Source organism: Homarus americanus, unplaced genomic scaffold, assembly GCF_018991925.1.
Source record: "Homarus americanus isolate GMGI-L3 unplaced genomic scaffold, GMGI_Hamer_2.0 scaffold54443, whole genome shotgun sequence".
Taxonomy (NCBI): Eukaryota; Metazoa; Arthropoda; class Malacostraca; order Decapoda; family Nephropidae; genus Homarus; species Homarus americanus.
The window spans coordinates 5,395,198-5,529,873 of NW_024750852.1; the positions used below are offsets into that span (position 1 = coordinate 5,395,198).

The window sequence follows — 134,676 nt, forward strand, 5'->3', positions numbered from 1 at the left end:
CCCCCTCCAAACCTCACACACGACCCAGGTCCTCACTAGCGGCTGTGTCCCGTAACTCTAGCGACGACCTTCCCTCCACAAATAATAATAATAACGTGTGGTGTTCCTCGGCGCTCGTAAATATCAGCCCGCTTCCCACCAGGTGAAAAATATGACTATTTACCTCATAAACCTGTTTCCTCCCCCCGCCACCACCTGTACCAAGAGGTGAGGAAATGAGTCACTGAGCATTGTAGTCTGTTGCGATCTCTGACTTATAAGAGAGAGTGAGGGAGTTTCTGCTGTGTGTGTGTGTGTGTGTGTGTGTGTGTGTGTGTGTGTGTGTGTGCATGGATGATGATGATGATTAAGATGATAATAACAATGATGGTAAAATTTAATGACAAAAACTTCTATATAAAACAACATCAACTCCACTAAGAAGTATCAAGAGATGAAAAAAAAAAGACGTAAAAACAAGAACACCATCACATGAACACTAATTCTGACTTATTATTAACTTATGAAACAATATAATAACACAAGACTGAGGGAAACTGCGACGACTTATAGGGTAATACTGCACACACACACACACACACACACACACACACACACGCACACACACACACACACACACACACACACAAGGGATAACTGGTTACAATAATCCTCTACAAATGACAATAAAGATGAAAAAGATAAGACGCATGATAACGAGGATAAGAACAGAAATAATAACAACAATAAGAGACAATAAACACCACAACACAAGGACGAGTCGACCATTGAGAAATAAGAAGAATGTTTATACTCGACACACTTTAAGGTTCACCTCGAGGTCAGTATATCTTATCCTTAGGGTCACGGAGTCGCCCTTATCTCCACCATGAAATATTATAACACCGACACACCTTTAAGATTAAACCATCGTAATATGTATTGTGATTAATAACATATACGACGAGGATTATATAACAGCACCTTTTATATGTCTGTAAAATATAATTACACACACACGTACACACACGCGCGCGCACACACACACACACACACACACGCACACACACACACACACACACACTAATTCATGTATATAAATCGTTTAATATCTGTCATTCATTACAAAAAAACCTACATCATCAGCAGGAGATAAACAGAGACAGTGGGTGGGGGTGGGGGTGGGGTGGGTGGGGGTGGGGTGGGGGTGGGGTGGGGTGGGTGGGGTGGGGTGGGGTGGGGGGTGGGGTGGGGTGGGGTGGGAGGGGGCTTTGGGGAAACGTAAATAAAGGCCTTTTCTTTCGGGTAGCGATTGTATTACGAAATACAAAAATATGGGGTGGAAAACAATCTCTGAATCGCAACCAACTCTAATGGAAGTCAACCAAACCTCACCTTATAACTTAACGTAAAATAAATGAAACTTACCTCTTACCTTACTCGAACCCTAAATTAACTTCACCTAACCTAACCCTAAATCAACTTCATCGAACTTAATTATAACCCAACCTAGCCTCACCCTAACCCAACCTAAACTCGCCTAACCTAACCCAACCCAACCTAAACTAGCCTAACCTAACCCAACCCAACCTAAACTAGCCTAACCTAACCCAACGCTACCTAAACTAGCCTAACCTAACCTAACCCAACCTAAACTAGCCTAACCTAACCTAACCCAAACTAGCCTAACCTAACCTAACCCAACCTAAACTAGCCTAACCTAACCTAACCTAAAACAACAATAATAATAACCACTTCATCTACACTATACGGTAGATAACATCGGGCATGAAATATACGAGAAGATCCTAAAGTTAGTTCCTCCTCCTCCTCCTCCTACTCTTCCTCCTGATCCTCCTCTTCCATCTTCTCCTCTTCCATCTTCCCGCTCATCCACCTTCTCCTTTTCTTCCTCTCGCTCCTCCTCTCTTCCACCATCTCATCTCTTCCACCTCCTCCTCTCTCTCTTCCACCTCCTCTTCTCCCGCCCCCCCTCTCTTCCACCTCCTCCTCCCCTCTCTTCCACCACCTCCTCACCTGTTCGCCCACCTCCTGCCTACACTGGCGAACTTTTATGATTGAAGTTGTTTAGCCCATCGTCCTTCACCGAGTGGCGCGGTAATTAACGAGTCGTGAAGTGTAGATTACTTATTAGCATAACGGGGGGAGGGGTCGAGGTCACGGGGGGGGAGTCGAGGTCACGGTGCTGGAGAGAGAGAGAGAGAAAAAGAGAGAGAGAGAGAGAGAGAGAGAGGTAAGAAGGGAGACATGAAGATAAAAAGAAAGAAAGAGAGAAAGAAATGGAGAAGAAAGAAGAAAATAATTATAGAGAAAACAAGAAAGAAAGAAAGAGAGAGAGAGAGAGAGAGAGAGAGAGAGAGAGAGAGAGAGAGTCAGTCAGTCAGTCCTTCACTCTCTCGAACCTTTTCACTTTTAAGATAACAATGACTACTTTGCATCACAGGCAGGCAGGTACAGGTCAGCCCAGCCTAGACGAGCCAATGTTTTTCTTATACGCCTAACACAACGAACCACCAAATACATACATTTCACCACTGTATAATTTTACACGAAACTGCTGCCCTCCTTTTATGGTATAGTGCATGTGGCTGGCTCACTCACTCCACTTATTGCCCAACACCGTACATAAGGACCACTTTGCTCTCTCTCTCTCTCTCTCTCTCTCTCTCTCTCTCTCTCTCTCTCTCTCTCTCTCTCTCTCTCTCTCTCTCTCTCTCTATATATATATATATATGTGAGTACAGTATGTAATGTTACATCAGGTCATTCACACACTTTTAAAACATCAAGGCAGAGTTTAAAATATGGTGTTATTTCTAGTGTTTAAAGCAATGTTGTATTTCAAGGTAACAATTAAAATATAGAATGTGTTTTTTTTTATGTCATGGCACATTCTCAAGAGGGTCACATGTTTACAAGAAATTAATTGTGTTTTGCTAATTTTAAATAATAATTATAACACGGAACGTCGATTGGTTTTGGTCGTGTAATTCCGAAGTGACGTCGTTTTTAATTTAGTTATTATTATTATTATTATCATTATATCTCCATTCAGTTCTTTTATCTATCAAGGCTGTCTGGTGTGTGTGTGTATGTGTGTGTGTGTGTGTGTGTGTGTGTGTGTCTAGCACATAATATACCCAGACACACACACGTGGCCTCAGTGAGTCTGGTAACAACACGGCAGTACACTACTGTATGTGGAGCAAGGTCTGGCGGCACCCTCCTCCACCTGCTCATCTTGAACCATCTCGCGCTACTCTACCATTTCATACTACGACCTCACGCTTACCCTACGACCTCATGTTTCTCTACCAGTTCATTCTATCACCTCACTGTACGACCACGCTACCCTACCAGAACAGAGTCAGTTTCTTAATCAATTTTCATACGTTATACTTTCATTTAACAGGAATTGTACAGAAAAAAGATCTACTGAGGTAACGAGTTTAATGACATCAAAACTGACCCAAGACCCGACCGTAATTACACGTGTTCTCCATAATAACAGTTTACCATGACAAGACAACGGCATCGTAAAACTTTGTGAGAATGTTAACTGTAGATCGAGACGTTCACCCTAACAAATGTCCAAAGATTTTATTTTTTTTTCACATGACGGTAAATGCCTACTAGTAGTTAGGGGAGACAGAGGCAATTAGCAATAAATTTTAAGCTGACTCGTCTCCCTTTCATTTGAGTGAGGTCAACTACTACGGTAAGGAGCCAATGATGAAAGTACAGTATATAGGTAGAGGTCACACACACACACACACACACACACACACACACACACACACACACACACACACACACACACACACACACACACACACACACACACACACACACACACACACACACACAAAACAAACGCAAGTACCCCTCAAAAAAAACAGAAAACGACAAAAACAAAAAACTACAAAAAAACGGAAGTAAAAAAATCCAGGGGAAACTCGACAAACAAACCTTGATTGAGTCTTATACCAAGTTAATAATTATAATGTTGAACTCACCACCTGCCCTACTTTCCCGTTTACATTAATGTGACTATTGACGCAACAACGCTCTTATTTACCTTCCAGTATTACCACATGAAATCTGGATGAAAGGCAGAATTCTACCCAAGGAAACAGTAACATTGTGTGTATTAATGACCTACTCCTGATACCTGAGCTGATGGGTGACGCCCGCTCTGTAATTACTGGTCCGAGAGGAAGGTGTTGGCAAGGTAAGGAAGGTGTTGGCAGGGTAAGGAAGGTGTTGGCAAGGTAAGGAAGGTGTTGGTAGGGTAAGGAAGGTGTTTAAGGAAGGTGTTGGCAGGGTAAGGAAGGTGTTGGCGAGAGGAAGGTGTTGGCAAGGTAAGGAAGGTGTTGGCAGGGTAAGGAAGGTGTTGGCAAGGTAAGGAAGGTGTTGGCAGGGTAAGGAAGGTGTTGGCAGGATAAGGAAGGTGTTGGCAGGGTAAGGAAGGTGTTGGCAGGGTAAGGAAGGTGTTGGCAGGGTAAGGAAGGAAGGTGTTGGCAGGGTAAGGAAGTGTGTGGTGGTAGGGTAAGGAAGGTGTTGGCAGGTAAGGAAGGTGTTGGCAAGGTAAGGAAGGTGTTGGCAGGGTAAGGAAGGTGTTGGCAAGGTAAGGAAGGTGTTGGCAGGGTAAGGAAGGTGTTGGCAGGATAAGGAAGGTGTTGGCAGGGTAAGGAAGGTGTTGGCAGGGTAAGGAAGGTGTTGGCAGGGTAAGGAAGGTGTTGGCAGGGTAAGGAAGGTGTTGGCAGGGTGGAAGGTGGGTAGCAGGTGTTGGCAAGGTAAGGAAGGTGTTGGTAGGGTAAGGAAGGTGTTGGTAAGGTAGGAGGGAAGGTGTTGGCAGGGTAGGAAGGTGTTGGCAAGGTAAGGAAGGTGTTGGTAGGGTAAGGAAGGTGTTGGTAGGGTAGGGAAGGTGTTGGCAGGGTAAGGAAGGTGTTGGCAGGGTAAGGAAGGTGTTGGCAAGGTAAGGAAGGTGTTGGTAGGGTAAGGAAGGTGTTGGTAGGGTAGGGAAGGTGTTGGCAGGGTCTCGTAATTTCATGCTTGGTTTCTTGCATTGTTTTTTACCCTCGTGTTATATAATGTATGGATGTAAATTTTTCATTGTTTTATCATTGTTTTCATTTTTTACTTTTCATATTAATTGTCTTTATTATTATTATTATTATTATTATTATTATTATTATTATTATTATTACTATTATTGTTGTTGTTGCCGTTTTACACATTATAAAGTTTATTACAATAACTTCTGAAATTATATTCATACAATTTCAATACAAGTTAATACAGTACCTTTAAACTATATAATAATTAACAATACATTTATCTTAGATCAAGTCCTAAAACAATAAGCCCAGTAAAATAATGACGAGATTTATTTGCACTGATAAAGAAAGTTCCCCTGAGTTAACCCCGTGAACTTCATGGTTAGGTGAACAGGTGAGTAAAATATTGAATACCAGTCAGGTGTAATTAATAGGAGTGTTAGTGAGGTTTGAGGGGGTACACACACACACACACACACACACACACACACACACACACACACACACACACACACACACACACACACACACACACACAAGAGAGACAAATATACAAGACATATTTGCGAGTAAATTACAAAAATAGTAGAATCTGCCTCTACACACGGCCACCCACCACGCCCACCCAACCTACCACACACTGTCTTCCCATGTTCCCACCCATTACCTTCCACCCACATCCCCGTCCTACCCTCCACCCATGCCCCACCCTCAAGTGTTCAGTAGCCTGTCCTCCAGCCATCATTCTCAAACACTCAAACACATAAACAACAAATAAGGAAAATAACTCCCTGCTTATGAGGCTAAAAACACGTTTCCATGGCAGGTAGTGATATTTGAAGAGGAATTAACACAGACATAAAGGGACCCCAGTGCTGTGAGGGAGACGGAAATTACGCGTTTATCTACAAAAAACCTCTACACACACACACACACACTAAAGATACCTCACAGAAAACCATTATCATTTTCCCTAAACTGTGAGAATATATTATCTTCTTAACCTAACCCAAGATCTTTTCCTACAAGACACATTATATACTATTTCCTTTGTGTATATTACCGGTCAAAGACTCCAACCCTGGGATGAGGGGCACGCTGGAACACGTAACTGGATGCCCTGGAGTCCCCAATGGTTCTCCAGTTGCAATTACCCCCCCCCCCCCGCTCTTTCTTGGGTCTACAGTATATGTACGACCAACACTCAGAGATATACCTGTTCCACCTGTCTATATGTACGGCCAACAGTCAAGAGATATACCTGTTCCACCTGTCTATATGTACGACCAACACTCAAGAGATATACCTGTTCCACCTGTCTATATGTACGACCAATACTCAAGAGATATACCTGTTCCACCTGTCTATATGTACGACCAACACTCAAGAGATATACCTGTTCCACCTGTCTATATGTACGACCAACACTCAAGAGATATACCTGTTCCACCTCGGGGATCTTGTTCCTCCACGGATGACTGCACTTATGAGACTAGTGCTGGCGGCGGTTCAAGGTGAGATCCCTAACCCGATAACCAGACCAGATGATGTAGGTGCATCATCCTCCCGGTTTACATGGCTCTCCTTCAGCTTGCTCTTGTAAGTATGATTTGCATTCCTGAGCACGGTTGTCAACAGGACACAAACAAACAAACACACAAACACACACACACACACACACACACACACACACACACACACACACACACACACACACACACACAGAGGGAGAGAGGAGAAGATGAGAGATAACTTCATGTCAACGTGTACGCCAAGGTAGTGATGATTAATGACCAACAGGTGATGAGTTGTGGGACAAGTTCATGCCATCACCCAGCTATTCTGAGCCGCCCATTGCCTAAATTATACCCGACATACATACATACATACATACATACATACATACATACATACATACATACATACATACATGCATACATTACATATGCCAAAATAAATCATGTTGACAAAGCGGTGACGGACAGACACTCGTGTATTTAATGGGATATATTTCACGCGATAATGAACAAGAAATATACAATCATTGAGGGAGTATACTTCACCTTCCTCCCCACCTCCACCTACCTCCTCCTCTATCATACTACTCTCCCATCCTCATACATCCATCCTCCCTCACCCACCCACCCACACCCTCATCATCCATCACCCGCCCACCCATCCCCATACACCCAAGTTAACCCAAGAGAGATGATGTCACAATATAGATTCCTCGGTCGATATTTAAGGGATAGAGTTACAGCTGTCGAACGTAAACTCGACGAAGAAATCGACTGAGGAGAAAATTATCGACAGCGTACCAGGGAGGGAGGGAGGGAGATAAGGAATGAAAGTGGGAGAAAGGGAGGGAGTGAAGAAGGAAAGGAAGTAGGAAGGAGGGATATCTGACCGGCGAAGTGTGGTAAGGGGTGGAGGCAGCAGGTAGTAATCGAACACCAAGGTAAAGAATGTTCATAAATGTTAAGAGCATACAATTGAACATTCATTTGTGGTTAAGGTGAGCTCTTAAGATCCGGGATGCCAGGTGATGTTGATGTTGTTGTTGTTTGTTTATGTTTGTTTTTTTTTGTTTTTTTACGTACACTGGCAAAGAACAATGAGATGCACTCCAGCCACCAGAGATACCGGGGGTTGAAGATGAAAATGACAGTGTGGGAGGAGGGGGAGGAGAGAACGAGAGGGAAGAAGGCGAGATGGAGGAGAATAAGGAGAACAAAAGGAGGAGGAAAAAGAAAGAGAAGAGGACGAAAGGAAAGGAAGAAGAGGGAGAGAATGTGGGAGGTGTGGAGGGCTGTGTGGTGGTGGTGGTGGTGTATAATGAATAGTGAACATTTAGTTACACGCCAACAGCAGCGGCGTTGAGGGAGTGATGAGGTCCGCTGTGTAGGCAGGAAGAACCTCACAGATTACATATGAGGATTACTTCTTAAGCAGATTAAAAAAAATAGGCCTATGTCATAAATTCACGTTTAGGCCTAGTGCTTATATTCCCACATTTAAAATGTTAATTAAATTGTATCAGTATACTATTTCATATGAATAATTAATTCTGATATAACAAAAAACACACATTATAAGTCCATTATACAAAAGAACTGGATAAATAATTTAACTACATAATTTAAATCAATATTGAATGATAATCTGTTTACCTCTGACGCACAACTGCATTACCAGGCACTATCACACACACACACACACACACACACACACACACACACACACACACACACACACACACACACACACACACACACACACACACACACACACACACACACACACACACACACACACACACACACACACACACACACACACACACACACACACACACACACACACACACACACACACACACACACACACACACACACACACACACACACACACACACACACACACACACACACACACACACACACACACACACACACACACACACACACACACACACACACACACACACACACACACACACACACACACACACACACACACACACACACACACACACACACACACACACACACACACACACACACACACACACACACACACACACACACACACACACACACACACACACACACACACACACACACACACACACACACACACACACACACACACACACACACACACACACACACACACACACACACACACACACACACACACACACACACACACACACACACACACACACACACACACACACACACACACACACACACACACACACACACACACACACACACACACACACACACACACACACACACACACACACACACACACACACACACACCAAGCAGGGAACCACCTCAAGTATGTTCACGATGTTAACCACCGCCAGGACACGACAAGAGCGCTATTACAGAGGTCGTCAATGGCTCCGTAACGGAAACCTAAGGACAACTGTAAGCTGAAAACCTATTTAATTCCACAAGATATTCCTCGAGTAAGATGTAACTTGAAGGAGGAATGTGGGAAGCTGCAGACCGCCACATTCCGAGATATTAGTGAGTTAAGTTCTCACTCCAGTCTCGGTTTTGCAATTTCCACGCTATTTACACCCGTCTACTTTACGTCATAACATTTAACACGAGCCAGTTAAACAGATTATCACGCACGATGAATTACAGTCTGTGCCGTGTGATAATCCTCAATGTTTACTGTGATTATAGACGTTGAGGCACAACGATGCATCAGTGCGTTACAACAGCCTGAGGTTATCATTACACACCTTCCTCTAACACCATTAATGAGTTATAATAATACATCCCATGGAATAAACTGTTTCTTCATTCTAGAGTTCTCCGTCCTCCCTGACACCAATATCAGCCACAAAACAATTCAAGTCGCCATTTACGTCGAGGTTTATTGACAAAACGATCAACTGAGATGTTCAAGTCAACGTTAACGGTGTTGGTAATCGACTTGTGGTCTCGTGTATTCCCACACACAGTAATTTCAGTCATAGAACAAAGAAAATCTGGTAAAAAAATAAAAAATAAACATCCGGAAATAAACGATTACTGAAGCTGATCTAAGAAGACTACTATACGGTTCAAACATGGAAGTGATAGTTGTTAAATCGAGAAATGTTATTCAATGAACTACAATCGTCAACAAAAACTACACTGTTACTTTATCGACACGTGGACCTCCTGATGCTACCAAGACAAAAAGATGATAGTCAAGTTCAACTCATTCGTCTTCAATACAAGTTATTAGGAAAGAAATGATAAAAGTTGGCCTCGCGGTGGTCTCCCAAATCACTCTTAATACTAAGATCATCGCCACAAGATATTAGTACTTCGTCAACATGTGGCTGCTCTCGGGGCGCTGGAGCTGGCTAAATAAAGAGCCGCAAATATCTGGTACAGGTCCTGATGATCAGGTGTTCGGTGTGGCGTTGGTGGGCGGGGAGGAGGAGAGGCGGTGAAGAAGCCACACCCAAGGTTAAATATAATGAAGATCTTCTTCAGTACACGGTGTCCTGGACCATCTTCAAGGACACATCATATCTACCCTGGCAACACAACCTCTGCTGTCTATCAGGCTGATGTATGAGCGAACTGAGACCACCTGAGATAACCAAAACCTCAACAGTCTACTTAGATGTCATTAAATTCTGTGATTTAATATAATTTACGACCAGCGAAGGAACCGGGCGTAATGTTTTGCCGGCTGGTTGGGGCGCGGGGCCGGGCCGTGCCAGGCGGGCCAACCTCCCACGGAAGAAAAAACTGGATGATCTTTCGAGAAGGACGACGAAGCCTCACCGTAACTAGTACCATCCTCGCCATTTCCCACACCCCCTTTACTTAATACAAACGAACTCCCGCCATCACCGTCCACCCTCCTTTCCACATTACCTCTCAAACGATTTTATGCATTAACAAATAACTCCGACCGAAAACTAAAAATACAAATAAAATAAACAAAGTTTCCGAACATTTTTTTTTTTTGCATAAAGCGAAGAAGCTCCTCTTGTCAAACCACTGTGGTGGCGGGTGACCAAAAAATCCTAGAGGGTGACACTTAGCCTTGAACAGATGATAGTAGCAGCTGGGCTATTATGGTCATAGTGGTGGTGGAGACAGTGTGGTGGTGAGGGTGGTGACAGTGTGGTGGTGAGGGTGGTGGTAGTAGGTTCGGCAGCCTCCCTCCCCTTAAGAACTAAGGGAGACGACCATGTGTGTGAAGGTTTTACTTCCCCGTCAAGGACACCGGCAGACAACTACCTCCCCAAGGACGCCAGCTAAACATCAACATTGATTTATTAGATAAACTTTTCATACCAGTTAAAAATCAACTTGTTTACGTTCGATAGGTTTTATGCCTCATATTTCTTTATATGGGAAACCTCTTTTTAACTAATACGAGAATCAATATTTTTGTTCCCACATTAACTATAGCGACATAAAATGATTTCCATAATAAACAGATTAAGAGAGAAAAAACATCAAAATAACTGATACGAGAACAAACATTTGTCTCTTAAGTTGAAGGAAAATGTACACATATATTTAATAACTCAAAATATTTAATAAATTATAATATTTATAAATTTTAAATAATTATCTAAAACAAAAAAGTTTTTTCTGTCTACAAACTATTTACCAGGCTAATAAAGTTTGTTTACTTTGAAAACCATTAGCAGAGAAGTACAAAGTCTCTTTTATCAAATAACTTCACACACAGTATTATCAGACAAATATAACACCCCCCTTGATTACAATGTCCCAAAATACTATTACCATACGAATACCAACAACGTATACCCCCGTGTATAAAAATCCTTAAAACTTTAAAGATTTTTCACGCAATAACCAATTCTCTCTGGATTTAAATGGAGACCGTAAATGTAATTATATTTACATAAGGGAGTCGGGTGTGGCTCTGAGTGTACGATGGCGTGTTCACTCCTCACTATCGTGTCCAATGGCAACATACGACCCGCCAGGCTTAAATGTAATCTTCCATAACCAATAATGGGAGAAACTAAGGCATAATATTCCATAAATAAGATAATGGCAACTATAAATTAGTATGACGTCACCACTGACTAATGAACGTGTCACAATTACCATGAGGTCACCATTGACCTACGAATGTGAGATAATTAACATGTCAACATTCATTTATTACGTGTCTAATTATTCACCCTCCAAAATAAAACATCCATCAAGGTAAAAACACTTGTATAATGCCTCAGTGGAGATAGTGTACTAACACCTACTGACTCCCTCTCTGTGTCTGGCGTTAGACAAAAGTGGCATCCCCGTAGTGAAGGGGTTAAAATGGATTTCTATCGAGCAATGAAGAAAAAAATGTCAATTACTGTTAAGCCAAAATACGAACTTCACTGACAAGTAAACAGTGAACAATTATTCATTCTAAAATGTGGGATATCATCAAGGTAACAAAAAAATGTAAAATCGATATAACTATTAATATATTTCTCGGGGTCACGTGTACACCACCGTTCCAAGGCTGTAAACATGCGTGAGTGTCAACCACTCCCCAACAAGGAGCGCCTGCAAGCTACGTTACCACAAACAAACAAACAAAAAAACATTCCTACGACCAACACACCTGCACAGTCCACAACCGGCTCCAAATGTCAGAGGTTGTTGCTAAGGAATGATTTTCATCTTAACAACGGTTCTGGAAGCTGCAATTGCCTCACTATAACTCCAGCCAAGATAAGACAAGCGGCGGCGAGGAGGAGGAGGAAGCCCCCGGTGGTTAGGTGCCCCTGTCATTATCACACGCTGCCTTCATTCACTTCAGGACTGTGTATTCCGTGTGTTATTCTTTCGTTAGTGTCTGGCTTACTTACTGGATATATCATCTTTTCATTTACTGTTTTGCTTCTTTATTCCATTCTTATTTTCTTCTTTAATCTTCTTGTTCTTTTATTTTCATCATCTTGTTTTCTTCTTGTTCATATTTTCTTTTCACCTTCATTTTTTCTTATTTTTCCTGATTTTTTCTTTAACACAATTTCGTCTCCTCTACCTGTGTCACCCAGCTGTCCCTCCTCGACAACACCTGGGAGTGGCAGGTCTTAGGTGCCCAATATAAGTTAGGTGACGATAATGTGATTCATTTTCTCTGCTCACATCACAGTTTCTGACACAGGAAAACCTTCGCCTGGCGCCCACCACAGCTACAGAAAGTGAACACCACTGTTGTTGATCCACACCAAATACTTTATTTTCTTCTTCCTTTTTTCAAGGAACTGTAAAATTTAATGACAGAACTCTATCATACCTGAAAAATGGCTTTATTGCACAAGGCACCCGTCTATTTGAGGGTCACAAGGCACCCGTTTACCTGGGGTTCACAAGGCACCCGTCTACCTGAGAGTCACAAGGCACCCGTCTACCTGAGGTTCACAAGGCACCCATCTACCTGGGGTTCACAAGGCACCCCGTCTACCTGGGGTTCACAAGGCACCCGTCTACTTGAGGGTCACAAGGCACCCGTCTATCTCGGGTTCATCTTCCTATTTACTGTCAAAAGGTCACGTGTGTCACCGCGTATCTCATACCCTACCTTACCCATGTGTCAAGTAGCGCCGTCTGGGTGTGTTTTTTGGCATGCCCCCATGACATGCCTGCCACAGATAAATGAAAATAGTCCCAGGCTACACCAAATTTGGGAACAAGTATTCAAAATCTCCCTCCAAGGACATGACTTTTACTATATTGGAACGAAGGAAGTTTTTTTTTCTGAAAAGGGACAATAAACATTTTGTACCCGAATGTCTAGCGGCTGCAGCAATTTGCTATATTTTACACACTGTTAGGACATGTTTGATGAACCAGTTTTATGAGGGTTGCGAGACAAACTTGGCAAACTTAAAAAGAAAAAAAAAGTAGGGGGGGTGGGGGGACTGGACACACGCCAAACTTGAGTAGCTCTCGGGTACACTTCACCATGAGACGGTGGTAATCCGAGGCCCTCTATTCCTGTCTCCAGAATGTCCAATCTTTATCAGTCTACTGCTGGTCATGGCCTGCCTGCCCCATTACAGGAGGGAGCGTCTATTGACATGCCACGGTAAACCAATCCGGACTGGCGTGTTTACCTTGTGACAGGAACACTTGAGGTAGTCGGTCAACCATGTACTTCTTAATGAAAGTCAACGGTGCTTAACCTCACTCGGCGAGGACTAACGTGGTACTCAGCGAGCCAGAGTAACACTGAACTGGAGGTTAAGTGTTCAGGGCGTCGTCGGTAACTCTAGCTAGCAAATGGCAAGGAGAGGTAAGTGGAGGCAAGTAGCAGCATGGAGAGGCAAGTAGCAGCATGGAGGGGCAAGTAGCAGCATGGAGAGGCAAGTAGCAGCATGGAGAGGCAAGTAGCAGCATGGAGGGGCAAGTAGAAACAAAGAGAAGTAAGTAGCAGTAAGGAGAGGCTAGCAGCGCTCATCCCGTAGCCCAGGAATACATCTAAGGAGTCTCAAGTATTAAGTAAACACATCTTGGACACACAGCTTGAACCTTACCCGACTCTAGCTGACCCGACCGGACCCGACCTCTAGCTAACACGACCCGACCCTTGCTGACCCGACCCGACCCCAAGACCCGGTTTAAAGTCAACGTTACTCACCATCATGAAACTCTAACCCACCAAAATATATACACGGAATATAAACGACCTTATCAATAGATCAGCCACAACAACAAAAAAAACAATGATAAAATTACTACATCACAATAACTCGCTGAACACAACATCACTTTACAGAACGATGAAAAATGAAGTACAAGAAGCGAAACACTTTGTCATTTATCTACAATTGGTAAATGATAAGGCATTGACCATCTGGCAGCGTCCTTCACAGGGTATATTGCCAGCACAAACCACAACACCTGAGATTAATGTAGAGCCACGTGTATCGGAGTGGGTGTGGAGGAAGGGGGGGGGGGACGTAAGGGTGGAGAGGAGGGGGGGTTGAGGGGAGGCCTAAAGGTGGAGGAGAGGGAGGGAAGAAAGTGAGGATAGGGAAGAGAGTGAGGAGATAAGTATGAAAGAGAGTAAGAGAGGAGAGGAAGAAATGCGAGTACGAAGAGAGGAAGAGAGGGAGGGAGGAATAAGAGTAAGAGAAGAGTGAGGGAGGGAAGACAGTGAATGAGGGAGGAGGGGAGAGAGTGAGGGTGAGGGGCGGGTGAGGGTGGACGGCCAGTTGAACACATACACCCAACAAGGGACCCCCCACACACCTGGCTAATCAACCCACCAGGTGATCGAGATGTGAGCTGGACGGGAGAGAGACAGATCCACGGTAAAGCTTTATTATGGCGTCACTGTCCTAACACCTGTAACCTTCTGCCTGCATCACGAGGTCAAACTGTCGCCAAGTGTCCTTAAAAAACCACGAACACGCACCTAAAACCACGAACACGTACCTAAGACCACGAACACGAACCTAAGTCCACGAACACGTACCTAAGACCACGAACACGAACCTAAGTCCACGAACACGCACCTAAGACCACGAACACGGCTTAAAACGTACATAAAAACCTGTTACCATTTCTATTTTTACTTCAAAGGAGGAGGAGGGGGAGGAGCAGGAGAAGGAGGAACTAACAGAAGAGGAGGAACTAGCAGAGGAAGAGGAGGAACTAGTAGAGGAGGAACTAGCAGAGGAAGAGGAGGAACTAGTAGAGGAAGAGGAGGAACTAGCAGAGGAAGAGGAGGAACTAGTAGAGGAGGAACTAGCAGAGGAAGAGGAGGAACTAGTAGAGGAAGAGGAGGAACTAGCAGAGGAAGAGGAGGACGTAAGACTAGTAGAAGGTACAAAAGAGGGAGGTAGTAGAGGGCTAGAAGGGAAAAGACTTACAGAGGAAAAGGAGAAGAAAAAGAAGAGGAGAAGAAGAAAAGGAAGGAGAAAATAGAGAAAGAGGAGAATAAAGTGGAAGAGGAGAAGAAAGAGAAGGAGTAGGAGAAGAAGAAAGAGGAGGAGGAGGGGAGAAGAGAGAGGGAGGAGGAGGGAGAAAGAAGAAAGGAGAAAGAAAGAGGAGAGAGAAGAAGGGGAGGAGGAGAAGAGAAAGGGAGGAGGAGAAGGAGAAAAGAAGAAAGAGGAGGAGGGAGAAAGAAAGGAGGAGGAGAAGAAGGAAGAGGAGGAGAAGAAAGAAAAAAGGAGGAAAGAAGAAAAGAGGAGGGTGAGGGAGAAAGAAGAGGAAAAGGTGGGGGAAGAGGGGGAGGAAAAGGCAGAATAGGAGGACAAATGAGAGTTAAGAGGAGAAGGGACAGTCGACGCTCCCAGAGAGAGTTATCTGATGACAGGGACGATGGCCCAGAAAACACATTCCTCTGTACAGTATTATTCCTGTGTGTGTGTGTGTGTGTGTGTGTGTGTGTGTGTGTGTGTGTGTGTGTTCCTCCATTGTTCTACGACAAAGAAAACGACCACGGATAAAAACACAAGAAATGAAAAGGAAGATGTTGAGAGAGAGAGAGAGAGAGAGAGAGGGGGGGGGAGAGGAGAGAAAATAGAGATCCTTCTCTCTCTCTCTCTCTCAATTAAACAAGCAATAACGAAAGAAATTATAAATATCCAAACTCATTAAATACATCAAATACATCAAATAAAATAATTGTAAACCTATCTCTCCTTCCTCCACCCCTGGTTCTTTATTTAATTTACTAAATATATTTTGCTTCATCACCTGTGACACAATCATGTTTAATGCTTCTAATCTTCATGGAAAACTCAACTATGATTCGCTTTATTAATTCACTATCATCAGTACAGGTAAAGCAAAATGTAAACAACACCCTAACACTGCGTCATACTGTAAACAAACAAAGGCGCTGTAAATAGAAACGTGACTTAGATAAATAGTGATCCCTTTACCTTCACTCCCTCTACCACAAAGGTAACATCAGGCTAGACTCATTAAGGATCTTATTCCTCTCTAAAAATGTATTTAGTCACTAATTTAAAACCATGATTAGGCGGCTTTATAACACAAGGAGGGAACGGGGACTCAGTATGTAGACAAGCAAAGGGTAATTGATCTGATTTACTTTAACACACACACACACACACGGGCGTGTCAAGGCAACAATGACGACATGACACGTACGAGATAAATGTCAAGCATCAAACACAGGCTGGTGAAAGGCGGTGTAACAGTCACCGATGTGTCCTTTGTATAGGTTATGTCAGCAGAACATCTATATAGGTTAGGTTAGGTTAGATCGAGTTTTGGCAACATACTGATTACGACATCGTGTTGTGGACAAAAACTTAACACCCTCAAAACGATACTATAATTATTTCTTGTTGTGGAATGTTGAGACCTTCCATAACACACTGTGGATGTTTTAGAGGAACCCACAACGCGAATTTCGCTTCTGGTAATTATAGTGTCCAGAACGCGTTGTGGTCGGGTTTTTTCGCTCAGTTAACGAATTCTTTCTTTGAGCACAACACACACACACACACACACATAAATACAGTGATGAAGGCAAGTGAGCCCAGAATACGTGTGAGGACCATAACCCCGGAGTAAAACACGACACCCCACACCAGTAACCTTTACGGGACATGAGAATCCTCGCATAAAACGGGAAGGTGAGTGTGATGGTATCGGATAACGCTGAGAATCTGTACTGTATATGTGAAGCTGACCCGGAAACAGAGACTAGGGGGTGGCAAAGTCCTCTCACCTCACGTGCCCACCCCTCACACCTGCCCTCCTACACACGTGACTACAGGTAAGTCTTGGGTAGTAACCAGTACCAGAACTTTGGAGGCGTGAGGTCATCCCCAAGACAGCGCGTCCTCCTAACACTGAGTCTTATCTCCTGTAGGCGTGGCCATTCAAGGGGAAAATTAAATACCTTCCTGTAATCACTCGCCATCAATCTTTTGGGTTCATTAAGAAAAAAGGCTTTAATTACTTGTAATCTTCGAAAGACTCCCAAAATCATTTCAGGTAACGACTAAATTATCTGTAATTACGTTTGATTATCCGTAATAGAACGATCAGAGGTGAAAATCATCCACACTTGTTTTTTCGTATCGTTCACTAAGTTCTTAATAGATGTAAGTTTTCTAAGTGTTCCACCTAAAGATCGACTACAGTGGTAACTTATATACCCATTAACATTGCTTAATCTTTTAATTCACTAAATACAATCTAATATATATTTACAGCCGAGAGATCAGACCACATCACAGGCGAAAATGGCTGCACTACGAGTATTGAAAATAGCCAAGAATCTTGTACAAAAAATTAAAAGTTTACCCTTTAACACAATAATAAAATCCAGTTAGAAGCAAAATCTCACGTAAAATCCCTCAGTGAAGAACAGGAAATATATCTCGTATAAAATCAACTTTATACAAAATCTCACGAGGAAAATAAAATCCCCCTAATAACTAAACAAAACACTCCCCTCACACACACACAAAATCCCAGATTATTTCGTTTTTTGCCAGTGAATTTCCCGCCATCTATACACACATTCATTAAAGCCTCTGCAGTAGCCCAGTCAGGCAAGTCGGGTCGGAGAAACCTTACTTGGGGAAGAAAAAAAGTCATATCTTTAAACGCATGAGAACGGCACCAATCGCCTTTTTACATCGTGTGCAACCAGGTGTGTTTCCAAGAGGCATAAAACTATCGATAATTTATCCCACTGAGAAGTTTAATCCTTTGAGCTATTTTATACACGAGTGATTTACAAATTATCGTGTAATAAGATGGTCCAGCGCCACGGAGGATTAGTCGGTCATTAACACAGGGAGGCTACTGACACGTATCCAGTACACAGGAAAGATCGCTTCCTCACATATGCTGCCAGTGACTCCGTAAATACTGTAACTAGCCATAATATGAATGTCCAGCGTGTACCATCATGTTTAGAGTGTGAAAGCAGGGAATCACTATACCTATTGTATTCTCTCCTCGCTTACTCACACCCCAGGAGTGATACCCACAGTAACAACATCCAACGGTAAGCATTAATCACAAGTCTTTCCCACATACACGAGGTCACAGGTTCATCTTCTATCGTATTCTGTACTTGACTTATTTATGTGTAAGATCTAACTCCCGCCACCAAACAGGGGGAAAATAATAATCTTTCCTCTAGATAAAAAAAAATCACACCTACCCGTATCCCTGTACTGGTGACCCCCCCGCGAAACAAGTGGGTACATGATGCCAACAGCCAGATGCCGTCAATTAAGAAAAAACCCCAGATATCAACCAGAGCAAAACTTAATACGAATGACATTACCTCCGAGTCGCGTTTTTACACCCGGTATACATCCCGGGTGTCTCCTGGGTACACGTAACAGTGGGACTTTATACCTCCAGGTAACGTGGACTTCCCCTACCTACCGCCACATGTTACCTCGAGAAGATGTGTATAACGTCTCACGTGTTGGTCTGCAGTAACTTTTAGTGTAAGGCGAGCTTGGTTTACCTATTATTGAGAGACGGTAGAAAGATAAGACAAAAAGAGAGAAAGAATTACAAAATAATATTGTAGAGAGGGATGGAGAAAGAGAGCGGATGTCCCCGTTCTCAGTTCATGTATGAGCTCAGGGTGCAGGTGTCTCAAACAATAGGAACAGTATTAGCCATATTCAGACCTAAGGATTCATGAGAAGAATTTAAGGCCTCAAGAGACTAGACCCGACCTAAACTGTGACCTTTCTTAAGCTGGCCTCATATATAAATCTCTCCCAAGTCCTTCAACCTTAACCTCTAAATCTGGAACACCATTTTGACTCCTCTGAAAATACTGAATTTTGTGCTTCGGTAAAAATCACAGCTACAACAGCCATAAAATAATCTTTGTGATCAATTAATTACTGATGAGGTAAAGATGTTCAGAAATTATGTAAACTTTGACTATTTTTATTTAAATTTGGACTTGCACATCCAAAAGGGGGGCCACCAGACCTCAGGTACCCACAGAGATTATAAGTTTAAAACGACAGCAGTTGCCCAGCTTATACTGTAGACGGGCATGGGGTGACTTATTAAATGCTTACTGCACCACCAAAGTCATTAATAAGTCGAGTGTTCATATCTGGGACCAGTAGATACCCGCCCCTCTAGAGGTCACGGTCTCGGGTTAAAGCCACAAGTTCGGAAAATTGTCACAGCTAACTTTTGGGGATTAAAATTTGTGAACGCTTGGTATAATCTGCCAGTGCTGTGACGGCACCGAGTGTGAACTTATCTAAGACCAACGCTGGTGCAGGTACCGATGCATTACTTGCCAGCAGTGCATAACAGAAACGTTACCAACAGCCCAACAGCAAACAGGCCGATCAGTGGCGAGGAGGATAAATCACTGTCCATTTCCTCTGTCTGCAGAGTGTAGACTCGGTTTTCTTCTATTGTACTTGAAGAATTATTGGATTTTCATTTTTCTTTTCATACAAACGAGGCAAATCTTCAATATTTTGTCACTAACTAAGGAGATTAAAATCTACAACAAGCGACATTTCATTCTTTCCTCAACATGGAGGTATCATCCCACTGTCTTTCGGCGGAAAACTATACTTTCTATCATGTTCTTAGATGCAGTCGTCTTCCTCCTCCTCTTCCTGTCTTTCAGAATTCGTATTGTGAAATTCTCATACTACACTTTGTTTTTACCGGCCTAAGGTGTTATCTGCCCGGAGTAACGAATTTCGCGGAGATCCAAGATATAAACCAAGGAACCCTACACGTATCGAGTCACTCACGCAACCCAACGTAAACATCAAAGAAAACGGCTCAGACCCTCAATACTGCGGGGGATACTAAAACTATCTGGAAGTGAATCCCATCTGCGAAACTATCTCACCTAGTATGGTCGAGGTTAGCTGGAGTCTCGTGGCTGGACCCGGATTTACAAAGAATCCTACGATAATATATATTTTTTGCAATAACTGGAGATGCCAGAACGAATCTAACTGGCTCACCTTATCACAGAACACAAATATGACGCCAAAATGGAGTTAACATTGCGCCAATACTGAAGCAAGATGCATTTTCTTACCCTCACTGTGGGCGGAAAATAATTAGCATATGCATCTTAAGAGACTCCGAACACTGAGGTTAGTAATGTATGACTGCCTTTAGAGGTGGCGGGGTTATCGGCGGTCATCAGCAGTCACAAGGCCTCGACTCAACAAGAGACTCTTATTACAGACTCTGGGTCATCTTAATGGAATCAAAGTGGTACCCACGCGTCGGGCAGCTAGGTTTATCCATCCTCTTCAATCCATCCATTCCCTTAAAATTTTTCTTTACGTTTCAACACCAAACACGGTCGTAAATATATTAATTCTATTTATTTCATTACTTTTAAATACATTAGTTATTACTTTTAAATATTCTCCACGTACAAAGTCATTTGTTGCTGTTCATTGTTATTCAGGTGTACAAGTCCCTGGGTTATAAAGTATCGTTCACTAGTTATAAATTCTCGTTCACTAGATCCTAATTTCTACAACAACCATCATTGTATAAATAAATAAAAGAAAATAAATATTAATCAAAACAACAGAGGATAAAACCTTTACTTTAATCCTCTTAACGTGATGATTTAAACAAAGGTCACGTATGTAAATCGGATTGTTCCCAGAGTACGAGTGTTTATCTACGGCAGTAAGTATGATAGAGTCGTCACGGTGTAGCATCTCGCTGCCGTCGTGTAGGTGACAGAACACACGCCTGGGTAGGAAAGCCTTGTGCTTCCTTCTAGTCACTGGATAATGACAAACGCTATTAATTAATTTATCTATGTATTACGTTTCATAGCTTTATATTTTGTTTATTTAATTCATTTGTTATATTTCATTTTTATTTCATTTTTGTTTATTCCCGTTTCTTTGGTAATTTATAAGAGACCATAATAGCTCTGGGGAATTACCTCGAGTTCTATCCCGGGATTGATCAAGGTTGGAAGAGAACATATATGAAAAGTGTTTACGTTGATTATGAACTATATTTCAAACCCCAGTATACTTCTAGCGTATAATATTGGGGAAAAGTCGACATTACTCATTTTTGTAAACACGCAAATATTATTGATGTTTTAAGTTATTCTAAACCACATTGTTCTGCTTTTAAATATAAACCAGCTACATTGTAAGGTCCTCTTAATGACTTGTGTGCAATTCGCCTCACTACTGCACTATACAAAGAACTTATTATTTTTTTTATATTGCTGTATACTTAAAACAATATTTTAAAAATTTAGATAAAAAAAGGGTAAAATTGAACAAAATGCTTCCTATAATGTGTCCCAGGGCTGCAAGTAGACTAGGACCACACAGGGACGAGTTTTTGACTTGCCTATACAAACAAAAGAATTCTGGGCAACTTACCTGCAGCCCTGAACAATTCTCATGAGTCACTAACATCTATAACTCTTGGGAATAAGTGGCGATAAAGTCAAACAAACAAGGTTAAGTGAACTTAAACAGGAGTTTACTGTTTGGAGAACTACAACTTAACAATCATGATGGCAAAATACAAGCCACTGCACCACACTGAGTTATTGCTGCCACACCGAAAATGTTGGTATATGTGGAGACGCACTACACCTTGATTCGGTCCCTCGCCACCCTTGCCTCACCTACCTGCCCTCACACAACCGAATGCATGTCAACTATACCTCCCCATAACATAACATAATCTCAATAAATCTACCGACTTTTCGCTAATCTAAAAAACTTAACCTGAAACAGGATCCCGTATGCCTGAGGGCCCGCTGGGGGCCTGTGTACAAAAGGTGAAACTTTTGTCGAAACTGCACTAGGCGGCCTCCACTTCCTCAATCGTTAAGTTGGCCATCCATTCAGGAGGCGGTATCGAACAAGCTACTGTACAGTATTTATCTAAGAAAGCAGCGCTGTATCCACTCGACCGCCGACATTCCTTAACCTAACCTCTCCCTAATATGACCTAACAAAACCTGCGATTTGTAACGTGATGCACTGTCGGAGGTGCATCACGGGCTATAGGCCTAAGAGACGCGCTACCAGTCACTAACCTAACGATATTGGCGATATTATTACAATAAAGCAGGGGTTATATATATCCCCTCGGTGTGGGCTGCGGTGGTCTTTCCTAACGCACCATTACGACCGTCTGACATTCGTTGCCATATTTGGTTGACATTTTTATTGTAAACAAAGTGAGTCGACGTTTCTGTCCCCACAAATCAAAACAATGACCTCGACGCTCGGTAAACCCACAAAGCAAACATGTTATTTATGTTTTATATTAATAAATTCTTAAGGCTTCACCCAGTTTCCTAACAATTATGAAAAAAAAAAATAATAATAATAATAATATATAACTAAACTCTACTATAAGAGTACTCCCCTCCCGCACACATACGCCTACAGTAGGAAAGTCACACACACACACATTGACCTAACCAAACTCTGATGGAAAATTCACCATACACACACACCCACCTTAAAGTGACTCATTCTCAACTTCATGACTCACGCTAACAGAGGTCATGTGATGGGAGAATCGGTGTCATCTGTTCTTTTCTGCTGGAAGGTGTAAGTGACACAGGGGCTGCTGTCATTAGCTCCTGTGGTTTTCCTCTTCGTTTACCGTACCTTGTAACACCACACTTGAATATAGAAAACTTACTAAACCATACTAAATAGGTCTACACTGTACACCTGTGATCAGTATAACAAGTAGGTCTACACTGTACACCTGTGATCATTATAACAAGTAGGTCTACACTGTACACCTGTGATCATTATAACAAGTAGGTCTACCCTGTACACCTGTGATCAGTATAACAAGTAGGTCTACACTGTACACCTGTGATCTTTATAACAAGTAGATCTACACCGTACACCTGTGATCATTATAACAAGTAGGTCTACACTGTACACCTGTGATCATTATAACAAGTAGATCTACACTGTACACCTATGATCATTGTAACAAGTAGATCTACACTGTACACCTGTGATCATTATAACAAGTAGACCTACACTGTACACCTATGATCATTGTAACAAGTAGATCTACACTGTACACCTGTGATCATTGTAACAAGTAGATTCTACACTGTACACCTGTGATCATTGTAACAAGTAGATCTACACTGTACACCTGTGATCATTATAACAAGTAGATCTACACTGTACACCTGTGATCATTATAACAAGTAGATCTACACTGTACACCTGTGATCAGTATAACAAGTAGATCTACACTGTACACCTGTGATCAGTATAACAAGTAGATCTACACTGTACACCTGTGATCATTGTAAAAAGTAGAGCTACACTGTACACCTGTCAACACCATTATACAAATACACTAACGCACTATGAGTAACACTGGTACTGACAAGATAACAGCAAGATAATAGGAGCAAGGACAGGATACACACACACAACCACACGATAACGCAACTTCCGCTAACAGTTTTCAACCTCACCCAACACGAGCCACAGTCCTCATATTGACACAGGCTAATAATAACATCAAGACGGAAACTCAGGAAAGACAAAATCATTTAAAGAAAGGTAGTTGTAGGAGACATTAGGTAGGAAGTTATACGTTCCAGCGTCTCCAAGAACAAATAAAAAAAATGGTCTGATTGTGACGTAACACCAGGATTTACAAGGTATGACGTCACCAGGAACTCGCTACGTTCACACGGGTAGCGACGTGGGTCAACTCCTGTAAGTTCTCAGTACAGCAAAATGCACCTTCCCTCGTTGTAATCATAATAATAATAATAATACAAAAATATTAAAATATAAATTTCAGAGCATTATACATGTATAAATATCAACGTAATCATCTTATATTATATTTGTCTGAAAATCATGTTCATCAACACTTCCAAACTTACCAGAAAATTTTAATATAATGCATCTGGAATAAGAGGACGAAGATGAAACCAAGTTATTAAGTCAAACTGATCATACAAAAAGTACTGTAGCCACCTGTATTTTTGACCTCGGGATAAGGTTAAAGTTTGTCCCCTTAGTACTTTAACCCATGACCAAAAGACCTCCTCTCGAGTACAACCTTGTTATCGTGAAGCGTTATGCCTTACCTACGGCGTAAAAAATGTGTATTTGGCCAAGATGATTTAATTCCTTGACTAAAGTGGTTTTCACTAGAGAAAGTATAAAACTGATTCATAATAAACACGTAAACTGTAAGTATTGTAAACATGAAGGAGTTAAGTGGCCGTACTTACAGCGACCCACCTGTATACTAGCTGACTCATACCTTAACCAGCGAGAGTGACTTACCCAATGGTGGTACTTCATGTGCAGCTTGTCACCAAATCTCTTGGCAGGATTCAAAGCTCGATTCAGCAGTCGACGGTTCCTGGAGGGTGAGGTGGGGGCGGACGCTGACTGTTTGTGCTGGGAGACGTTAAGACTGTTTTGACTGTTACTAGTGGGCACCACTTCCAAGGACGACGCTCGCACTGGCCCGTCCACGACAATCGTGACCTGGGCGCCAGTTGGCATCTCGCCCACGGACGCCGGACGGAGCCATGACGTCTCGGAAGCCGGCCTGGTGCTCCCAAGACTGGTATATGGGAAACTATTCGGGTGACTCTGTTCATCGGATAGCTCATTAGACTCGACCGAGATCAAGGAGTCCTGAGGATTACCGTCTGTTATACTCCACACCTCCCGAGCATGCCCTGGAATGGACGATGGATCACTGTTTGACCCCAGAGAGCCACCACTTGTGGGTCGCACTCTATTGTTCTTGCTGGCCTTGACGGTGCGACGGGCAGTGCTGGATTCTTGAGTAGGCGTAGCACGGTCAGATGCAGACACAAAGCTTACGTCCAGGTCCTGCACCGCCCCGGGAGGGTTGATGTCGACCAGTAGTGTTTGGGCACTGAGGTATGTCAGGGGGATGCGTTCCCCCTGACTGCTCGCTTGACTCGGGGAGGGAAACATTTAACAGTTGGTCACTCTTCACAGTACTTATGTCACACTTTTCACACTGAACAACAGCTGAGATAGATGATACACCACCACAAAGTTTACCTCTACTATCGATTCTTGATAAGTTTACTAGTGGTCTACAGCAGTCTCTCCTTAATGTCTCATAAATTGTTTCAGACCAAAAATTAACTAAACTCTCTCAATATTCTCTGTAACTAAAAAAAAAAAAAGAGGAAAGCTTGTGTTAATATTAAACATTCACAATGATGTTGGTCGTCAGAGTTTACAGCCTCAGACAACTACTCGTACACAGTACACACCTTCTACACCACAGTTTCTACCGGACTCTTATTTAGTAACCTCAAGAAAAAAAAATCGACAATTATAACTCTAATCGGATAAAAATAAATAATAATAATTACTGGTTGTTATGTGCTCATCTGGACGATAGCTTTCAATGGGAAGATTATGGTCAGTCTTGTGGTGCCAAGTATGGACCCACGGCCACCTCGAGTTCATCAAAAAAACCCGACAAATTTGAGGAAAATCATACGAAACAGTTCTCGCTTACACACCTTACTATGTTTCCACAGCCAAAGCGCAAATATGATTATTCAAACACAGTATATTATAAACAAAAATAATTTTCCTGGTACGAATAGGCTATGACGCCATTCTTAAAATAAAGCTTGTATGGGAATGGTTAAATTTGAAAATAAACAAGGAACACCTAAATGTTTCCTCACGTGTATCCATCGTCTCAGAAAACGGCCAAAGTCAACCATTTTTCCAGGGGAGACTAAACCTTTCTGATGAAGCACTAACTCTAAGGTACTGAAGAAAGAAGCTCTTTTCAAGGGGATTATATATTACACTGAATACTGGTACACACACCAGCCCTCCTCACACTAGTACACACACCAGCCCTCCTCACACTAGTACACACACCAGCCCTCCTCACACTAGTACACACACCAGCCCTCCTCACACTAGTACACACACCTAACCCTCCTCACACTAGTACACACACTACCAGCCACACACCACTCACACAGTCACACACCAGCCCACTAGTACACACACACTCCTCACACTAGCACACAGCCCTCCTCACACGCCACCCTCCTCACACTAGTACACACACCAGCCCTCCTCACACTAGTACACACACACAGCCCTCCTCACACTAGTACACACACCAGCCCTCCTCACACTAGTACACACACCAGCCCTCCTCACACTAGCACACACACACTAACCCTCCTCACACTAGTACACACACCAGCCCTCCTCACACTAGTACACACACCAGCCCTCCTCACACTAGTACACACACCAGCCCTCCTCACACTAGTACACACACACTAACCCTCCTCACACTAGTACACACACATTAGGCAGCTCTCGTTCGCCTCGTCTGTCACGCCTTACAATAAACTGGTGGCTGCGTATTGTCAAAGGTTTGTACGTCAGATATTGCACGTTACTAAAGATACAACAACTCATCAAAGCGACATGAGATAGTGTACAACAAATATGGATAATATTGAAACGAAATTAACCTTTGCCACTAATTTAACTAAACACTTTGTTAAGGTCTGTTATGATACAATAGCGTTCTTGGTGAATCCGGATCGTGTACTGTGAGAGATTATGATAACGGCGAACGTAAACATTGTCGTTCTTGTTTCTTCTATGAGGGAATGCAACAACCAAGTTTTTGAAATTCCAAAAAGTCGTATTTTAAACAGTAAAGGCAACGTTCATGTATATAATTGTTTGATATAACGTCCACAACAAGCAATTATTCCACCCCACAGCGTTAATTAAAAAGTGCTCCGTCACTCAACACCACCAAGCTCTTGACTCTCACACGTCTGACAAGGTCTTCCGTACAGGAGGCGTGATACACCGTAACTGAGTTAAGTTAAACATAATGTTTACACTTTATACTAAGAAGGACCAGCAGAAACGGGAAACCCACTTTGGAGCACAGGAAAGGGACGGACACAGGTAAAGGAAGCTCGAGGCGTCCATCACACTCAACTTTCCGGTCACATGTCTCAAGTTATCCTGACATGGTGTAACTACGTACTATATTCGACTGTCGCTCCAGCAAGTTTGTTAGTCCTACACCAACCGTTGATAATAAAATACAAACATCGAGGAATTCTGCTAAGTTTTTTGACGGTAATAACATATTTAACTGAACCTTCGTATCGATTTCAGGCTAAAACTGAACACTTTAGTGAGTTCTAAAGTTAGCAGTTGGTTCACTATATCTTGGCATGGTTGTGGGATACGTTTCAATATATTAACATGTGCGTTTTACAGTATGGCCACACGATCCAGATTACTAACATTACCTGTGTCAGTTGTGTCTTGTCCTATGTCAATAAACATACATTAAACTCCGAATCCTAACGTCCATGGTGAAAATGAAGAAAAGATCTCACTTTAAAGCACTAAGAATGTGGAAGGTGAGGTCAACGGCCCATTTCTTAACCTTGCTTATCGCAGAAACCGGATAACACTGACTTCGGTAAAACAGAAAAATGACGCCAGAAAAAACCATCAAAGTTACACCCGAGACTCAACCTACTGTCACTTTATTTCACTTAAGGAACAATTAACACAGTCAGCCCTCACAGTGAGCCCACATACTACCCTACATTTAACCTTCACGCTATCCTTCAGTTAGCTCTCACTGCCTCATAGTCAACCCTCACACTGCCCTACAGTCAGCCCTCACACTGGGTGGTGGGGGCCTCGTGTGGGCTGCTGCTCGTGACCTGCATCATTGTTACCCTCACAACACGTCACCTACTGTACACTCACCCCCCCGCGCTGCGCCTTACACACTGTACCTGTCTATCGCCTCACCCCTCACAAACACCTAATGTTATTATTGGTACTCTTGATAAGTTACTAATGTTATTATTCCGCTACCATGAATGTTACTGCTTCTACTGTAGTTATAATCTCTCTGTTCAACAAGCAGACGTCACTCATTCTCTCAACACACACACACACACACACACACACACACACACACACACACACACACACACACACACACACACACACACACACACACACACACTACGCAAGAGAATGCACAACATAAAATATTAATAACATCCCATGGCATCTTAAAATATGTTAGTTACAACTGTATGTATTCTAAAGTACAGTATATCCTTGATAGTCGATTAATTAAAGTCTTCACGTTCACTCTACTATTCTACATATTTTTGTCTGTCTGCTTATCCATCGGTTTGTTTAATCATCAGTGTAATGGCGCGTTTACACTGAGTCCTGACAAAACAAACAAGGAATAACCAGTCGCATTACTTCACTCTCCGGGCGAGCCGTTCATCTTCTGCAACAGTCTATTCCATGTCCTTCTTTTTCCAGATGAAATTGTCGGACAAATGATTCCTTCACACTGGCAGAAAAACTATAAATAAAATAATCGACAGACACAGCACACACAAAGACAGACAGACGGAAGGACGGAGAAAGGAAGAGTCAACGTACACACTTCCTTCTGGGACAGTCGAAACAACCTGCATCAACAAGTCACCAAAGTTCTGTCTGTTCCGTCTGTTATAATATTATATCCGCTTCCGTCTCCCGCACTGAATTTCTCGCTAATTTCTGTCATTCACCTCCAAGTTCTCCATTTCTTTGTATATAATTCCGAAACTAATTGTTATTTTACTATGACGATCATTTTGTCTTTGTTTGTTTCTTTGTCTCTTTGGGTGAGTCATAGTGTTTGTTTGTCTTTGTTTACATCACTGTTTGTCACCATCCTTGAGGCTCTACGTCTCTCTGGGTATTTTTACCAACCGAAGGCCAAAATAAAATAAAATGCTTCCTTTAGATTCCTCAATATCAAGATTTTGTTGTAAGTCTGCCCGAGTGTTTGTCTCACTAAGGCTCTGTAACTTATTAATTTATTTTATTATTTGCCTGTTTCTAAAATTACGTCTTTATTTGTAATTTTCTTTGCCAATTTGCTCTTGCTTCTATTTGCAGTTTGTAAAATTTGTCACTATCATTTTTAACGAAGATATTTACAATTCCTCACCTGTTGTTAACTTACTAATGAAAGGTTTATACTAGTTACCTCCCATCGTCCTTACACCCCAGACCATAAAGTAAGTGAGGATCCAAGCAGTTAGCGCCTCACTGACACACATTTTCAACCTTCAAACATACACACACACAAAAAAATCACGAGACACGACCAATAGCTACGATTTAGGGGGTCAGGAGATCGAGTCTTTACCCTAACACCAGCGCCACCGCGAGCCAACAACAACGTCAGACAGTTCGCCAGCCTATTATTTACCCCAAAAATCTAATTCACAATACAAACGACAAATGACAGTAAAGTGGCACTAGAATTATTAAAAGGAAGACGACGATTATGTTTTGACTTAGCATAATATTTAACTGTCTTGAAGCTAAGATACACAGCCCCCATGCAACCACACCGCCCCCATGCAACACACCGCCCCATGCAACACACCGCCCCCATACACTGCCCCCCATGCAACTTACACACCGCCCCCATGCAACACACCGCCCCCTACAACACACCGCCCCCATACACACCGCCCCCCATGCAACACACCGTCCCCCCATGCAATACACCGCCCGTTATGCAACCTTCTCTTACAATGAATTAAATTTCCAAGGGGCATGGTTCAGGAAGCACACGTAGCAACACAGCTCAGGAGACAGCATACATGAACAGGGAAATCAATAACAACCACAAACAACGCCACGACATGAGAGCCTGGGTTTAAACTTCACCTAAATGTTTACAACTATTAAGTGGGGCACACACACGCGCGCACACACACACACACACACTGCCTTAACCATCATAAACTACACCATTTATTTACACTACTTTAATGTTTCTGCACCATAGATCGTCACTTACAATTTTTTTATCTTATCTGTAACAGTAAAAGGACGCGTATCCCTTAAAGCAAGATACTGATGGTGGTAGTGGTGGTAGTGTTGGAGGTGGTGGTGGTGGTAGTGTTGGAGGTGGTGGTGGTGGTGGTGGTGTTGGTGGTGGAGGTGGTGGTTTTACCAGCGCTGGTGTTGTTGAAGCTAACTCGTTATCTCCTCTGGGTGCGAGATATACTGAAGGTCACTATGCCTCCTGCTGGGGTTATTTCTGAGACAATCTTTCTTCATCTGCCTAATAACACTCGTAATCCCTTGTTACGATACCTAATTCCTTGATAACATTTAATAATTATATTACGACACTTAATCCCTTTATAGAACACAACCAAACCTCCTCACACCGACTAACAAACAAATGAAGATCAGGAGGAAAGGCAAGGAATAAGACACAAACAACAGATGATGAAAGTAAAGACATGATAAATTTGTCGATGTTCATTATAATCTGAAGTTGAGTTTCAATAAAAAAAAACAGGAAATCAGACCATGGGGTAACTTAATTAATTCGTTACAGCAGTTATTAAAACACCTTAAAACTGACTCATTAAACCTCCATACTGAGATATTAAACCTCTATAATCCATCAGAGAAACAACTCGCTACAGCAGTCACTAAAACACCTTAAAACTGACTCATTAAACCCTTTCACTAAGATATTAAGCCACTGCAATTCCTTAACTGTAAGAAATTTAGAGATTATTAATATATGCCCAGAGAAATAAATCATAGTTTCTCATTCAGTACTTCGTAACTATTCTCTACCTTACAGAGAGAAACATAAAGGTTTGTGATCTGTTTTTAATTTATATTTCCTTTGATAAGAACTCGTATACCTGGTTACATGTACAGTCAACCAAAGATACACTGACCCCATCCTGGGTCTCGTGCTCGCAATTTTACCTGGCAATACTTGGTAAAGGAAGGCTGTGTGTAAAGGTGATTGTGATTGGTGGATACATTTTCGGCTGTATCACTGTCAGGATAAATATTAAGCAAACCAAAGGTGGCATTTTTATAATAATAAACTATTCATCATTATTTTAGATCATGAGAAGTTTCCAAATTTTCATATATTTGCTTAAATAATGAAGAAAATTTGAGGTGAGAATCGTGTGGCAGCTGTGATTGTAGTTGAGTTGCCATACTACAGTGACAGCCCCCCACAGACTACTCAAAATCCTGGAGGAGGCTGACCTTCCACCCTGTAAGAGTTTAATGTGACAGGGAAGGAGTGTATATTCTGGGAGGAACTTTGACTGGATAGAAATGCGATGGTATGGAGATGAACGATCGAACGTAAAGTGTTTGAAAGGCATCAATGAGCGTCTCTATCCAGGTATACTTGTAATAAGATGGATTGAACGAGATTACGGTATTGAACACAAAGTACTGGTATATTTAAGAAAGAGCGAGAATGCTATATAACTGAGGCTATACTTGTCCTCAAAATTCTTGATGGTGTGTCGAAATGGCTGGGATCTACGTATAAGACTTGCGACGTAAACAGGAAAACAATGTCTCAAGCTTAGAATTCAAGTCGTTGGCCAGGACTCGAGGAGTATGATTATGAATGTCTTTAAATTTGTCTTTTCTTGGAGCGTAGTTTCATCGGCGACAGCTTAAGACAGACAGAATGATGAGGCTGTAAAACGTATAGAAACGCGAAGGACTCGAGACAGCTGCTGCGGCTACACCATCAGTGGACAGTGATATAAAGAATGGATACGCCTGCATCATTTCCACACTGCACAGACTAGTCAATATCTGTTTGTCAATAACGTCAAGAATGGAACTACAACTACCTCACGTTCACAGTGTTAACACCTGCCAACACGTGTATCAATAACACCACTTTAATAGCTACTCCCATACACGACGGCATGGTCACACCCGTAAAACTTAGCCATATATGTGAAAATTTCTACCACAATCCCCTCTCTGGCACTACTATCTACGAGGGAGTGCCAGGGAGGGCCAGAGTCAGTTGCGGATTGATAGTTAATACACTCGCCGCACGACACACACCATACTTAATGACCCACGCTCGCCCCTGCTCACAGCATGGACCTACAAACTGCTACACGTGCACATCAATTCTTGTGCGCCTCTTTCAGTGCGTCAATGCCCAAGACAGTGTAAGAGTAGATACAATTAATCATCACTCCGGTCAAGCTCATTATGAAAATATAGTTCAAATTGTCATACATCATCTTTAATTCCTTTCTTTCACTATATTCTTCTCCCCCTTCTCTTTCTTCCTGCTTATGCTGTTTATTCTTTTTTTCCAAATCTGATGACCTTCGTGGGTAACTGGATACCACCAAAACGCTCACTTTCCATGTTTTATTTACAGAGCGAACAAACACTTCCCAAGACTCGGTTATGCTTACTGTTAGAAGCCGCCACTAACACTACCATCATTATCTAGGTGTGTGGAAGACGAGGAAAATGTCGATGCCTAAAAAAAAATACACACAAGTTTTCCTGTTTGTATTCTAGTTATTTTTTTTCCAGTGAGTGAAAGATCCTGGAGGGGGATGTGTCACACCTGTACGGAGGTTCCATACACCCAAGCATTAACCCTTTCCCCCCATAAGTAAACCTGCCAGGAGAACCAACGTGAGATCCACCACTTATATCAGGGTCGAGAGGAGTCATCTATCTAGTGTTGTTGTTAATAATAATGGATCAACCTGAGGATTGTCCCCCCCCCCCCCTACCCATCCCACAGCATACTTCCCCTGGGGATTAACCACCTTAACACTACCTCGGGAAAACCATCGCCTGAGGGAGGAGGGGGGTGGGAAAGGCTAGCGTTAGGGTGGTTATTCTTCAGGTGAAATAAGCTGGGGAGGTGAATCTTGAGGTGATCCACAAGAATAATATTAATGAATAAAATATGGAAGGTATGACTGTAAGCCGTGTCACTTTCAACCAGACAATCATTACTTTACCTTTCATTTAAAGTTAAAAAAAATAAATAAATAAATAAATACTTCCAAGAAAAAACAAAACATAAGGGATTTACAGAGGTCTTTCCGGTACCCCACCTGTTTGCTCCCTGGCCTTCCACCCCTCCTTGGGTCCGTGTCCGAGAACTATGAAGGATTATACATCACCAGCACATTACAGGCACCCAACCTCTAGAAGGTTACCAGACTCATCTACAGTACGACATCAACACAATACAGTGGAACAGCCGAAGGAAAACAAAGATACTCGGCTGAGCCTATCCTATAGGAATAACAGCAATTAGGAGACCACGTAATGAGCTAACCCTTCTACATTAATATATATATATGAATAACAAGGTGATCGTGTAATTCTTGCAGACCATTCATTACTATAAAATAAATACCATCGTCATTAACCACCCTAAAACTGTTTGGGGAGATGAGGTTAGGTTAGGTTAATCTTTAGGTGAAATATAGTGGGATGGAGATTCTTCAGGTTTACTCCCATATCCATGTAAATATTCAAATGTGCAGTAGAAGCCTAAGTATATCCGGTGGCCGCCATAAGCTGTTCCCTCTCCCCGCCACACAACCCTGAAGAAAGTTCATTGTGTCTAGGAAGAGGGCGGAGAACAAGAAGGTTTATCGACTCTACAGGAGGAATAATACTCAACACAACATCTTGTGGGAGGGAAAACCCTGATGACTCGCTGATGCTGTCAAAACAAGACCCAACTGAGGAGTGACTTTTGAATTATCTAGGTACACGACTGGGTTAGATAAGGATAGGTTACGTCATGTCAGGTCAAGTTAGTTAAATTTGCTCAGGTCAAATTACAGAAGGACAAGATAGGTTGAATCCGCTAACGTAAGGCTAGGTCAGGTGACGTAGTGATAGGTTAAGATAGACCAATTAGGGAAATGCTAGATTAGATCAGGTCAGGTTTAGTCGCCTATGATGTGAGGCGAAGTCAAGTTGGTTCAGGTCAGGTTAAGCTCGGTTATATAAGGGATTTTTAACTTTACATCTTAAAGAACTGAAGCAACTTACCTTGTGTCAGGGGATGCAGAGAGTGGCCGGTCACGCCGCGAAGTCTGTGGGAGAGACGACACACCTTAAACAACGTGAAGTAGGAAATTAAATATTATGATTAAAGTTATATGTTTTGAATATAATAAAATAATAATATGAATAAATCAAATGCACATAAATCAGCTAAAAGAGAGAGAGAGAGATCATTATAAATTATCAGTCATTAAATTCTTACGTCCCCTTAATCTCCCCCAATTAAACCAACATCTGCGTCACACCGTCCACGAAGCGCATACCACACAATACCTACAACCACAGCCACCCCCCTCCCTCCCACAACCCACATTAACGCCACGCACCGCAGCTCGGATTTCCCCCAAACAACAATAACAAAAAGTACGTAACAAAGTACACTTATAACCCCGGGTCGAGAACTATGTACAGAGTGACGAACTGACGAAACCCCGAGTGTTGCAACTTGGCTTTGAATTGTAGGTAAAGAATACGAACTTTACCTGTTATAAAAACGTTTCATTGAGTAATTAGGCTCTGACATAAACCAAGACTTCCAGAGAAGACACATAACTAACGCTGGGTTGGTTATCAAGGTGGCTCTGGTGCACAAGGACGGACACACGATACACACTGCATGACACCTCTGTTAGCTCTCACTGACTTCCTCCTATAACATGTAACTTCCGCCTTTGCTCGTAGTACATTTAAGGTTGGTGTTACATTAAAGGATTACATTTGATAAAAGTAATAAATCTAAGGGAGGTAGTACATTTAAGGGAGATAGTACATTTAAAGTAGGAGTACATACCATAAAGTTTACTACCCACGTTACCTTAACCTTCCTACCTGGTGGTCGTACAGTACATTGCTACAGGGAGAGGTTGGACCTATCCCCATGACAACGCGCCACGGACTCCTTTGTTTACTGTTAGAATCGATGACCCGGCGGCGTGACCTGACCTACTTGTGCTACAAAATCGCAAATGTTTAGAATAACCAGGGCGCCTAAATCAATTTCTATCGTGTGTTGTATTTAAAAGGATTTGAAATCCCATTTAAGAACGAGGAGGATGGTTGGATCAGAGGAAGAGTAATCCTACGAATTTATTTTACCTTACGATTAATCCCTCCAGTTTAGTTCTACCTTAAGATTAATCCACCCTAACCTAACCTAACCTAACCTAAACCTAACATAACAGGTGAAATAAGCAGATGCTCCCCTCCTCCAATTTGAGTATCCACCATTTATCCTAAAACACTTCAACACGCACATTGGGCTAAACTAACTTCTACTGCGTGTTATATACTGTACATATATTCATAACAAAACCCCATTAATTTCAAATCATAAATATCTAAAGCTACCAAACCAGAGACACGTCACATTATATAACTACACTTTATTCTGTTATCCTTGCTTGTACACCTGGCTGAACTGTCTATAAACATGATGAATCTAAGTGAAACAGGATGACGACTTTATCTATCTATCTAAATATAATAGTCAGTATGGACCAGGTGGTAACACTAGAGGCCGGACCCGAGCTGTGATTAAAGTACATCCATAAGTGAGAAATATTCGGGTGTTATGAGGGAAAATACAGCGAATTATCCAAAGTATAATGTTCAACCAGAAATAAATATCCCAATGCAAACTCCTCCCTATCAAATACCTTTAAGTTTACGTTACAATACGGGAGAAAAACCAATGTTAAAACACTTCAGTAACACAACCGAAAGATAATTACAAAATAAACATAAAAGGTAGGAAGGAGGAAGCTATAAAGGCAACAAGGTTAATCAAAGAACACGGCACCGCGGCCACACACACTTCATCGATCCTCCAGTGCCTGTTTGCTTCAAGTTCACCGGGAATAACACGCCAAGCTAGTGACTGTTGCTTGTCTACCGGTCTACTGTTACCGGGTGTTATACAACTACTACCGGGTACTACTAATACTATGTGAATGCCAAAAAGATATGTGAAGTCGCTAAGATTTCAGTTGCCTTAAATATCTATAAGCTATCATCTATAATCTATACCAATATAAATAAATATATATCCTTAAGTAATCCCGAGAGTGGTAAGAGAAAACGAGGTCATTCAATAAAGGATAAACTACAGCTCCGGCAATAGGGGCCGCAGCTCATAAACCACTAACTATTGCCAATAACCCAGCGCCAGCAAGTTACACAAGGAAAATAATTCCACTTAATACAAAAATTCGCAAGGTTATCCCCCCTATAAAATATGTGTTAGTTCCATATAATTCACCGAGACATTATGTGAAGAAGTCATTTTTAAAGGATTTACTTTGTAACTTAACTTAATTCCAATGGAGTTTCTGAGTTTGAAGATCCATCGACGCTTAAATCTTACGCGTAAACTAACTTGTGAGGGTGATAGATAAGACCTCTCACTCGACTAAGCTACGGGGATGTTCATGATGAAACTTTAAGACCTGATGGATTTTGAAGTGTTGAGATACAGACCAACATTCTTATTGTCGCCATTATTAACACTGGTTCAGTATATAAACAGACGGTAAACGTATATAAAAAAAATAATGTAATTCGATTCAACTTAATTTAACCAATTTCCATGGAGGTACTAATTCGGAGTTGGTGTGACTAATATGCATTCAAATTATAAATAAATTAAAATCGACTTCGAATTGACTTAAAGAAACAAATGACATGGCTTCCATACCCCTCATATATATATTGTTGTGGTTTTGTAATATCATTCTGTAGCCACGTCCGAGTTATGTGACTAGTCCATTTTTTTAGCAATCCATGTGGTGTCTCCTCTGCTCAATGTCAAAATTCTAGTCGTCTACATTTTCATCTCAATTTTAACTCATTTTATGATGCCTATATGTTAAAAAGTACTCGCAAACAAACTTTTTTCATGACTACTACTACTACTACTACTACTACTACTACTACTACTAGGCCTACTATGATGTAATTATGGTAAAAATAGTAAACACATACAGTACTTTTAATTTAGTTAGTCCTTGATTAACGAAATTCTCTTTGTTAATATAATTCAAAGAAAACGAATTTTTTATGATAAACATACGTATACTTTTACAGCCGTAAAAATAAAAATAAATTGTATCGTATCTGTAAAAATAAAATAAATTAGTCAGTCCCCTAACTAAAAATTACTACAAAAATATTAATTACAGCAAAAAGGTAATAGAAAAAAAAAACTAATACAACCATTATTATTACTGTTTATACGTGGTGGTGAATATATTGTTGGGGTTATAGTCAGCGCTGGGTGTTTCCTGGGTCACTCATTACTGGAAATAAATTAAGAGATCCCAGAAGCTTAAAGCCGATATTAGGAGAACCACCAAGAGAAGTGTGGCTTAATATTTTTCGTAATACGGATAACAAATTCATTCTCATATTAGCATCATTTGCCACACTATTTCCATTAGAAAGAAGTGATGCACATCTGCCTCAAGATGTAAATTCTTTAAAACGATATACATGACCTCAATTTACACACACACACACACACTGCAAACCAGTATCGGAAGATTGAATGTCACGAAGTGCAAAAGGACGCACCTGGATCGTACCAACTGTAAGGGTCGTATGACATGCCCCAACGGGACGAAGAAACAGCATTAATGGAAACCGCATGTGAAAAGGTCCTGGGTGTGTATGTTGATTGAAAATGTCCAAAGGAGAGCTACCAGAATGGTGCCTGCGCTACGGCACCTAAGTAATCCAGAGAGATTAGAGCGCCTGCAACTGCCTAGCTTATACTACAGACGGGCAAGGGGTGACTTAATTGATGTTTAACATAAGAACATAAGAATGGAGGAAATTGCAGCGGGCCTATTGGCCCATACTAGACAGCCCCGTTTACACCCAACTCCTATCGCTAATATATCCGCCCAGCATACCTGGAACTACTGGATGCCCGCCCCACAGGGGGTCGTCACAGCTCAAGTTTGAAGAAGACACTAGTCCAGAAAATTATGAGGGCAAACATTTGGAACCTCTGCCGACTCCTCCAGGACACAGCAATACCTTGAGGACATTTGGAACATCTGCTGACTCCTCCAGGACACAGCAGTACGTTGAGGACCTTTGGCACCTCTGCTAACTCCTCCAGGACACAGCAGTACGTTGAGGACCTTTGGAACATCTGCTGACTCCTCCAGGACACAGCAGTACGTTGAGGACCTTTGGCACCTCTGCTGACTCCTCCAGGACACAGTAATACTTTGAGGACCATTGGAACATCTGCCGACTTTTCCAGGACACAGCAGTACCTTGAGGACCTTTGGCACCTCTGCTGACTCCTCCAGGACACAGTAATACTTTGAGGACCAGTGGAACATCTGCCGACTTTTCCAGGACACAGCAGTACCTTGAGGACCTTTGGAACCTCTGCTGACTCCTCCAGGACACAGTAATACTTTGAGGACCATTGGAACATCTGCCGACTTTTCCAGGACTTTGAGGACCTTTGGAACCTCTGCTGAGCTCCTCCAGGACACAGCAGTACGTTGAACCTTTGGACCTTGGAACCCTGCTGACTCCTCCAGGACACAGCAGTACGTTGAGGACCATTGGAACCTCTGCTGACTCCTCCAGGACACAGCAGTACGTTGAGGACCTTTGGCACCTCTGCTGACTCCTCCAGGACACAGTAATACTTTGAGGACCAGTGGAACCTCTGCTGACTCCTCCAGGACACAGCAGTACGTTGAGGACCTTTGGAACCTCTGCTGACTCCTCCAGGACACAGCAGTACGTTGAGGACCATTGGAACCTCTGCTGACTCCTCCAGGACACAGCAGTACGTTGAGGACCTTTGGCACCTCTGCTGACTCCTCCAGGACACAGTAATACTTTGAGGACCATTGGAACATCTGCCGACTTTTCCAGGACACAGCAGTACGTTGAGGACCATTGGAACCTCTGCTGACTCCTCCAGGACACAGCAGTACGTTGAGGACCTTTGGCACCTTTGCTGACTCCTCCAGGACACAGTAATACTTTGAGGACCAGTGGAACCTCTGCCGACTCCTCCAGGACACAGCAACACTCAAAGTATCCTCACGACATACAACCTCCAGGTCGACTCTCGTGACTCCCTCCTTAATTACGTCACGCGAGGAACTATAAGCGCATTAAGAGGAGTAATATGTCCTAATCAACGATGAATTAATCGCGAGAAAATAAAAAAGCGATCACTGTCCATCACAAACCGAATCAGATATATTTTTGTGGTTATTCATTTATAATTATTTATTTATTTTTCGTTGTTTGATTAGTATTATTATTGTTAGTGTTGTAACTGTTATTCACTAATCAGATCTATGCATTAAATACGCATAATCTCTCTCTCTCTCTCTCTCTCTCTCTCTCCACATACTTCTGCCCACTACCACGTATGTAGGCCAGGTCCAGGTAACTCAGGCTAGCACGAGGCCTCACGTACTGTACACCCATAGCAATACAGTGGATCATCAGGCCAAGGGTCGTTAATGACACTACTCGGATCACCTGAAGACTCTCCCCCAGTTATACCGCCACATAACAAAATACTGTACTCCAACTCTACGAGGTATAACACCGCAGCGCAATAACAGGACAAGGCGGCACCGTACATAGCTACACACTTGGCAAACATCCATATCCTCGTCCACCTCTAAGACATGGGACGCTATTAGCACTACGTGTCCACCTCTACCTGTTGAGACACGTAGTACCAGGTAAAGGCGTATCCTCCTCTATCTGCTGTGGTCTGAGACACGGTGATGAGCCCTGTATTTCCCAAGGTATGTATCATCTTTCCACAAACTTACCGCCGTGTGCGAGAAAATACTCACGAATCATAATTATCTTTAAGTGTAAAAGGAAAACGGATATTTATGTGAAGCAGGAACTATTTTATACCCTGACAAGACATGTGAGAGAAGTGGCGGAGCTGAGAGGCAACGCGGGAAGGACACAAACTACCAACATTAATCCACGTCAAGGCTCTCTCACTCATCCACCAGTTAAAAAGAATAATTATGTCCTTTTATAGTTTGTATGAGTGTGGCAATTATGTAGTCCATTCATTTATACTGACATTAGAGCGGTGTGTAAATAACGTTATCTAGAGCACGGAAAACAACCCCCTGTCGGACCCTTAAGGACAATGACTCCACCAAGGCCGCAGGATCACCCAAGAAAAAAAAATCAACACAAAAAGAGTCACTTTACATGAGTTGTGTCTCTTTATCTTTCCGCTCTGTCGTGCACACACCAGGCAGCTGCGTGGGGGTAAAGTGATATACTAGACAGCTATCGCTCCACATTGATCCATAACTATACCTCTCACCCGCACACTGCAGTCTTGGCTTGGCACACCTGCCTCTATATCCCCCTCTCTCCCCCATGCCATGTGAGTTGACTTAATTAGACTTTTCTGGTTAGGTTAGGTCAGGTTAGGTCAGGTTAGGTCAGGTTAGGTCAGATTAGATTAGGATGAAATTTTTGGTTGCGTTTAGTCAACTCAACACTTGCCTTTCCTGACTTGACTGTCAATGTTTATCGCGAGTAAGGGATGTTTTTGTTTTTTAAGTGCATCTAAACTTGCTCAAATCTGGAAGAAAAACTACAAAGAATTTACCGTCTCCTTACCGTTTCATGTGTCACTGGTTACTGCAAGTCACGTTCGAAAAAAGCATAACTAGTCAGGCTATATAAGATCTGATAGATTACCAGAGGAGGAGTGAAGGAGACCAATCCATATCAGAAGCTCCACATCAGACCACAAGGAGTTATTCAACCCTTTGTTCCCAGTACGATGACGAAAACACATGCATACGTACGCGCCGGATAAAATGCGATGACGATTTTCTTTAATTCCTTGAGTACAATGACTTAACCCCATGAGGACTATTACGTAACACCTCGAGTACGAGTACTTAACTCCGAGTGTAATATTATCTTACTCGTGGGAATAGGTCATCGTCTTCAAAAGGTTAAGAAATCGTACTCAAGGGAACGTGTAATTGTACTCACGGGGTTAATTCATTGTACTCAAGTGGTTAATTCACTGTGATCCCGGGGTTGGCACGTTCATGATCAAGTAAATATACAGTATTCATCTATTCACACACTGACTTCTATATACCAATTTACATATATATATATATATATATATACCTTATAATTACCAAGCTGCATTATCTCCACATAGTTAATTCGTTATCCAGTTCATATATTTAACTTTCATATGTGTTCTCTACGTATTCCAGGAACCAGAGTGTTGAAGCAGCTCCTATCTTCACTCTAATATATGAAACCATTAAAATTTCCGCACGATAGCCTCAGGAACTCCTATATCTCATCCCGTGTTAAAATTACCGGCGTGGACTAATATAGATGAAGCCTTAGCGTCCCAGAACACTCGACTAGGACATTTAATGACGTGATTAGCAGAGGTGTGACACTCTTACCCTCGACGCCCGTGTTCTCCTCAGTAAGTGTTGTGACGGGGACTTGGTGACCATATGAACACAATGCAACACAGGTTCTCTCTCTCACACACCAATACAAGTTTTGAAAAAGATTGTACTCGCAAGGCTTGGCAACTCACGCCGGGTAGTACTGTACCTGTTCAAACTTGTGACCTTGAACCTTGACCTGTCCCCCGTAAAGCAGGACAGCATTCGGTTCCCCCCAACACTAATGTTCCACAACCAAAGACTCAGAGCAGACACGACACCTACTTCAGCAGGCACAGTGTACTGATGTTATTTTGGGAAACGAAACGATTATCACCACAAAAAACTATTTCTCACACATAAACGTAACAAGTAGAATTTAATAAGCCTCTTCGCAACTCATCTGGAAAAGACAAGTGTTCATGTTGAACATGCGGGAGGTTATGTTGATGTTAAATGTTCATATCAATGCTGATGACACGCGGCGCAGATGTAATGACATTATTGTTATATCGTCATGTCACCCAACATCATAACAGAGCGACAAGGAAATACGGTTTTAGACAAGATAAACAATGAGGTTTTTAGTCGTTGTTTTGTTTGTGTCTCTTGTTCACGACACATGAGGCTGTGATACACCATTGCTTTTTTTCAGATCATAAAGTTAAAACCCTTCTGAGAACTGATGGTGTGGCAACAGTAAAGGGCTGATGTCGCAGTCTTGGGTGACAGGGTGACAGGTCAACAACACAGCAAGGCACAGGGAGTAGGGGAGACATTCCTCACGTCACTGCAGGGAGAGGAACCTTGCGCCATGTGTCATATATTAATGTCATGTCTTCCAAATTTGTTGTGTCTTTTTGTTACTGGTTCATACAAGATTGTTAGAATGAGACGTCCACGTGGTTGAGTGTGCAGGAGCTTTTACTGTCTTTTTGTTATCAATGTCAACAGTTTGTTGTCCAAAAGTATTTTGTATTAAAGAACCCCACGAATATTTTCATAGTAAATAAGAAATCTGCTTCACATTTTCCTCTAACATAAACAATATATTAACAACAAAATACTGGTAAGGTTAAGGGCCTCAGGCGCCGAGGAGAACATTCGCCCTTATGAACGAGAATCAATATTAACCTATTCCTGGCCACACGAGGAGGGTGAAGTAGGTCACTAACACTCAACACTACTGAGATAGTGGCCCTCGTGGCCCTCCATTAATCACTCTTGTTGTCAACTTACCGACTGAATTGTTCAACTCCATATTACTGTACAGTAAATACAAACCTTAACCTCTCTTGGTTTGTTAACTCCTTCAACAGTAAAACCTTCCTCCATAATGGCTGCCAAACGGTAAAACGCTTAATTTACTGTAACTTGTGAAAATAAACAAAACACCTCCAGACAAGTTACAAGACGATCTATATCCAATAATCTCACATACTTCATAACTATATGAGGCGACATATCAATCCCCGATACCTGTGAACTATGAGTCACCGAGTCGAGATGCCTAAGCCCCCATCGTTCCCACTCCTCCCCCTGCGAGGGTACACAACAGCAGATCAGCGATTACGTAAACACAAATCAGCTGTTTACATGTGTGGCAGCGTCCTCCTTGCCACCCGCCTGTTTTTCTGAGTCTCACCCCCACCTTCTCACCCCTCATAACCTTTACGTCTTGGTGGCTCCTGTGTGTTTGTCTGTGACCCTTCAGAGTATCTACATGTCTGTAGATATCACAAAAATTAACATTCCGCTAAATTGATTTTTTTTTTTACTTTTCAGAATAACAACTTACTTTGTTGTGCTCTATTTGTTCATAAGTCAGTTAATCACAATTGAGAATAATTATTTTCAGTTCCGGAATAACCATAGGTACAACTTAAGTCACCGAGAGCTACTAAGACCACTCTCCGTGCCCTCCTCCCAGTCCCAGACGGTGAGGTGTGGAACAACTTACCCCACCCACCCGAGCAGGGACTACGCTCCCTTCTTTTAAATCATCCAAACCATGCTGTATTACTTTCACTCACTTATCAGATTAATGTATATCAACTCCACTGTAAAATATGTATATTTTATATACAGTATTTATAATACAAATAAAAAAAATATAATACAAAATATAAATAATACATGAAAATAAAGAAGGGATAATAGTGGTAACATTCACATCAGTATTTACCAACACCGCGTTGCGTGTACTCTACTAATCCAGATGATACTAAATGTTATGTAAAAATTCCAAGAGATAAATGTAAAGTAGGCCTTCGTGTTTATCAGGTGCCATTAATTATTATGACTATTTATTATTATTATTATTATTATTATTATTATTATTATTATTATTACTATTATTATTATTACATTTTCGCCCCCCAGGCCCCGATGTGGGTCAGTGACCTGTGTCCGGGTGGGCTAATCCCCGTAAAATAAAAAAGAGAGCTCAGGCACTCAATTGGCTCAACTCTGTTAATATTGTTATTATTGTCCACTCTGCATCTGTACTTGTCTGACTAAATAAACTGTTTCAGTATTACATCAATATCAGACACAATGCCTCGAAATGACCTTAAAAATGACGCACCATTGTGAGAGTGTAAACCATTAATTAGTTTACTAAATGCAGCTTTAACACACGCACACTAAAACAAAACTATTATTAAATCTTAAACATCTTTAACAAAATACAAACTCACAAAATATATGTAAATAGCAGACAGTTAATAATAATAATAATAATAATAATAATAATAATAATAATAATAATAATAATAATAATAATAATAATAATAATAAAAATAATAAAATAATAAAAACAACAACAATGACAACAATTAACAGTATAGTAAGGAGCTACAGTAACTCATATGACCATGGCAATAATGGCAACATTCCCACCAGCTTAACAAAAGAGTTGTACTCATGCGAACCTCGCCTTAAAACCTGTTGTCCCTCCTACCACTCACCCTCTCCCCCTCTCCTAAACCCCTCTCCTTCCCCCATCCTCTCCCCCCCCCTCGCCCTCTCCTTCCCCCCCCCCCACCTTCCCTCCCCTCTCCCCCTCTCCTTTCCCCCTCCTTCCTCGCCTTCTACCCTCCTTCCCTCACCCTTCCCGCTCTTTCCCTACTTCTCTCACCCGCTGCCTCCCACCCAGCCCCTCCCCACCTTAACCCCTCTCACCCCCCAACCTCTCAGCATGTAAACACGCCTCCTCATCTTCCGGCAACACACTGACGGTGGAGGCTGACGAGTGTCTCTGCTGCTGCCAACGATCACTGCCAAGGTATAGGAGTAAACCTGGCGCCACCCACCTGTACACACACACACACACACACACACACACACACACACACACACACACACACACACACACGTACGAGAATGAGTGTAACTGAATCCTCATGCTGGTCTAGGTTACCTAGATCTAGCCTGCATACATAATAGTGGGTAAAAATAAATCTCGTGTGTGTGTGTGTGTGTGAGAGACAGAAACAGACAGACAACAGACAGACCTAACATAAAAGGCTGGACAATTGGTGAAAATGGGTAGGATTAACTGAACAAAAGGCCACATAATCAACACATAACGATGGGTAGAAGTGGTGGCTCCAGGGCGTAAGATAACCATACATGACACGCACACACATACACGAGGGTAACCAAGACTCCTGTTCACTGGCTGGGTTAAATCGTACTTAGGGGAAAAAATTATATAAATATCCCTCAAGTGGGAAATGGTATATACTGCCAGTCAGGTCAGGAAAGGCAGGAAATGGATTAATTTAACGCAAGTAAGAAGAATAGGGAAAATAACGGGATAGATAGATAAATAGATAGATAGATAGATAGATAGATAGATAGCCATCAGACACAAGACCAGCCATCAGACACAAGACCAGCCATCAGACACAAGACCAGCCATCAGACACAAGACCAGCCATCAGACACAAGACCACATCAGACACAAGCCATCAGACACAAGACCAGCCATCAGACACAAGACCAGCCATCAGACACAAGACCAGCCCAGCCATCAGACACAAGACCAGCCATCAGACACAAGACCAGCCATCAGACACAAGACCAGCCATCAGACACAAGACCAGCCATGACACAAGACCAGCCATCAGACACAAGACCAGCCATCAGACACAAGACCAGCCATCAGACACAAGACCAGCCAGACACCAGCCATCAGACACAAGACCAGCCATCAGACACAAGACCAGCCATCAGACACAAGACCAGCCATCAGACACAAGACCAGCCATCAGACACAAGACCAGCCATCAGACACAAGACCAGCCATCAGACACAAGACCAGCCATCAGACACAAGACCAGCCATCAGACACAAGACCAGCCATCAGACACAAGACCAGCCATCAGACACAAGGGCAACATGGCTGAACAGAGACTAAAATCCCCAGGCGGGCAGAACATCCATCACAACTTTTAAAATGGCAATGATTGATGAAGGGTGAGGCTTGGGTGGATGATGTATGGATGGCGAGAGTGGTGAAGGGTGGTGGATGATGATGAGGGGTGGTGGAAGATGGTGAGGGGTGGTGGAGAAATGGTGAGGATAGTGAAGAATGGTGACTTTATTAAGGGTGGTAGAAAATGATGAGGATGGTGAAAGAATGTGTATAGTGAGTATGGTGAGAATAATGTGCCCTTATCTACTACACTGTACACACCCCTCACTGTACCCTCATCACATTCCTGTATTATAAACCACTACAATTAAAACAGTACCATTAGAGTTATTAATTTAAGAACGAAACGCAAAAGAAACGAAGAATAACGATACAAAAATACAGTACAGAAGAAAATAAAACAAAACAGCAATAATAAGACTAGAGAATAAGGAGAAACGGAGAGAGAAATAAAGATGATTATTACAAAAATACAAAAATGATAAACACGAGAAGACAAGATGATCTGGGGGAGAGAAACTCATAAACGTCATTAGTTGAAAGTTGCTTAAGTTTGTTGATGCTTCGTTCAGAGCTGTTGGGGCAGATGAGTCTGGAACACATTTTATTACAGACAGATTCAGTCATAATCACAGACAGACAGACACACGCGTACTGTTTGTTAGGTTCTCAATAACACGGAGTACACCGACCTGGCAACAACAAACACAGGTGGTCCAGCAACAACAAACACAGGTGGTCCCGGTACATCAAGAACACACACTTGTAATCAACAAACCTTTCATCCAACACACACACACACACACACACACACCTTTTTGCTTTCGCTGCTAATGACCCGCCTGAGGGACGCGTCTCACCTGTGGCTGTAAGGTATCAATAACATGTATGTCCACCTGCTATCCGTTTAAGCTCTACAGCACAAATCCTCAACTAAATGTCTACCTACAAAATCCGTTTACAGCTTTTATCAAAATTCGCATCCGAAAGTCTATCTGTAAAATTCACCTACATTTCTAATCAATATTCTAAACTAAAACTATAAGCAAAATTCTTTCATCTAAAACTATCAAAACAAAGTATATATGTAAATAGCGTTTTAAACTTGAACACACAAAAAAATAAAAAATAAAATTCAAATATCATTAACAACTATTTTCGTCTAAAACTCGGTGAAAAAAATAAACCCCGATCGTCATATATACTTCATTAGTGAGTTTTTTTTTTTGTATGCAAACGGTATAATCTTCGGCAGGAAACCTCACATTAGGCACAGAGAGCTGTATTTGGCACACACCTAGTCGTATACACACACACAGAACATGTATACATAAAAGCAGTTACCATGGTGGAGAATATTCAAAGCAGGTATTCGCAACACTTCCAAACGTCACATTAAGTTCCCGGATAACACATCTAGCTATTACATGACATGCTGAGTTTGGAGACTACATACTTTCGCACACTACACACTTCTCTTTCGCACAATAACACCTCGCTATCACGCACTACACACCCTCTCGTTGTCGCACACATCTTTCACAATACACCAACTCTCCTTCACACTTTACACACTTCTCTCTCCTACAGCCACAAGGCGGCGCACTAGAGGACCCGCCTGTTGCTCCCTCGGCAAAGTTCAATGCCCTCCGATCTATCGTCTACTAAGAGTGGGTGACCAGACCAGAGACACTACCTACACTAAACTAGCCTCGCCTCGGTAAAAATTGGTCTTTGCCAACACAGATTCGTCTTGCGTTGGCTGTCCCAGAAATGTTGGAGGGAGGTGTTGTACAGCGGGAGATGGTGTGTGTGTGTGTGTGTGTGTGCGCCGATGAATATAAATAAGTTCATGTGCGTTAATTCACGAGGTATGTATGTATAGTGCGCTAATTTACGAGGAACTGTATGTATGTTTGAGTGCATTAATTTACCAGGAAATACTGAAAATGTGATTGACTGACTGTTTGGCTTCCACGTCTTAGAACCCACGACCTTCAGTGACTCAAGGTGCATCTACGCGAACATTGCCGCCTCCTCCTCCTCACCAACACCATGGAATGCTCCCTTCCCTCGTATCACCGGAAACACGAGCGGTTGGCGGTTAACATTATCCAAGAGCTTTTTCTGTAGATAATTCTAATTTTAGTAGTTAAGTGTGTCAGTAGTATCAGCACCCTGTAGAGTACCGACTGACTAGTGATGGTGGTGGTCACTGGCCCTAGACTAATACATTACCTTTCTGTTACTACTGCTGTGAATGTTTCTTGTTGAGTGCGTGTGAAATTTAGTAATAAAAAAGACCATTTGATTGGGCCCCAGTTCTAATGGTCCCTACCCTTCTAGGCTCTAAATCTAATGTTTGGATTATGGAGACATTACTAGTCAACAGTTTGGGTTCAAAGCTACAAGATCTCACATTCGACCCATTAACTAGTAAGTAAATAAAAACAGAAGGCAAACACAAAAAATACTGACATTATAAAGACATTGTTGTCAAAGGAGAAAAAGGAGGCAGCGGGTGTTTGAGGAGTAGGGTGGCAGGCAGGTACTCAATGTCACACAGAAATCACAACCTGGAGTCTACAGGTAAATGGTCCGTACATTGAGCTTTTCCCTGACTGGTGATGTCAGAAGACATCAAACTGACTCATTTTGACGACACAAAGCTAAACTTTAAAATGACTTGTACATTACACTGATTAGTCCATCGTACTGGTAGTGTTGTCTTACGAACCAATTAAGGATAACAGTTTATTTTAAGAATATGTAACAGGTTTATATGTAAGATACACCTGTCAAGTATTTCCCATGTGGTGACAATGAGAGTTGGTGCTTTAGCAGATAATAAAAACACGTGTATCTGAACGCCACTTAGTATTAGGGAGTGGCCTGCTCAAAGTAAGGCGTGGCACGGTGAGTGAGATGCTGTGTCGAGGTGCAGTAACCGCTGGCCAGGCAGGCGTCACCCTGCCGCACCCCGCCGCCCAGGCAATGTCTCCACACAGCTTAGTCACTTAACCCCCCCTCCCTCTATTGTCTCCGTGCAACCTGAACCAAGCTCAAGTTAATGCTTCATTTGTCTCCACTGTTCACAAAATATCAACTGATGGGATCTATACAGATATATAAGCTAAAATAGAGATCATTTATGTATTGTAAGGTGTCGACAAAACCTTTACCAACACACACACACACACACACACAGACACACACACACACACACACACACACACACACACAGTCACACACACACACACACACACACACACACACACACACACACAGTCACACACACACACACACACACACACACACACAGTCACACACACACACACACACACACACACACACACACACACACACACACACAGTCACACACACACACACACACACACACACACACACACACACACACAGTCACACACACACACACACACACACACACACACACACAGTCACACACACACACACACACAGTCACACACACACACCCACAGTCACACACACACACACACACACACACACACACACACACACACACACACACACAGTCACCACACACACACACACACACACACACACACACACACACACACACACACACACACACACACACACACACACACACACACACACACACACACACACACACACACACAGTCACACACACCCACACACACACACACACACACACACACACACACACACACACACAGTCACACACACACACACACACACACACACACACACACACACACACACACACACACACACACACACACACACACACACACACACACACACACACACACACACACACCACCTTTCCTCTATTCTCTATGGGCTTAACCGGGTCTAAGTTCTCATCAATTGTGTCTTATAATCACCAACTCGTGACTACATTTTTTTTAATATAAAGTCAGTGGTGTCTCCTGTGCGTGCTAATGGTGTCACCCACAGGAACCAGTCAGGGTGGCGTCTCTATGAGGGAGGGTAGGAGGGGGGGTAGGAGAGATGAGGGGGGAGAGGGGATGAGGGAGGGGATGGGAAGGGAGGGAGATGGGGGATAAATGAGGGTAATGCTTGATAAACGGGTCACTCACTCCCCAATCTTATGTAACTCGATGCTCCTTCTTTCAGTATATTTGGCCACGTGTTGTCAGCCAATTATCCGCCTTCCCTGACCTAACTGAGGGATAATTTCTGCGTGTGGGACGTTTGCTCCTGGGCGGTTTATCGCAGCCACATAACCATTTATTTTATCACGTTTGCTTTAATCTTATCTCCATATATTAATAACTTTTGCAGGTAAATTGTTATAGTATAAAACTAATATTTTCCTTAATGGCTCTTCTTTTTCAATCAAGTTTAACGACATTATCACGTTGGTCGGCTGTCAGCGGGTCGACGTAAGAGGGAAATTTACCATTCATTTATTTTAGATTTTTTTTAAATAGTAATGCACTGTTCAACTTCCATACAATTTAATTTCGTTTAAAGTTGCTGAAACAAAATTCTGGCCTGAAATTCTTCAGAAGCAACTTAGAAAGATTTACTAAACTTTTTAATTATCTGTGGATAGAGAAGTGGTGTAGGAGCAAGAGCCTCTTGTACAGGTGACCCAGCACAGCTAAAGGAATACAGTACATGTTTTGTAGAAAAGGGAGATGTTTAGTTACAACAGCACTTGGCCACGTTAATAAATCTAGACACAGTCAAAACAGAGCCAGCCAGGTGACAGTATACAGTGTGGTGGGGTAAACTGGGACTTGTTACTAAGTGACCACTGCCAACCACGCACCCGGGTATATTGGTAAACATCTCCAGTGTACGAATACTACGATCACTTTCATTCAATTCAACAATACTCCAATGGGTAGACGGGAATAATATGACGTCAAACATCTAAAAAAAAAAAGACCACTGGCTTATTTATGAAAAGTGAATTACAGGGAAGTTTTAAAATATGGATGGAGCTTTCAGCATGAGCCCTTGTAAACTGTCTCAGCTGACACACTAGAAACAGACTGGGTTTTCAGGCAGAAAGATTCTCGAGTCCAGAGATCAAAGCCAGCACGGCCGCTGACATGTGGGTTGATGTTTACCTTTAGTGCTGTGTCACTTGGTCACTACTGTTATGGATATTTCCCAGAGTTAATCCTTCCCATCACGCAACTGATAATGTGACAATATGGGTTTTTTATTGTGATCTGAAGTCCTGATTAACAAAAAGGACTAAAATGATGATGAGCACACAATCACTACTACAGTCCATGAACTCTTTTTGAGTCTCTGTGTCTGGTGATGAACTGTTCCCTCTTCACTACTGTCTCTTGCCACAGTTACTTCTTACCCCCTCAGTTATCCCACATTCTCTTATTTACTCTGGTTCTTATCTTCGTTTCCGGGAATCATCTATCTTACTGGCCCTTAGACGCCCTCAGCATTACCCCTTGATCCAGACTCACTCCTCACTCCCGTCATTTCACTACTCACACTGAACACACTTTGTCATATCAACCAATTAAATTTAAATCACTCTATTTTACAGATGAAACCTATAATGACGTTCTTTTTTTAACACGAATTTTACGCTAAGTCATACTACAAATTATTACCCTGATGTTTTTAACTAATTCTCAAGGTTAAGTATCACAGTAACACGAGACGTTAACCGAGCTGGAATTTTGGAAAGGAGCTGAGAAAGCTGATAAGACACCGGCATCGAGGCGAACAATAGATAGATTTCGTGAAAGGTAAAATAAAACAATTATCAATCTTCATTTCGTCGTACAGCCGAACTAAGAACGCACAGTACCTTATCTAATTGCTCTCTCTCTCTCTCTCTCTCTCTCTCTCTCTCTCTCTCTCTCTCGAATAAAAATCTCATTCAAATAATCCCCCTCTACAAGGCATCACACAAGCATCATCATCTACGCGTAACAAAAACTTTACAAGAAAAACAAAAACAAAAAATAAGCACAACTATAACACGTGTCTTTCCCCTGTGTTTTTACCGGACCAAACAAATGCCACTGGGATTAGGTCAGCATCCTCCAAGATTGGGGTACCTGAGCCCTGTGATTAGAGCCTCCAATCCCTCTCCTCTCTCACGGTACCTTTGGTCGATGCCTCACACAATCACTTGCAGACACAGTTGAAAGAGTTAAAACGGTAGCTACAATAACAAAATAAAATGGCTGTCAAGTTTTAAGAGCACAGAGGATAACTGTTTGGGGTGTTTGTTTTGGCTGTGACCGATGGTTTAATTTTAGTAACTTAGCGAAGAGGGAAAACAAAGTCACATTTAAATCTGTACGCGAGATGGAGGTACAGAGTGAGTTTACAATATTACAATGTGTGTGTGGGAGGGGGGGTGTGTGTGTGTGTGTGTGTGTGTGTGTGTGTGTGTGTGTGTGTGTGTGTGGTGCAGGAAGGACTGCAAGCACCACTAAGGTTTCTCCACACACAATACGATCATCTATTATACAGTACACACCAACAACTACCTTACATACACACACACACACCCACACCACACACACACACACACACACACACACACACACACACACACACACACACACACACACACACACACACACACACACACACACACACACACACACACACACACACACACACACACACACACACACACACACACACACACACACACACACACACACACACACACACACACACACACACTGCACCACATTACTGTACTACTCATCTGACCCAAATATCAAGACCTGTGCTGAGGCCTGAAGGAGTGGAGGAACAGTCGTATATGGTGGCGACCTCCTGAGCTCCTCTTCGGCTCCATACATCAAAAGACCTCTTGTCACCACCATCACACTCCACGCCCGTGAGGCTCCCAATAACTTCTACATAACATACTTCAAAAAAAAGAGACGTGCGGGCCTTAATATGCCACTTGGAGCCTAAAGCCGCTGTGTTATCACCGCCGTATCGTACTAGAAAGTTCATATTTATAACCCAATACTGTACGTCTTTCTAACACCTAACCTAACCTAACCCTATATGTCTAACATCTAACCTAACCTAACCACAACACTGAAGATGGTTATAATAGTTGAATAATAAGGTACGTGAAAATTGTAAGACATCAAGAGTGGTCGAGATGGGTAGCAGCAGAACCCAGTGTGAGGGTAACTATCATCCTCTCCTCCTCCTCCTCCTCCTCCCCTCCTCCTCCCTCCCCCCTTCCTCCCCACCTCCTCCTCCCACCGTCCACTACAGCGACGTTCCAATACAACATCGTAAACATTAACATACATCAAAAACTTCTAAAACAAAACAAGAAACAAATTTACAATTTCAGGAGTAAAATTAAATTAAACAAATAATAAACAAATACACGGCAGGTAATTAAAAAAATCTTATACTGTATTAAAAACTTCATACAATTCCTCAAACGTCGTGATGACGTCAAGACAAGAAGTTGACCACAACAACAACCACCATCGCCTACAGTATAATTGTCCACTTCGTTATGTTTCACAAGAACAAACCATCTCCCTTCATTCCAACTACCACCCCTCAGTCCAACCACCCCTCAGTCCAACCACCCTCAGTCCAACCACCCCTCAGTCCAACCACCCCTCAGTCCAACCATCCCCAGTCCAATGACCCCCAGTCTAACAACCCCTCGATCCAACTACCCCCAGTCCAACTCCAACTACCCCCAGTCCTAACTACCCCCCTACTTCCAAGTCCAACTACCACCCCCCCAGTCCAAGTCCCACCCTCTCCCTCTCTGTAACAAGCAGCGTGTGATTCAGACACCTACCTTTGACGATGATGGGCGAGGACGACCTTCAGTCAGACGGAGACTCGACGACACTGTCACCTTCTGTCTCACCAGCTGCGTCGCCACCCACGACGCCACGACGACGACTTACCTGAAACACACAAAAGAGAAGAAAGACTTGTTAAAACTATTCGTGTGTTGGAGGCCTTTGTAGGACACCCTCCAGCCCTCTCAAACTTTTATATTACAATTCCTGTCTCTTAACTTTCGGCCAACTTGAGTTAGTTTCTGTAAAAAGAGACTTTATATAATTTTAATCGTTTATAAAGGCTGCAGTTATTATTATTATTGTTATTATCATTATTAATAGCACAAAATAGTGTCCTTTCTTACCACAGTATTATTATTATCGTAAAAAACATACAAAGTTCCTGGTATTATTATAAAACAATGATCATATGTCTTCACCAACACTCATCAGGGAAACCTATTTCTAAATAAATACAAAGATTGAATGTGATTTCACGAGTCATCAACACCCAACATGAAGGAACACTCAGGGGGAATCCTTCACACTTATAAACATCTTAATTTCCTGGTGTAAAGTCATCAAGTCTCAAATCCACTAAGAAACATTTACCTAGAAACAAGTAGAAAATTCCACCGATGTCAACAAGGTACCACCACTCTATCGTACCTCTACCTGTGATCCAGCAGTGATGTCAACAAGGTACCACCACTCTATCGTACCTCTACCTGTGATCCAGCAGTGATGTCAACAAGGTACCACCACTCTATCGCACCTCTACCTGTGATCCAGCAGTGATGTCAACAAGGTACCACCACTCTATCGCACCTCTACCTGTGATCCAGCAGTGATGTCAACAAGGTACCACCACTCTATCGCACCTCTACCTGTGATCTGGCAGTGACGTTGATTGAGGAACATAAATGGTGCGCCTCTAACTAGATAAGGTATACAGCGCAGTAAATATAAACAAGGGAAGCTGTATTAATGCTGTATAATGAGATGTATCTGAGAACGTTCCCTCACGTCGGTCAGTCAGGCAGGAACGGCGGGAAATGGGTTGATAATACAGCCATAAATTACAAATCTAGTTATTTATACTGTACAGCCATCAGGCATCCGTGACTCAATGGGGGCACTGACGAGGAAGAGGGGGAGGAGGAGTAAAAGAAAGGGGAAGAGGAGAGGGAAGGAGGACTGATGATGAGGAGAAAACCAAGATAAAGCTGTTGCCATGAATATTGAGAGGAGGAGGAGGAGGAAGGAAAGGAAGAAAACTGTGCCAATCAGAGGTAAAAAGAAGATCAAGAGAAACACATAAAGTGAGATGGAAGAAACAAGATAACTGAAGAGACAACGATAAGTGACCGGGACAACTCCATAAAAACAAACCGTATCACTAACCCTGACACTGATGTTTACAATGTATTAATGTAATGTAACAGTCAAGGTCTCCACGTGCGTCGTCTGAGCTACTTTGTGAGGACAGTCTATTAACATGCAGCCTCCCTCGTCCCCACCTTATGCATCTTGATCACCTTACTGAAGAGGAGGGAGGATGTCGCTAACAACACCTACAGCAGATCAACAGTAAGCGACATAACACCTTAGTTAACTACACTGCCATGACATTGTGTTTATGGCGGTGGCATGAAGGGGCTGAACAGTGTTTGCTAGGTATGGGAAATATCTGGCTTCTTCAGGATGACAGTGGCGTCTCTCTCTCTCGTGTGTGTGTGTGTGTGGGGGTGTGTGTATGGGTGTGTAGGTGTGTGTGTGGGTGTGTGTGTGGGTGTGTGTGTGGGTGTGTGGGTGTGTGGGTGGGTGTGTGGGTGGGTGTGTGGGTGTGTGGGTGTGTGTGTGGGTGTGTGTGTGTGTGTGTGGTATAAACAGAATGAGGCTAACAAGACCCAGCTCGCACTGACCATCACAGCTGGTTGTAAGTTAATACACACACACACACTGACAGACATACTCCTAATATATATTCTGGACGTAATTCCCACGCCTGTTTCTCGGCATCTTCATCTGTTTATATAAAAGTAATAAAAAATAGAGCGAGTGGGTGAGTGGCGCATAGGATAAACAAAAATCACAGCTTAATATCGCACTGAACATCCAGATTTACCCAGTGCCTGTTCAGTCATCACAATGGACGCTCTTGAGACACCCGCCTGCGAGAAGCCCGAGATTGATGGTGACAGTCAGGGCCCTTAGCGTTCAAAGATTCATACAGTGACATTTCTTCCTCGTAAATGTGAACAAGAAAACACACTTCATTACGGTAGTCTCTCAATCTACTTCCCACGTTATTTTTGTTACGCCGAACGCTTGGTGTAACGTAAGTATCTGGGTTCAATTGGCAGCGTGGACAAGTGAGGTTTGAGGGGGGGGGGGAGTACTCTTCTGGCAACAACTGTGACGACAAAGTGGACCATCAGCGCCAACACCACCACCTGCTTTTACTACAGTCAAGGAGTGACGTAAACATGTCCGCTTCGCCTCACTCCACCTTGACTCTTTAACTCTTGATTTGGTGACTTGTTCAGAAACACCGTCCTCGTTCACTTCACACAGTAGTAACACTTAGTGACTGCATCTTATAACAATAATAATAAACAATAATACCAATAACAACAATAATATAATAATAACAACATCATCAATAATAACAATAATTTAGCATAATATTATCAATAACATAACAATAACAACAATAACGACTACAACAATAACTTTAATAATAATCTAACAATAACAACATCAATAACAACATCAATAACAAAACAGGAATATATTTAACCCATCGCTATACTCTCAACCTATATCTCCCGTCGGTAAACAGGACACACTTAATCACCATTACAGCCCATACATAAATCACTCACGACTCCAAAAAAAAAAAATCCTTACCTCAAGTATGTCTAACCTCACACATTCTAACCTACCCTACCCTACCCTACCCTACCCTACCCTACCCTACCCTAACCTACCCTACCCTGGCCTAACCTAGCCTAGCCTAACCTAACCTAACCTACCCTACCCTACCCTAACCTAACCTAACCAAACCTACCCAATCAACTCTACACCTTATACTGAAAAACACCTCCAGTCTGACGGATATTATCAAATCTTAGGTATGCTATGCTAATTAAAGTTCCTCGTCCTCCCACACACCTTGATAATTAATCTACCCAACAACCTCTGAGACAACATCTGCCTTCAAATGTGCTTGCCAAACTAACCCCTCTCTCTCTCTCTCTCTCTCTCTCTCTCTAAATATACAGTCCTCATTCCCTGCACCATATTTCATTTATATTTTAAGGCATGTCCCGATAATCAGTGGCCGTAGAAACTTTCCTGCATATCATTGTTAATATTCAGTCAACTCTGCTTATCTGTCCCCCATCGCGCGGCCTACATGTCACTCGCTTCAGTCTTTCCACACGTTAAAATGCTGACTGACTGAATTTCGGCTGCGTTATTCAGTTCTATTTTCGTCTTTCCTGACCGACTGACTGACTGACTGACTGACTGATTTTCGGCTGCTTTATTCGGTTCTATTTTCGCCTTTCCTGACAGACTGACTTAATGACGGATAATATCACCCCAGTAATCATGTTTACCAGTGGGCTTAGGATTTCTCCCCAGCCAGCCGGAGGAGAAATTAATGCCAGTCGGATATTTTCTTTCCTGAATTTTCATTTATTCCGTAACTCGCTGTAAGAATGGGGGGGGGGATATCTTTCTTTAGGTTTCATATATTATAATCTAGTGCAGAAACATAGACTCAGTGAACGATATATTAAGAACTACTGAAGCCACTGAACACAACAAAACAACAACTCGGTAAGTGAATCCTATTTTGACTCGATATAATAAATAAACCCAAACTATCCACCGAAGCTAATTACCTATTATTACTCCCACATGTTCCATCGCTCTTAATAATAATAATAATAATAATAATAATAATAATAATAATAATAATAATAATAATAATAATAACGGTTTACTGAAAGAGCATGGCAGCCGGAAGGCTGAAAATATACAGTTACATAATTGGGGAATGGGTCTCTTGATTTACAAATAATATACAAGTAACAAAAGTGATACAAATATGATATATAATAACTTGGTGGGGAGAAACTCAAACTGCAGGGCATTTCAACATAGAGACCCACCCCTGACCTTTGACCTTCCCAAAACAAAGCTTTAAAGGAATCTAACCTCTCCTTCCATATCCGTTCCTGTCTTGTTCTAACCTGACCTAACCTGACCTGACCTAACCTGACCAATAGCTATAACACATGAACCCCAACACTGTTCACCTACACGAAATAAACCAACAACTCGCTATTTCTCATGACACTCCCCTGACCTTCCCAGAATGCTATTAAGAACACAACCTCTCGTACTATTGTCATTCCTATCTTTCTTTCTCTCTCAAAAACTCACCATTTACAGGAGTCATGCATTAGTGAGAGGAGGAGGAGGAGAAGAGGAGGGACATTTTCGTGATGGAAGACTCTCAAGGTATGTCCAATAACTTCAACAAAAATCTAACACGTTTTCAGCTCCTGGTTTCTATTCATATTTTGCTTAAGTAGTTTCTTTGTGTATTTCGCATTTTGTCGTCTATTTTGTTTTTTCGTTTTAAAGTGAAGATTTGTATCGTGACAAGGTGGTTCCTCAACATCATAACAATTTACTCTTATCAATAATATATTAGTTACTCAAATGTAACCCTTAGTCACATAAAACTCTTAGAAATCCATAGCATTGACAGAAAAATAACACTCACTCAAACACAGCACTCAGCACTCACTCAAACACAGCACTCAACACTCACTCAAACACAGCACTCAACACTCACTCAAACACAGCACTCAGCACTCACTCAAACACAGCACTCAACACTCACTCAAACACAGCACTCAACACTCACTCAAACACAGCACTCAGCACTCACTCAAACACAGCACTCAACACTCACTTAAAACATATTTCTTCTCTCTATTCCTCAGCCGTAGCATCACACCTGAGCTTAAGGTATGTCAGAGTAATAAACCTTCACCATATCATTCGTTGGCAACACTCGCACAACCATTCATTTTTCGGATCACCAGCTTATTTCACCTCATGATTAAAGTCCCTAATGCTACCTGGAGATTGGGTTAGGTTAGGTTAGGTTAGATGAAGTTAGGTTAGGTTAGGTAAAGTTAGGTTAAGTTAGGTTTGGTTAAGTTAGGTTAGGTTAGGTTAGGTTAGGTTAGATAAAGTTAGGTTACGTTAGGTAAAGTTAGGTTTGGTTAGATAAAGTTAGGTTAAGTTAGGTTTGGTTAAAGTTAGGTTACGTTAGGTAAAGTTAGGTTGTTAATTATTAGGTGAAATAAACTGGGGGAAGGGGGACTACTAATTCTCAGGTGCTTCTTACATAAATCAGGTTCACTTGGAGCTATACGGTACAAAGAGCCGCCAAAAATAGTCCGGAAATTGAAATGAGACGCAGAGTGTATGAAGCAGACAGACAGAGATATAGAGTTTCTTCTTTTTTAAGTACAGTGTGTACATATCACTGTCATCGTGTGTTGACTTTACCTCACAAGAAGTGTATATATGACATGGGGTGATGAAAAGGAGAGTCAGAAAGATAAATGAACATAAATATGAATGTACAAAAGAGAGTTATTTCCTCCTACAAGATCATTAGAGAGAGAGAGAGAGAGAGAGAGAGAGAGAGAGAGAGAGAGAGAGAGGTGGAGGAGAAACATGCACAGCAAAATAACTATATATGTTGATAGAACACACTACAATACAACGTGCCTGTCTGCTCAGCTCTCCTTGCTGGGGAATGTGCTCAGCAGGAGAAGGAGTCAGCAGAAAACACACACACACACACACACACACACACACACACACACACACACACACACGTCAGTAATGAGATGAGTCCCCAAAAACAAATAATAATAATAATAACGTTTTTCCCTTCTCTCCCTCTTCCTTATCAAAACTCTCTTCCCTCCCTTTCCCTCCTACCTCTCTCTCTGATAACGCTATAGTGTCTCAGGGTACACACGTGTCATCTGTTTTAAAGCGTCATTTAAAGTCGTTCAATCTTCTTGGTCTCAAAAATCGATATCCACTAATGTGTCTCTTGTGTGGTGGTTCCTCGTTCACACACCTCGGCATAATGGTGTTGTCTGGCTGAGAGAGAGAAGGAGGGGGTGGGGGCAGGGAGGGAGGGAATATGGTGAGGAAGGAGACAGACAGACAGACAGACAGACAGACAGAGGATAATAACTCAGTACGCCACATCTCTAAGCCATTCAAGGGACAAGAACACGAATTTAAGCTGACACGAAACACCTTATCGATGTGTATTGTGGACGCATGGAGCGGCGCCTTATACCCGAGCAGGTGGTTAAGCCTCCCCAGATGTGTTGTAAGACTCTCTGGACACGACAGGACCGATAAACTACTCGCGGACGATTCCAGAGCTTCGAATATATGAGTATGTTGTATAGCGCCACCTGACCGTCTCGTTTCAGTATTGATTATGGTGTCACGGAGGCTGATAAGGCTCCGAGCTCACTGGTCTGAAGCCTTCCTCCCAGAACCCACATAAGACGAGCGGAGCAGAGGTGGTGGTTTTGGTCTTGGCTGGTTGGTGGTCTACTGGTTGTAGGAGGGATCGAGGAGGAGGAGGTGGTCTTGGCTGGTTGAAGTATGAGCCAGGAGGAGGAGGACTGGTTGGTGGTCTATTGGATAAGGAAGTGTGTGGGCGCCTCCTCCCCCCCACAGCGACTCGGGTTATGATTGCCAGGAACAAATGTTGACACTCCACTAGAGCAACACACTTCATGTACACATTGGTAAACATTCAATAACATCGACACTGTAATTGGAGAGAGCACTTGACATTTTATGGAGGTGGTTTATTTTCTTTGCATTTCATTTTTTTTTGTGTGTGAGAGAGAGAGTGTGTGTGTGTTAAGAGGTAGACATTTATTTTAGTGTACAAAAGATACCAGTGTGTTGCCTGTTCCTGAACTGCCAACTTTAATGTGGTGCTTGACTGGCGAGATACAGTACAATGTCGATGTGAATGTCAACCCCGCGGTGACCTGTCGTGTGTGTGTGTGTGTGTGTGTGTGTGTGTGTGTGTGTGTGTGTGTGCGTGTGTGTCAAAATAAATATTAGTTACGGTAAAATATCTTCCTGCCTTGAAAGTGACTATAAATTAAACCGGAAACAACAACCGTTTCTTCATAATATCCTCAGTGTAATCGACGTTGTAATTCACTCCTTCCTTTTGGGGTCACGTTACCTCAGTGGCAATACTAAACATGTTGTTGTTGTTTCTTGCACACAATAATAACCAGTCGTCCATATACACCAATTAATACATCCATTTATTTAAGCGACTAAGCATATCTGAATGAAACTTTAATCATCTGTAATATTATTGTTTGCTATATTATGGTTAAAGCTTAAGTTACATTGTCTTGTTGATATCGTATGAATAAATTATAAATAAATTAAACACATCAAAACACAAAGGTAAAACAATAATATCCGTATTGTATAAAAGCGAGAACAATTACTGAATATAGAATCTCTTTTTAATTCCAACAAATGACTCGCGTATTATTCCAGCTGGTCTCATTAAGCCACAGTCCCTCCCAGTTACTATTTATATCATATTGTGCACTACTCTCACCTGCCGTCACCCTCACCATCAACCTAACGTAATGGTTTTGTTTTTCTCTCGCCACCAATAACTTACTTACCTGTCAAAACGCATTAACAACCTGAACACACACACAAGAGAGGTAGTGTGAACTGAGTGTGTACTTAAAACACAGACGGTATAAGCTAAAACCTTTTGTAAATTCGAGGACCCTTTCCACAGCTTAATAACGTGTATATATATATTGTAGGCTCGGGAAGTGACGTAGACTGATATGAGACATAGAGTAATCGATGTAATAACTGAAGACTCTACCCAACTGAGGATCTCTCACTAATACACTACACAGCCTGACCAACACGTCGTGAGTGGCAGGGTAGTCGGCAGGATAACGGTGTGTGGATTACCTCACTCGGGTAACATAATCACTTCTCAAATACACTACCGCGTAATGTTTCCCGGGTTTTTTGTTTTTGTTTTTACTATTTTTAACGTTGATGTTTGAGTAAATACTTTTATACTCATCGCCATAATCTAGTCAAGTCACGACCCAGTCTCTCAAAATAGTTCCTAAGTGTCATGATGTACCCAACCAGGACAAGTGAGGGGACACATCCGACTCACCTCGGCTGTGATCCCATGATAACGATCAAACAGACTGCAGCGTGAAGATAGCGACGAGAATGACTACAGGTAAACAAAGCGACCAGGAGGTTGGGTACTAAGTAAAGACAGCGAAAATATTACCTTCATATCTGGTATTGTACGTACCTGTACAGTAACTAATTAAGTGTTTTTCTTGTGATTAGTTACCCCCCAAAAAAATTCCTAAGATACGTATAATTACCCACAATTTATACACCTGAGATTAATCACCTGGAGACTGGGTGGCATAGTGGACACAGCGCTCGCCTCTTATCGTTCGTGTCGTTGGTTCGTGAGGCCCTGCTATAAATAGGCAGTACCTGACTGTAGTTGGGTAATTGATGCAGTCAATTGCACAGCCGGGCACATTGTCCCCTTGTATACCAGTACTTAGTATACAATGTGCTGTATCCGCTCTCGACCCCTCACGGACCAAATAATAATAAATAATAAATAAATAATGATATTAGTACCACAACAGCCAAAAAAATACAAATATATCCACAATACACACACAGACATGCGCAAGCACGCACGCACGCACACGCACGCACGCACGCACACACACACACAAAGGGACATAGTGTGACGATAATAGTTTCACAGAGAGACAATATTTCTGGAGCACGTAACAATAACAGCACGAAAGACGTCTTCTCCTTTACAGCTCACGGGAGGCCCAAGTTCCCTCCCACCTGTGAAGTGAGGACGACCAGAGCACCACCATGTCCTCCTTCACCCTCGAGGACAAAGCACAAGGGGGGAGGTGAAGGAAGAGCATAATGAGAAACCGGTGAAGGAGGAGGAAAATGAGAAGACTTAGAGAGAGGAGTAAGAGACAAGAGAGGAGGAGGAGAAGAAGTAAGAAGAGGAGGATAATGAGAAACAGATGAAGGAGGAGGAACCAAGAGATGCGGAGGAGAAATGGGAAGAGGAGGATAATGAGAAACAGATGAAGAAGGGGAAAAATGAGAAGGCTAAGAGAGAGGAGTAAGACACAGAAGAAGAGGAAAGAGTAACTCAACAGATGAAGGCAAAACCAGCAGAAGAAGAAGAAGCAGCAGACATTGACAACAGAGAAGACAAGGACTCGGGAAAGACGAGCAGCAACAACCCCCCTCCCTCCCCCACCCCCCTCCCCCTCCCCCGTCAGCTGAGACAAGTGACACTGATGATGCACAGCAAGCCGCCCGGGGAGTCTAGCAGCATCACACACACACACACACACACACACACACACACACACACACACACACACACACTCAGGTAGCGTCAGGGTGTTTAATATTAAGGTAAAACAAATTCCAAAAGGCGAATCTTCAGGTAATATTTTACAAATTTTGCTCACAATCTGATAATCTAATAAATCAAGTGAAAATTATCTAATACATCAGTTACAGAAGTTGTAATGTGGCGAGACAGAACAAAATCAAGAATCAAAATAACACGAAAAGTTTACCTGCTTTATTCTGGAACTATGAAGACATGTTTACCCATCACAACAGAAGCACAGAGGAGGAGGCAATGTATACACAGGGAGTCGCATACCAAGGTTTTGCATATCGTGTGTTTATGTGTATTTGCCAGTGTAAACGAGTGTGTGTGTGTGTGTGTGTGTGTGTGTGTGTGTGTGTGTGTACAGTACAGTATATGGATTTATGCATTATTCATTTGTTAGTTTCATCACCAACTCTCTTACTTATCTGCTATAATAATTCTTTCCCTCGTACTGTACTATAGCGAGGGAACTAGGACAAGCACAAACAAGAGTGAGGTCCCAGCAACTCCTGTACAGTATAACCTAACCTAACCTAACCTCAGTATACCTACGTCACGCGGTGTGTATTATCACTACTAGGTCGCTGAGGTATCACACACACACACACACACACACACACACACAATAACAAACTCAGTCATCTTCACGAAGTCAGTTATAAAAACCGACTGGCTGAATGACCAAGGCTGCTCCTCCTATCGTAAACAGAACCTTGAGCATTTTGGACAAGTGTTATTCACCCCTATAACTCACATCGTCCCTGACCTCATCAATGACATGTAAACACTACACTTCCCAAACTACCAACAAAACACTACACTGACGCCTTTAACACTTCGAAAGTTTAAAACAAAGTAATAACAATGAGATCTGTGTTTTTTAGGGGTGTATTTGGGTGTTTTTTTTTATGTGGGAGCAACACCCCAGACATAATTTTGTTTACGCCTCCAATATATAGGGTGTTTCCGCTCAAGGGTTACGAGGGAGGGAATTGAAACCTCCAACATTCTTTCATTTACACTAAAGGCGAGTGGAACTGTCTTCTCTCCAGGCCTCCCACCAACCTCCCCTCTCACCCAACCAGTAACCAAACAAACGATTTCTTCATTTTATTCTTTTCTTCCCCTTCTATCTTTTTCGTTATATTCTTAAACCTCTTTCTTATTTCATCTTATTTTTTAATTCCCTTTTCATCTCCTTATTTTATTTCATTTTCTTCCTTAATATTTTCCTTCTTTTCATTTCCTTTCCTCCTATTCTGATTACTTTTTTCTTTCCTCTTTAAAGCTGGAATCGTATTAAAGTTTTATACATTTTAAACTACAATTACATTAGACTTAATTATTCTTAACCTATAATTACATTTAAAAAGTTGCTACATTTATTAAAGGTATTACATATAGAAGGTTTGAAATGGAATCATATTTTAAGAAAGTCATTAGCACATTTAAGGCTGAAGTTACATTTAAGTCACTATCATTAAAATTGGTTATAGTCAAAAAAATATAAGTAATTACGTGTAATGGATGGTAGGACCTTCCTCAGACACCTTGGATGGTTATCTCGCTTGTCTAATCAAGGTAAAGTACTGTATAATCCTTACACGATAACCTGACAACCTATACACTGTTAACATCACCATTATCTTGAAGGGGGAATTATAGCATCATTCGTAATTAGAATCAGAATCAGATAATGACTCTCTCTCTCTCTCTCTCTCTCTCTCCATCAGAAGCAAATTTCTTACCCATATTCTCAATTTTCATCAACAGTCAACTCCCTTCCATCAAAGGCTTTAGTCCCGCTCGTCTTCAAAGGCCAAAACATGTATCTTTTATTTCCAGTACGAACACCAATCTCCATCACTGCCAGGCAACCTTCACTTCCGCTCCCTTGTCTGTTGCTCTAAAGACAGACAAAGACTCTCTCTCTCTCTCTCTCTCTCTCTCTCTCTCTCTCTCTTACCTGTTGTCAAAAACTTCTTCTTAATTTAATCTGTTAACCATCATAAACGTAAACACATTGACCTATAAAATATTTACAGCCAATAGATTGTAAAGACCACCTGAAGATTGAGCTCCCCTGTTTATTTCACCTAACGCCACCTGGGGGATTAGGTTAGGGGCTAATCTGTACGTTATCCGATTATAGTTTTTATAGAATTTTGTCAAGTATTTCCATAAAAATTCACGTGTTCGGTGTTGGCCAGAAATAGCACAAGTGGGAGCCGAGGAGAGAGCAAAAAATAAAGAGAATTCAGAACTACGACCCCCAGCCATGCCAGAGGGGCCAGTGGAGGGGGAACGACACCGGAAAAATCTGCAACACTTTTGTCTCGACTGTGTTTTAGCCTTGCTGAGCGTCTGTGCTGTGAGGGTATAAAGTTTGTCAGAATTTTTATACAAGAAGTAGTGCAATAAAAACAAGTGCACGACTCACGGGTCCACTTAATGAATAGAACAAGTGCAAAAAATACAAGTGCACGACTCACAAGTCCACTTAATGAGTAGAACAAGTCGAGCAAAAAATAGAAATTCATGATTCAAAAGCCCAATTACAAAGCAAATAATGGCCTCAGATGTTGATTCACTCATCAGTCTCGCCAAACACGAATATTCCCTCTTCAGTAACAGAAAAGTCGAGTTGCTGCCAAAATACCACCTCGACACTAGGCAGGACCTGACACAAGAACATAACTATGGAGGAAACAGCAGTAGGCCCATTGACCGATACTAGGCAGCCCTGTTTACACCCAACCCTCATCACTCATATATCTCTCCAGCCTATATTTGAAGCTTCCCAGCGATTTCGAGGTGATGATGGTGTTTGGTAGCGTGTTCCACTTACCCACGACTCTATTTCCTAATCAATGTTTACCTTATTCTCACCTAAATCTATATCTGTCTAGTTAAAAACCATTGCTACATTTTCGCTGGTTTATTACTGAAGAATGCTAGTTGCCATTCCAAATTGTGAAAATTAACATGAAAAAATACATAAAAAAAAGATAATCTGAGTAAATATACTGTATGTTAAAATCACTCAAGTAGATCACAAGGACTATCAGAAGTGTCCAAAGAAATTTGTCCGCAACTGAACATAACTACATGAATGAACAAACATAACCCGAAAGGAACCTCAAAATAAATTCAGTTTAGGCTCTACAACGACAATAGGTTCCAGTAAATACATGCAGGATAATTACTGCGTCAAGGTCACTATGTTAGGGACTGTACGCTAAACAACCGGACTCACACCAGTGAAAGTGACAGAACTCGCTAAGCTGTAAGGAACAAGGAAATGTTATCAGATTACTCAGTGTACAGGAATGCCAGTAAAAATCCTGTGTCATTTAATCTCGTGTTTTTTTTTTTACTACAATTTCAGCTTCACTCAAGGACACCTGAGACCAAGAAAATAAAGACCAATACTGTTGTCTTCAAGAAAGTATCACTCATTCTAGGCAGACATTTTCTAAGAGCATCTCACTACCTACATGTAAATCCCTCGGGTATAGTCTGGGCCTCAAGCTGGGGATGGGATAGCTAGATAAGACAGCCCCGTAATGAAGGGTGGTCGGTGGGTCGGCGGCCATCATCCGATAACCAGATTTACACCATAAGTCTCCAGAGTCCAGGTAGATTTCCTCAAGACCAGGCCATAAAACCCCTAATTCTGTTTTGTTGGTTAAATAACGGAGAAAATGTCGCTTACTGTTAAGCCAAGGGATGAAACAACTTAATATCAGCTATATTAAGTTACATGTATTAATTACTATGAGTATTTCTTCACGTTCAGGTGTGACTAAGCAGTGATTGGGTTAAAGAGTTTTGTTAGAATTCAAAAGAAGTTCTTAGAGAAAACTCCACCAGACACAGACTTGAGCCTCCAGTGAACGTAATTAATAATAATAATAATAATAATAATAATAATAATAATAATAATAATAATAATAAACAATGAAAATCCAATAAACTCGAATATAAAGAAATAAAGTACTGCTAAATATTCAAATGAACGTAAATATATAAATCTATTCCTAAGATAAATTGAGTAAGTAAAAGCGAATTAACTAATAAAATTATAAATAAAATACAATAAAATAAGTTTTTTTTATTCAAATCCAAAATATCTGATTATTATCCAACAACTTCCAGACAGACAGACAAACACAAACACACACCATTTATTTCCACCCGATAGTGGAGTTTAATGGCACTTTAAGCTTTCAAGTGTGAGAAAAACGAACGTAAAGCCTTAATGGTTTAGACAGAAGCAGCACAGTCATCACCACCATCATCACAACCACTATCAATATCATCATTACCACTACCATCATCACCACCACTATCACAACCAATACCATCAACATCACTACCACCACCACCACCACTACTACCATCACCACCACTACCACCATCACCACCACTACCACCATCACCACCACTACCACCATCACCACCACTACCACCATCACCACCACTACCACCATCACCACCACCACCACCAAAAATAAATCCCTCACATAAACAAAACATCATCAGTCAGGATAAGTTAAGAGGACTGAGCACTCGACTGACTTCAGTAAATAACCACAACCCAAAATATACTCATAAAAAAACTTAAACAAGGGAGTTAAACCTAAAAATAAAACACTCCCAAGAAGTTTTAAACCACAATATAAACACACTCCTGGATGTGACAGCTCGAGTGTGGCGAGTGAGACCTGACGCGGGGAGAGGCGGCGACGAGGCCCCCCAGCAGTGTCGACGGTGGTAAACAGACAAAGACGCCCCAAGCTAATTTCGCAGTGTGTGTGTGTGTGTGTGTGTGTGTGTGTGTGTGTGTGCGCGCGCGTGTGTGTATGTGTATGTGTGTGTGTGTGTGTGTCAGGGGACGTTCTACCTGCTTTTCATTACCTGGATAACGAGGTGAGTTAATTCACGTCCCTTCCCTCACGGTGTTTACCTCAGACAGATGAACAACAACAACACTCCACTGTGCCAAGGGGAATAATCTGCCTGGGTTAATTTAGTATGTAGATTATAACTTTGAGAATACATTAACGTGGAATGATTAGTGATGGGGATGGGATCATTCTAAATAGTCTACAACTTTCCACTATCCGTTTATAACCTATAAGATCATTTCCATAACTCTCACCCTGTAATAATAATAATAATAATAATAATAATAATAATAATAATAACAACACACAAGTTATCAACATTTATTTAACACAACATGCCCCCCCCCCCCACCCAAACAAATATAATTACTCATACGTCCACTATTGACTACATAATGTATCTATACTTCCTGGATGAGATTCTATGTACCAAACACTACATATAGTTCTCGGTATATCCTCCTCTCACTACCTTACCTGTACTCTTTACCTTATACCTCAACCTGTGCTCACCTTACCGTATAAAACATCTACTCTCTACGGTGTCAAATAAACAAAATTCCTCACAACTAAATTCAAACATCTAATTTTCTCTCAACAAATGTCTGTCTAAATGTGTAAGGTGAAAATTGACAGGTGTAACGTCATTGGTGCTAATTACTGTATAGCCTACACTACCTGTAATGTATCATACTAATTACCTGGCTGTTTCCAGACTTTTATGTATGTGTGTTTGCTTTGCTGTAAATTGGATGACTCGACAATAATTCTCCAGTGAGGATATTATTATTATTATTATTATTATTATTATTATTATTATTACTATTATTATTATTATTATCACTATTATTATTATTGTTATTATTATTATTACTATTACTATTATTATTATTATTATTATTATTATTATTATTATTATTATTGATCAGCGACACCACAGAACGTATCCGGTGTCACAGAAATTACACCCTGCCATTTCACACTTAGAGAACAGGTGAACAGGTTGTTGTCAGTAAGAGACCCTCAGCGTAAAGCTATACTTGGAAGTACTGGTTACAATACCCTAAGGCACCTTAATTTATAGATTGTCTTCATCTCGGCGACAAGGCAAATGGAGTCCAGTCCTTATGGTACCCGACCCTAAAGGTATCCAATTGTAATTTACGTTTGACTGATGCTTATTAAGATATGATTGGCGCCTATTGAGGTTTGTGGCGCATTGGCCCTGCAGTCTTCACATCTTTCAAGGAAACATTCCACCTCTAACTGGTGACGGTGAATCACCAAGACAGCCAATATGAGATAAGTGGTTGGGGAGACTGTGATGGAAACCCAGCTGTCTCACCTTATTCGGGGTCGCTCGCTCGCTGGATGTGTGTGTGTGTGTGTGTGTGTGTGTGTGTGTGTGTGTGTGTGTGTGTGTGTGTGTGTGTGTGTGTGTGTTCGTTAGAGTCGCAATGCTGTGTACATTGACCGCAACACAGTGTTCGTAACTCACAGTTGTGTGTGGAGTGTTCACATATCGCAACACTGCAGGATTGAACCTAACCTACTGACAACACATTACACTACCTTCTCGTGATGGAAGGCAGGTGAGCACATCAGGTGAGAGACACACACGCCACACGACAGGTAAGAACACTCACTGGCCGCGCTCCCTCACCTACTGACGTTTTCATCACTCCTAACACTGGCCCACATCAGTTGCGGTACGTTACAAGTGATGAACCTGACGATTAAATACCCTAACTCTAAACTAATCCACCAGTTAGTGTTAGGGTGTTTAATCATCAGGTGGAATAAACTTGCGGTGGCTAATCATCAGGTGATCCAACACCCCTTACACACCTCCTTCCCGTCACCCCCAGTTTCTCTCCCACTATCAGCGCCCACTGTAGTGTTAATCCTCCCCCGGTCAGTGGTCGCTACCCCGAGGCACAAGCGGTGGAACGGGAATACTGGCCTCTTACCAATTACTGTACGTGACCAGCACTGTTGACTGACTGGGATTGACTGGTTGAAATATGTGGCCCAGTTTTTTCCTATGACCCTCAAGACGACAACAGAAACCAACCAATCAAAACCTTACGTAACCTAACTTACCTAACCCAACGAATCCAAACCTAACCTAACCGAGCCTAACTTAATCAAGCCTAACCTAACCTAATATAACTGTAACTAACCTAACTTAAATCTAACCTATTCTAACTTAACTTAAATCTAACCTATCCTAACTTAACCTAGCTTAACTTAACCTAATTAAACCTAACTTAACCAAACCGAGCCTGACCAGAACCTAACCTAAGTTAAATTCAGTTAAGTCTGGTTCCCTTATATACTCTGCCTTTAGAGAGAGAGAGAGAGAAGAGGTCACACACTCCAACCATTTACAGCCTGGCTAACGGTGCTTCCTCCTGTCAAATGTTTCATCAACAAGCAAGTATACATACATACATACATACATACATACATAAATACATAAATACATACATACATACATACATACATACATACATAAATAAATACATACATACATACATACATACATACAATATTTAGGCAACCCCAAGTTTAATAAGGAAATGGATAATAATAATAATAATAATAATAATAGTAATAATAATAATAATAATAATAATAATAATAATAATAATAATAATAATAATAATAATAATAATAATAATAATAATAATAATAATAATAATAAACAGAAAAATACCATAATTCCTTCTCGTGGACGAAGCAATATGAGAGTATTAATAAAATCAACACACTATAAACGCCCACACTATGTTGCTGAAGAAACAATGAATTTATGGAGTCTCCTGTGTGTGTGTGTGTGTGTGTGTGTGTACTTAGAACACCCCATGAAGAAACATTGTTCAATTTAACGCACAGTTACACCTCACTAGTTGGCCAGGAACACAAACTGCCCTGTATATCGACGACCACACATATCAATGTGTTTTATTACATCACGCGAAAAAACTACTTTTAAATAGTAAGAACAAAAGGCTAGTTACAGCTATTTACGTAAACAATTCCTTAACTCTTATTTTGCAAACCAACGCTAAACTAGGATAAAAACTTACTAACAACAATCCTTTACAACTTCCGAGTCATGGACCTAAAGTCTGGTTGCTGGCGGGCGAGCTAACATGTGGTTGCAGTGAAGGGTTGTCACTTATGTAAAACTCATAGGCGGACGAGGAGTGGTAAGCAGGAGGAAGTAAATCATCCCACGTTATCTTATGTAAAATGATGTTGTAGTAATTAAGAGTGAAATGCTTTATCAGCAGGTGAATGTGTAGTAATAGTATATTGGTTTATCATCTGGTGAGTGTAGTAAGAATGAGTTGGTTTATCAGTCCTATATATCGAGGAGTTGTCTACGGCATGATATTTAACCAAGAAAAGCTATTAAGAAGTTAAAGTGGCTCTGTGAGGTAAAGTACTGGGAGAGCTTAGCTGCTTACTATAGCTTTATATGAGAGAGAGAGAGAGAGAGAGAGAGAGAGAGAGAGAGAGAGAGAGCCCAGCTGTTATGAGTACTAAGTCTCCACACCTTTAGTTTACCTTGGTCTTTCTACCTAAGTCTATCTTGGCCGTTACAAAAATCTGCCAAAGAAAAAATTTACTTCAATGGCAAAAACCTACTTTTACACTCCTCCCTATCTGGACCCCCAATCTCCCGCTGAGATAGAGAAGAGAATACTGAGACAAGAATAAAGAGAAGAGCGGATAAAAGAGAAATAGATACTACAAAGAAGAGAAGACAAGAGAAAAGAGGATGTTAGGAGATTAAGAAGATAAAAAAAAAGAGAGAGAAAGAATACAGCTCCTCACTTAACCCGTCTCATCAACATGCCAGCCACGTCTCCTGGCCTCATACCGTGCCCAGGAGCGACCTTCCTCCTTTCAATATCCTCAGGTCTACGTCTTACATTCCAGCAATTTAGACCCACCGCCCCTCCATCCTGCCACTACCTTGAGTTGCACGAACGACTTTCAATTAATATTTCATGACTTCCTTATTAGGTCCACGTGAACGTTTTCAGGTGTATGTTAAGCGACCCCCCCCCCCCGAAGTAAGACAACACACACCTGTCCTCGGATGGAGGTGAGTGAACTACGGTGATGAAGGGTTGAAACGAGTGGGGGTGCGCTGGATGGACAATGGTGGGTGGGACAGTTTTAAACCGGAGTGAACCAGAGAGAATCAGATACGAGCCGGGACGTGGAAAAGGCTGGATGGACCACGGCGGGTGGGGCAGGAAACTCGGAGTGGGCTAGGTTAACCAAGGTGAGTTGGGTCAGTCAGGAAAACCTGTGGGTGTGGACTGAGGCAGGCCAGGCGGGGTCAAACACAAGCCGGGGCAAGGCGGGGCGGGGCGGGCGTGGAGTGGTACCCCTCCCGGCGCAGCAGCCTCACCACACGCCCACGGTCACCACCTGATAACATCACCCACGTTCATACTCTCGGCCCTTCCATCATTCTGGTAACTATACAGAGTAGATGATGGGAAAATGCACTGATTTATACAGTGATTCGCTGTGTGTGTGTGTTGGGCATTGTACATTAATGTGTGTGTGAGTGACTGTGCAGAATCAGCTGGCTAAGAATACTTAAAAGATCTTAGGTATAAAATGAATCTCCCTAGCTACTTACAGTAGACACAGACCTTCACCATTTTAAGTTAACTGTTTACAAATTTTTAAAATATTGTGTAAACAATCTTACATTCCCTCTTATGCGTTCCTGTTGGCTACTCCTTAAATCCTGGAGAGGGAAGGGATGGATGTTCCAGGTGGTTCAGACTTTATTTGGCTGAGGTCCAGGTTGGTCCTGTAGCCCCCAAGCAGGCTTACCTGTACCTCAACAATATGTGACAATAAGCAAACAGGTCGCTTACAACTGGGTATTAAAAATCATGTTACGCAACAAATCCAAGATAGTTTCACACACTGTCGCCCACCCACCGTCTAACACAAGACATCGGGAGTGCTTCCAACATTGTCTTATAAGAACAAAACAACACCTAATCTAACCTCATAATTATATATCTAAACAATAAATCCCCACCAACAATGTCTGATAAAATCAAAACTATACGTCAACTCCATCACTTGTCTCCCTCCCTGCACACGTGATATTTCGTAATCATAAACACCTTGGCGATGCTTATATTCTCGAGAGACTATGATCATTATTAACAGTTTCACGGTGCAAGACATAAAGGATCAGATTCTCAAACACGAGTAGTAAGTTATATATCCCTCGAACCTGGAACTAAGAAACACTTTAGTTACGAATGACTTATAATACGATACAGACAAACTACACTTAAAGCAATTCTGAACACTGTTGTACGAATGTTAGTCAAGTTTTTCTTACACAGTTAGGTAAAAATATCACGCACGCCTATAAAAGACTTTTCCACACGTTAAAAAAGACTTTACTCACGCTTGTCCGCGTAACTAGAAATTCGGTAACGCATCGAAGTATTTGACTTTATTTAAGAGTCACGACACTCACAGCAATTTCGACATTTTGGAAGCTATCCAGGTCCGAACATAAGTAAGCTAGCAACATGAGCTTCATACACCATCACCGACGGAGAAACACAAGATACATTGAGATTCTGACACCCAGCACATGTTGAACCACTTCTCATTAAGCTTAAGACTAAAACAACAACACATTCACCTTAGACTTAAACAACCACGTGTTCAACTTGAGAGTAGAGACAAAGCCCACCTCCACAGGCAACAAGGTCCGCACAGACAAATTTCCAGGTATCTCCAGACCAGTGGCGGTACTTCCCCCGGCTACGGTGCACCGCTACACCCCTCACCCCACCCCAGACCCCCCCCCCTCCTCCTGGCTTCCTTTTCCCCTCCCTCCTTCCCAACCTGACTCTCTACTTCTTCCCTCTTTCCTCCTCCTCTTTGTATAAAACCCAGGAGGTCACTGCCTGCTAATACACACTGTAGGTGATCGTAAATCTACACTACGTGCTGTGAGCCGCCTTCTGCAGCGCGCCGGCAGTCTGGGTCAAGATTGTAATGGATCAACGAGGGTCACCTGAAGGTCAGAAGTCAATGAATGCCACAGGAACCGTATGACAACACGTGATATTGTCCAAATTCAGAGGGCATGACACCACAACAAGATCTGGGGAATTATTACACTAAACACCGCCTGCCAAGAAAAAAAGTCTTGTGCAACACGTGGCGTGCATGAGTCGTTGGTTTGTTTTACAGTTTGGGCTGCGGGAGGATGAATTACCATGTGTTGCAAGGGCAGCCGCTGTAACCATAACGGGTGAAGCAAGTCAGTTTGTCTCTGGGCTCTCCATCTCCTCCTTGGCATCCCATCCTCCTTTTCCTCCCCCTTACCACCTCCCCCTCCTCCCTGCCACCCCATTATCCTCCTCCACTTCCTCTCTACCCTCTAATATCTTCCCCCTCTTCCTCTCAGCCACCCCATAATTTTCCTTCTCCTTCTCTCACACTCTCTTTCCTATCCTTCTACCTTCACCCTGTCTTCCTCTTCACCGTGTCTCTTACCTCTCGTGCATCTTTATTAACCCTCCCTTAACTCTCATTCTTCCCCCCTCACCCGACCCACCTCCCCCTCACTCTTCACTCATCACCCGACTCTCCTCCTTCACCTCCCGTCAGTCCCACACTCCTCTCCACCTAACACCACACCGTGCTGACTCCACAACCAGCTGACGTCACATCAAATAAAAACCACAACCAGCTGACGTCACATGTAGTTGAAGCCACACCCAGCCGACGCTACACGCAGGTAACGCCACACCCTGTTGACATCACACCCCAATAATCCCACACAGAGACACATTACTCACAACGAAATAAACACATTCTTCCGTTCTTTTTTCTTCTCAGTTTAATACGCTATTAAATCGACTGCTACCTACACCGTTCAGTCTAGTGGTTAGTTCAAGCTGTAGGTCTGACTGTCTGTCTGTCTGGTAGTCAACTTTAAGTCAATAGCAATCATCAAAAGATCGCAGGCGTTCTGGATCAATTTGAGAGACAGGAATCAGTAACTATATTAGCCAAAGTCGGTCAATGATTAAAAGTTACAATGAAGTTATAATGAATGCTATTTTGTCTCAGTTCTTGCTATTAGTGTGTGCTTATTGTTCATCGAAGGTAGGGTGTATGGTCTCAAGAGGCTGGTGAATAGACACACAAGAACCTTAGATACATTCCTCCCTGTTCTTATCCGGAGAAAATTGTCCCTTTACCAGAATTACACCTTAACTAAACTTCAGAGTCCTCCATTGTTACATAATGAGACTTCTTGCAGGCAGCCCGACACAACCCACTCCCGGAAATTGCATCCTCCCATCATTACCAAGAGTGTGACAAATTCTCCAAGGCTACAGGTGATATATACCATGCACTTGATGTTGATATATAGTCTTCATGGTGATATACTGTGTGTCTTATAGGAGTGATAAGATGAAGAAATATAGCATATCCCTTCATGGAGGTTTATAAGAACATAGGAACATATCTGATATTCTTGTTAAAAAAATGTCTTAGACTCGATACATACTGAAGTAGATATACAGTACGTCGCATATTTCATGATGATACGTGTTACCTGCCTGATGATGATACGTGTTACCTGCCTGATGATGATACGTGTTACCTCAAATATTAACCATCCTAACGCTAATCTAACCTAACCCAATTTAATCTAACATAATCTAATCCCTAATCTAACCTAAACCAATCTATCTAACTTAACCCAATCTAACCGACCTTATCTGTATTTACCCTAACCTAACCTAACCACATTTTTCCCGACGAATAGGATAAACTTCTTTTTTTAATACACAAGTGTATTGTTTCGTGAAGAGTTTAGGCAGGAATAACAATCCTTTGAGCACCGGTCTTCTTACAATATTAAACTCGCTGTAAAAAGTGGACGAGGCAGTAAGGTTGAGAGAAGCAGGAGGGAGGGAAGGAGGGATGGGCTTGGTGGACGTGTTCTTGTTGAGGCACTGAGAGAGAATGGAGGAGGGAGGGAGTGCTTGGGATGGGCCGCGCTGAGGGAACTGTCTCAAGCTGCCTCACAATTCACTCTTACCTTTAGCCACTGTCTTGACGTCTGTTCAGTCTAAGTGTTTAATCTCAATGTGATATCACACACACACACACACACACACACACACACACACACACACACACACACACACACACACACACACACAAATGCTCCCTAAACACACATACATGCATACCACGACAAACTTGCTTTACTGAAGGTCAAAGAGAACGAAGGGTTAGTGTGTGTGTGTGTGTGTGTGTAGAGAGAGAAAAGCTTCCAGGAGGTCTACTTTACTATGCGGCTCTTCACTTCATAAGCTAAGACTCACCAGGTAGTGAGTCATAATGGTCTTTTGCGTTAAGACGAATAAGTCACGGTTGGCGATGCTTCCGGTTTCTTTCTCAGATTTTTTTCTGTGATATTACTTACACACACACACACACACACACACACACACACACACACACACACACACACACACACACACACACACACACACACACACTCATTCATCACACCAGAGCCTCATCACATCACACTCCAACGTCCATCCTGCATAATGTCATTCTCCATCTCCCGGCCATCTCCTCCCGGAACCCTGAACGTCATGCGCTCATTATCTCACGCTCTCACAGTCTGTTAAAATCATCCCGCTGTCACAAGTCCTCATCTTTCTGACATAATAAAGAAACGAGGTTACACCCCCGCCATCCTTCCCTCCCTTCTGAACAACCGGGACTAAGGGTTTGTTTGATGTAGAACACGCGATGTATCCCCGAACGCCATCAATACCCCGGGTTGAAATAATGAGATCGCGTGTAATCAACCTCGTTCGGTACAAAATATCCCACAAATTTAACAGCAGTGCCTAAAACTTTACGTATGTCTGATTTCATTTAGCTCACTATAATTTCAGACCATCCATACTGTACCGAACCACGAGATATATATTCCTACCCCCAACCCTCCACCTTTCCTACCCCCAACCCTCCACCTCGGTCAAGAACTATATTACATTTACCTCACAACACTATAGCATCACACCCACGTTCATACACAACCACAAGAACAGTAAACACCACCAGCCAGCAGCATCACCCTAGAAGTAAATTATAAAAAAAAAACACCTTCATGGCTTACCTTACTGTTAACATTCCTCAGTACAAACGATAATGTTAAACACTTGAAAGTTATAACACAAATAGATCCTGGTATCGACTCTTACACTCTCACCATATAGAAATGACTGTATACCTGTACTGGATACCTATTACATTTATCATTATAGGTTTAGCTACTATACATCTCCTATGCTTTCACCACTACGGAGTCACTGCAGCTATATCTGAATCGTGTGGCTGAATATCCTCGACCCATATGCATTATGAATAAATTGCATGAATTACGACCCATCACCCGAAGATTAGCAACTAGTTACCCACACCACCACTATCATCATCACTACCACTCCCGTCAACACCATCAACGCCGCCATCATCATCACCACCACCACCACTATCATTATCACCACCAACACTATTATCGTCATCATCACCACCACTCCCGTCAACACCATCAACGCCGCCACCATCATCATCACCACCACCACTATCATTATCACCACCAACACCATTATCGTCATTATCACTACCACTCCCGTCAACACCACCAACGCCGCCACCATCATCATCACCACCACCACTATCATTATCACCACCAACACTATTATCGTCATCATCACCACCACTCCCGTCAACACCATCAACGCCGCCACCATCATCAACACCACCACCACTATCATTATCACCACCAACACCATTCTCGTCATCATCACCAACACCACTACTACTACCACCAACACCACCACCAAGACTTTCAAGACAAAAGAGTATTATGAATCATGAACCCCGGAGTGAGTTACACCACTCTGCTAGAATATAAATAACTCCTGATAACTCCATGGTACAGAAAGTGTTATTCCACATCGAGTGCAACACAAGAAGAAGCTTAAAGGCCTTACATAATCTCCGCCGTAAACTTGACCTTTAGAGGGCGGCTCAGCGATGTAAGAGCGTCACGCCGAGTTAAACAGGTTAGGTAGCTTTTGCGTTAATGTTTGTTTTCAGTGACTCCATTACTACGTCACCAGGTTACTGTGAGGAAATTTCTGGACCTGTAACGTACACCTTATTCAACGCCTGCACTTGTGTTTATGAATAACACATTTATGTTTACTTATATGGCTGGATGTGATTATTAACGATATATATTAATCTGTGTACATTAAAACATTCTTCCCATATGAACTGTGATGAACGAGGAGAGAGACAACTAACAAGTAATTTATATATACAAATTAATCCTCCTCGCTGCACCATAAAGAAATAAACAGCTTTAGATGCAGTGTTAAGAGGTGATGGTGTAAGACTTAAGAGTTTGGTAAGATAATTCGACAGGTGTGAGGACTGAGGCCGAATGACATCAAGTTCAACTGCCTGGCTGAAGCTAACAAGGTGAAGAACGACGCGTGTTGTGGTTGGGAGTGAAAGGAATGGAAAGACGATGAACGATGGACTGTCACTGTTTATTGAACTGATAAGACGTAGCAAAGTGTGTGTGTGCGCGCGCGCTCTAATATTCTCCACTAGTACTGACGTCGACCTGGATGTGGACCAAGCTGACTGATTTAAGAAAAGCTGCTTCCTGGAAACAACTTCTGAAATTCTTAAAACGTTTCCAATATTTACAGACGTTTTAAATTTTTCAACTCTCTATTTTATCTGTACATAATATCAACAATACGTCTAATACTTGTTTTGTTTACTGTACTATACAATACACACATGACAAAACAAATACAAACGAAAACAAAAAAAACATAGCAACAATACGACAATTTCTTAATTTAAAAAACTATACATTTTCCTGGAACATTATAAATAAATCAATCAATCATCATAACTTATTCCCCTCGTGGTTAATACTCTGTCCCTTTCATAAACTTGCAGCTTGAAGAGAGCATAAATACTTTACAGAACCTACAGGTGACATACAGTACAACAGAAAACACTATGCTGGCAGTCTCGGAGTCATAAACTTTTCATTACTGATTGTACTAAGTAACACCAGGTAATTTATAAAATGCGGTACTGTATTCTATTCTATTGGGTCACTGATAGAATGATATACATACACTGTACATACATACAAACATACATACATACATACATACATACATACATACATACATACTTACAGATGTAAACTAAAACCTTCAATAAAATCATCATACAAGATCACACGTGTAATAAAACAAACAAGAACAAACCATAAGTGGATTCAACCAATGTTTGACTAAGAAAGGCCCATCAAAGGCTTATTACCACTGTGGTCATAAACATTGCCATCACTAATAACGCTGAATCCTATATCCAGCTTCACACCAGCGAATTTATAGTCTAGTAGCACGACACACACACACATACACGTCACTCACTCTCTCTCTCTCTCTACGATAACCGATCAATGTGGAGCTGAGGTGAAGGAAGGGAGGTGGAGAGAGACACACGCATTCTTCCTGTACCTATATCGACCACTCCCACAGTTACATGTTCGAGTACAACTTAACCTTCACCCTACCTCATCCTGCCTCAGTCCCCTCACCCTACCACACACCCCTCACCCTACCACACACCCCTCACCCTACCACACACCCCTCACCCTGCCACACACCCCTCTCCCTACCACACACCCCTCACCCCACCACACACCACTGACCCACCACACACCACCACCCCACCACACACCCCACCCCTGCCACACACACCCCACCCCACACACACCCCTCACCCCACACACCCCACACCACACACCTCACCCCACACACCCCTCACCCACACCTCACCCTACCCACACCCACCCCACCCCACACACACCACCCCCACCACACCCTCACCCCTACCACACACACTCACCCTGCCACACACCCTCACCCCTCACCACACACACCTCACCCCACCACACACCACTCACCCCACACACACCACCCCACACACACACCACCCACACACCCCCTCACCCCACACACCCCCACACCACACACCCCCTCACCCTACCACCTGCACTGCACTGTTATAACCGACTAAATTGGGCCAGGAAATCAATCTCTGACCTCAAAGGATTAGTTTCCTGATTAACACAAGAAAATAACCACGAGAGAGAGAGAGAGAGAGAGAGAGAGAGAGAGAGAGAGAGAGAGAGAGAGAGAGAGAGAGAGAGAGAGAGAGAGAGAGAGAGAGAGAGAGAGAGTCTAAACACTATCTGAATAACAGTGAAATATAAGACGGTGCATACAAATAAAAAAAACATGTATACAATCAAATATAAGTAAAACATACATACTACACATACATTCTAAATGCAGTATACATAACAATATAAATCAATAAATATCCATAATCGAAAAAAATTCAGACATCAAACATAATTTAAAAAAAAAATTATTAAATATACATAGCAAGTATTCATGTCATTTTAAATACACATGACAAGATATACATACGAACAGTGACACAGTAATGAACAATAATTTAAAAAAAAGTTAGTAAGGACAGGACAAAAGCTTATAGCGCCCTAACACGATACACCCTGCAGCTTGTGGGGACATGATAATAATAATTCCAAGGGGCATTTTAAACACTGTCTTATCATTGGTGGAAACTGACCAAGAAAGTGTAATGTTATAACTAAGGCAATGTAGAAGTGTCTGGTATCGGGTTTATCGGTGTTCAGTATATGGGTTATCAGTGTTCGGCTTCTGTGTTTTCGATGTTCGGTATCGGGGTTATCAGTGTCCGGTATTGTGGTAACGGGGTTTATCGGTATTGGGGTTATCAGTGCCCGGTATCGTGGTATCGGGGTTTATCGGTGTCCGGTATCGGGGTATCAGGTCACCAGAGATGCACCCAAATTTAAAAAACAAAACACGGAGATATGGATTGAAGGGACAATAGTAGGGGAAAAAAAATTAAATAAGAAAGAAAGAAAGAAAGAAAGAAAGAAAGAGAGAAAGAAAGAAAGAGAGAAAGAAAGAAAGAAAGAAAGAAAGAAAGAAAGAAAGAAAGAAAGAAAGAAAGAAAGAAAGAAAGAAGAGGTTCGAGCGTCAGAAAGTTTAAACGTCAAACTATAACTAGAACTCCCAAGGAAAAACTCACTTACACGAACATTATAATAAAGTGTTCACCAGTTGGAAAATAAGCTGCAGAACTCTTAAACAGGCGGAGAAAATAATTTACCAGCCAGCCGGGTTGAACAACCCTCCGACCTCACATAATGCTCCAAGCTTTATGCAGTGCAGCACGTGTCAGGTACTTATTTGTAATTGGAAAAAAATTACCACCTTAACCTCTATGAATTGGTGAATAGAGTCCCAGTCCGACTCTTACCTAACTTAAGAGCCTAACCTTACCACCAGTATTAAACTCTTTTACAAACCCTTAGAATTGGATCCAACTTCCCTATTTAGGTTACGGCCTAGTCCTAATGGGCCTCTATCCATAAGGGTTCCAGTCCTTGGTTGTATAGTATTGTATTGCACCACTGAGGTAAACATTAGTAGTCGTGTACCAATGTATCGAGGACAGCTGGGACGGTATGACGACCCCCAAATCGCACGGGAGATATCTTTTGCCAGGGCTTCATAAATATGTGATCCGTTTAATAGTTGGTACCACTGTGTAGTAACATTATAAACACCTCTGTATTTGATTTCCATGTGTAAACTTATCATACAGTACAGACATCACCACCGGTATCTAGAACAGTATACGTTGTCCTGTCTCTTAGGTCAGCAGTGAAAACTAAATCACAGTATAACAGGTAAACTAAGAAGTTTTATATCAGCCTCATGTTAGGTTTACCTGTCGTTTACTTTAGTTCACCAGGTTACCTATAGGCATACCCTGCGGCTCTTCTTTATGTCCTCACCTCGGCCAGTCCAAACTCCTCAAGGCACTCTCACTACTCGTCGTCACCGGCACACCGCACTACAGACAGAGTGAACTGCCCTACTTGAAAACCTCCTCACTGAAAACCTCCATTGATCTTCCTCATGGTGTCCCTTTAAGGTAGCGTCCAGACATTCCCAGGAGGATTTCATCCCAAATCTGAGATGGCTTCTTGACAGAGTTCAGCACACCTCGTAACACACTTTTATGTGGTCTTATTAAACAACTGTAATCCTCCTTAAGGAAAATGAACAAAGGTGGCAGTATTGGTCAGTCGAACGGAAACTGTCCAGGCCACCAGTGACCACACCACCTGCCCACACTCTCCTCTCCCGTCCCGCTCTCCACTCCAATATCCTTTAAACAATTACTACAGCCACGTTCTCCGTCGTACACAGTTAAGCACTTGAAGCTGGTTCCCAAAAGTGAATATACTGTACTAGAACATATGCAGTATATACTCCACATACGCGTTCTGTTCAAGTTTCACAAATCTATTAACCAAGTTATATGTTTAACAAGCCTTCATGCCGTACATATAATCCTTTGATAAAATTGTCAGGAATTTTAACAAGGCGTAAATATTTTATAACTATTACACATAAATACATCGGACTTCATATATGTCTTACTCTTTAACAACAATCCATTTAAAACACAGAACAGAACGGCCTCTGAGGTACCATTTCCCTCTTTATTTTAAAATGCAGAATATCGCTTCACTTATTCAACACCCCAGCGATAAACCTGATAACGTTAAAACTGTCTCTTTTAATGTGTTTGGACCACGAAATTAGGACGATATAATTAGAGACGAAATATTAGTATAATTACAAGGGTATGTGGTATGTATAAGCAGGGTTCTAAATGCTGAGGGAGGGAAAGACAGAGAGGAGCTACGTGTGCTTGGTACCAGTGAGGAGTGACCAGCGTTAAACACAAGCCTCTTCACCCAGATACTCTTACACGTGTTGCTTTCTTGACACCATCACACAGCTACCCTCTCCTCCTCCCATCACACAGCTACCCTCTCCTCCTCCCATCACACTGCTACCCCTTCCTCCTCCCATCACACTGCTACCCTCTCCTCCTCCCATCACGCTGCTACCCCTTCCCCCTCCTCCATCACACTGCTACCCCTTCCTCCTCCCATCACACTGCTACCCTCTCCTCCTCCCATCACACTGCTACCCCCTCCTCCACCACAATGCTTCCCTCTCCTCCACCATCATCATCAGCACACTGTACCTCCCCTCCACCACCACACTGCTACTCCTTCCCCTCCACCACCACACTGCTACTCCTTCCCCTCCACCACCACACTGCTACTCCTTCCCCTCCACCACCACACTGCTACTCCTTCCCCTCCACCACCACACTGCTACTCCTTCCCCTCCACCACCACTTAGCCTAGGAGATGTAAACGTTGATATGGAGAAACCCGACTGTGAGAAAGTATTGGGGGTAATGGTAAGTAGGAATCTTAAGCAAAGACAACAATGCGTATTTGCTTGAAACATGACTAACAAATTACTTGGGTTCATACAAAGGTGTTAGTTACGAGACTATTTATAGCGAGGTTATCCTAAAACTGTATCTTGAGCTTGTGAGACCTCACTTGGATTATGCAGTTCAGTTATGGTCACCGTATTACAGAATGGATATAGAATCCTTAGAAAGAATTCAGAGGAGAATGACAAGACTAATCCCGGGCATCAGGAACCTTGAGTACAGAGACAGGTTAAAGCATCTTAATTTCCACACCCTCGAGAGACGTACAGGTAGAGTGAGGGCGATATGATCGAGGTGTATAAATGGAAGTCAGGGCTAAACAAAGGTGACATTAAAAAGGTATTCAAAATATCCAACCAGGAGCGAACTCGTAGCAATGGTTTTAAATTAGAGAAATTTAGATTTGGATGCGAGATAGGTAAACATTGGTTTGGAAATAGAGTAGTGGATGAGTGGCACAAGTTACCAAACATCATCATTAACTCGAACACGCTGGATAGCTTCAACCACAGGTTGGATGGATATACGAGTATGAGCGATAGGGATTGGGTATAAACAGGACTACCCAATATGGGCCAAGAGGCCCGCTGCAGTTTCCTCCATTCTTATGTGCTGCTACCTCCTCCATCATCACCACACTGGTACCCCTTCCCCTCCACCACCACACTGGTACCCCCTCCCCTCTTCCACCACACTGGTACCCCCTCCCCTCCACCACCACACTGGTACCCCCTCCCCTCCACCACCACACTGGTACCCCCTCCCCTCCACCACCACACTGGTACTCCCTCCCTCCACCACCACACTGGTACCCTCCTCCTCCACCACCACACTGGTACCCTCCCCTCCACCCACCACACACTGGTACCCCTTCCCCTCCACCACCACACTGGTACCCCCTCCCCTCTTCCACCACACTGGTACCCCCTCCCCTCCACCACCACACTGGTACCCCTTCCCCTCAAACCACCATACTCCTCCTCCACCACATCCCCAGAATGGCAATACAAATTCAACAAAGTAATTCTCACACCCAATGTAAAATATTTCGAACAACTTAACCGCAGTAAGAAAAAACTTTTCTCGTGTCTGCATCTGTATCACGGAAAGATCAGAGTTATTAATATCTGATAAAATACCTTTAATATTTTCTTGGCACGTTATTATTAATGTGTAAGCCAAAACCACTGTTATACATTTGAGTAACTTTATCCTACTTCTATTAAGATGTTGGTAAACAACAACAAAAAACATTCATTTTGGAATCATTTTAACATTCACAGTTGCAAGTTTTCACTAATAATTTGAACATAAACTTAATCCGGCGTCATTTTGTTTATTGAAGAGGCTTGTCCCTTGTACAGTCAGATAATAGTCAGTACCGAGGCCACAACATTACATTATCTACACGTCAGCCAATAGTGGAATGCAGAGCCTCTCCACCAATGATAAACTCAGCCAATTAAGAGATAGTAATTCCCACCTGTATTACCCAGCCAATAGGAATTCTTTACATTAGTTACACAATATACGTCATCCTGGTGATTGATAACAGGTAAGAAAACGACAAAATTTTATTACTTAGATGAACTGGTTAAGAAACGTCATAAAATCCCTCTACACTGACTGCCAGGAATTCCATCCTGCTCGAACCATCTAAATCACCCAAAAAGGACGAGTCACGTTCATTTAATATTAAGCCTAAGCCGTCAGGTTGTGGTCAGCCTCAGTACCGTTACGATATTAATTAAAATAACTTCAACCCATGTATTGTACGTAAATCCTTACCCAGTTAACAAAAAAAAGGCAAATACCAAATATAACCTTAAATCCATCCTTCCTCTTTTGCTACATTTTAAATACACTGACTAATGACCGTCTTTACCTTCACCGCTGCAGTGATTTCAGGTGATCCACGACACCTGACGCAGGTGAGCGGAGCTTCGCTATCATCACCAGGATGACTCCCTCTCCTACCTCTCACCCCTTCTAAACAAATAATTTATGGCTCCACATACAATACAATGTTATCTCAGTATCTCACACAGAAAATAATAACAGTAGTGTCTAATCTTGCATATAACTTTAGCTAAGGACACCAATCAGTGCAGTGGGTAATACAGAATATACTATATACAGTGCACAGCGTCGCTGGAATTCTAACTCAATGTGGAACCAGGGGTGTTGCATACAATATTGTTGCTGTTGCAGCATAAAAGGGAGTCTATGGATTACCATGAACGTCTATATATTTTCTCTTTTGACGAAACATGTGTTGCACACGAATGGACTTATGATAAAGCAACTGGTATCCTCTATGCACCTCACAAGAGAGTTCAGTGCAATGATACGAGGAATGGTTGACTCATGGAAGTAACTATATATTTCAATTTTGATACTGATATGACCAAGGATATTTTGTACAGTTTAATTGTAAAGGTAAAAGCAGCTGGATATCCAGTAGCAGCTCTAGTTAATGATCTTAGCCCCACTAATGTGAGATTGTGGAATATCCTGCAGGGTGTGGGTATGGATAAGTCCTTTTTCATAAATCAAATTACTTCAGATACGGAAATGTGCATTTGTAATTTCTTTCTAGTCGCCCTGATAAATTTATGGGTGAAATTTGCTTGCCCGGATTTTATACGGGAAAAGATAAATAAACATCTCAGAACAATAATATTTATTGTATGTATCAACTCACAGATCACCTGTCTAAATAGTGTCGGTGAAGGTAACCTTTGTCATGTGATGTTAACTCCTGTCACCTCACTTCACACCAGCAGGCAGAGGCAGCACCTGTGATCACCTCCCTTAACTATCATTCCTCCCCCTCCCTATAATTTGGCGTCAGTGGCGTTCACACTCGTCATGTGAGGTCATAACTCCTGTAGGGACTGTACATAGTTATAATTAACCTACCGTAAGCTGCACTTACTTAAATACTGAGATAAAACTAAAATGCCGTTTTTCTTGGAACCTTTCCTTCTCTGCATCACCCACTGTACTGATTGGAGTCCTTAATTAAAGTTATATGCAAGATTAGACACTCTACTACCATTATTCTCTGTGATATGCTGAAATAACACAGTACAGTGTGTGGAACCATAAATGTTGTTTATAACAGTTGAGAGGTAGAGGAGCGAGCGAGGGTCATCCTGGTGAAGTCAGTATTAACGTTGTCTTCTCTTGCGCAAGCTGGGTGGGGGGAGGATGGGGAGGTCGCGAGTCGAGAGGATTAATATTTAACTACAGACAGACGGAGCTACTTAACTTCATCCCCATTTACTCGGACGGGAGGTAAGAGTTAGTCAGTGTTCAACAAGGTGTTAAATCTGTTATGCTCGTCCCTGTAGCCCTAGTCTATCAGCTGTGATTTTTTCCATCTGTTATGTCGAGCGCTTTTGTTTTCTTCACCTGAACTCGACGTATTTTCTCTTTTCATTCCTCCATTCCACATTTTTTTCTGAAACAATTGCTTTGAGGGGAAAAGTTCAGTGTCGGCGAAATAACTCAGTGGGGTGAACGGATTTGTTTAGTACAATACATATTATTTCATACAGCACGATCGCTGCATGTGAAAAAAAAATTACGTTAAACTATACAGTATTCTCGGAGTATTTTCTAGGTATTGGATGGCAATAACAGCAAAGGCAATGTAAGAAAACAATTTCCATTTAAAATTAAATAAAAAAATAAACAATGGTATTTACTTTGGTTTATATGTATTACCATGATTAAGAATAAGTTTAAATACGGTACTGACTTTTTAGAACGGATTGCCAGACAAGATTTTTGTGATTAAAATTACTAATAACTCCCTGATTGTTAACAGCTAATAATACAACTCAGAAATCACATAATACATATGGTGAGAGGCTGATGACGTGGGTGAGCAGCTGAGCCAGTGTGAGCACCGGACTCTTATAGGCATCACGTACCAGGAACAGCAAACAGGGAGGATCTTTCAAGAAGTGTGGTGACGCAGCGAACAAACACACGGTACCACGCACAGCCGCGGACACAAGACAATGAACTCTATTCTCTTGAACTCGTACATAATTATGTCGTCGTATCTACCCACCTATTATTTCATCCTCTACATACACACACACACACACACACACACACACACACACACACACACACACACACACATTTTCATGGAAATTTCATGAATACTTGTATTACAAAGGCAACACTGCCCACACTTGTGGAAAAACTCGCACGCCAACAAGTAAGGACATTGTTGCTGTAGTAATCCTAATAATGTTCTCAATCTCCACAAAAATATGTAAGGCAGTGTGTATACATTTTTCTGAGACACCATCCTGTATACATAATGAAGTGACCATCTTCAAATAATTTTCACTCTAAGCAAGAACATTACGAATTTCAAATGCAGGAATTCTCAATTCTGAACGCAAACTTCCGCATTTTAACAACACTGACCTAATAACAGAAACTTTACTAACATTATATGGCGCAGTCACAAGGTCCTCATTTTTATGGTCAGGAAATACTGTACAGATATTAGAAGATTTATGTAAACCTATAATAGGCGTTGTACTGATAATATATATTAATATATATATATATATCTATCTATATATATATATATATATATATATATATATATATATATATATATATATATATATATATATATATATATATATATATATATATATATATATATATATCAGGGGCTTGATGGTCAACTCCGTTAGACAATGAAAAACTCAGAGCGGCCTCAACCCTGGCCTTCCACCCTCTATGTCTTATTTATACTGATATTTATATTGTACCTAATCAATACAGTGAAACTATGGGCAAGTTTCTTTAAGCCATTTGCCTCTGTCTACTCAGCAGTAATTGGGAACCTGGATGTTAATCGATTTGCGGATCGCATTCCGGGGTAATTGTTAGCCAGTGCAGTTGGCGAGTTGTCCGATCTTCTCGGACTGCAGTATTCCTTGACACTGGGTTATACAACTCGTTAACTTGGGGTGTGATTGTTGTAGGGCAACCATTATTATTTAATCAACACAGTGCAGAATCTGACAAGGGAAGCTTTGATCCCGTATTATTTCGGCAGGCGGCTGTAAGTAAAACACAGCTAAGGAAACACAGATGGCGACACGGAAAACACAAACAGCGACATAAATAGCACAAAAAGCATGAAGAAAAATATGAACAAAATTTAATTTGAAAAAGAATATCACCAAAATATTGAGACTGCGTAAAAAAAATGGCTGACACATCACACGCAGTATACAAACATGCTCTTACATGTCACAAGGTAGAGATCAAGGCCGGAAAGTGCATCCTTCCTAAAATTATGACCGCATCGAAATGAAAGTAGTACCCCATGACACACACACGCTGCAAATAATCCACTACGAACGGGCAAGTCGAAACGTCAGTACCATTTAAATAAGTTTGCTCGATTCCAAGTAAACAATATGTTTAGCATAATACAATTTTTGAAAGTAAAAATTAAGCACATCCTTGGATTACCTAGTTTGTTTTCTTTTTCTTTTTACAGGGATTAGCCCACCCAGGCACAGGTCACTAACCCACATCGGGGCCTGGGGGGCGAAATGTAGTAGTAGTAGTAGTAGTAGTAGTAGTATAGATCTGCGGCTCAACTAATTCAACACAGATAGGATAGCTACTTATGTATTAGGATATTTAATATTAAGGTAATAAAATGGCGGCGAAAAGGTGTGGCTACTGGGGGAGGCTGGAGGCCACGTTAATGAAGAAAAAAGTAGTAATAATAATAATAATAATAATAATAATAATAATAATAATAATAATAATAATAATAATAATAATAATAATTCATAGTAAATAAAAAAATTATAAAAAATACAAAATTTTAAATAGAATAATAAAATAATAATGATAATAATAACAACACTAATAATAATAATAATAATAATAATAATAATAATAATAATAATAATAATAATAAAGAACCATAAACAAATACAAAAAAGATCAAAAGTGAGAAACAATATATGTATGTTGTGTTGTCAATGGTAAGAGAAACAATTGAGACCCTGCTATTGTGAGTAAATGAGGCAGAAAGTCAGGTCAGCAACCTGGGACTTGGTCACAATTTTCGTGATGCCATATGCCATGGTTGAATTAAGCATCTTATTTCTCATTTTTTCGCCTTACCTTAATAGAAGAAAACTGGTCCTAATCAACAAGGTTCGTTTAAATCTGCCTTCATCGTTCAGTTATCTCACTATTCACCTCTAAAGAAAAAACGAAGTTGGAAGCTCGTCACGCATATCCTTCCGCAAGGTTTACTTCCGATCCACGAGAGGCCATAAATCACAACGGACGCTTGACATTCTTTACAATGTTTCCATTACTTGCTTGTTCGTATATGTGTAAAAAAAATAATGTAATTTAAATGTTTATTTGTGCATTATTAATATCCCAATTAACGTTAAATACACAATTACTTTGAAATTAGCAAAACAAAAAATATTAACACGAATACTGGAACGAGAACCGCCATATTTAAATCTGCCACCTCCCCCCCTTTAAATTATGCATACAAACCAATTACTTGCACCCATAACTGCCATAAATATCTTCAATGAAATATTTTCTCAGATCGTTTGGTTTGTTGAGGGGTAATCGTATCCGTTTTATCTGTTTTGAAACAAAAATTTTATGTATTTTATGTGAACCGGACGGAAATATGCCCATCACCAAACACTGATTTTTTTCGCTAATAGTGAATACTGAAATATAAAAAATATTTATAACCAACAGGCGAATTAACGTTTGGAATACATATTGTTTCATAAGGTAAGACAAGACAATGAGAAATAAGACCACGCAACTATTGTAAGTAATTTAGCTCATAAGTATTAAAACAAGACGAATGCAGTCATTTCTTACTTAAGCTAAAAATGCTCGAGGTTCTTTAACGTGTTATAATAAAGCCTTAGAAATATTTTGAAACCAGAGAATATTCTCAAGAATATACTGTACTATACATATTCCTTAACAAAATACCTGATTAATAGGGCTGTATACTGTATAGTATCTTGGAACAATCTTGCAGCCACCTGCTGGTAAAGTTGATCACCCTGAGAGGAGATAGAAAAAGCCTCCAGAATCGACGTCACGTCAAGTACTCAAAACTAAAGTGCAAGAAATACTTGTAAGCTGCCTCACTGACATGTTGGTTATATATTACTACACTTCAACAACTAAGGTCTTTAAGCAAACGCGCATTCTAGATTAGTAAATACTGTAGGTAGGTAGTAGGCAGCTATCAAACAGGGAGGTACTACCGCCTGGGAAGATATTGGATGCATAATATGTTGTCTAATGGCAGACCCTGCTGCCAGATGGCATCACAAATATTGTGACCAAGTCAAACGTTGCTGATCTGCTGACTTTGCCTCGTTTACACACAATTGCAGGGTCCCAATTGTGTTTCTTACTCTGACAATACCTCACATATATCGTTTCTCACTCTTGATCATTTTTTTTGTCTTCAATTTTTGCCCCAGGCCACGATGTAGGTCGGTGACCTGTGCCCGGGTGGGTTAATCCCCGTTAAAAAAAAGAGGAACTAAATCTCGCTAGTTCTTAGTAATTCAGAAATGTTATCTAAAGAGCTGGCTGAAACAGTTAAACGTTTGACAAGGACAAGGTTTTAGCAGAATAATATTAAGACCCATGGTGTACCAACCTAGTAAACCCAACGGTTCAAAAAGATGCTCCTACTCGCTAACACTAAAAAATTAATTAGTGCTGACGTTTGGCAATTTGACAGAAAGCACTGCTAGTATGTGTACGTGTGTGTGTGTGTGTGTACACGTATAAGTATGTATGTGAGTTTATGCATTTTGTTGTCAGATAGGTAGGTGATGGTCCCCCCAGACTAGAACTACCGTGGGAGATGTAAGAACTACCGTGGGAGATGTAAGAACTACCATGGGAGATGTAAGAACTACCGTGGGAGATGTAAGAACTACCGTGGGAGATGTAAGAACTACCGTGGGAGATGTAAGAACTACCGTGGGAGATGTAAGAACTACCGTGGGAGATGGAAGAACTACCGTGGGAGATGTAAGAACTACCGTGGGAGATGTAAGAACTACCATGGGAGATGTAAGAACTACCATGGGAGATGTAAGAACTACCGTGGGAGATGTAAGAACTACCGTGGGAGATGTAAGAACTACCATGGGAGATGCAAGAACTACCGTGGGAGATGTAAGAACTACCGTGGGAGATGTAAGAACTACCGTGGGAGATGGAAGAACTACCGTGGGAGATGTAAGAACTACCGTGGGAGATGGAAGAACTACCGTGGGAGATGTAAGAACTACCATGGGAGATGTAAGAACTACCGTGGGAGATGTAAGAACTACCATGGGAGATGTAAGAACTACCGTGGGAGATGTAAGAACTACCATGGGAGATGTAAGAACTACCATGGGAGATGCAAGAACTACCATGGGAGATGCAAGAACTACCGTGGGAGATGTAAGAACTACCGTGGGAGATGTAAGAACTACCGTGGGAGATGTAAGAACTACCATGGAAGACAATAATAACTACCAAGTGAGAACAAACCAGCCTGAACTCTGTGGTACATACAGTAGACCTACCCAGACTACCAGACGACAGTTCAAGAATCGTCCTGTTTCGATTTCCTTGTTTTTAAATCTCTTACTTTCATCTCCTACTTATTCTCTGCTTTTTTCCTACGTCTTTTCTACTTTCCCTGCTCTTCGTAGATACTGAGGAAACTGCTTACACTGGGACTGTTCTTTTCCTGTTCCTGGTGACATGATGATCTTATGTGACTTCTTTTCATTCTTCGTGACTCCCTGTAACGTACATCTTTAACACAGTATATACCTGGGGAAAAGATAATTCATGTATATCCAGTGATTTAAACAGAGTCAAAGGGGGAATTACTACTTGATACTGATATAAGAATAATATATGACGATGTTTATAGAATTGTTAATTTTCCTCTCTGGATTACCATTACTATAAATTAGCCACTTCGTTTATATATATACAGTCTACACTTAAGGTAATTTTATATCCAAACAATGTCAATTTGTATTTTATTATGTTAGCTGTATCTAATTTTATGAAAAGAGGATAAAATAACACGATAAATTTAAAGTGTCAGAAGAGGACCGATGATTTCATAACCCTATTCTACCAACCCAGATACTCTTGCTATAAACATGTTACAGTATATAACATTGCTGGTCTTAATATCAACTCCGGCAACTTGACTATTGCAAAAGTCAACAGGACTTTCCGCGCCACTAAGTTTCTTACGTCGACACAACTTTGCAGTCTTCGTTTTAAAGTTTTCCTCTAAGTTATACGTGACCTGTCCTCATTATAGAAGCTTTCCAAACTAAAGTCTTTTCCGAACGAATTTTTCCACGTGAACTTTTAATTAAATTACTTATAGTCCAAAGTATGTTCTAATCTGTCAACAAGTATCAAACTACCTGAAGAAATAGCATCAGATCACTACAGTCATTTTGTCTTTTAATGGTTCCTGATCTATGTCGGGGAATAACTGGTCTGAATCAATCTCCTCTACACGGCATAGTCTTCACAACACGGGGTAAGCCTCATATATCTCCCTATGCCACATCAAAAGTGGGAGGTCCGGCAACTTGTTACACAGCCGTCAGCAACCTCATTTTTCTGAGCGGCGAGGCACAGCAGTGTTCATTCCTTGGAGAACCTCTGATGGTCTTGCGTTCCTTTGATTTAACTTCACTCTCTTTACTATGTATTACTGTCTTTAAGGTGTTTCAAATTACTATGTATATACTTTCATCATATGACGAATAATTATTACTGTGAGTTTATGAGAAAAAGATGTTATCATTACTGTATTGTTTATTGTGTACAGTAATTATTCTGTAGCTTATAATTCTAGGGAAGGAGTCAGTAATGAGCCTGTGTAAGATTTGGGACTCTTCTCATTGTGGATCCAGTTGATATGGAATAGCTCGTTTCAGTAAAGTCAATACCCTCTCTCTCTCTCTCTCTCTCTCTCTCTCTCTCTCTCTCTCTCTCTCTCTCTCTCTCTCTGGCCACATCTTACCTTTCTCTCTCACGACACCTTCTTCATGCTTTTGAATTAGTCTTGCTGCCTCTCAGTAATCCAGACAATGAGGTTAGTGTGGCAGTGAAGAGAGAGGGGTGTGCGGTAGTGGACAGGGGAGTTGTGTAGTAGGGGAGAGGGGGGTTGTGTGGTAATGAAAAGAGGGAGTTGTGTGGCAGTAGAGAGAGAGAGAGAGAGAGAGAGAGAGAGAGAGAGGTGTGGTAGTGGTGTGTGAGAGAGTGTGTGGTAGTGGAGAGAGAGGCAAGACTAACACCAAGGTCCACAATAATCACCAGTAAGCAACATGGATCCAATTTTGCTACGATGTAACAAAACAATCACAGGCTGCTTTAAAACTTTACCTCTGCTCTTCATACACAACACATTACAGTACGTAACCTAGAAAGTCTATGACAACACCCTACCAAATAAAGATAAAATATTCTCTAGTATATTTGACTTTCAGAATCTTAATTGTGATAATTATATAAGTTGATAAAGATTTTAAACTTACATCTGAGTGTCGTGTGTCATACATTTCGGGAAATAGGTTATTATGCGTATTGTAATATGGTAGTTTGTTCTTTTAAAACCCGAGGCTTTAACAAGCGTGGTTGATTGTTGTTTCCTAAGCAAGAAAACTTTAACCTGGATTATGTAACAGATTCAGTTTCACTCCATGCAGCGCAGGAGCAATGCGGCGCCCAACAGGGAAGCAAGGGCGGGCGAGAGTGCTTCAGGTCTCATTGATTTTGTTAGTAAGTTACACGTGGTGAAGTAAGAACAAGTGTATATAAGGTGGATTACCTGTACAGTTCGTCTGCTTATGGCAATGCATGGTAGGGCCCTAATAGTATCACGACCTGCCTTAACGAAACATTACAATAGATTATGTAACCTGTCGTCTCAACAGTGTTAGGAAGATCAGGAAAACAAGAAATAAAAAAAGACAAGAAAACTGAGTTCAGGAAAACCTATGTACTGTAAAATCCAATTAACCGCATTTCGTCCCAATTAAAGTAGAGTAGACAGTAGTTGATGAGCAAGATGTAAATAAACACAGCCCACGAAAAGGGAATGCAACAATTGGAGTTGGTCGCTACAATGCCTTTATGCATTTTCGGAAAGGGGGGGAGGGGGAGGGGGTAGTTCCATGTGATGTTAGGTTATTTTAACATAAAAGGCGTAGGAAGAGAACAGACATGTGGTGTTACTTTTACTTTTTGATTTGCATCCTCTTCGCCACTGATCGGCTCGTTAGCCGTTTGGACGGTCGGTCGCGACTGTTGCACTGTTGACAAGTAATGGGCATGCACTGGCTCCTGAATGCACACCTCTCAAATCAATGTTTGTCTCTGCGATTGACTGGGTTGAAGAAAACGTCTCTTTTAAACCAGAGGAAATGGAAAAAATTAAGAGTCACACTACAACAGTAGTGACAAAAGAAGACCCAGCTGAGGCAAGAAGGCTGGGTCTCGCAGGAACTATACCGGACCGGAGGAGGAATGAGAAAATGAATCCCACTATAGCTGCCGACGTCATTGTATTGGTACAGTCCCAACCCCGGCACCATCAGTCACAATGATTCTGCGTTGCTTGTCTCTCATACAAGATCTCAAAAGGCAATTCAACAATAAAATTTATCTTCATAAATGCTTCCCCACCAGTGCAAATATAAAACAGTATCTACATACCATAATAAGTATACCCATTGGTGGCAACGTAGACACCAAAGAGTTGTAGATAGCTTCTACAACAAGATCTAATTACTTACACTTAACCGTTGAATGACCAATTGATGTATGTTAACAGTCAAATTTGGAAAGCAAAAACCATTTCAAAATTCAAAATCCTAAGAGTTCACAAAATAGCTCTGGAATTAATAGGCCAGCCTGGAATGTCCCAGAAACTTTTTAATGATTATATGTTTTTTTCCCGAGAAACTTCAATCAGTCAGTTAGTTACATAAAACTTTACATGGAGGTGATGAATCGTTGCAACACCATAGTGACGACATTTAACCTCCGAAACATGAGCGAGCCACCAGGCTAATGACGACGCACTTAACTGAGGCGCGCGCACACAGTAGAACTTCTGGTCCTCTTGAATTAGCGCCCAAAATACTCAATTCTTATCCACGGGAACACTTGTAATCGGCATATCTTACTACTTACACTACTGTATATGTGGGGTGCGGTAGCCGAGAGGATACGCCACTCGACTAGTCTTCAAGGTTCCAGTCTACGGCACGCCAAATTTACCCAGCTGTAAATGGGTATCTAACATAACTGTTGGTCTAATAAAAGGTGATGGGGTGCAGTGTTGGTCACTACCTCCTTGTGTACCGACTTAGTATAGTACCACTACAGTGTGATGTACCCACACTGTACAGTACAGCACATGTAAATTACTAAGCATATTTTTGCGTGAAAACAATAGTTATTTCTTCTTAAACGTATTGTGTTTATTCACTTATATTATTACACCTTAGCTAACGCACTTCTTGGGTTAATTGAGGCTCCTAATCTACGTATCAGTGGGTTAATTGAAGCTCCTAATCGTATCCCTGGGTTACTTGAAGCCCATAATAAATACACCTGTCGATTAATCGAAGCCTGTATTCTACTTTCCAGCGAGTCAAATAAAAATAACTTGAACAATGCGCACTGGCACCAAAGGTAACCTAACCACCTAAAAGAATTAAAGACTAAAGTTCACCCAAAACTTAACCATACGTCAGTGCTAAAATCATGTCACCAAGGTAGTAGGTAGTAGGCATTTATCAAGGGAGGTACTACCGCCTGGGAAGATTTTAAAAGCATAATGTGTTGTCTAATGGTAGACCCTTCTGCCATATACAGTGCCGGATTTAGACCTGTGGAGGCCCGTGGGCAGCCCAAGAGGGTGGGGTGGCGAGTGAAGCGCCTTAGCATCTGGGAGTTCCGGGGGGCGCTGTAAGCTCCCCGGGAAATTTTTCACCAAGCACACATGACAATTCTCTCTCTCATTTTACATCTGCAAGACATGTTTATGTCTACTCGTGGGAAGTTCACGAATCATGGGCGACGCAAGTCTCCTCTTTAATCGACAGACATATGACAACCGATGTGCAATTACTACACGACCCAACCCCCTCCGACCGACTGTCAACAAACACAGCGCCCTGATGGCATTCATAATGGAAGTGATAATGAAAAAAAAAAAAAATTTTAATCTCATTTTCGTTATTCCATGCAGTTAATTTTTAATCAATATATGTTTCTGGAATTCTAAATATATTATTAGCAACACAAACAATAGCATTCATTAAAAATATACGGTTCATAGGAAAACCAGGTATTCATGAATTTCAAGGAGTAGCTAGCCTAATTTCTATCACGCGTCTTGTTGAACATAGTTTTACGTGATGGAATAGATAAACATGAATTTTAAAGAATGAAAATAAAAATAATCCAAATGAATAAACAAATAAATAAAATATTGTAATATGTGGAGGCCCCCAGATTGTGGAGGCCCCTGGGCAGCTGCCCACTTTGCCCACTCCTGAATCCGGCCCTGTCCATATAGCATCAAGAAAATTGTGACCAAGTCCCAGGTTGCTGACCTGACTTTCTGCCTCATTTACACACAATTGCAGGATCTCAATTGTTATCATTTCTTTGACACCACAATACACACAGTACAGGATATCCTTTCTCACTCTTGATTTGTATTTTTTTTTCAATTTGTTTATTTTTTTTTTAGCCGCTCAGGCCCCGATGTGGGTAGGTTACCTGTGCCTGGGTGGGCTAATCCCTGTAAAAAAAAAATCGAAAATACAAAAGATCCTGCATATAAGAGTAATTTTCAGGGCCAGTACTCATAATACCTTTCACCACATCTAAAACTCCAATGTGTTTGCTTCCCATTGTTATGCCCCATTACACTATATCTTCACCCTGTCAATCTTTTTTTTTTGTAAATGTCTCAGTCCCGTGATACAAGTTTAGATTTTATTTGTGTACTTCAATAGCAAAGACTGATTTTATTGTCCTGAAACCTTTTATGGAAAAACTGATGGTGCGCTAGATAGATCAATGACAGTGATGACACATGTGTGGAGTGATATGTTCAACATTTGACATGATGGAGATGAACAAATATTATTAAAAAACATCACTCACGTCTAAGCGAATAAATATTGCTAATTGAAATAATATACTATCTGTTCACCTAACTTATAAAATACTCAAATAAATTCAAATTAAATGTCATGCTGCCATACACATTAGAATTCGAATTCACACAATACTAGTTACTGATTATTAATGGGACAGTACGCTCTTTAACTACATCATATAAATTTAGCAATACAAATCTTATATTTTATGGAACAATTTCATACAACAAATATTAACAAATTAACACTTGAGAGACAATCTTATCAGAAAATATCTGCATTAGCAAATTGTTTGCTTCCCGCCACAACAGTGCAGACGACGCTGTTACCTGCAGACGACGAACTCACCGTATTAATTGATGCTTTTCTGGTCTTATCTGAAGATTTGGTGAAGATATGTGTTGATATCCAAGGGTACAATTGCCAGAACACTAAGTATTCCAAACATAAACGGACTTCACAGACATAATATAGCGAACTAACAAAGAGTATCATGAGCAATTCATGTCTGACAGCCAAACACAGTCAAGCCAGCTGATGTACTGCTTTCCCGCGTTCCCCGCTAGAGGGAAGCAGACGACATAACAAGTGAGCGTTGGCAAGGGGCCGCCGCTCACACAGCTTCTTGGGATGGTTTCATTTTTATTTTGCCTTTTTCACGCGGACATTTCTCTCATATCAGATTCAAAATTATCCTAAAAACCAATAAATATATCCGTTAAATTTAATTTTACCTAGTTCAGTTAATGTGGTAATTTGTGTAAATAATCATAGAAGTAGAAAGCGCTTATACGTCCACAGGGTACAATATTTATATAGCACTGTTTTCTCTTTTTATAGCCCATATCTTTAACAAATTGCACGCTTCAACACTAGAAAATTTCAGTGATATCATTATGAAAACGTTTACCAAACTTATTCTAACATAAGCTGATTAATCTACAAGGAAGATTTTCTTTAACAGGTCAACTCCTGACACAGGTATTCATAAAAATTGATATTTACAGAGATGAGTGAACAAATAAAAGTAATGTACATTTACAGTTATTAAGTGATATAATGCATTAATATACTCTCAGAAAAATTGTGTAGCAATTATCAATAAATACGCCGTTATAGTGAAGTTAACGCGATAAATATTTCAGGACTGGTTTATGAGGGACCGTGTAACTTCTAACCTAACCTAACCTAACCTAACCTAACCTAGACTCTTGTGTTTACTTACTTTTTGATGACATGATAAAAGGACAGAGGAGCAACAGAATTGTGTCACGCCCCGTCACGTCAACATAAATACCTTGCATGTGTTGTTTTGTTTTTGTTTTTTATCATAGTCGCCACTTATCAGCTTACGAGCCGTTTGGGCGGTTTATCCACAGGAGGAAACTGGGGACGGAAATCTGTAGTGTTTGGGTAGGGTCACACTGGATAACACCCTTCTCACGTGTATATATATATATATATATATATATATATATATATATATATATATATATATATATATATATATATATATATATATATATATATATATATATATATATACACACACACTTCAAGTTAGTTAGAGATTAATTGGATTAAAAATACATATTTTCATTTCCTTCAAAACAGCTGGAAATATGTATCTTAGTGTGTGTGTGTCATTCTAAGTCTACAAGTAAACAGGTAATACATATATTGCCGGGTTATAAAACAATAAGTATTGTTAAAAAAAATATACAGTATATCAGTTGGACACAGTAAAGTGAAGCAATAATGCCAGAGCCACACACATACTTTAAAGTGAAGCAGCTTCAGGGCCACAATGAGACCCACACACATGTCATAAGGTAGCCAGCTGCCATTTGACACAAGATGTAGTTGTTGAACATTCCTCGTCAATGCGTCGGGGTTAATGTAAACACTGTATTTGACGGAACTGAGACGAAACTTCTAGTCATAGTGTTCCCTTTAAAGGTGGCGGGCGCGCGCAGTAGCACCTATTAAATCTTTTCTCGGTACATATTTAATATTTCCTTTCCAAGAAGATCATAAATGGATCAATGAATTATAAGTAAATTTACATATTCACTACAAAAACTGACTCAAATAGATGATAGTGTTTAAGGAGAAAATTTGAACTAATAAGTTGTGATAGGTGTTAGTCTTCTGTGCTTTCATCGTCTGCTGTCTGTCTGTCATAGACCCGACATCTTGAGAGAGAACAAAGTTGTCTATAAAAAAGATCATTATTTTGCGGCCTCCTGATAAGTCGTAAACATTCAGGTGGAGCGTAAGTATAGATATAAGATTCAGGTGATTTTCAGCAATGACTTGAGTCAGGGGTGTACACTAGTAGCACATACAGGAAATGAGGATTTCCGTCAGCGTTAATTTGTCAGGATGTAGGACAACCCGAGATTAATCGGGTTGATCTTCAATTTAGAATGAAATAAGTCAGTGATTCGATGGCACATACCATTCGTGATTCCTGGTGTTTCTAATTAAAGCTGGCGCATAAGGTATCTCAGGAGAGACAGTGAGGGGTTTATTGACGCGACATAACTTGGGTTTTCACTTGGTATTTGTTGCCAGGAAACTCTCGTAGTGAATAACTTGTTTTGAGTAAATTAATGTTCTTTGGTGTTTATTTGTGAATTAACGTGAGTTATGCGCAATAAATATATTTCAAGGTGAAATTTGTTATTCCAGTTACAATACTTTCAGTTTACTTCAGTGTTTTGGCAATTTGACAAAAACCAACCCAGAACAAATTGCTGAGCATTTTTAAGCTTCAAAAATGTATTACTGAATTATTGATAATGATTATGGGATGGAGAGAAGAGAGCCAATGGCTCAGGAAGGTGGAAGACGGTGTAGAAGGAAGGTAAAGGTTAGGAAGTGGGAAATAAAGAGGGAGATAATAACAGGTGGGCTGTCCACCTTGGGGGGTACTCGGTTATTAATTTCTGCTGGTATCATAATAGTTCAGTGATGGTTTTTGTCAGCTTGCTGACTACTGAGGGTATGATGGCCATGGCTTAGTTGCTGCTTCTAAAGAATGGGAATAATGTTAACTACATCTTATAATGGAATCTTCAAAGTGAGAGGAGATTCTTTATGGGCTATATTTCTTTGTTGTAAGCTCTTCTTGCTTTGATAGTAAGAATGTACAGTATAGCCGGATTTTCAGAAGTATTTACAGTAGTGTGAATCTCAGTTCACTCTGTAAGTCGATCCTCAATATTGTAAGTCATCTTTCCTCTTTGTACCGATACTCAAAACAATAATAGTGAGCAACCATCTTGTGACGTCATATATTGTATGGGTGTAGTACATGGAACCTTGTTTACACCTCAGGAAATAATGACCCGGACATACCATGTTTATTTCCCGCTTGCATAAACAGTATACAGGTATATATATGCCAAGCTATGATAAACCTCATTAAAGCTGTTTTATCAGAGAATACTGCAGAGAATAGGTTTCATATATTATTTTAATAGAATATCGTATTAAAATAAAATCAAATCAGTTTAAAGATAATCTTCACTTCACCAATCAGCACCTGTGTGTGTGTGCAGCACCAGGAGCTGGTCTATGTATTTTTGAAAGATCAAGTTTTGCGGTGTGTAAGGAGGTACCGAGACCCTTTCGACCCTCTTAACAAAGTGATGAACAATTATTGAGGTTCTACATATTTCCTCAATGTGAAATTTTTAAACTACAATGAATTAGACACTTTAGGGCGGAGAACGAATAGGTGATTGGGTGTACCACACACAAACTTGTTACTAATATTTGTACTTTTCTTGAATCGGTAAGGAGAGAATATAATTTTATTTTGCAAATTGTAAATATATTTTTTGATTTGATTTTTTTTATCTTCTTTAAAATGTTACAATTTACATACACATAAATATTACATAATATATTTGTCCGTGAAATATTTGGACGACTTCTTCCAAAATACACTTGATCATCCATTTATTATAATATATTCTGCTTTTAATAAAGGCTATAGTCTCCTTAACTTTATAATTTTCCTTCCTACTTCACCTCATACAGTAAATATAATCTGACATTAGCATCATCATTGTATTATTATTATTACTACAGTTAACAATAAACATTAGAAAATGCAGAAATAATTTGCTATAGTTGTAATCTGTGAAATATAGTAATATTTTATGGTTAGTTTGTGGAAATAGGTAAGAAGTGTAAATTAAGTCCTTGAGCTGCTTTTGTCTTCACAGATATCCTTAAATCGGTGAACTTTCTCTGAATTCCACCAACATCTCTTGGTACTCGATCCACAAAATTCATTGCACTCTAAACATCTGAATATCATAACGAGTAAAGTGGCCCATTTGATTGATAAATATATACCCAAGACCAAACCCAGTGCCTCTAGGAATACGAAGGGATCCCTACACATGTACCATGTGGCAGTCGACAAAGTTAAGAAGAAAACCCAGAAATTCAAGACGTGTGTTAGGTCAAACGATGGGCAGGACAGGAGGATGTATTCAAGAGCCAGAAACCAAGCAAAGGCAGTGTAGAATGGCTGAAAAGGAGTTCCAGAGGCCAGTTGCAAGCGAGTTCAAGTCAAACCCAAAGGCGTTTTACCGCTATGCACAGTTAAAATTAAAAATGCGGGTAGGAGTATCAGACCTGAGGCTTGAAGATGGTAGTTATGCAGATTCTGACCAGGATAAAGCTGAGGCATTGAACAGCTTCTTTCCCTCGGTGTTCACAAGAGAGGTTACGAACATTCTTCCTGCGTTTGAGGACAGACGGTTTGACACAATGCTGACCCACATTGTGTTCTCAGAGGGCATCAGAAATAAATTGTCAAAGTTAACGGTTCAAATGAGACTCAGCCCTCACAGGTTGCATCCCAGAGTGCTAAGAGACTTGTGCAACGAGCTTGCTGAGCCCCTGAAGATCCTGTTCTGTAAATGTCTGGATGAACAAAAGGTCCCCAGTGATTAGAAAATGGCTTAGGTGAGTCCTATCTTCAAGAAGGGCGATCGTCACTCCATGAACAACTATAGACTTGTGAGCCTGACCAGCATAGTATGTAAAGTACAGTACGTGAGAATATTATCAGAGATGCCGAGATGGAGCATTTACTACGAAACAACCTTGTAAAGGATTGCCAACAAGGTTTTCTGCCGGGGCGCTCCTGCATAACAATTGCTCAAGGTATTGGATATTTGGACCCATATTCTGGAACGGGTTGGTAATATCGACAGTATATACGTACCTTGATTTTGGCAAGGCTTTTGACAGTGTACCCCAAGAAAGGCTGAAAATCAAACTACAAGGGTATGGAATTTGGGGAAATGTCCTAGCGTGGATAGAAGACTTTCTACATGACTGCAAGCAGTGTGTGGTGATTAATGGCAAAACTGCTACCTCAGTCTGGTAGGGAGAGTGAGAAGGTGATGTAGCTACCCCAGCTGACACCTGGGGCAGGCAATTTGAATTTTTGCTTGGACCCTAATTCGTATAAGCGGGGGAAGCTTTCATAATATGAATAAAGGTGATCACTTAGGAAATTTGTCTAAGTGAATTTTCGTATCTCAAACGTTCATATACCGAGGGATACCTGTTCAAACTTAACCTTCACATTGTGTTCTCTATACATTTTGTTAAAAATATAGCTATACAATACAGCATTTGAAAAACCCTTAGGTAGTAATAGTAACAGCTTAAACATATGCAAAGAAACCATTTTGGTGGGTGAATTTTGTTGTCAGTATGTTGAAATGAAATCATGCTTTGTTGGTGGCAGTCAAGTGTTTATAACAGAATGCCATACTGCACAAGTACAATAATGTATCGTAGTGTGAAGTTCATATAGTTAATATAAGATTTATTTGCTCTCAAGTAAGCCTCTGTCTCCTTTGGGCTGAGGGTGCATAGGAAGCCATTATTTAAGTATACATACTACTATCCATATGTCTTTCTGTACAGGGTTAAAAGGGTGCATGAGGATGGCGGCATGTGTGGGGCTCTTACCCCCCCCCGCCCAGGGTGCCCCATCCTCTCTGAGTAGTGACACACACCGCTATGCCTGCAAGTCTTACGCGAACAAACTGCTGCAGAACTTATGTGCACTCTGGCATTCACAGCGGTTCTGTGATGTAGAAATATCAGCTGGTGGATTAGTTGTGAAGGTGAGGAACATTATTTACTGATACATTCTTGATGTGCACTAGCAATACTGTTGAATGTTCAGGATACCTGTTTGCATTAGTATGTTTACTGTCTGAAGATTGTTTAGATATTTCATGTAGAATATACACTGCATATTTTTTATACTACAGAATAAGCATTTTATTCCAGGCCCACCGTGCGGTACTATCAGCAGGGAGTGCATACTTTCAGGCCATGTTTACTGGTGGATTAGCTGAGGAAACACAGACTTCAATAGAAATAAAGTCCATAACCCCCACTGTACTAGCTCAGCTCATCAGCTTTATATACACTGGTAAATAAAATACTATGTAGTACATAGGGATAAAACTAAACACTAAGAGAAGTGCTTATACTGCATCATATTTTTTCAAGGTTAAATTAAGTTATTGCACTTTTACATATTGCTGAAAATAATATATGGTACAGTACCCTATGTGACCATAGACTTCTCTTGTCAAAGTTCCACAAACTGTAATGCAGATTAATTTTTCCTGCTCCTTTCCTTGCAAAAACTGAAATATGTGAACATATTTTGATGTGTGCTATACAAATTATAAATTTACATTAGCTTTTTACCCAAATCTACTAATTACAAAAGCAGTCCTTATTTTTACCTCTTTAAGGCTCAATAAATGTTTAAGAAAAATAAAAAAAATGGTATTCATTTAAATATTTTGAGGATATTGAAATTTAAGTTTAATAAAAATTTCTTCTCGTATATAAGCAAATGTACTGAGAAAGTTGGCTTATGTTCTGGAAAATTATATCATCTTAGGAGACATTGAGGTAACAGTGGAGAATGCTCAAGAGTTGATGGTTGCTGCAGACATGCTGGAAATTCACCATGTTGTACATGTTGGCACAAACTTTCTCAAGAAGGAACTTCATCCATCCAATGCTTTAGGAATTTACAGGTACAGTATGTGTAATGCATTTATCAAGGACTTGTTCACTTTTATATACTGATACAGTAACAGTACAGTTTGTTGAAAGCTTTTGCTAACTTTTACTAACTTAATCAGGCCAGTCCTAGGTATATTAAGCTTTAGAAATGTTTTGTTTAAAAAGTTGCAATGTAATCATAGGTAGGCAGCTGTCCACACTGTCTTTATGCTGAGAGCAGGCATATAAGGACTGGCTTTTTACTGACCAGGCTTCAGAGGAACAAGTGAATCCACCACTATATCTTAGGAGTTTGGATAGGTGATAGGGCTTCTACTGTAAAATCATTATCACATGAATTTACCTCATTTACTTAATGGCCACTCACTAGAGGGGGTCTTATCAAAGAGAGGAGGCCAGTGGTCTGTGTAGGATCCCTCCAATTATTCTTGATAATTTTCTCAAGGGCTGTTTTGAAGCCCAGTGTTGTTCGTGATTAAACAGCTTTGATTGATAGACCTTTCTATAGGACAACCACCCTGTGTTTGTGAAGAAGTATTTCCTTATGTACGTTCTGCATGATAACTTGGCGAATATGTAGTTATGTCCCCTCGTGTTGGTGGTGTGTGACATCACAAAGTGGCTCGGTTTCACATTTTCCATCCCTTTCAAGATTTTAAAAGTTTTGATGAGATCTGCCATACTGTGCCTTGTCTGAAGGGTTGTTAGTCCTATAGCCCTCTGTCTACTTAGGAAATCAAGATGACATAGTTCCCGAATCATCTTTGTTGCTCTGTGTTGCACCTTTTCTAGGGATGTTTGGTCCTTCTGTGGGTAGGGTATGGTTTTCATGTCTGTACGGACAGTAATCCAAGCACTTGAAGGAGCATTTTCCTATCTGTGTATTCGAAGTTATGCTTTATAATTCCCAAATCTCGGTTTGCTTTTTTCACTGCTGCCCCCCACTTGTTGCACCGCCTTCAATGAATGGTATATCACAACACCTAGATCTTTCTTATTATCGACAGTATCCAGGAAAGTGTTACTGTTTAAACAGAATAGTTGCGATTAGCGTTGTTGTATCCTACATGTAGTATCTTGCATTTTGAAATGTTTAAACTTTCCATGTTTTTAACAGGTTTGCTGAGGCCCATCATTTAGTAGAACTGCTGGATGCTTCACGGGACTTCATCTTCTCCAATTTCTCAGAGGTGACAATGGAGGAAGAGTTCCTTGAGACTCCTAAAGAAATCCTACTCTATCTTCTTGAGTCTGAGTACCTTCGTATTGACTCTGAGTTTCAGGTAAACTAACAGTTTATTTATAAAATTTTAAATTATTGTATATGCTTTAAATTGCTTGTGACTTTTTTGGTCTTGAAGTACAAATAAGTTAATTTGTCATTTTATATTGTACAGTCTTGTAAATCTCCAAAAGTGTGAAGTTAATATGAGTTTGAACAACTGTTACTTGTATTTAAACTTGAATTTAAATACAGGTAGACTCTTAACTTACAAGAATTTTATTTACAAAGATTCAGCTCAAAAACAATTGCAGTTACCAACTCTTTAGAACTAGGTTTGAGTTTCTGTAATGCTGAATCATAAATCACCTTATTACTGTACAGGTACCATGAATCAAATCTTTCTTTTATGGACAGGTATTCTCTGCTGCCATCCGATGGATTGCACAAGACATAACTAATAGACGCCGTTGGGTTTTTGACACTTTAAAACGAGTGAAATTGCCTTTAATTCCAAGTAAACTACTAGAAAAATCAATTAATGAGTGCTGTGATATCAGTCTGAGGGTTGCCCTCAGAAGCATACAGAAAGACCTTTTGGGCAAAAGGGGAAGTCTGGTTCCCCTGTATGTCCAGCCAAGAATTTGTGCTCGAAAGAAAATTTATGTCATAGGTGGATCAAAAAGAGAACTCATTAGCTCATGGACAAGATCGGAGTGTACATTTGAAAGTGTTGAGTGTTTTGATACCTTTCGGAAGGAATGGCAGAAAGTTTGCCCCATGGAAATTGGGAGAATTTTGCCAGGAATAGCAGTCTTGAATGGGAGAATTTTCGTTGTTGGAGGGGAGCAAGAATCTCAGATTTTGGCAAATGGTGAAGTTTATGATCCACAGGAAGATGTTTGGACTAGGATATCTTCCATGGTGATCCCACGGTGTGAATTTGGATTATGTGCTCATGAAGGTTACCTCTATGCCTTTGGTGGCTGGGTGGGAGAGGACATAGGAGGAACCATTGAGAGATATGACCCTATTGCAGATGAGTGGAGATTAGAGTCAAACATGCCAGAAGCTAGATTCAGGTAAGTACAATTTTATATTGTAAAGATAAACTCACCATTTTCAAACCTACTTAATCACATTTACTGATAGTGTGACTGCTGATTACAATGTTCTGCTTGAGAAAATATGTAGCAGTGGCACAATGACCTTTTATCTGGTTGGAACTTTTAAGTACAGGGGGTCCTCGGGTTATGAATGGGTTACATTCCTGAGGACGTTCTTAAGTCAGATTTGTACGTAAGTTGGAACACATGCTATGTGCATACCGTACTTACAGAACAATGTTTAAAATCCCACTACAGTACATATATCATAGCCTAAGTCCTTAAATACATCTAAAATCACTTAATTTAAGACAAAAGAAGAGATAATGACAAAATACAGTAAATAAAAGTAAAAAATAAGTCATCAGGTAAATAAAATACAGGGGTTAATGTAAATTTCAAGTTTAACCCTGTTTGTATAGGCGGGCGTTCATAAGTCGGGGACCCCTGTACAGTGTTTAAAGTTTTATATTTAATGTACTTCAACATACGAAGGTAAGTAGTATTGGTGACTTAAGTTTCTCATGCGCAGTATAGGTATACAGTAGTGCACTAAAGTAGTATAATTTGCTATTCGCGGTTTTGCCAATTCGCAAATAGCAAAGGTTTACTTGAGAATGCCTTGAGAATGGGGAATAAGTGCAGGGCCCAAGCATAGAGATATACTGTCTCTGGTCCTATTAATAGTGGACTTATTGTTTTTTGAAGTTGATAAATAGTTGGGCAATTTGATGAGTGCTGGGGCCCAAAGTAGGTATGCTTGGGCATTGAACTGCATCCCCTGATGATAAGTTAGTGTTGGGGGGAATTCTTGATTTAGAACATGCGGTTTTGGTGCAACTTACTATTATTCCTAGATCTTAATTTTTGGTCTTTCAGAGTTTCTAAGTGTTAGGAGAAGACACTGCTGGGGTCTACCTTGGGCTGTTTTTGTTTATTTTGATGTGGATGAATTGTTTGTAAACTGTTGTTTATATATTTTTATTTTTGATGTTTTGAGCATACAGTATTGAATTTCCATGTAACTTTGTTATTTGTGTGTTTCATGTGTATCCAATGTGACACTGAGGATTTTAGAATATTAATCTAGTGGTAGTCAGTGTTTTAAGTACAGTAGTACCCCGCTTAACGCGGTCAATTGAACCCACAGGGTACCGCGTTAAGTGAAAACCGCGTTAAGTGAACAACAGAACATATGGGATTAATTCCAATAGAGACTGGCCCGACCCCCAAACTCCACTTTTTGACGACACACAACTATGTTGTAGTAAAAATTTTATCTTAACTTTATGATGGTATGCACACACAATTAATAATTAAGAGAAATATCAATAATATTAGGTTTTTTAACACTTGCATTAGTAGAAAAGATGGCTGGGCACACGGGGATGGGGGGTTGGTTCCGAGGCAGAGGGCAGATTATTGGCCCTCACCTGTATCACTTGTATCAATTGTATCACTATCCACCACAGAGGCTTGCAGGGCCTCTTTGTCAAACCCCTCAAAGGCCATATAAGTCCATATCCTCACTATAATTATCACTATCACTGACTTGGGCCGGCTGTGGTGGGTGGCGGGTGAAGAACTCGGTAATGTTTTGATGACTGGGCGACCTTGCGCGCATCGTGCCCGCGCCGCTTCCCGCGTATATGATGAAAAATTCCGCGTTAAGTGAAAGTTCAGCTCTGGCGAGGCACCGCGTATATGATAAAACGCGTTAAGTGAAACCGCATTAGGCGGGGTAATACTGTAGTGTAATGTGGATTGCACTGCTCTAATTTATGTTGTACTAAAAATTATTTATTAATATTCAGATTGGCAGACTACATCACGAAGAAAAAAGAAGTGTACTGATTTTTTTTCTTTTTACAGCATGGGTGTAGTAGAACATCAGGGTCTTATTTACATTGTTGGTGGATGTACGCACAGCCAACGCCACCTACATGATCTTCTCTTCTACAATCCTGTGACTGGGGAGTGGAAAAATCTAGCACCAATGCTAACTCCACGCAGTCAGATGGGTGTGGCTGTTTTGGATGGCTTTTTGTATGTAGTAGGTGGCACCAATAGACATAATGTGCTCACATCAGTGGAAAGATATTCTTTTGAACAGGTAAGATTTTCCAGTGCAGTGCTTATGAATTTTATAGCCAGTAGTCTTTGATAACTGACAGATAAAGAGATCTCAACAATTTTCATACCCTATAACAGAACCTGCATTCTCATAAAGCAGAATATTTAAAGTGGCAGAACACAGTATTCAAATGAATAACACACAGCCAGTGCAGTTCTTCACCCAGCTACACCAAGAGCCAATTAAGGTATCCAGCTGCCCTAGACGACCATCAAAAATAGTCAGATGGTTAAACTTAGCTACTAGTGAATTTATGGAAAAATCCTCACAGGGGAGTAGGCCTAGTAATTATACAGCCACAGTGAAAAGGTTAACTAAGGTTATGATTGCATATACTGTACAGTCAATTCTCCTATACCGTGGTAGCTGTGTTCTTGAAAACTTTGTGTCATAGAAAAAAAAATGGTAATCATTGATTTAAGGGGTAGTAGGTTCGAGAACACCAACATGACTGACATGGGACCACTTTGGCTTTCATATTATTGTTAGTTTTTGTGCTCTTTTATATTAAATGTGTTTTAGTTTAATAATATTATTCATTAATAGAATAAATCCACGAAAAAGGGGGAAAATGCTTGTTACAGTTTGTTGGTGTGTGTTGCTATGCGATAGAAAATGGAACCGTGAAGGAAGGTGTAGAATGAAAATAATGAAATAACATGTAGTGGAGTGTGACTTGCTAAACAGCTTTTAATGATAAAATCTTTTTTTTTTTTTTTTTTTTTAACCATAAGAAATGTAAATAAACTTGTAAGAATGTTTTAACACTCACCACAAGAAGAGAAGATGGTTGTTTGAGATGAGTGGTAGGGGAGGTGGTGAGGGTTCATATCATTTTACTTCACTTCCAATACCACCATTACCAGAATGCTTCACACCCTGGCTACACATTGTAATTCAAAGCAATAAAGTTGATACTGTACAGTACTTGTACTACGATAAAGCAGAGTCCACGATAATGGATGTCAGGTTGTCAGGTGTCTGGAAAGTAAACAAAGACTGTGAGGGTAGTGCATCCCGCCTTCTATGATGCGATGCCGAGGTGATCGCATAACTGCTAATTCCTACTCAAGTGACATACAGTAGTTCTGTTTACTCAATTGCATTATATCCAAATTGCATCCGCCACATCTGCATTGCCTAATACATTCATTGCGTTATAACCAAATCGCTCATGAAAACATGCGTTATAGGAGAACTTACTGTACTGTACCTATCATATTTATTTTGTTTGGTAATCAGTACTGTGGACACATGCTTAATCTGTAGAAGAGTGACTGCTTCTATCAGCTTTAAGTTTTGAGATTGTTATTTATGAAATATCCTCAATGCTTCCCAACAGAACAAATGGTTTGAGTGTCCATCAATGTCGGTTGGTCGAGCGAGCCCAGCAGTTGCTGCCACAAATTCTCTATTATATGTCATAGGTGGGGACCAGACAAGTGAAGTTAATGATTTTTACAGAGCACAGGTAAGGCATTAATTAATGTTAAGGTAAAATAGAGCTGTATGGTTGATATTTCTTGAAGTAAAATTAACAGGAATATTAAATTTATGTATCCTTTGTAAGAGGGACTTAATAATAGATAATACAGTATATTAATACAGTATTTCAGCATCTAATTGCCCCTTGCTCCTCTGCAGAGGATAGGAATAGCTTGTGAATGTATGTGATTGTGTGTCTAGCACTAAATATTTTGAACACAACATTTCAGACAATTGGCAATAAATTTTAGTAAAATGAGTTTAAGAATCAATATTTATATTCTTATAGCTTAGCTATAAATGGGTACTTGAATTTACAGTTAGGGAAATGAAAGTAGTTGTGTGTAGTGGCAGCCACACTGCTTCCATGTGGATTTAATATTCGGTGTGCTGTAATTATACACTGTCCCTATGGAACCCACTTTCATATTACATATAATCATCCAGAGTTTTGACACCTTCAACTTCAATATTTCGTTATGGAGGAATTTGTCACCTGTAAATTTTTTCATTTGTTTCAAGTTTAAATCACATAATTTTTCAATTATTCATTCACAAACAGTTACACTGATTTCATATTGTAAGTTTGTTTAATCTTTTATAGGTAACTATTGCTCATGTGGAGTATTTCGACCCTAACACTAACCGGTGGTTAGACTGTACATCACTACCAGAGAGTCGATCTGAGGCTGGGGCAGTCGTCATTTGACCCCCTCCTCCCTCACAGCACCCTCCTAGAGCCACTCGTAGAAGCCACAAGCCCCAGGATAAAGACAACCCAGAGTGTCCACGCGTTGTACGTAAAAGGAGTATTAGTCGTCAATCTCACAGTCCTAGGCAGCCAGCCTAGCATCTGCACAGGTGAAATGAGTACAGTATTAATGTGGACACTTTTGAGATTCATTAAATTATATTTTAAAGTATCCATCTTTAAGATACTGTACTGTACTTCATTACTGACTCTTTATTCACGATGCAGTATCTACTGAGGGTCGTATATGATAAGGAAGAAGGTACTGTAGTTTGCTTTAAAAAGTTTGAATTTTATTATGTATTCATAATTATGAAATACCTACTGTAATTTGCAGCTGTTGCATGTTATAAAAACATATTCATCATTCCACCTTGGGTTGGAAGTCCTGTGTGCAGACTAGCATATCAAAATAATTTAACCCATGAAGTGCGGTGTGTCTGTAAGTGATGCTTTTCGTGTTGCTGAAGGACGATGATTGATATTGGTGACTCTTTATTTCAAAGGCCCCGCCTGCATACGTCACACTTGGAGGCAGGAATTTTATTGTGACATTGCCTAAACCAACCAATAAATGAGCAGAGAGGGCAAAAAAGATGCCAGATTTAGCTATATTTTTGGGTGGTGCAATTCGAATCACGCATACATAGGTGGATGTAAGGGGGCATGAGTATACGATATGCATACAGTCTGACGTGCACTCATCCTGCACTTCATTGTCAACTAAATTATGCTATAATTTTGCCTAAAAAAAAGATTATGATACAAGTTCATAGAGCTAAGCAGCTATTAAAAAAACATTAATATATTACTGTACTGTATACAGTAGGTATTAACATAAAATTTCTGATGATTCCAATGGTATCAAATACTAGTGGAATAAGCGAGATGAAAAATTTATTATGAATACATGTGAATGTGTATATTGAGGCTGTCTCACTTGGGTAACAACTGCTGCACTTTGTGGGTTAAAGAGTGTATGAACGTTACATGAAAATATTTTCTGATGGCACTAGTTATTGCCTCACTGTCCTCAGGAAAGGATATAATGGTAATGAATTTATGCATAAAGAAATGTATATGCAAGCACTGTTGTATGCTAACACAATGGCAAAGCATATTATCCTGCTTGGTTATTTGGTATACAGTGAAGTTGGCAATTTCTATGCCTTACTAGTACAGTAGACTGCTTATAATGGAGGTTTAGTGAGGAAGAATATTTAAATAAATTCCTCAGTTAGTGTTCCAGGGTTGAAACCTGATAGTTTCTTCCCATTTTTTTTAAGTTTTTTTAATATTGAGTTGTATCTTGCAGCTGTGTCTCTGCTCACTATTAATTTAAGTAATTTTGTAAATAACTAAAAAGTACCAATTTCTTATTGTGAAATTGAAAAAATATAAGGCTATCATATTTCACTTGATGCATTCTTTCATTGTGGTGAAGACAGTTGTAGCATGGGTACCCTATTAAGAATAATTTTAGTATATCAACAAGAATTTGAAATGAGTTGGTGTTTAAACATCACTTATGATGTTATTGCATACAGAGTATTTCCTTTTGTTTAACCAAGAGTAAAAAATAATGTAAAGTCATAAAGGATTAAGTATTTCTTCGTAACAATTTCATCTTCCATAATTTAATAGAATTTACTAATTAAGCTGAGACTATAGTACTTTGGCTTCCAGGGATTATGCTGTGCGATGAACTAGTTCAATAATTCTAGAAATTGTATCCTCAGATGTGGCAGTCATTAAAGATTAACCCCCCCCCCCCCAAATTTGTAACTAGCATTTCATGGTGAAAATATGAAATCCGGACAGCATCTCCCATATAAAGTACAGTATGTGTGATGTGGATGGAGAGATGACTGAAACAGATTGAATGTGGAAACAAGAACAAAGCATGTTTGGATAGTAATGCCAGATGCAGTAGCGACTGGTTTTAAGATTGAAGGTAACCTAAGAAGTGTTCTCAAGGTTGTTTAATATTTTCACATTTATGTGGTAGTGATGAAAGCTATGGGGAGCAGAGAAACCCCCCTTTTCAGTATAAAATTAAGAAAATGTAAGTAGGAATGAGAATTTTGGCTTATTTATATATAAATACTACCGTAGTCATTATTCTTAAAAGGATATAAAGTGAAGGTACTGTTCTAGTACAGGATAATTATTTTATTTGAGAACCCTAAATGATTATTATTGTATGGACTGGACTCTAGATCAGGTAGATACTAAAAAAATTTTTAATTAAAGTCACATGGTACAGAAGATATTTGCCAAACCATACAATTGATATACCACCATGTTGTATATGCAAATTTGCTCTTAGCATTATGTATTCTGATGTAGACTGCAGCATTCCTTGGGGAGTAGTGTTGATGATGTCATTGATTCTTATTTTTAATTCATCAAGAATGTGTGGATTTGTATTATAGACTTTGTCCTTCGAATATCCCCATAAAAAGAAATCTGGTGACAAAATATCTGGAGATTGAGATTTTTCAGATTTGTGAGCAAGTTTATTGGCCACCACTCCCTTACTTCATGCGCAAGGAAGCATGCAAAGATCATGCTTGGCTGCCTTTGACTTGGCTCTAAAATTTTTGAGTCTGGTTTTGGTAACAAGATACATGCAGTTAAGGAAGAATGAGTGTATAGATGGATCAAAGGATGACCAGAATTGCTTAGACACTATGCAGTCACCAAAGAGCAGCCTTGGTTCATTCATGCTGTACTGCAAACTGTGACTTGTGGCACCATCTTGTTGAAACCATCATCATCCAATTTTAACTTCTCTGAGGTGCCCTAAAAACTCATGAATTATAGTTTGTGAAAAAAATTAGACCAATATTTCTTTTTTGGCTTCCAGTATAACAAACACCAATTTTCTGGGAACGCAATGGCATTTTGTGCATTTCATAAGGCTGTTTACTAAGCATTAAGTGTGTGTTTTGCAAATTTACATGCCAAGCTTTATCTGTAAAAAATATGACCTCCAAAACATTATCTTGGTCTCTTACTAGCCTTCGGAACCTTTTAAAGTAAGGTATGGATTTTTCTTTATCTTGCTCCAGTAACTGATGCACTGCATGAATTTTGTAAGGATAAAGTTTAATTGTCTTGACTGCCTTTATTGCACTTTAATATGAACAATGAGCTTGTTAAGTTTGCCATTTTAGTGGGTTTTGAGGGCTTATTTCCATTACAATCTGCACTTCATCCAGTTTCTTTGGTGTAATAACAGTTGGCTGGTGCATGTGTTTTTTAACATTGACACTATTTGTTTCCCCGAATTGCTTCACTAGTTTCCACATCATTGATTTCAGTGGTGTCTTATGACCACTTTGAAGTCTTATTTGACACATTTTGAAGGAAGCATTCCTAATGTAAAGTTTGACGAGAAACATGCCTTCTTCCGCAGTGAGGGCCGCAGCGTGACTGAAAACTATTAGCAATGCCACAGCTGGCTCACGTAGATGCAGTGATCACATGACAGCTACTCATATGGATCCTGTCATACATTAAATTTTTCCTCATTGATCAGACAATAACCAAATCAACTTATGGGTTTCTGTCTATTGCATGTCCTAGGATATAGGACTGTAATCATTTAGGGTTCTTGAATAAAAAAATCGCACTGTATTATCCATTGATGTCAATATTGCAGGGTCCCTAGAGGCCTCCTTCAGAAAATTAAGATTATGTGTAATGCCAGAAGAGCAGTTTCAGATATACAGGTATCTCTCGATATAAGGTATGGATATTGGGTTAGGTTCCTGAACAACAATTCATTGGGTGAATTTTTGAATAGCAAATAGAAAAACATATGGGAAAATAGGGTTTGGTTCCCAATGACAAAAAAAAAAAAATCATACCCAAAAACACAAAATCAGTTTACAGACAACAAAAACCTATGTAACCAATGATAAGTAGTAGACAACTGCTGTAACTTACTATTCAACACATCAAAAACATTAATAAAATACTGTATAACTTTGGTACATTACCTTATGGGAGGGCAGTCTGGGCTCACCACCACAAGGGGATGACCTCAGTAAGCTCCTTACTCGTCAAGATGAGAAGGGTTGTCCACCTCATCACTGGTGTTTGCCAAGGACATCATAGTCACACCAGAGGTGGAAGGGGTGGAAGAAAATCTGCTGGTAGAAGGAGTGGGACTGGAAGCCGAAGATGCAGTAAGCAGTTTGAAGGTGGTGATGGGTTTGAAGAATGAGGATATGGTGGGCAGTCTTGCCTTGCTCTTCAGATGTTGCTGAATCTCAGTGTAGACTCTGATGTCTCTCTCCACACTAGAGGCAACTGCGCTACTCTTTTCCATGTGAGGATCCTTGAGAGTGAATTGAGGGTCAGGTAGCTCCTCTGGCATGTCCTCCTCTTCTTCATGAAGCCCTTGCTGCTGGGGCTGCAGGAGTTCATTGTTGGTGAAGTCCTGACTATATGACTGGAGTAGATCCTGGATATTCCCCCTGCCCTTTTCCTCAAACCCAGCCCCCTGAGCAAGGTTAACAATATCCTGCACTTTTCTCGGGACCTAAATTCGTATAAGCAGGGAAAACTTTCATATCTCGAAACAGTGGTGTCAATTCAGGAAAAAAATTTTAAGCGAATATTCGTATCTAGAATGTTCGTATAGTGAGGGATACCTTCATGTATACTAACTGAATATGCAATCAATACAGTATACTTATTCATAGGTACAATAATTTAAGTTGTAGGGTCCCATGTGAAGAGCACCAGTAAATGTACACATACAATAATATCTCCATTAGACAGAATTCCTCAACCAGAACTCTCCGAAAGCTGGAATTGAGATTTGCTTGGAATTTTACGGAAAATTCCAGATTTGGGAATGATTTTTCGAGGGGCAGATTTTCTGGAAAATTATGAGAAACTTATATACAGCCACTCCTCGACTTACGAAGGGGTTAGGGACCCAAATCCAGGTCATAAATCGAATTGGTCATAAGTCAAAAATGCGAAGATAATACATAGAAAATCTAAAATAGGTGTCTCTTTTTCTTCTCAGCATCACAAAACTCTCACTTTTAAGCATGTCAGCCATTTTAAAGGGAATTATAAACAAAAATTTTGTCAGTACACAGCGCAATCACTAACGTCGGGACTCGAAAATACGTAATTTGATCCACAATGAAAACGTGGATAAGATAAATCTTGATAAAATCACACGGGAAAAGGGAGGCTTAAATATACAGGGTGACCTTAAAAACATGAGGTCAGGTCATAATGATGTCATCCACTAATCCCCAGACCAACACACACGTAGAAGAGCTGAAGAGAAGGGGGGTGACGTGACTAGTCAGGTCAGGTCAAAAATAAGGGACCCACTAAATAACTATCATACATCAAGATCAAAGGTTTTCAAAGCATTTTTAACCTTGGGCCACTGACAAATAAATTTATGTAACATATCAGTTTTGTACTGACCATCACTAAGGTTTATTGATTTTAATTCCTTAATCAAACTAGCTTCAACCAAAAGTCTTTCTGTGACACAAGATGATTTAAATACTTCTAAGCTTTTTTCCCAAGCAATGGGATGATTATTATTCCTAACATGAACAAACAAGGCACTGCTTTCAGATGCTGTTCTGATATTATACTTATGTTGTTTGATTCTGAGCTGCAGTGTGCACTATTAAGCTCTATTTTAACAGTAAATCCAGTGAAATATGGCAGGGAGCGAGGAGAGTTACAAGAGAACACAACGCTCTAACTAGTGGTTTCTCACTCGCTCCTGTTGCCAGGCGTACGATCGAAATACATATGGGAGAAATAGATAACTTGTAGTCTTATTTGAAAACGGTGACAGGCAGAGTGATAAACAAATTATATAAACCATGCATTTACCTACGACAACATAATAAGAAACATTGTATCATTACTAGAGTGAATGAAATAATATTCCCCAAAACAGCAATTGATAAGTCGGATACCTGTATCCCACATGCAGACGCGGACATTTCACGCGGACATTTCATCGGAGGACAAATCTTGTTTTACTTTTGGGGGGGGGGGGGACAAATAGTTTTGTCCAGCTTAAGTGATATCCACCTTAGTGGGATCTGTCTTAATGAAGATTTTCTGTAAATCAATTGTTTAACTTCAAAAACTTTAGTAAAAGATACAGTAGGAAATTGTCTCATAAACAAAGACAGATGTGGTGAAGTCATATCTTCTACAGAATGCATAACAGGGAATCTTTTCTGCATAAAATGAATTGTGGGTAGAAATAGAGTCGCTGCATAAACGCGAATTCGCATACTGTATAGTGAATGCGAATTATTATTGGTTTGTCATCACCCATATCAATAAAGTCCATGTACAATATTATGATCATCATTAAAGTGCATTCATCCCCCGGTTCATCCAGACATCCGAACACCCCCAATTGTCCGGAAGTGCCATGATTTACTGATAGATAGATATATATGATATAGTATATATATAATATGTATATATTGGAAAGCACACCATATAATGTACTCATTTATCACTGAGTGCACAATTGCTAGTGTACAAGGAGGAAACCTATTTCTCCACTCCAATTGGGAACTGATTCTGTGAATATTTTGTTGAAAAGTGAATGATCTACCACTTGTAACATTTCTGTAATCTATCTTATTTAGAATTGTTGAAATAAAAAAGATTATGTTAATGATATGGAAACAATCACAAAACAAGTGCTGCATAAGGATTTAATTTTACTTTCATGTCATAATCACCCCATATTTTGGGATTTTTATTCAAACTTTTGAAAGGTATACAATTAAACCATTATTGTAGATTGTGTTTAAATCTGCCAGGGATTACTAGAAGAAGCAGTCAAGAATAGTTACTTAAATAATTTCTGAATACTGAACATTAAAACCCCAGCTGGCTAGACTAATTTATGCTCAGGCCAGTCTGGTGATGTGAAATTTCCGACTACCTGATTCATTTTTCCCTAGGTAAAAACGAAAGGAAACAATAAATATAATTAAAGAAAACTAAAAATATGTATTTTTGTACTCACCAGGCTGGGCTGCAGACTACTGTAGATGGTTGTAGGGAGGTCTGAGAGAATGCAAAGGCAGGGCTTCTCACCTTGCACTATGCAGATGGGCTCTTGTGAGAGCTTGAGGGAACCCCCGAGTCATTGAAGACCTTTGGGACTTCCCAACCAAGTAACACATGCATTCACCAGGGCTAATGTTAGTCTGAACCAAATCCAAGCTGGCTGGAATAATGGGGCATTTTTCTGGCCAGCAATAAAATTTTCTTAATATTCCAGCTTAATTACTTACAGAAAAAAGTGTGGCCTCTTGAAATTTTGTTACCCTAGGGCCTAGTGTCAAACCAGCATAGATTTTACTGTACATTGTAAGCTGTGCAGTTTAATGTTTTTTTATGGATGCTAGTGGTCATTTTATTTTTATACTTTTTTTAATCAATAAATATAGGAATTTTGATAAATTGCAAATGGTATTTGCTATAATATTAGACAAATGAGCATTTTTTACTTTTGTGTGAATAACTGTTATTTTTAAATTGTCTGTTATTTTCATTATTTTATCATTGTTAAGTTCATTTGTAGAATGTTCTTATGTACCATAGTACAGTATTGTACTGTGTATTTTTTTCTTCAAGCCTTTTCCTTCTTTACTATAGGGTGGCTGGAAAAAAGAGCAAATACAGTACTATACAATACTCATATAGTTTTTCTTTTATTCATTGTTATTATCCATTCATTTCACTGCTATACAATATCTGTTCTGCTATGACACTCCTCAAAGATACCAAAGCCCCAAATATGGTGTACCTGTCACATTACATGAGCCAGCATCAGTCATCAGCAAAATTATCTTAAGAAATCACTGATCTACGGTATTCTTAACGTGTTTTCAAGAACACTGCTTTTTCTTGGATATCCATCCCCTCATTTCTCTTAATTCATTCGCCCCGTCCTTTCTTCCTTCTACCATTCCACCATCTACCTCGGAGTCATTCACACTTTATCAGTCAGTCACTTGCATTCATTCAGTACTACATGTACTTGTATAGCCAAACCACCAAAGTAGACCCTAATGTTCTGTCTGCCCCAAATTTTCTTTAATTCCACATTTCTTCTTTTCTCTATTTCTTATACTCTTCATCCTATATGTCACACATATTGCTCCTAAGTGCATCCCTTGTGTCACTTTTAATTTGCTCCATGCTTTGCACTCGTGTTTGCTCAACTGATCCTGTGAATATCCCCATCATAGTCTCCTTTAACATAAGTCTCTCCATACATTTCTCAATCCATCTACTACTGTACCATCTTTCCTTTGGTAATTATGTTGATCCATTCACTGATACATCCACTCCCATATATCTGAAACTGCTATTTCTTCATTTTATCTCCTTTTGAGTTAACACTTATTACTCACTCCCTTTCCTCACACATACATGCACACACATTATATATATATATATATATATATATATATATATATATATATATATATATATATATATATATATATATATATATATATATATATATATATATATATATATATATATATATATATATATATATATATATATATATATATATATATATATATATATATATATATATATATATATATATATATATATATATATATATATATATATATATATATATATATATATATATATATATATATATATATATATATATATATATATATATATATATATATATATATATATATATATATATATATATATATATATATATATATATATATATATATATATATATATATATATATATATACAGTCAACCCTCACTTTACGCGGTTAATGTAACCCGCAGGGTCCCGCGGAAAGTGAGGAACGCGTAAAGTGAATAACATAACATATGGGATTAATTGAAATAGAGTCCGGGCCGACCCCCAAACTCCACTTTTTGACGACACACAACTTTGTTGTAGTAAAAATTTTATCTTAACTTTATGATGGTATGAAAAAACAAGTAATATAGAAGAGGTTAGGTTAGGAAAAATAAAGGTTAACATAGGAAAAATAAAGGTTAGGTTAGGAAAACTAAAAGTTATGTGGAACACTTACGTTAGTAGAAGAGATGGGTCGGCATACGGGGATGGAGGCTAGTTCCGAGGCAGAGGGCAGATTACTGGCCCTCAGGTGAATCACCATTACTAGGTGAATCACCATCACTGTCACTTACAGTTGTCAGGGCTTCCCTGACAAATCCCTCAAAGTCATCTTCACTGTCACTATCACTGGCTTGGGCTGGCTGTGGTGGGTTGCGGGCGGCTGGTGTTGATGTTGTCGTGATACACCTTGATGTAGGGCTCCATAGTCTGCAACAGCTGGGTAGTGAAGATTTCATACCTGTTTGCGTCAGGGTCGTCGGAAAGGAGGAGCTTGGCATTCTCGATACACTCGATGGCACCCCTAACATTACTATGGGATAAGTGTTGTTCTTCTTGGGATGACGCACCACCTGCCTCTTCACTGACGTCGTCATCATCTACCATCTCGTCGGTAGTCATATCAGGATCCCTTATCACCTCCAGGATGTTGTCGTTGGTGGTCTCGGAGAAGCCTGGAACTGTAACAGTCTGCGCAGCTTCTCTGGCAAGGTCCACTGCTACTGCAACAGTCTGAACCTCACCAGTCACAGATTGACTCCTCCTCTCACCTGGTGTGCCATGCAACACATGTCTCCATGCGTGACGAATTGTAGCAATAGACAGCTGATCCCATGACTCCACCAAGAAGTCCACAGCTTTCTTGATGTTAAATACTCTCCAGAATTGTTTGAACAGTATTTTTTGCTGTGCCAACTGTTGATCCTCATCTTCTTCGCTCTTGCTATCGGTGGTGGTGTCACTCAGGTTGCGCAACTCTTCCCTGGTGTTGGTGTAGTCGTTCAGGAGTTTGAATTTTTTCGTAGAGAATGCAGCTTTTACATTACAGATTAACTCTTGGTCCATGGGCTGTAAAATAGACGTAGTGTTGGGAGGAAGGAAGACCACTTTTACGTTGGGGTGACGTTCTAACAGTAGGGGCGAGTGTCCTGGTGCGTTGTCCAGCAGCAACAAAATCTTGAATGGCACATTCTGTTGCTCACAGAATTTCTTTACATCGGGAACAAAACAGTCATCAAACCAGGAGAGGGACAGTGTAGAGAACATCCACGCCTTACGTGCGGTCAGCCAGTGGACATTTAGCTTGGTCATGTCCATGGTTTTGTAGGCGTGCGGCTTGCGTGCTGTGTGGATCACCGATAACTTGAGCTTACTGGTACCGGAGGCATTGGTGGTAAACAGGACGGTGATGCGTTCCTTCTGCATCTTCCGGCCCCGAATCTTGCTGGCATTCTTTACAACGAAGGACTTGGAAGGTAGCTTTTTCCAGAAAAGACCAGATTCGTCCATGTTAAACACCTGGTCGTCACTGTACTGTCCTTCCTCCATAATCTCACGTAAAAACGGAGGAAATTCCCTAGCCGCAGCACGGTCAGCACTCGCTTCTTCACCACCAATGTTTATATTGGTGATCTTGTTCCGGATCTTAAACCTCTGTAACCACCCAGAGGAAGCATTAAAGGGTTTGGGCTCTGTAGTTCCCATCTTTCGTGCCACTGCAATGTACAGTTCACGTGCGTAGTCCTTAACAGAGCGCGTGTCGACCGCCATGTTCCGTCGCGCCTGACGCACCAAGTACCTCACAAGTAATTTTTCTGTCTTGAGAAGCACCTGGTTGTGAAAATACTTGATCATAGAAGCACCTGTAGACTTTGTGATCTTCATGTGCTCCTTTATCTTGGCTGCATCCTTCTTTATTGTTCGAATCGTAGATTCATTCACACCATGCTGGCGCGCCAAATCAACCTGCCTTGTTCCTTTCTCCAACTCTTGGATGATGGTATACTTCACCTCGTAGCTTAAGGAACGTCGTGTCTTCTTTGGCTTAGTGCCGCTGGGTCCAGGTAAGGAAAGGTTTCTCTCTGGGGGTGGTGGTCCGGCGGAAGCCATTTTAGAGAACAATGGATGCACGTTTACACGGTCTGGCGTGGAGGGATGAAACTGGCGCGGCTAGGTCAAGGATCATCTTTCCTCCCTCCCTCCCTCCCCCGGGTGGACACGTCATAATACTTTAAGCCAATTACAGCTAGCAGCAGAGGGGGGTAGGGATGCATGGCCAATCACAGTCCGATACGTCATATGACGTCAGTGATAACGCAACAAAGACACACACTGCGCAACCTTACCGCGCGGCTTGCCCAAGCAGATGGAGGAGGAGGGAGAGGCGAGGAGCATAGGCAGGCAGGCGGGTGGGGCGAATCTAAAAATAGCGTCGCGCCGGACACTCTCCGCGTAATGGGGTTCACGCACCGCGTAATGTGAGCACATTAGGTTCTGGCAAGGCACCGCGTTAACGTGGAAATGCGGAATGTGGGACCGCATAAAGTGAGGGTTGACTGTATATAATAATTACACCCATTCAAAAACGTTCTATTAATAGCATTAATATTATTTTCATAAAGTATATAATTTGTGTTACTCTGCTGTTAAATTCTTTGTAGGTACAGTAGTAATTACAATGCACATAGCCATGGATCTTCCAAGAGGCAGCCAGCAGACCTGGATGGTTGTAGGTCATTGTCTTGAAGCAACAAATGTAACAGTTTTTATCTTCAAAGCTTAAATTACCCATTTGAAGAGCATAAATGTAAAATCTATTCTAAGTGGAATAGAGCCAATGAAATTCACAACACCTGACAAAATGTACATATAATGGTGTTTTGCATAATGTTGTTTAATTTTGTCTGCTAAACATTGGAGAACAATGCATTTGAACTCTGAATGAACTGTTTGGGTAAGTTAATGGTCACTGTCATATATGTTAGTGTAGATGGCACTGTTTTTTTCTCTGTAGGACTGATTTGCATCAACGATGTTGGAGAGGAAGTGTCATATTCAGATGGGGCTGAAATGCCACATGAGAATGGTCTGCTTGTCAATGCCTTACTTACACAAAATTATGTGCTTTATCTGTACATATGAAGCTTTATCTAAAGATGTTGTGCATCTGTTGTTTACTTTTTTATTGTAATTAAGGGTCAATTCTCAGTAACATGTGAATGGTGTATGAATATTCAAGCTTTTAAATAAAAGATGTTTGTAATTTATAAGAATATTATGAAGTTTCAGTTATGGCTGTGTAACATGTCCCACATGATTTACTGATTATAGTGGAGAATGGATCCCTGGATGTTTAATAATTTAAAATGTTGCACTGCTGCTATTCAGCCCAATTGCATAGTTACAGACCTGCACATTTTTTGCCACCTCTAGTCAGTAAATAAGATGTCTAGTTCTTTAACATAATAGACTGACAAAATACTTACAGTATTATTTTTTCTCTAGTTATTTCTACAGTAGAAAGGAGAACCTTCATATGTTCATATTGATGAGCTTGTTGAAGGGTATTGTTCTCAGTAATTGTCATGATGTTGCTAAAGTAAAATTATTTATGTAAGATACCAGAATTTATTAAATAAACTTGTTTACCAGTCTATCCGTCTTGAACTTAATCAAATGAATTAGATTCATAATGTGTTAAAATGTATACTTTATTAAACTTATTAACCAAAGATTTAATTACAAGGATTACTAATCCAGCATTGAGTGAGTTACTGTTTAAAAAGTGTGACTGTACATAAGGAAAATGTTGTGAATGTTTTTAAAGAGCTGTTGATTGCAATATCTCACATGAAATATTTGTACATCTTTAGTTCACATAATTATGTTAACAGAAGGTATATTAGTAGAAACATTATATTATCATTAGTATAATCATTTTCATTGTAACTAGTTCAGCCAGTCCTCGCTTAACATCGTGGTTAGATTCTTGTAAACTACATCATTAACGGAAATAAAATTAATGGAATAAATTTTTCCCATAAGAAATAGATAAGTTACAGTATTCCCTTAAAGTTCCCAGGGGTTAGGTAAAATGAACCCCGCGAGAAAGCAAAATCCCTGAGTTTTTCATGCCAATCCCAAGAGTGTGCAAAATACACAAAGTGTATATTTTCCACCTGTAGCCATAGTTTTCTGTAAAATAATATATACAGTATCAGTAAATGTGAAGAGTAAATAAAAATACCAATAAATAAGTTACCACAAAAAATACACTATTGCCATTTGGTAGCTGGACAACAAAATTTGTCAATACTTTTGACTTTTTTTTACTTTTATCCTCCTCACCACTGATTGGCTCGTTAGCCGCTCGGGCGATCGGTCACGTCTCTGTTATGCACTGTTGGCAAGTACTGGGCATGCACCGGCTCCTGAATGTACCTAAATCTGCTCCAGTGTTGGTCAAGTCTGGTCTTGAAAGTTTTTATAGGAAATATATACCGTATTGTACATCCAAAAAACAAATAGAAACTAAGTTAAAGTTTTAATGTTTAATTAATAAGATAAAACAATAATTTTGTATTGTACTCACCAATGGCCCTTAATCTTGTCCGTGTTGGTCCAGACACTACGCACTGTTGTGGAGGTTAGACCCAATGCTACACCAATGTCCACAACACTTTCACCTTTATCAAAATAGTTTAAAACATCAGTTTTCGTAGCAAGGCATATGGTCATGCATTTCTTCTTCACAACACTAATATCACTACCACTCCAATGGGCACTTAGAAACCATTTTGATGGGTTACAGTACAGTATATGCAGCAAAAACACTTAAACACGTCTCTATGTTGTGGAAACTTAAGAAAGATTGGAAAGAAGTTTGGGGAAGCTGTGATGCTCCATGAGAGAGCATAGCATGGCAAGACATGATAGGCCATATTCTGCGCGCCATACAGAGTAGTCCGTGCTGGGTGACAACATTAGGGCAATTTTACTGTATATAGCGAATCGGGCAGGTCATAAAACAAAGTTGTCAGAATCATGGGTATAAAATGAGTAGCAACACTGTCTGGGACAACATTAAGCGAGGACTTACTGTATATTCTTTCAAGTGGATTTGCTTATGTTAGTCACAATTTTTTATGTAATATAAATTTATAATTATTGCAACACTTCATAAAATGTCAGAAGATTGTCAGTTTTCTTTATCATGATTATATCTACATCAGTAGTCAAGTCATTTCTCACATATCAAACATAAGTGGTGGGAGGAGAGTCAAAGATAGACGTGATCTCTATCACATTGGAGTATGGTAATTTAAGTGTAGGTGCAATAAACTTATTCCTGTATTATGCAAAACATGCAAGTACAGTAAAAACTTCTGTAGCCATGTGTGGTTACTGTAATTGAATATATGAATGCTTAAAGTTTCACTTGGAAGTATTCTGGCATTTTAAATATGCTGAACTCTGACTAATTCAGTATTCACAAATCAATATTTTGGGTTAATGTGTTACATTTTGTTGATACTGTCAAGACTCCCAAAAGATTTTTTTTTATTATAGAAACACTTAATTTTTTATATAAATAACACGAATTTAAATTAAAATGCAATTGAAAAGGTGTGAGCATAATCTCCATCTCATGGCATTTTGTCAACTGACCATCCACCACAAAAGACCACCTTGCATCAGCTAGCCATTACCTCCATGTACAATAAAGTACACTACGTACTTTGTACCTTTCTCATGACATTAAAACAATAAGTATGTATTAACTGTAAGAATGCATAAATTAATTGTATTTATGGAAATGAATAATTTATTGAGTCATATGGCATGTTCTCTCTCACTATCATTCCATCATACTCCTGTTTAATAATGTCTATTTTTACATTAAAATTGACAAATAACTGGCTGATTCTTGATGCAAGATGTGTTTGATGTAGCACTGGCAGGCCTTTTTGCATTCATACACAGTTTGTGGCAGTTTCTAAAAAAAATAATTGCATACACAAGCTACAAGCATCTATGCATCTGGAAGGTTCTAGTCGATTGAACACGATTTAATTTTTTCTTACATACCAGTAATGTACTGTATACCGTAGTGGTCCCTCGGTTAACGAACACAATTCGTTCCACAGTCGTTCGTTAACAGAAAATTTTGTTAACCGAATCCATTGTTTCATTGGGATATTGGGTAATTGGTTCCAGCTCACAGAAAAGTACATACGAAATAAAAAAAAATGCAGTAAAGTATACTTACTTTGAGGTTGTGTATGTAGAAAGTTCCTGCTGGTTGATGATGATGATGGGAATTAGAAGTGGGGGTGGAGGAGAAGGGAGAAGAGAAGGAAGTGGGAATGGAGGAGAAATCACCTTTCAGGGGACCCATTCTTGATGCAATCATTTCACCAATAAAATTTTAAGTTCACTAGGTGTAATTCAAGATTATTTTATTTAAATCAACACTGCACTGTGCTATATATTATCAATATGTTAACTAAATTTGAGAATGACCAATAATTTCAATGTAAAAATGCAAAAATATTCTAGACACCAACAAAATAGATGTTCACTCCACTGTCAACAAAGCCAAACTGACGCCTGGTGGCTGAGTCAAGCAGCTGATGGGCGTACAAAAAACTAGTTCCCTGTACTGCATATATTATCAATATGTTAACTAAATTTTAAAATGACTAATAATTTTAATATAAAAAAATGCAAAAATATTAAAGAGCACAACTTTCTTGATATTTACTCCACTGGAAACAAATTTAAACATAGAACCGATTACTGAATTGGCAGACTAGCCCATCAGCTGATGTTCGCAACAAAACGTTAATTGAAGTTTTGTTCATTAACCGAATTGAAGATCCTTATGGGAGGTAATTCGTTAATCGAACCATTCGTTAACCGAGGGACCACTGTATTTAAAAATTTCTGGGGAACCTTTAAAATTTCACTAAACAATCATAATACTGTACTATACTGTTTTCTAAAAACAATTTTAGGCATTGCAGAATTTTAGTGTTTAGAAAAATTACAGAATTGGGAGGTAATTTCCAAGTAATGTGAAGTAATTTTGATACAGTATGTTGGGGTAATTCTGTATTTCAGAATTTTTGATCGACCAGAGCCCTGACAAAATCGATTTCTCAGTGATAAGCATGCATTGCAAAAATCCGCTAAATGTAGTTGCATACCCACTTGAATCTAACTACTGGGGGCACTTGGAGATAGGTCCCAAAAATGGTCACTCATATAAATACCCTGCTCTGTATATACAGAAATATAAAGGCCTACCAAGGCTGCTTAAGCTGTTAGGAGGGTATTTACAATATAAAGAATGTGATATATAATAGTAACTGATAGAATAAGATAATCCCTATACAGAAATATTTAATTTTTTTTTAAAATAGACAAACATACATACAGCAATGAAACTTACGAAAGTATATACTGATACATGTACAGTTCTGTAGTTCATGACTATACCATGATTAGTTATGTATAATGATGATTCTACAGACTAGTTTTAAGAAGTAGGTGACATTTCAAAATAGGGGTCAACTTATTTGCTATAATTCCCCAAATCACTACCAGGTACCTTAACTAGTTAATTTTGAAAGATATTGGAAAATGGATAACATTTAAACTAACAGTTTCTCATTACTAATAATAATAAAAATGTGGAAAGTCCTCAAGTTATGAATGGGTTGCATTCCAAAATCCCATTCATAAAGAACTTGGAACTTGTTTTCTTACAGACATAAAAAAAATAGTGGTTAAAATTCCCAGAAAGATTGAAATACCGTAGAGTTGTCATGAATACTAGTACCTTGTAAATAACAATACTTTTTTAATATAATAAAATAATAGAAAAACAATCACAATTTGCATTTTCTTTTTCGTTCTGATCATCAATCGATTCAAATCTAAAACAAGGCTGAGCTGTAATGCCGTTATTTCTTTCTCTGAACACTTTATTACTGTAAAATGGGTATATCCATTTTCATCTCTAAAACAGACCTGTCAACAACTAGCATTTTATGAATATGCCACACAATTAGGGTGATGACACTGGGATACAAATTTCTTGACAAATGACATGCAAAAATGCAATAATGAAAACCTGAACAATCAGACGTTACACCTATCTTCTGTCATGGATCAAGAGAGCTTTTATAAATACAGTAATGTATGTATAATAAAATATTGAATACATAAATGTTATTGATATATAAACATATCAACCATTACTGTCAAATACTGTAGTACTAACAATACAGCAGCAGTACTGGGCATGATTGCATTAGTGATGGATTATGACAGATAATAGATGACTCAGTGGCATGAAAAGAGGTGAACTGTGCAGTCATGTGAGAGTAAGATTTAAGACAACACGAGTTTCAAAAAAGGAGAAATATACAGTATTAAGTAGTAACATGAGAATTATTGCTAACAGAAAAAGGTAACTCTAGAATTGCACCAGAATGCATTATTAGTCTCAGTTTTAAATAAATAAATAGACAGATACATCCCTGCGGGCATGCCTACCCTCTTACCCCTAGATTTGCATCATGCTTTCAGTTCTTGCAGTGTTGCACTGATTTTCATTTTCCAATATTGGCAAATATGCTTATGTTATAGTTTTTCTTTTATACAGGTGTATCACAAGCATCACTATGGTTGTCGGCTATTATTAGGGTCTGTTTGTGGCCCATTTAATATCAACGAGCAATCTCTTGTCTCACCAGGAAGGCAACAAACAAGTAACTGCCAATGTACAGTATATCTATGGCAAAGGATATTACACTGCATATATATTTCACACAATAGTAGAATACTATATACGTATACGTAATATACAGAAAATATTACACATAATACATAAAAATAATACTGTACATACAGTATAATATTGTAGTGCAGGTATCCCTTGAGATATGAATGGGTTAGGTTCCCCAAAAAAACATTCGTTAGTGAATTTTCGTATCACAAATAGAAAAACATACCTATAGGAAAAATAAGGTTCAGTTCTCCAATAACAAAAATACATCAAAACAAGAAATTGTGCACAAACAAGAACAAAACCTACCTAACTATTGATAAATAGTACACAACTACTCTAATTTACAACCTAACACACACAAAAAATTTAAATACTGTTTAACTTTGGTACATGCTTGTGAATTGTGACCACAGTAGAAGCAGCCAGATCAAGATCTTTCCCAATCTTGGAAGGGCCATCACCGTGTTCATAACAATTACTTCCAGCTTTGTCTCAAGAGTCACAGTCTTTCGTGGTTTCTTCGGTGTAGTACGGGTAGCCGGAGATTCAGAAGAATGCTTGAGTGCCATTATGAAAGTTGTAATGAAAGGATGGCACGAATATACACGGATAAAGAGAGATCACTTCACACACAGACACACATAACAAATGGCAGAAGAAAAGACGCTGGTTTGTGGGAGAGGAGGGGGTATGATCAGTGAGTGAGGATATGTCTGCGCATCTCTCCCCAAGATGGCTGTGCTAGCTGACTCCCAGCCAGTGTTGCTGCTTACTCTGCATGCCTCAGGCTACAGTACAGTGGCCCCTCGGTTAACGAGCACAATCCGTTCTAGAAGGTTGCTCGTTAACCGAAACCATTGTTTCAATGGTTTTTGGGGCAATTGGTTCCAGCTCACCGAAAATTGCCTAAATTCAACAAAAACGGTAGAAAAGTACACTTACTTTGAGGTGTGTATGTAGAAGGCTCCTGGATGATGAAGATGATGATGGGAATTAGAATGGGGGTGGAGGAGAAGAGAAGGTATTGGGGTGGAAGAGAAGTCACCCCATGGCACCATTTCACCCATAAAATTTTAGTTTTCTTGGTGCAATTCAAGATTATGTTCTTTAAATCAACACTGCACTGCATTATATATTGTCAATATGTAAAATAAATTTCAAAATGACCAATAATTTGCTTGCAAACACAGAAAAAAAGCATTTAGTTGAAGAGTCTCAAGCAAGATGTTACCTCCACTGAAAAGACACAAAGACTGACGCCTGTATGGTGTGTTGGCAGGCTGGATGGCATGTTCAATAATTGTTAAAATTACTAAAAAATTTAATATTAAACTTTTAAAATTATTGAATCGTATAAACTTCTTGATATTTACTAAAATGGTAAGTAATTTAAGCCCTAGAACCGATTACTGTACTGGCGGACTAATACTACAGCTGGTGGACCGCCAAATGCAAGCGAAAACATGTTCAGGTCGGCTCGTAAGAAACTCGTTAATCGAGGGAATGTTCGTTAACCGAAGTTAAGAATCTTATGGTAGGTAACTCGTTAACCGAGGCGCTCGTTAACCGAGGCGCTCATTAACCGAGGGACCACTGTATTTATTTCTAAATATATGAATAGAGAAAATTAAATAATGCAGGGAGCTTATGTTATTTGTGAAAGATATAAAAAAGTTATGCATTTTATATGATTATACTGTAGTATATCAATAGTCAAAAGATATCTTCGTACATTTTAAGAAGATAAATATAAATAAATGAAATAAAACCAATGCATTTCCAAATACAGTAATCTCAATACAGTATACTGTATAGCAAATATATATAGGAACTTGTGTGGAAAAATATAAAGAAAAATAGAAAATGTATACACATACAAATTATATCACATCTTCAAGACTCTTCTTGCATGCCTCTCACTGCATTAATCATAACACCAAATGGTGTAAATTTTGCACAACAACCCTTTTTTTTCAGCATTTCTGAGATGATAATTAGTTATGTTAAGGTTTTATTGCTCATATTATCTCTGAGGTTGGGTCATCAGTATTTGATTTTGGTAAGAACAAACACAGATATAGTGCTGTTGTGTGGCCTGCCTTCTTAATCTTGAAGATCATATAGTGCTCTAAAAAGTTGTTCTTGATCACTTTATGCTTTGTAAATGTTATGGCAAAGATTAACTATATAAGTCTCTCTGTTCATCATTCAATTTTTGCAAGTCTCCTGTAAATATTCGAGGAAAGTTACATGCTAAATCAGACAATGTAGGTAATGTGACTCGAGAGTATGGATCTAAAACTTTTGAAACGCCAAAAAATGAGCAAAGTTTCAAAGTTTCATCACTAAGGGGAAATCTCTCTCTTATTTCCTGACAAGAAACTACCAAAAATATTCTACAATAACCTCTCACATCTCTTAGCAGGTTCCTTTCTGTGTATGGCAGAATTCATGAAAAATGAGTACAGGTACAGTACATTTACTGTACTATATGAAAAATTTCGGCACAAAAATGGAATTTATTCTGCATTCATGCAGAGTGCAGTCTGCGACTCAGCACACTTGGTTTTTCGTGCCGAATGATTTGGCATAGCAGATGATAATTTCGCACTTTGGTAACTGCTCCAGGTACGCGAAATTTGAATTTTTGCTCGAACCCAAATTTGTGTGAGCAGGATAAGCTTTCGTTTCTAGAAATAATGGCATTAACTTAGGAAATTCATATAGTGTACCCGGTAAGTGAATATTCGCATCTTGAAAATTTGTATCTTGAGGGATACCTGTACTGTTCCTTTAAATACATATTAGAACACATAGAGGAGCTTCATTCCCATATTAGGGTGTTTGTAAATCAGATGTTCATATTCTGATTTGTATGCAAGAACTATCTCGATTTATAGTCGAAAATTAATAAGATTTAAAATGATATCACCTACATTTTTAAGTAAAAAATGTGTGTGCATAAACGGATAGATATGCGAGAAATGATTTTCTTTCTGGTGCTAGGACAATACTCATTCTCCTCATATATATATGCCTAATGTTATTCATTAATTTGTATTGTAATTCACCTACTAACAGTAGTTCCAGCACAAAAGATGTGATGAATCCTTTTTGTTATGCATCACATTTATTCATAACTATGTATTTGAATTGTTTTGGTACTACACTTCAGCTTTTTTCTTCTTTCTTTCTAAAAGGTGCTGATGAAACTTGCAAGTACAGGTTGAAGCCAGAAGCATTGTGTGTTTTTAATGCTCTGTTAGTTGTGGAAATGGTCTTTGTAATTTGCTCAGTTCCAAAATAAAAATGAAGTGAAGCAGTGAGTTTTTACATTCCTTATTTTTGGTCATGCTATTATATTTTAACCTGAAGTTTGTGACAAATACTGTACTATGGTATGTGAATATACATCTGTAGCCAACTTGAACCACTTTGTTGATAATATTGTTGGAAATTAAGTATGAGCAGATAATGAAGTGTGTCATTCAAGAAGCACTAGTAGAACTAGTGTTATTAGGATACTTTATAACAATTAATTTGCCTTTATAATGGCTTGAGGATGTCTAGACCTGAATCTTTGACATATGTGAATTAATCATTTGTATGAAATACAATCTCTGCTGGGAAAAACACCCATGGGGAATAAACTCCAGAGGTAATTTCTTACACCCTCTCCCTCATGTAATTTTCTGCCCTGAACTCTCCTCTCCTCTACATTTAGACTCCTGTATCTTTTCATCCAAATTGGTCTCTTTTCTCTCCACATGTCCAAACCATATCAAGACTTCTCTCAATGCCCAACTGCCCTCTTAAATCTGAATATGGTTTCCTATCTTTCAGTGTCACACTGCACACCCACCTCAACATTTTCATTTCACTCACTCAAACCTGCATATAGCATCTCTCTTAACTGCCCATATTTCACTGCCATGCAACATCACACTTCTCACTTCAGTTGCATACATCTTTCAAGCAAAGGAAAGGTCCTCTTGCCAGCAATAAAGGCAATGACTCCCTAAACGTCCTCTAGCTACTCTTGACTCGTGCAACTGAGTTAGCTTCAGCACCACCTCCAGCACTGATCATGTCATCCAAGTTGCAGAACTCATTAATATAGTCCAGGGATATATCCCAAATGTTGAATTTCTCCATCCTTGCTTAAGGCCACATGATTATCTGAGCATACAGAATACTTAATGTCATTAATATCTTGCTATCTACCTTTTACACCACTTTACATCTTGTGTACCCACCGTCCACACTCACTGCACATTATTGAGTTGCCGCCAACATCTTTCTTACAGATCACACATGGCCATTTCCCACTTTCCACTATAGGTCCCTCACCCATACCACTAATCAATACTTTTGCTTTTGTCACATTCACTGTCAAACCCTTTGACTATTCCATCCTTTCATTACTTAAATTTCTCCACTATCTGCTATTAACATTAAGTTATC

At 40.3% G+C, this 134,676-nt stretch overlaps 1 protein-coding gene and 1 long non-coding RNA gene across 6 annotated transcripts; one reads left to right on the forward strand and one right to left on the reverse strand.

Moving 5' to 3' along the window:
• Nucleotides 1-34,527: 34,527 nt before the first annotated feature.
• On the reverse strand, nt 34,528-99,226 carry LOC121854323. Its single transcript, XR_006086533.1, has 3 exons — nt 99,029-99,226; nt 54,263-54,374; nt 34,528-34,577 (listed from the first exon to the last, which is right to left on the reverse strand). It is a non-coding gene; the product is annotated as an uncharacterized LOC121854323 (long non-coding RNA).
• A 1,622-nt stretch (nt 99,227-100,848) lies between these two features.
• LOC121854249 (actin-binding protein IPP-like) lies at nt 100,849-120,200 on the forward strand. Of its 5 annotated transcripts, none has more exons than XR_006086515.1 (10): nt 102,213-102,482; nt 104,645-104,847; nt 105,017-105,161; nt 105,645-105,783; nt 106,890-107,055; nt 107,412-108,076; nt 109,973-110,213; nt 111,577-111,705; nt 112,324-112,580; nt 119,528-120,200. XR_006086515.1 is itself a non-coding variant. In XM_042348784.1 (9 exons), the coding sequence occupies exons 2-9, from the start codon at nt 104,659-104,661 to the stop codon at nt 112,426-112,428; spliced, it is 1,779 nt and encodes a 592-aa protein (XP_042204718.1). In that variant the 5' UTR covers nt 100,849-100,955; nt 104,645-104,658; the 3' UTR covers nt 112,429-116,382. The 5 variants fall into 5 exon arrangements, 3 of the variants coding, with proteins under 3 accessions (XP_042204718.1, XP_042204719.1, XP_042204717.1); XR_006086516.1 differs by having other exon boundaries at nt 112,324-112,515; XM_042348784.1 differs by lacking the exons at nt 102,213-102,482; nt 119,528-120,200 and adding an exon at nt 100,849-100,955 and having other exon boundaries at nt 112,324-116,382.
• The last annotated feature ends 14,476 nt before the right edge of the window (nt 120,201-134,676 follow it).

Bases quoted from the DNA above. Each gene is read 5' to 3' on its own strand.
- LOC121854249 (XM_042348784.1), top strand. From the start codon at position 104,659: ATGAGGATGGCGGCATGTGTGGGGCTCTTACCCCCCCCCGCCCAGGGT. The intron at 105,784-106,889 runs GTACAGTATGTG...TGTTTTTAACAG, and splicing joins AATGCTTTAGGAATTTACAG to GTTTGCTGAGGCCCATCATT. The intron at 111,706-112,323 runs GTAAGGCATTAA...AATCTTTTATAG, and splicing joins ATGATTTTTACAGAGCACAG to GTAACTATTGCTCATGTGGA.